The following is a 144,179-nucleotide window of genomic DNA, read 5'->3' as shown; positions in this document are numbered from 1 at the left end:
ATATTACAAACGTGTGACAAGGTAGCTTCTGTACAGATAAAATAATACAACTGTGAATCAAAATGATACCTTAAATCATGCAGTGCAACAGAGGACAGCAACCTATGAATGCAGTCTGATGCTCTGACATGTGTAATACAATGAGCAGGCTGGTGCTTGTGATCCAGACCCATGGCCCAGACTTCCACTTGAACAGCTTAGAACTATTGCAGGCGCAAGCATATGGCAAAATCTGGCATAGAGAGAAAACAATGTATTCAGCTAAGATTAAAATATGTAGATCAAGACATTTATCAAATCATTGAGTAAGCAAGAAAACAGAGAAGGTACGTGCTTAATCCATTTTAAGAACAATTCCTCATTTGGGGAATTAGCCCTATTTGCTGTCTTCCCAAGAGTTAGATAAGAAGATCAGTACCACTTCCAAATAAACATTTTTTTCCAAAATACTTAACTTTAAATTATTTCTAACATCTGCACTTGACTGGACTGTCAGTGATCAAACCAAACCCAAAGTGCTGAGGTGACAAAAGACCAAAGCATAGCTCAGTCCAGGCCTTCACAATTGATACGTTCTTCTATCTATGACATGCTGTACGTTTAGACAGTAATTACATAAGGATGACAAAGCCCAGTGATAATATCTCATCCCATCCCAAGTAGAAAGTGTTGGTTTTGCCTTCCTCATGTTTAACCATCAGGTTTTGATGGGATTTTATTGCAAATGAAGCAGACACTATCTTAATGGCAAATGAAATAAGCTTCTCCTTCCAGATAAACTGTCAAGTGGAAAACAAATGGCGTTATTTTTTCACAAACCAGCCCCTCAATTCAAAGCATCCAAAAGTCAATATACACATTTTGCAGTTGAGACAAAGATGAAGATGAGAATAGTACACATTGCATTGTGGGACGGGCCTTAAGCACCAAATGACATTGATTCAGAAGACTCCATTGTTACAGACTAACACTGGGGACTTAAAGTTGAGATGCTAAGAGGTTACAACAACGTAATCACAGTGATACAGTTGGCCATTTGTCAAAAAACACCCCAAACCCCAACAGGTGTGGAGGCTAGAAATGACGTGTGCAGATCTGACTCATTTGTCAGTGGACTGCTGATGAGCTAAAAACCGTCTCTAAAACACTCGTTTTCTATTACTTCGGGAAATTTCAAATGTGTTGTGAGAGCTGCTGGAGGACATTGATGTGAAGTCCATTTGGAAATGAATGAACACAGTGCCTGCCAGCAGTGACTTTTCAAACACACACACATTTTGTACCAAACTATACAGATGAATATACCTTGTGGCATAAATTGTCAGGTCAATGCACAACTATTTGACCTACAAGGAGCATACAAAGCAGTGGTGAAGAGAATCATATTGTATTGATTGATAAATGCATTTTATCTCCATGTGCAATTGGCTACCTGTCAGACCAGTTCACATCATTTGGGGCACAAACCTGACCTTTCTTCTTGCTTGCCTTTTGTATCACATGACCTTGAATCCTCAGCAAACTGGCTGCCTAAAATAGAGTTCATAACTTTGTAATTTCCAAACTGCTGTGACTTTGCAGAGTAGGAGTATTACATTTACCATTGTTTAGTAATTCAGTTATGTAAAAAGGCATCTAATCAGCTCCATACCAGCTTTTATCACATCTATCAAAAAGCAGGTAGTTATGCCTATGCAAATGACACTGCTTTTAGCACCCTTCTCCTGCAGATGAACAGAAAACTGACAAATTAATTAATTAATTAACTAAATGAATGGTTCAGTCTTCTGTCAGCTTTCACTAACAGCTATTCCTTGGCAGCAGTTTTGGAAACTATTTATTTTCTCTTCAGGCCTGGCCCTTAGATAGCTATTATGTAGTTTACATACTTTACTCTTGTCTCATTTGCTTTCATACATCAAAAGCTCATTTAAAGTGACCTTAAAAATAATGAGGACAAAATGCTGTGGCAAACTAGTGCATGAGATAAAAATCAGCAGGTATTTAATATGATTTAAAATGCATATTGTGAGTAAGCTTTTCAGTTACTTAACTTGAGAGTCTAAATTGATGAAAATCAATATTAAAGCGAGCTTGTACATTTGAAGTTGTTGATGAAACCCCATGCACCTCCCCATGGACATGGTCCCTTGATTGATGGATGTATTTAATTTATTTTATCTTGCATAATTTAGTTAGACTTTTTGGTTTCTTGCATCTGTGTGTCCTGGATGTACTAAAATTACGTTGCTGCTTTATTTCGGTAAATCTAAGAAAAATACTGCAAATGTTGTGTAATTTGTATTTTTCAGCTGTGCTACATATAAAAGCTTACATTATCTAACCAGTATTCAGGCTCACGGTGATGTTTGTCAGTGTTGTTTATGGTTTTTACACTCATCAATGTCTCATCAATAAATCATTTGTGACCAGAGACAGTTTGTACTTGCCCTACATACCCATGGTTGTATTGAACTTGATAAAAGTGACATTTTCTGCAAATAGGACAGTAAAACTAGACAAGCAACTGCCTTATCAATGTCAGAGTATTCCGAGATGGAGTCACATGAAAAAACTGTATTTTATCTTATGTATATTTTGTCCCATTTCAGAGTTAAGTCAATATAGAAGAGCTAAACATTTGCCCCTTGTAGCAACAAATGAGAGGAAGCAATTTGTCAAGCAACCTAATATATGCTGTACTGTGTAAATGTATGTAAATTATTTAAAAGAGTCAAAACAGATGTGACGGCATCCAGCATGATTTTGTAGGAATAATGGTTTATACTTTATTTTCCACTTGAGTACCAGCTCTACTCTCTCATTTGCATGCAAGAAACTCAACCGAGAAACCTAGTCTTCAAAGCCAGTCTCCCAGGTAATGCAGCAGCTTGAGATTTTACATCTGATCATCACTGACTGGAGGCTAGATCATGTAGATTCAAACTGGAGGCATAGTTCTACATGTTTACAAATTCAGACTGGAGTTTCAATCAGGAAGGGAATGGTATTTAATCTTCAAAATGGAATATATCTCAGTTAAACTGATGTGTTGTATACTGACTGATCTAGCTATATTAATCACATCATTAGATTTGAGAACATTGTTGAATTAAAAAAACCTGATTCATGATTTCAATTACATTTTTATTGGAAAATTGTACACCAGTACAGCATCATAGAATACAGTGGAATAATGTAACATGAATCAACACAATACTTTTGACAATTCCTTCCAACAAACAATATTTACACCTGTTAACATTATAGTAATAACCACTTTTACAAATATTTACATCTTTCAAGTACATCTTAATTATTTTATCACACAGTTTTTAAAAGATAGTTGCGACCTCTAATGCCGTAGCCACAGTTACAATTTTAGGACTGTGGCTGTGGATTTCAGCTCCTCCAACACTCGCCTCACGCTGCTGCTGCTGCTGCTGCTGCTGCTGCTGCTGCTGCTGAGGGAAGTAAGGAGGGAGGGTCCCAGTCCTGGAGAAGGTCTGTATGCTGCCCCTCGATTTTGGGCGATTCGTGCCATAATCAAAGTCCTTCCAAAATGGGGGATACCCATGAGGATTGTTGAAGACTGGTACTGGGGAGAAGCCTATTGTGTATGCATCGTCTCTGGGGCCTCTGAAGCTATGTGGTGCAACTGAACAGTATGTGGCTTGGCAATCCCCAGACAAGCTGTTAGCAGCGCTGGATGAATCTGAAATAAAAGTGAAACAGATTTTAAAAAATAAGGGTTAGAAAATGTTGATGCAGCTATGACATTACTGCCATTTGTCATTTATGTCATTCTGATGAATATCAATGTTTAATTTAGTAGTGTGTACTGTAACTTCAAAACTTAAGAGAGGAAAACTCACTTTTCATTCTTGGCTGGAAGGTGCTGAAGTTCTTTTTGCCTCCGTCTCCACTGATATCAGAGTCACTGTCGTTAAAGTCACTGTCCCCTTTGCCACTGTCCTTCACGCTCAGCTGGTCACTGTTGCCAATGCCACTGCACATGCAATCAACAAAAATAGTATGAGCCCCCACTGAACCACATTAGCTTGTTTATTGATGCCTTTTTTCACATACAAGGCATGTCTCTACCCTACCAATCTAACCTCATTTCACAGAAAAGCCACAAGCAGAAAAATGCATGCATGGTGCATGTTTCGGACCCTCTGTGTTCAGCTAGACATGCCTGTGAATAAAGTATATTCTATCTGACAAAAAAAATACATGTACTTGTCTTACCTCACTTGCAAGCAGTATTTGTCACCTTGCCACACAGTTTTTGCTTGGAAATGCTTGGAGGGCAGGAACATCTAAGGAAACAAACATGACACAAATGACAGCAGAGAGCTTAGTTCCCATTTCTGGCATAAAGATCAAGGCAGCACTTAGGAACATCACTTTCATGTGAAAATAAAATGTGAGAAAAAAATATATAATCTTGTAGTTTACTCACCTTTGTCTCAGAGTCCCCACTCCTCTCCTCATACAGGCAGGGGTCATCAAAAGATGAAGAGGTTCTCTTGTGGAAGAAGCCTTGTTGACCTGAGTAAATGTTTGGTTCTGTTGTGCTGAGCATGGGCATGGGCCTGCCATCAAACAGGCTGTGACACACTTCTCTCTTGGAGCCACTGTTTCGGCTGAGTTTGCATGTCACAACAACAACCACTATTGCAATCAGCAACAAAGCACAGCCCCCGCTGAGCATAATAATGACAATTAGCGAACCATCTAAGCCAAAGCCTTCTTTATCACTTGACCGCAACACAATAACGACTTGGTCTTCAGAGGGCTGTGTGTCTGAAACAATAAACCTAATGGTGGCACTGCTGGAGAGCGGGGACCTGCCACTGTCACTCACTGCGATTTTTATTTCCAGCACGTCTCCAATTTCAGATGTCAGCCATTGTTTTAAAGCAATCTCTCCAGTGTCTTTGTTCATTGTGAAAAGCTGTGGGTCACCTTGTACAATTTGGTAATGGAGCTCGCTATTCACTGCCTCGTCGTCGTCTTCAGCTGAGACGCAAATGGCAAGATAGCCAGCAGGTGCATTGAAAGGCAGAGGGATGTCAGCAGAGCCGTTCACAAGGACGGGGAAGGTGAAGTATGGATAATTGTCATTCAGATCCACAACTTTAATCCTTATTGTTGATGTGCTTGAAAGAGAGGGAGAACCTCTGTCTTCAGCTTGGATGATTAGTTCAATCTGCTGAAGAGTCTCGTAATCAAAGGACCTCAACGTGTACAAAGACCCCGAGAGTGAATCCACAGAAACATAAGTGGACATTAGAGAACCTCCTGGCACCTCTGAATCTATCAGTTTGTAAGAGACTTTGGCGTTCTTTCCCACATCAGGATCTCGGGCCACAACTGTGGTAACATATGAACCTGGGATGTTATTTTCCAGGACTGAGACTTCGAATAGTGACTTACTGAACAGAGGGGGGTTGTCATTCTCATCTGTTACACGGATGGTGTACTGTCTGACAGTTTTGAAGGGTGGGCTTCCAAGGTCCTCTGCAATCACAGTCAGGTTGTACTCTGGGATCTTCTCTCTGTCTAAAGTAGTGCTAGTGATTATCATAAAAGAGTCCCCATATGCTTGTTGGAGGGTGAAATGCTCGTGCCCGAGCAGGCTGATGCGCACGTACCCGTTGGAGCCAGAGTCTCTGTCCGAGGTGCTGATCAGAGCCACGAAGCTCTCCGCAGCTGCCGCTTCCGTGATGTAGGCGACACCATCACTGCTGGAGGTCATCGGTTTGATGCTGATTTCAGGCGCATTGTCATTCACGTCCACGATATCTATCACAACTTTGCAGCTGGATGGGACAGAGTTCGCGCCTGAATCTGAGGCTTTAATATTCAGCTCGTATGACCTCTTTTTCTCAAAATCAACCCGCGCCTTCAAGTTCACGTCCCCGGAATAGGGGTCGATGTGGAAAAGGCGTCCAGCTTCCGGTGATAGCCCGTCAGCAAACGCGTACGTCACCTCGCCGTTAACACCGTCGTCGGGGTCAAAAGCATGGACTTTGAGAACTCTGTGACCCACCGGGGAGTCTTCATTCAGCTCAACTTTCAGCGAGCTGTGTTCAAACGTAGGGCTGTTGTCATTAAAGTCCAGCACGCTGATATTTACAATCATTGACCCGGACTTTGAAGGCACCCCTCCGTCAGTTGCAGTGACTTCGAATGTGTAGGAGTCCTCCACCTCCCTATCGAGCTCCCTCACCAGCACCAGCTCAGCAAACTTCACTCCATCTTCCCGATCGCGCACTTCAATGGCAAAATGACTAGAGGGGGAAATGTTGTAGCTCTGAATGTAGTTTTCACCCACGTCCAGGTCGAGAGCAATCTGCAGTGGGAATCTTGAGTCCAGCGGAACATTCTCCACTATCTCCAGGTGTGTCTGATTGCGCGGAAAATGAGGAGAGTGGTCGTTGATGTCTTTTACCTCGATCTCCACGTGAATGAGTTGAAACTTTTCTTTGGAGAAGGCCACAACGTCGAAGGTGATGAAGCAGCGCGGAGACCTGGGGCAGAGCTGCTCTCTGTCAATCATTTCCGCAACACTCAGAAGTCCGTCAATCTCCCTCATTTCAATCACAGAAGAGTTGTTTTCTTGCATGAAGCGGAACGATGTGTCGGGGTCATCAGCTGGATCAATCTTCAAATCGTGGGACAGATTCCATATCTCCGTCCCCGGGGCATCTTCTTCATAGGTGAAATACCTTGTAGTTGTACACTGAACAGAGTACAAAAATAAAGAAAGCACCATGCACAGCCCAACTACTGCAATCTTGCAAAATCCCATGTTGAATGGTTACAAAGTGTTGCTAGAAAAAGTCATAAATGATGCAAACAATCCACTACTTGTGCTATGTCAGGTCGAAGCACAGCTGTGTTAAACTCTGACTTTGCTGTGGGAATATAAGACCCGGTATATGCAAATAGCCTGACCCATCGACCAATAGCCTTCCAGTGGTCCGCCAACAGGGGAACGTTTGGCTCTGCAGCAAACTGCTGTCCACTTTTGTGGGAGCAAATGGTTTATTAGTTAAAATGATTGTGGAGCTGTAATCGAGCTGATAACAGTGTGACTTAAACAAATCTGCACAGGCAATTAATTAACTGACTAAATCACTTAGAGGTCTGAATTAAAACCATGTGCCATCAGAGAAAGAAGAAGGCTAAAATGGTAAGCACTTGTTTTCACTTATTTTCTGTTTCTTTTTCTTTCGTCTTTAGCTATTTCTTTCTTTCTTGTAAAAAATGCTCAGTTACAAGGGAAAATCTTGCATTCAAAATTGTACTTCAAGTACATGGATTATCAGCAAAATGTACTAACAAAATGCAGAATGGCTGCTTTCAGAGTGCTGCATGTTGCATTTTTGTTTTTATTTTAAGTTTTCATTACTGGGTAGGAAATGCAAAATGGGAAACTGGAGAAAACATCTAATAATGGAGGATCTCAGATCCTGATGACTTACATTCTTATTCATAAACAATTATGTATTATAATCACACATCTACATCCAAATCCTTATCCTGAGATTTAGGCTTAATAAAACCCATACTATGAATCATATATATTTATTTCTTTAGTTGTTGTTTTTCTCTGCACAATCATATCTATCAATATAAACATTGCCCATAAATAATTTACATAATAAAGGACAAGCAGACATCTTTCTTTCTGTGGAGCTTTAGAAACTATCTCATCTGTTCTAATAACAGCGCTAGTAACAGAGAGAGGAAGTAGCTATATTCTGTTAAAAAAAACACAAAGGCAGTCAAGTGTCATTTGATTAGTGTTGTGTTTTGGACACCCACACTGTTAATTACACATAGAATATCAGTGTGGCTCCATGTTAGAGGAAAACTGTGCCTGTGTAATCAAGACCATTTACACACCACTCAACACACACACACACACACACACACACACACACACACGCACACACGCACACACACACACAAAAGCAACAGCTCCCATAGTGATGACAAAAGAACACGAGTCAACCAGACCTTTGTCAACCATATGGGTGATTAGCTTGTGCTGATTAAAAGGCGTCTATGGCCCTTCAAAGGGCTCTTCACACCTCACAAAAGTTTGGGTTAAATCTGTCTGAGCCCCCAAGAGGGCACATACAGAGAGGTGTGAAAAAGCACACAGAGCCACGGTGACCAGAGATACTTATGACTCTGTCAGTGTGAGAGGTGATAAGGAGCTCTGTGCTCCCAAATGTTATATACTATATCCACCCATCCAGACATGGATGGATTCACAGCTGGCGAAGGAAGGTATTCCAGATGTCTCTCTCCTTAGCAACGCTTTCCAGCTCCTGTTGGGGGATCCCGAGGTGTTCCCAAACCAGATGATATTAAATAATCTCTTCATGCCCGAAAAAAACTCCAAAGAAAGGCATCTTGATCAGATGCCCAGACCACTTAAACTACCTCTACTCCAAGCTTCCTCAGGATGTCTGAACTCCATATCATCTCTAAGGGTGAGCCCAGCCAACCTACAGAGGAAACTCATTTAGGCTGCTCTCATTCTTTCTGTCTCTACCTAAAGCTCATAACCATAGATGAGGGTTGTAACGCAAACCAACTAGTAAATCAAAAGCTTTTAACACACACTGACACAGCACAGATTCTCCCGTCAATCTCACACTCCATTTTACCCAAAGCCCTCCTAGCCTTCTGGTACTTGTTTGCTGCCTTAAGAGACTCCGTAGGCCATCCAATCCTCCATCATCAGCATGATCGTCTCCTTAGCGAGTTCTCAGGTTGTCGCCACTACACGTACCAACCTCTGAGCAGCCACCTTCACAACGGAAGCTTTTCACATGCCCCACTCAAATTTACAGTAATGTCCTCAACTGCAGATCTGGTGATACAACCACAAAGTTGATCATTGATCTTTGGCCTGAGATGTTCTGGTACAAAGTACACTTATGAATCACTTTATGCTTGAACATGATGTTTTCTATGGCCCATCCATGACTGGCACAGAGGTCCAATAAAAAAAAAGGTAACACTCAGGTTCAGCTCGTACAGGCCACATTTAGCATATATATATACACATGTAAAAAATTATTATGTTGCCTCCTTTATACTTGGCAAGAATACTAGGCGGTGTGAACAAAAACCAACAACAAATTGTTTAAACACTTTGCAGCAAAGTAGGCCAATTCATAATGTATGTTATTGAAAGCAGCAGTGTTCGTATTGAACTTGGAACAAGCTTCAGTCACGTCAGCAGAAGTGTCAAGTGGTTGTTCACAAATCCACAAGGCATCAAACCATCAAGTGTTTTTCCCCTAAATGCTGAAACTTTTATTGCATGTACAGTATGTCACAAATCATTTAAAGTGCTCATATTATGCTAATTTTCAGGTTCATGATTTTATTTAGATGTTGTCCCTGAATAGGTTTATGTGGTTTACTTTTCAGAAAACACCATATATCTCTTGTACTGCACATTACTGCAGCTCCTCTTTTCACCCTGTGTGTTGATCTTTCTGTTTAAGCTACAGAGTGAGGCATCTCACCTATTTACCATCTTTGTTGGGAGTTGCACATGCAGTAAGTACTGCTAGCTTGTCAGTTGCAGAACATGAGGGTGTGCCATTCTAGCAGCTAGGCAAGCATTATCATGTGTTACAAAGTGAAGGACGTTTGTAAAGGCTGGACTACAATAGAGCTGTTTGGAGCAGTTTGTGAAGTGTGTATTCTCTGGAAGATGGTAAGTCCCTTTCGGGTGGACTTTGCGCTTTTTGATTTTGTGAACCTATAATATGCACAAAAACATATATAGAACTACGAAGGAAAGGGAAAAGTCAAAAAGCATAATATGAGCACTTTATTCAAGTGTTATTCTAGCTACATGCTAAACTGGCCAATAGAACTTAAACCGTTAATCTTGGAAGTGCAACAGCATTGCATCAACACTAGTGGTTTTCAACATCAAGGGAGAAATCTTCTGATGTTGAGTTTAAGGGGTGGTTCAGAATTTTACACATAGGTAGTCATTTATCAGTGGAGACCATTTTCAACACTTTTCATCCAGTCCTTCCAGTTGCAGAGTTTGCTGGTGCTAGGCTAGCGCAAGTCAACGGTACCCACTCCACAATACACCCGGGACAAATAAATTATAACCCCAGACTATCGATGTCTGTGTTGACAGAATATTGTTAGAAATAAAACTATCCTTGCATCTCAATGATCACATTACATTTTCGAGGGCCTATTTTTTTTAAGCAATGGTGGAATTCCGTCGCCTAGGTAATATCACTCTGCCGCTGCTGTAGCCTATGCTACCAACTACAGGAAACAAAGTATAACTATTGCAATGTGATGGAAGGGTATTTTTATTTCTAACATTATTCTATCAACACATTTACATCAATAGTCTGGCGGTATAATAAATATATTTTTTTCTCTATCTCTATTTTATTTAAAAACATGATCAAACTGAACAGATGAACACTGAGCCAGAGGGGGATCAAACGTAAGATACTTTTCTGACATTACCAGACATACAAAGCCTTCAGCACAACACTCCCATGCTGGCTGGGTGTTTAAATCCAGGATTTGGTGGCTACACGCAGTCAGAAGGTAATGCAGAATTATTGGCCAAATTAGTTGTTTTCCACTAAGAGGATTACGCTTTAATCTTATCACACACTTTACTCGTTGTGTTGCAACAGTTTCAAGGTAACAGCTGAGCTTCTGTTGATGAAAATATTTCCGTCTGAATTGAATGGGCAGACACAATGATTAAAACAGCTGCACAGGTAGTGATGACTTGTTCACTTGTGAGTATGTTTTGTGTCTTACATTGTGTTTGAGCTGACTGCCTCAATATAAAACTACACCTTATCATGTCCAAAGCATTTCTCTGATCAATACATCACTACAAGGTCAACAGAGGCCTTTACCACAAACAAAGCCTGACTAACACAGGGGTGATACTTGTTTGTCACTTAAATCAGGTGATTAATGCAGATCACGGCTTGATTAAGACGTGTGTGGTGACAGTAAGATCATTACAGCAGATTTATGGGTTTGGCCATCTGTTCTCTCACAGAGGTGATTTTAATTAATGATAAGAATATTGTTAATCTTTCCTTGGCAGTCAACATTACAGTAATGTAAACAATAATGGTCAGAAATCAGTCTAATGTCAGTCAGGTTTTAACATCAGGCTGAAGGCTGTTTGAAGATTTTCCACCTCATGCCACCAAGTAGGCAGGAAAAGCATTTGGTGACACTGGAGCAGTAATCCTGGCATATGCCACTGGGAACAAATGTCTCAAAGGCCCACCTTTTGGATAACAGCCGCCATGTTACCCACTGATAGAAAATTGTCAGCCAGTTAAAATGCTAAAAAGGCTTTTTGATATATTTATTGTTTTATGTTTAACATGTTTTATAGTCTAATTTCCTCAGTCTACCTGACAAAACTGTTGGGGATTTCTAATAATGTAAACATACAGTTATAGTGATCAACAAAACATTAGAGTTGTATCTACGAGTTTTGGTTTGTCTGGAGTTATTTTGTCATGCAACTATATAAATAATTTACCTGTTAATACACAACACACCAAAAGGCAGAATGACAGAGATACAGGGAGTCATATACATACATACAGGTTTTATGCACATAGACTAAATAGAATTTGAGCATGCAGCACAATCAAGCAACAGATGCTACTGTGTTACATGTTACACCATCTACTTTAATGACAGTTGTGACCTATTGTTACGTAATCGTTACTTTTTCTAACTTTCCTGTATAAGAAATATATGAAATGAAATGAAAATGCAGATTTACTAAACACAGGCGTTGCATGCTTCTTGCTACTTCACAGATACGGCATGTAAGATATATAGTAGTTTGAAGATTAAAACAATTCATTCATCTTGGGTCATTCCATTTGCATGGTTTAGAGGTTTTTTACACTGACGAAATGTGAAAATCATCGATACAACATTCTGTTAGCTGTTACCCAACTTACTCCTATAATTTCAATTTTTCTAATTTCTGTTGCTAAATACTTAAATGGGATCTTTTGATAAAAACATTGAGAGATGGACTTAACTTCATGACACTGTGTTTATTCAATTTATAGATAGGCACATACTTCTTTGCCAAGGCTGGAAAGCCATTTTCAGGCCAGCACCCTATCAGTTTCCTCATCTCACTTTAACCTTAGGTGCTCTTATAAACTGGGGGTATACATATCACTGCTCCGGTCGTGAGGGTCATGTGGAGGGTTTAATCTCAGCCATTTGGGTTGTCTGAAAGGCAGATAAAACAAGATTATCCAGTGCTTGGTATTGGACTTTGGTGAAACGAGAGGGTGGAAGCATGTGAGCAGCAGCAGCTGTGGAGGTGCCAAATGCTCAGACTGGCTATGGGTTTCTGTTGCTTTTGGCACCTCCTCCAGTGCTACAGGCATAGATAACCCCCCCCCCCCCTTCCCAACCACAGCTCATCCTCACAGCTTTCCAACTGATTACAATTGACCAAATGTTTAACATACTGTCCCTAATCACACTTCACATTTTGTCACAATATGCTCCTAAGAGGCTTTAAGGGCCACATAAATCACATAGGTACTTGTAGCCTTGATGTTATTAGGTCTAATTGAGTTTTCTTTCTGTTAGTTTCCTGTTTTGCCTCAGCTCTGTAATTAATGCATTCAGATCAGTACAGGAGGGATGAAATCTCTTTTGCACACCAGCTACCAAATTTAGGACATGCGAGGAGCAACTTAAAAGATATATTTGTAAAACAAAGATCAATTATGGAAATAAATGCATAATATAAGAAAATCATACAACTGCCTTACTATTTTATGATAAATTAATTAGACTATTAGAGCCAAACATGAATAATACAGGGTTTCCCTGTAATACGATCTCAGTGGACTCAACATGTTTTAAACAAATGCAAAACATTAATATGGATGGCGTGTAAACATGTTTCTAGGCTTTTTTCATGTTGGCCACAAAAGGCTGAGTCTATTAAGAAATTTTGGAAGACAGATTTTGTTGTTTAAATCTTCTAAAAGCCGAGACAGATCAAAAGAGGCATTAGTATTCAGAGACAAATCATGTTTGGCTGAGGTTCCTCTACCCCCACTCAACTCCAACCATTCCCCACTGTGTAACTAATGCTCACTGCCTGAAATGATTGCAACAACAGTTGCTAGCTGCACTTCATTATGCATAAGCATTTTTGAATGCGCTTTGGTCATATGTACAATCAGGTTTGCTACTACTGCACACAAGAATATTTGTAATTAGAATGTGAGCACTGAGAGAAAAAAAAAATCCTGTTGTTAACAAAATACCTGCTAAAGGATCCTAACGACAAACAAAGCAAAACAGGTTTCTGGAATTAATGCCAGTCATTTCAAAATGGGGAGTTGACCCCAAAGGTTTGGATTAAAACCAGGGATTAGAGTGCCATCTACAGGTGGACATTTTGCCATGTTAACATCAGATGACTTGTAAGCAATAGGAAATCCTGAAAGCATGTGCACATTTTCACAAAATACTTTTAACACACACACAGACCATTAACTTCCCCCCTTATGAATGGTAAAGGAATGTTTGAAACACCTGTATGAGGGAGCCCGCCGACATAGGATCTAACAGGCCAATTAGAGCAGAGACTAGCAACCTCAAAATAATTCATCCAAACAATTAAATTCTAGTACAAATACACTCTCCTCCTCTGAGTGTGAAGTGGCTTTGGTGTGTGCTGTATACTTTCTGTTGGTAAAGGACTGTGGGTTTCAATCCAATTATGATGACGACTTCACATTTCATGCATCATATTGAATTTAACTGCCTTAAGCTACATGGATGAGGGCCCCAAAAGATCACCAGGCCTGCACATTAACCTCCAGTGATATTCTGTGTGTGATGATTGCAGGCACATATTTGACTTGACACATCCTTATCCAACTTTCACTTTGATTTATATTTTCCACGTCACCGTTGAAATGGTCATTGTAGATACTGCTAAAAAATCTCCTTGTTTCAGTGTGTCTGCAGCAAGTATGTCCACACTTGTAATCCCTATTTCCGTGGCATGTTGGCTGTTACTATATCAGGTGAGGTAAATAAGAATTTGCTTCTTAGTCCAGGCTGTGAATAAATTTAATTCTCTCTTGGACGGTTATATTATTCAAAGCAGGAAAGATTAAGTACAGCCTTCTCGCTTGTGTGTTAGTGTGCATGAGTATATTTATATATGCCTCAGTGTGTGTGTGTGTGTGTGTGTGTGTGTGTGTGTGTGTGTGTGTGTGGTGTGTGTGTGTGTGTGTGTGTGTGTGTGTGTGTGTGTGTGGGTGTATGTGTGTGTGTGTGTGTGTGTGTGTGTGTGTGTGTGTTTTGTGTGTGTGTGTGTGTGGTGTGTGTGTGTGTGTGTGTGTGGGCAGGTGTGTCAATGCTAATTTGTGCTTTTCAAGGACCAGGTCCCTCTCCTCGTCTTCCTTGAATATATTCACATCTCCATATTGCCATCCTAGGATGTCACCTCCTTGAAGCAATTTCCTCTCAGCCATTATCTGATGGGTGAGAACTGTTTCCCATTGGCAGGTGCAGCAGACACTTGGGCTAGGCAGGAGCTGGCTGTTAAACGTGGCACTGGCTCCTTACCAAGCTCCAGTCTGCCTGGTCCTGACAGCCCCCACAGGGCTGGCCACTGGGGGCGGACTGTTGGGCCAACTGGCCACTGAGGGGTGTAATCACTCCCTCTGACATATATGGCACAAGCTATCCATTTGCTGCACAACAGAAAGGCCTACTGTATGTGAGTGTATTGCTTAATCCTGTTAGGCCAGGAGATGGCAACATTGAGGTGAGAGATAAACTTTTGAAACACATCAACCCTGCAATGGATCATATCATATGAAAGGCTAAAGAAAGCAAGTAAGGATAAAAGAGTCATGCCAATATATGAAAAACCTTATGAAATATCCAAATCCAATAGCATAGTATTTCCACGTAATGGTGCTCTCTTGTATTGCCATACTGTAGATGATACATATATAAATATATATATGTATATATATATATATATATATATATATATATATATATATGATATATATATATAAATATATAAATATATATATATATATATATATATATATATATATAATATATTATTATATTACAACAGGATGAACAATATAGTATAAAATATAACAATATCTAATAATGCAACAAAATATGACACATATTACAGCCGTAAGTAAAATTGACACTTTATAAGCTTCACAAATATTGTATAAAGCCTGTTGCAGGGCCATTACATTTAATTGCATAATATTTAACAGTGAGGAGACACTATGTTACTGTATACGGTACACATTCACAGACAAAAGCTTTTTTAAATGGAAACGGTTGAAGATGCAGAATATAGACACTTCTTTACTTTCAGCCTTTAATCATAAAAAATGTACAATTAGGAATGCAAAATTTCAACCAAGGCACTGAAAATGATGCCTATGGTGAATAATGTGTGTGTGCATGTGCAGAAGTGCATGAGTGGAGCAGAGAGATAGATTTATGTTAAGGGGCATCAGCTTAGAGGATGTTTTGTTTCCCTACTGTGTGCCGAGTGCAGAGGGGAGTTAAGGGATTCCAATCTGGTCGTCTAGTCCTGCGGTGCAAAGAATGTTTGGAGTGTGCTTGGTGATAGCGGACTCCATTACGGGGCTGATTCTCAGGGTAGCCTGCCATTGTGCCGGCAAGCGAGGAGGTTAATCAGATCCCAGCTTCATTATGGATGCTTGCTATTTCTAAGGGCTCTATGAATAGAATAGTGTAAAAATGAATCTGGGCTCTGTGCTTTTACAGAATAAAGCCTGATAAAGAATAGTGTTGGTTTACGTTTGAAGAGATTCCACATTCTCTAGAGCAAAACCAAATGAGGGTTTTATGGGGGCCTAGTTATTAATTATCTGAGATTAAGAAATAGTCTTTCCAGGTCTGCAACAATGTTTCCCATGTCAGCTTTTGTTTGCTGTAAAGGGCAGATTATCATAATTGATTTTTTAAGTATTAAATTAATTTCATATTGGTAGTCAATGACATCTGTTCACACAAATTGGCTAGTGTTAGTGTGTGTTATCAGTCTCCCATTCTTACACCAGACACATTTCTAAATGTTCTTTTTAGGCTTACTTTTGTTTTAGCTAATGATTATATTTTTTTAGCTTTCGCAAGTCATCCTGTCCTTTCTATGTCTTGTAGTAGATCAATTGATATATTTGCTAACAACCTACAGTATTATTAGCAGGACCTTAGGATGAACTCTATTCATTCTGATTCCTACTTTTAACCCTTGGTACATAAACAGAAACACGTGGTCGGTAAAGTGTCATTGGATGCAGTTGTGTTTTGTTCCAGGACACTGGAATGCACTTGATAGATTTGGTTTTCTTGAGCTGCTTTGAGCTAAACTCAACAAAACATCAGTAAAGGAAAGCATCTACTTGATGCCTCTAATCAAACACTCAGCTCTACATCTTTAAGATTAGGTGGTTGGTGAATGGTGCTGTCCTGCAGATTTATGAAAGTGTACTTGATGTCCTGTATGCTAACCACCTGGGCTTTTGATCTACCGACACAAGCCAAGGACTATGATTAGACTTTACATTGTTATATGGTGTTCACATCTTTGTTTATGTGTTTTTGGCCATTTTTCCATGTCTAAAATACAATTTGAAGACTGCATTATAAATAAAAGGGCATTATGAAAGCTACAATTATATAATGTGCTTTTGGGATGAAAAATATTTACCATGAATCACAATTCAACTCACAATGTAGCATGTCTGAGTAGAAAATTGAATGAAGACAACAATAAGGCATGACTTGAGGGAATAATACAAACAGGAGAATCAGCAGTCTACCATCAAGACAACATGCACAAACTGTGATTTAGAGAGCAATAAGCATACGCCTAATAGGACAGTTCACATTTCACACAATTTGTGGAAAATCTCATTTCTTTGTGAAGGCACAGAAGCTGAAATTGAAGCTTTGCAAAACATCAGACCTCTTATATTGGAGGAAATGTGTTAACAGGCTAGACAGTCCTATTCTCAGCAAAGAGGTATTTAAGTAGTGAAGATGAAGTGAGATGGAAAATCTCATTTCCATAACAGAATAGGGGAAACAGTCTGGCAGAAGGTGTTTTCTTGTTGAATTGTCAGAGCAATTATGGTTGAGACAGGGCAGCAGACTAACAACTGGGGGTTGGGGGAGGGGAGGGAAGAGGAGCAAGGCCTCTTTCCCAAAACACATACAAATGAAGTTGAACAATGTGATGCTTGCATATGCACACACACACACACAAACACACACACACACGCACACATACACACACGCACACACACACACACACACACACACACACACACACACACACACACACACACACACACACACACACACACACACAGCAGTAGATGCATGTAGATGCAGGGATGCACAAACAGTGCTTAGTCTCAGAGGAGCAGACAATGAGCACATTATGCAAACGGAGGCTTTGTGTGTATAGCGCTGAACGCGTCTGTATGTTGGAGAGAGAAATTAGACTGATTAAAAATCAGGGGAAAATCACAAACTGTTAGATGGATCTCTTAGGGGCTAATTAGTATATTGAATTTTGAGCCCAAAACACAATGTTTAACAAATCTGGAAATGTAGGTGCATTCATGATTTATTTTCTGAACTACATTTTGGTCAGACATGTTTTCATTTGAAATGCAATCCATCCCTTTTTGTTTTCCACACAATCGTTTGAGTTGCAGTATACAGAAGCTGTATGTGTAATGCAATGCTCCTTTGTTCCTTTGGGCTATGAGTTATAGGCAAATGGAGTAAGGCAGAGAGTATGGACAAAGAGCAGGAGTTTGCCTGCAAGAATGAGATCAACTTTCATGTTAAAACCCAGGTAACAGTGGATGACATTTTGGTACTTCAGGAGCAGGCAAGGGGCAATTGTTAGCATTTCCATTGTGAGTTATGTAATAGAAGGACTTGAGGAGCTAGCAAGAGCCAAATTGAAATGACTCTCCTCACAACAGAATAAATATTTAATTGAAGTCTAATAATGGACTGTCAATAGAACAATAGTCAGCACATGAGTCGATTCTGTTCACCTTATAAAAGGGAAATTTGAACAGCTCCCTTCGTTTCAATATATAACTTTTAAACTTTTGCTTTGTAAACCACTTACTATCAACACGGTCAGCCAACCCATACGAATATGTGCGACAACACACAGGTTTGGAATACAGGTGGAATTCTGGTTTACAGTTTTTTACAATTGCTATGACAGATTTTCCAATACTTTTAACAATTTTCCAAAACTCTTAACACAGTTAGTACTACATCCGCATGTGTAAGCTATACAATTAACACATTTCTTGTTGCTTTAACACATAATGCACATGATTAACACAAATTTAAAATGCTTAAACTCCTTTTACACACAAGCTCAAACAAGACCAAAACAATAGACTTTTACTGCCATATTTACCAATGCTTTAACACTGTACGTCAGAACAGATAACACCATGTTCTAAACCTAACCTTACAGGCTAAAGTCAAAGTGAACAACTATTCATATTGTGAATTGAAAAACAAATATATTTCCTGTATTTTTATTCCATTGCTAATGAGAAACAGCTTATTGAAGTTATGCAATTGATGAAATCACAGCTGATTCCCATCTAGGAAGCACACTCGGGTGTTGAGGTTCTTTCAATCATATGTTCTAAAAGAGGACTCTTTGGGCTGGTCTTGGCTGGAAAAGGAACAATTTAGAGCAACACAAAGAGAGAAAGAAAGAAAGAAAGAAATGCCTGCACGAGGGCGAGGAAGACGAGTACCAGGACAAGGGAGATGAGTGGGTCAAGGTAGAGGAAGAGGAGTTAGAATGCGTGGTGGCGCTCAAAGAAGGACCAGAGCTAGGGTAACTGATCAAACAAGACCTACTGTCATTGACCATGTCTTAAACCACGGGCTAGCATACAGAAAGGCTGGTGAACGAGTACAGCCAAATATCATCCAGGACACAGTGGCATCTATTGTCCGTATTTCCAGAAAAACCAACAAGTAGAAAATTGCTTCTCTTACATCAAAGTGTAAACACTGTAAAATTACCATTTACAGTATTAGAGTGACTATATGCCTGGACATTCAGTCCAGAGTTGTAGAGGACAACCTTGTCTTTGGGAACATTGCAGCAATCAGCATACCATCCATTTCTCGGACTCTAGCTAAACACAGAGTCCGAATGAAACAACTATACAAAGTTGCTTTTGAGAGGAACAGTGAACGCATCAAAGAACTCCATCACCAATACGTCCAGGTAAGGTTATGCAATACAGTCATTACTGTAAATTACTCTATAAACCTGGAGTACATTAGGATATACAGTAGATATACAGTACAGCACAGCAGTTACATACACTGTGTCTAATTACTTTCAGATAGTCATGGAGTTTGAGGCCAATCAAGTCCCACATGAAGTTATCTATGTTGAAGAGGCTGGCTTCACCTTGGCGAAAAGGCGTCGCCGTGGGAGAAACAAAATGGGAAAAAGGGCCACAGTTACCGTGCGGGGCCAGAGAGGAGCCAACATCACCATGTGGAAATAAAGTTTTACTGCAGCAATTCTTTCTCTGTCTTTTTTTCATAAACTGTATATTCTCTAAAGCTACTCTGAGATGGTCATTCATTTTTTGTATTGAATTTCTTCAACAAAAGAAACAAAATGCATGTGCAAAACATAACCTGTGATCAACACAATATACTGTCTATTGTATAAGGGCATATCTGACACATCTAAAATAATGCAGTTTCTGTAATGTCAGCTGATGATAGTGTTATTTTTGTCATTGTGTTATGATTGACTAAATGTTCCTGTTGGAAGAGAACATGTGTTAGTGTTTGGAATAATTATTTGATTTTGAAACATGTTTGCAGTGTTTTGTTAGACAAAGTGTATTGTGTTGGTGTATTATTGTATTTTGAAAATTAGTGTTGGAGTTTAGTTTACAATGTGCGATTTTGAGCATAAAGTTAACTGTTTTGTCAGTTGTGTGTTGTAGGTGTGTTGGTGCGTTAAGAGTTTAGGAAAAGTGTTAAAAGTATTGAAAGAATTGTCATACCAATCATAAAAAACTGTGAGACATAAATTTGTGTAATAAAACTTGTTATATGCAATTTTCAACAACATCACTCTGACATCTCTCCATTAGTACATGTATAGGTACTGAGCACGTGTGTGTAATTCAGGCCTGTGTGAAATGTGTGTAATAACAACAGAGTGTAAATTGTAATTTCCCCTTGAGGGACTAATAAAGTATACATTCTTATGTTTATAAAAGTAAAATAAAAAGTGAAATGTTAAATCTAAACCTAAATGTTAAATCTTAATTTAAATGTTAAATCTAAATGTTAAATTAGATTTAGATTTAATATTTAGTATTGTCATTTCAATTTAGATTTACCATTTGATACAGATTTAACAGATTGATTCAGGGATTATATATATAATTTTTACATTTGGCACGCCCCATACACATTGAGTTCAGAAAGAGCCACGAGCAATCCAGCAGTAGGACTAGGGACAAATGCTGGTACATAAGGCTGCTACGACAACATGTTAGACTAGTTAAAAAAATTAAGGTAGAGGAGCAGTGATTGAAACATCAGTAGCATTGGCTTAATACCCCTTGATCCAATACATTTAAAAATATCATTTATAAATGAATGCAGCAATCAGATAGTCGACTGAAAAGCTGTTAAAAGCACTTTTATTGATTAGATGAAGATGATTTGCTGGTCCTGCAAGAAAAGAGGCAATAAAAGGGAAAACAAGCAGGAAATGTACCACAATGAATCAAAACATTCATCCTATGTGATTTACCACATCGCACCTCACCTCAGTAAATGTCATGTGCCACACATGAATGGAAACGGTCCCCGGTGCACCCACAGTCTGCCACCAGAAACACAACAGAAGAACCAGTCTTAAAATATTAAAAACCCACAGTGCTAAAAAAAACTGTATAGCAGATAATAATCTGCGCTTGACTGGATAAAAAGACAATGACAGTTTGACAGGCTTACAGTATAAAAGTAAATTATTTCACAAGCCCTCTGGCTTGTACATACTGTCTGTTTCACAGATATTTACCCATCCCTGGATGCCACAGGTCTGCATGTCCTCGAGGCACCATCACAAATCGCACACCAAAAACAAAACAATCAGCCAACCCATGCTTTACATTTGCAACATATTAGGATATATGTCATGTTTTACGTCCACAAAACACCACATGACTGACAGTAGATACCGACCTGTGCTGCTTTTTTTAAGGATTTTGAAGTGCTGCTACATATCGCTCAAAGCCTCCCGACAAATAGTTATTATCCATGTAAAATAAATGCTTACCAAGCATGCATGAGGCTCCCTTAAACAACGACTTAAATACTGAGCTATGGGCTTTGTGTAAACCCAGCTTTTTGAAGGGAAGTACAAAGGTTTGGGTTCACTACACAAACTTTGCATTTTGGATTTATGAAAAATCCTCCAAAGCATTTCCCTTCCCACAGTGAGTGTACTTCACAAATTGCTTAAATTGTATGAAAAGAGGTCTGCTTTGTGTTGGATTTGTCTTAGTCCATATCCCTGACTTTCCACTTCCGGGATTGCTCCGGTGCCAGACCCTCTGGCAAAACTTTATCCTAACCTGGCCTTTACACTAGATCTTGCGTCAGTATACCTAACACATATAATTACATTATTTTCTCATGTCCCAATAGTGGTATTCAGTCATGCAGATAGTTTTAAGTTTTTTTGAACATATTGTCCTGCGTGGCATAAGCACTGTCCCTGGAAAGACACATTTCTTGTTATATCATTATATGTAGACATATTAAGTGTTTGGTGTTTTTTGGCCCCGTCTCCTTCCAGGCAACGCGGCAACGGTTATGTTTAGGGTTAAGGTCAGGGTTAGCTGCCTGTTGGAGGCAACAACACCATCAAAAGCCTGTTAATGCTAATTTCTCTGTGTAATTTTCTTCCATTTTTGTGTTTTTATGTTGCCTTATTACATTACATGGACACTGTTTTTTGAGTCAATCCACCAAAGATGTGGATGAAAATCACCCCCAAATAATTCCACCATTGACTGCAGTTTGAATAAAGTTTGCTAAAAAGTACCATGCCCAGCTGATTTTGTTTCAGAATTTAAGTGATCCAAGCCTTGAAAGAGCCACACAATCCTTTCAGTTCATGTTTGGCAACACCAAATACTCATGGCAAATTTTTCCACTGTTGTTTCCTACCTGAGCACTGTCATAGCCTGTCACCACAAAAATCTAGCAGAAAACTCTCTTGTCAGCCTAAATCACTTTATCTGATGCTGCCTCATGTTCATGTTCATTTCTCTTCTCTCTCTCGCCCTCCCTCGCTTTTTCTCTCTCTCTCTCTCTCTCTCTCTCTCTGCTCTCTCTTGGTTGCATGTTTCCATACAATCTGCTGTGCACAGCTAGATACCATGGAATCTGTGTGGTTTGCTCAGGTTATGTGGACACACTGTCAAAAGTGCTGTGTTTAATAAAACTGACAATTCAGACATAAAAAAGATACCCCAAGATTTTGTTGATAAAGGACTGATCTTCTTGAAGTCCTAGTTGGTGTAAGTTTTGATATAGCACTCTGACCGGGCAGAAGGATTGGTTGTATAAACTTATATCTGTATGCCCTCCAATGTTTTCCCTCTTAGCTTTTTGAAGAGCAAGCAAATCTTCTCAACACCACAAGACATTTCAAATAAATTCTTCATTGGCCTGTCAACATGTTTTTCCTCTCCCTTCAACACCAGCAAGAGACTACCATGATCTACTATGAAATGGCCTCATTGTGCAGGGCATCAAGGATTTCTACGGCTCCATCTCCGGGTGTGCTCTGAACTGTGAATTTCAGATTCAGACAGCCCAAGGCCCAAGGCCATGAGCCGCTAGCGCTGCTGAAGCACTCTGTTGCTTCACACATCTGAAATTGGCTGACATGTTAAAGTGTGCCGCACCTTTGCTCAATCTCTGTGTGATTGCTCTCTGGAAACCATGCAAAGCCAAGTGACTCAAGACCTACATGTGTCAGGGCAATGAAGTTCTCCCTTCTCTAATTTTAGTCTGCATTTCCAGAACTGCCATATACACACATTTTGATGAGATTTATGGTTCATACAGAAGGGCTGTTAGACACATCAGCATGTAACATGGTAATCTAAGAGAGGATATTTGACAGATATTTTTCCATTCCGTCTCAGTATGCCAGCATGCTTTAATCCCTTAATATCTTACCAATAACTATTAAGGATTTAATGTCACTCCTACTCTGTCGGGGTTTGACTTGATTCTCTCTCAGTTTTCCTGAACCCAGGACACAGCTGAGACTGACTGAGCCCATGAAATCTTTAAAGTCTCCACTCAGGTGTCACAGTGTCATCCTTGCAGCGACGGGATGTTCAGATGCTGAATAAAAGGAAGTCAAGGTGACCATTTCGCCCTGAGTCAGTATATCCATGTCAAGTTAGCCTCCTTTGACTTGTTTCTGTGGAAAATGACACTAAAACATGAAGTAATTTTGAACTGTCAAATGTTAAATTTATAGAAAATAAATTCCATTAATATCTTGTCTTAATTAAAGTATTTTTAAATTAACTTTGTTAGAGATGCATAGAATGAAATTAGTCATCCAAAGTGTTTGTATTTGTCAGAATGAAGACCAGCCTCAGTGTAAAAACACGTTGATCACAGCAGCTGAGATAGATGAAAAAAAATACTCCACATTTTAGTTCTCCTAAAAAACCTGCAGTTAATTTTTCATAGCCATACCTTTTAAGAGACTTGTCAGTTTGATTTAATGTTCGGCTGACAGTTATTGGTTTTCGGTGTTTACCTCTTATCACTTCAGAAAACTGGGGAGGCCAATTTATACTCGAGATGCACATAAAGCGGCATAAAAAATTAAGATCTTGACGCCTTTGAAACATTATAAAAGCTTTCTATAATGCTGCTCTGTGTGTAAATGTGTTGTGCTCTTTTTGTGTGTCTGTTAAGAGGATGGCAGATGTATGTGTTTTCTTTATGTATTGTTAAGACTCACTTATCCCCACATACTGTAGATATATTTTAAATGCAATTCTTTTTCTTCCTACTTTTCTCATCCGCAGGTTCACTTACACACTGGACAGTTTGCTCTCGAGTGATGGAAGTTCAGACTGGATGTCGTTTTTACTCCCCATTACTAATGCCCAGAGTTTTCCTTTGTCAAGTTAAAATTTTACATAATAAACAACCAAGCTGCAATAAGTGTTTATTGACACATTTGCTGGCACACATAAGAAAATCTTTAAAAGGGGGCTTACAGTGAAGAAATTGTCTCACGTGGTTCAAAGGATTTAAGTAGAAGAATAGAGGATTGATGTTTGCGCTGCAAGCCCCTGAGTAGAACTGGCCCAAGGTCTAATCAGAGACCAACAACACACCCCTCCCCAGCCACCCTCCCCCACACAGCCACAGGATTTTCTCTCACTTTTCAGGGGCTGATAGATGAGCCTCTCTTTGTATTTCAGCCATGCACTTTCTTAAATCTGAAAAGCCAATTCATCTTGGGCAAATGCAAGAGGAGGAGGGAGTAAACGAAAACTTCAAAAATAATTTTTTCCACTCCTTGCCAGCACTCAAATGTCATTCACAAGCTCTCTAAGCTCTTGTCTCTCATTCATTAATTGCCCCAGCTGCTTCACCTACGTCACATGTCTTAACTACAACCAAAGTTTAGGAGATTGTTACTGGGCCATTCCCCTCTGTCTTGTTTTCCAGGTTGATAAATTCACAATAGGTAAGGGACAGTCTGCACAGACTTACATTGGGGGCAAGACATCACAAAAAAGGGGGAAATGTACTTGTCTCCTGATGGACTGTGTTAATATTTGCTTCTTAGGTACACTGCTTTTCAGACATTTGGGCAAAGTAGTTTATCTACGCTTACTGTCAAATCAAATTCAAGCATTTAGTGGGCCAGAAAGATAACCAGTGTAATAAATCATCCCTTTTTCATGCAGCAGGGCATCAGAGAGGCTGCTGTGCGAATAGGCTGTTTGAAGTTTAGGCGCTTTCATTACACACGTCAAAAACATGTACAACGTTTAATGATACTGTGGTGAACTACGTGGCAAATTCTTTACACTTCCAGTGGCAAAATAAAAGACTGTTTTTTCAAGAAGATTATTTTTCAGCCAGCAACACATTACACACCAGAGTATTTATTTTAAATCCCAGTGTTTTACTGAGCCCATGTGTTAAGAGAGAAACGGTGTCATGTTTAATTAGCAAATTCTCACAGTGAATGTGGACACCTTGTTGACACATCCATTCCACATGAGCTATTGCTGATAACTTTGAATGCAATTTACATAATTATACCTCATCCAGTCCTGTAGAGCACATGCCTCAAACACCATGTTGCTCGAGCAAAACAGCATGAAGAGAAACAGCCATATTAACGCTTGTGGCAAGAAAACACTAAATGTTGATGCGCCTCTTCCATCTGCATTGTATGAGACATGATGGTCTCGCTGCATTACAGACATGACCCACAATCCCCCATATGTGCACACACAGACACACACATGACACCTCCTCCTCTTAAAATATACACACAAAGAGAGAATATCTCACTGCCTGTGAAAGATGACCTACATTTCAACAATGCTTTTCACTTACTGTACATATTTAAGTTGATTTGCCTCCAATATGCAAAACCCATAGTGCACCACTTCATTCCAAAACATAAATTCTAATTTACATTCACAATATTGCAAAACAAGACTCACTAAGGTAACATTCAAAGTCAAACAATACCCATCTCCCCCAAAGAACAATGAAGCATGACAGTCTGAATTGCCAGATCGTACTGTCAGAGGGCTCCTCCAAAGCTCTCAGCATTGACTTTCCCTCTGAATCTTGTCTTGCTCATCTATTAACTTTGTTTATGTCTGCTATGGTACATGTCTGGAGAGACACCTTGAACACTGGGATACAGCTTTCCGTCCAAACATAAAGAGAGGAATGAAATATTCATCCGCTTGATTGTCTCCAAACTCCAGGAGAAGAATCAATAAAACATAGCATTGGCTTCTTTCTGAGTTTAAGACTTCCGATGGGGTTTGAAATCCCCATGTGACGTCGGAGGCTTTACGCTCGCATATGAAAACACAAGAGTTTTATTTTGATGTTTGAATTAATCAGCAGAGAGCATCTTCTGAACAAAAAGATCTGATGTTGCCTGTGGGATCTGTGGCCATCTGAGATTTCACAGCCTGTATTTGAAAGCATGTTTTGAAGAATGCACTTTAACAGCCCATAATGAGCTAAGATCCATAGTATCCTTCATGTCTGCTTTACAAAATTCAGCCAGTCTTTTTTTTCCTTCTATAGGCTACCAGAGATTTTGAATGTCCTAATCTATCACCTCGGAGTACAACTGACTAGACTAGTGTTAAAAATAAGTGTTGACTCAATATCCTTACTGCGTTGTATGTTTAAACGGAACTTTCATGTGAAGGTTAAGCCCCTGCAAAGTGTGTCACTTGCAGCAATACAATGGGGCAATTATGCGGACCAGGTCAACATGTGTACCAATGGAACACAAAGGACAAAGCTAAATAGGAGGTGACTGTGACCCCATTACCATGTTATCTTAGAGGTCAAATAAATCCTTTCAGTCCCAACTCTATAAATAACAATTTAACAAAGACAGAAGACAACAATACTCAGGATTTGTTAACATATGCATTAACTGCAGAAATAGCTACTTTTACTGTGATATGTCTTGATTACTTCAGGCTGTTCTCATGAACCGTATGCACATATAGTCACGCAGAGGTAATGCATTGTAACTCATATGTATTCCACGTATTTATTTGTGTGAGCTCAACACTGACGTTTTCTGTAAGGTAGCACCCTCTATTGTCTGTAATAATTAAGGCCGGAGCTCTTGATACAATATGTCGAAAATCCACATTGGCAGAAGAATGGATTGGTGGATGGGTCCCAAAACACAGGAGTTTCAAGCAGGGGAGCGATGTTCATGTCCCAGAAAAAGTTAAGGGGTAGGTAAACACAAACACAAGACTTTAACCGGGGAAATGGATGTTTGTGTTTTCCCATCTTAACCTGTTGTGTTGTTGGCTAAACTAAGGTACAATGGCTGGTGTAATCATGAAAAGGTCATTTTTGTAAAATATCATATGAACTGTTGTGTATCTTTTTCCGTACGATATCATATATACCCAATAATTTGAACATGTTTACATGTTTTACAAAGACTGGAAAAAGGAGGAAACAGCTAGCATGGCTCTGTTTGAAGGTAACATAATCCACCTACCAGCCCACTAAAGCTCATTAATTAACATGTTGCATTTTTTTTTTTCATTTGATCCAAAACAACTTTCCAGGTAAAACACTGTGAAAGTATGACATATTCACGCATTTTTTGCAGTTCTGTTAAGTGTTGCATGCTGCGTGTGGAGGGCATATCAGAGAAAATCGCCCTTTTCATACCACCTTACTTTTGTACCAGCTCACACATTTTACTTATAAGTATGTGCTAAAAGCTTTTGCTAATGTTTGAAAAAGCCCACTCAAACTTGAACGTAACAAATGTATGTCAAATTTGAATGTTTTTTTAGATTGTTAACCCTAACCCACATGGGTAAAAACAAAAAAAGGTTTGAGAAAGAAACATACATACAGAGAGAAAGAAGAGAGTCTGGATTCTCTGAGACAGGGAATAGCTTTTTGAGTTCTTTGAGGCAAGTGATCTACCACTACAGCAACATTCAGTTGAGCTGAGCTCCACCACAGTATAATTTGCCTCTGATTTCTAATCTTTGTAAAAGAACGCAAGGCTAAGTGCCTACCACAAATGCAGCCTATCATGGCATTTCTTCAGGCATATTATGGACCAGAGTGATTAGAGACTTTAAAATGCAAAGGCATCCCTTGAAACTGAATGCATTTACAATCCCATTAAATATGGAATTGTGTCTGTGGGCCAACAGTAAATTTGAAATATATTTCCCCGCAACAGTTTTTTTCTTTCTCTCATAAATTTTCCGTTTGCCGCTTGCTTCCTTCACTCTGTTGTTGAATCTGTTTGAGGCTGTGAATAATTTGCCAGTAACTTTCATGGTAATAGTTACACTCAACACAATTATATAGCATTAATCATGAAAATACTATCATGATTCACTATCAGCATTATCCTGACATTTTTATGACCGATGATTTTGACACTTGCTTTCACCGTGAAAAAAAAAACAGTTATAGTAAATCTACAAAGGTATTAAATCAAATAGTAATATAATACAGCTTGAATTTAAAGTATGGGATGCAGTATTAAGTCTCCCTGGGGACAGGACCTTGAGCTCATGTATTAGAATTTTCTTTTTTTTTTTAAGTATCCCATTCTGCTCTCTGTGTTATTTTAATTTTTTACTGCTTATGTAAAAGTCAGACATGCACACAGCTTGAATTTCTGACAGGTAATAATGACCATAAAATCCATTGCTGCAAAAAAATTCAATTTATTTTATGTTTTTGATCAGGACACAATTCAATTAAATATGTAATATGTAAATAAAGCTGTACAACCAACTGTGGAATTAGCACACCACAGTAAAAACAACCATCTGCTGAATAACCTTCCAAACCATAAACAACCATTTATGTATCATAAAATCACATAAACTCATTTGAGTCCCAGTTGAAACTAATGCCGCATTGTAGTATAATAATCCATCTATCAGCACAGCCATTTGACCTGGTTTAATGTAATCCAAAGAGAATCGCCCACACTGAATCTACGACCACCTCTGTTCTCATTAAAGTAAAAATTAGGTTACACAACATGTGGTTCCAAATTGAGCTGATAGACAGAAAGAAAAATAAACAAGTATTTATCAAACGGAACTGTCCTCAATGGTTTCCACTCATTTCTTCGCTGCATTAAAAGAACATTAAGCTGTTGTGTTTTGCCACTTTTGAAAATATGCAATGTCAGTTGTACAAATTTGCCTGTGTAAGACCTTATGGAATATTATCACACCAACGCAGATTCTTCTTTATTCATTTTGATTAGGGTAACAGTTATTCTGTGATATAAACTCCACCAATCAATGTTAGATGTATTGCAGCAGAGGCTTTTTTTGGTGATTTAGCATAAAACACTTGCCTACTTACACATCCAGCAGATATAGAGCAGCATTCACCTTCATTTGGAGTCACGTTCGCGTGTTTTGTGTTATGTTTTTTCAATTTCACCCGGAGTGAAGCACCTCCAAATTTAGCTTTTTAATGACAGCACAAGATAAACATAAATAAAATAAATAAAATAAATAAACATCACACATAGACTCAGGTGTAAATTAGGACCTGCACAGAAACCCAGTAACAGAAAAAAAGAATGTTTCTAACTTAGACTAATTGTGTTATACACTGGATGCTTACAAATATAGCTAGCATTATTCAGCATGGGAAGAAAAGGATTTCAGGATAAGACAATAAAGGGGACGGCAAATGCCATGCATTGTAGTGGGAAGCCTGAATAAATGTCCCGTACAGTCCTGATTTAAAAAAATAAATAATCAAACATTAAATTGCTGGACTCAAGCTTGTGGGAATCTTAACATTCTTGGTCAATATACCCAAGCATCTGAATTAAACACAGTGGTTTGAATTTGATTAGATGATTCTAAACATCAATTATTGTCTGTATTTGGAGCATCTTTAATATATTACCTTATTCCAAAACATGATCTTAACATGAGTGTATTGCAAACGTGACTCTGCTTGAAGAAACAAATACAATCTGTCACAGTTGTTCTCTCTATTAGTTAGAAAGCTTATACTTTAATATTGCCCACCTACCTTTTTATTAACTGCATCATTTTCCACTGCAATGTGGCTCAGTGGGCTTTTCACAATGTTTCAGATCATTATTGCTTTATTGTTAGTGTTGTGTTTCAGATTATTGTTAGTGTTTTAACCACAGCTCACTGTGGACTGCATGGCTAGCTAACAGTGTTCTGAGCAAAATGCAAACATGCTGTCAACAACTCTCCTCTACGCCCTATTAAGATATATGGTAGATAGAGAAGTTGGAAGAAAATTGAGATAAATTGTGAGCAGATGCCCCAAACATGTGACTTCAGAATGCTGGGTAGTGGAACAATTATTCTCTGGGTTTCTATCCTATGCATGCAGTCTCCACAGCAGATGAACAACAACACGTAATTATACTGGAGAGAACAAATCACTATCAAATCTAAAATGCTCCACTAGAGGTTGGACAGAACAACTAAACAGAAGGACTGGGCATGAACACGTTTGGTGGAAACTAAATCAAATCCTTAGTGAAGATTTACAGCTTTAGTTTTAATTTTACTGCTTAAATGTAGCTTACACTGCACTTTCAGCTATCATGGTTAAAAAAATTGGGAAATTACCTTATCCGGGGTTGATTATATCTATGCAGACACCTCACAAATATGACAAAGAGGAGGCATGTGTTGCATTCCATTACTGTAGTCCAAAGTGCCAGAGAAGTGTCACCACAATTCTGTGGTTGGATTTTGAAGAGATTATGGTGGTATTGCATTGTGACCAATTTTAAGAAGATGTATACAGTCCATTACATGGCCAAAGCTATGTGGACACCTGAACAAAGCATGCAAACAACCAAGTGTTACATCATTACACAAATGATTGTGCATACATATGATTCCATAAGCCATGGGCGTTGTGAAACTATCTGCCCTTCTAATAAGAATTTCTACAAAACCTTTTTTTTGCTCCTATTAAGCTGTATAAGCATAGAAGAGCAGTAAGACCTGCAGTCATCGTCTAATTCCTAGGCCTACAAATATGTTTCCCACAAACCAGGAGAGAGGCAGGATGTCTAATCTAATGACTAGAAAGATAAACAACCTCTCATGTACAGAATGAGAACATTTTCTCAGTTAGACTATTGAAAACATCCCCTCATTCATGTGATGTTTTTACATACAGGTTACAAAGTGAGACGATATGTTACTGATTGTAATTACACTGGTCCAATTCAATACGGCCACGCATCATACAGATGTCCTTTGAACATTTATTTCCACATTTCCATCGTAAGACACCGTGAAAACTACAAAGAAAATCAACACATAAAATACAATAAGTAAAATATACTTCTTTCAGTCATTTTACAGTTTCCTTAACTGGACGGGCCCCACGAGGTTAGCGTCACAACAGTACAGGAAGTGCATTCAATGCAAAAAAAATTACAACAGGTGTGGCCTTTGCTTTGGAGTAAGTGGTTCTAAACTTTTGGGATCATTAATGCTGTCAGTAGTGAGGCGTTGACTGTTTACTATTGACATTGCTTCATAGATCTTCCGGCACTCTTGGCAAGAACACAGCTAAAGACGCTTCTAACTGTCCTTACCTGCCGTACCCAAACCCTTCCCATGTGGCTGGCATCACGTTCATGATAAAGTCACAATATTTCTCGGCCAGGTAAGACGTCAGTCTATCTTTAACAACTTATTTTAAAGCCTTTGTGAGTTCATTTTTTGCCCCAACAAAATTTGTCCCTTAATCTGACCTGATTTGTCTTACAACTCCACGAATAGCTAAAAAACACCGTAGTGGGTTTATGAACGCGTCAGTTGTTAGATCTTCCTATATTTCAATGTGGATTGCTCTTGATTATAGGCAGGTGAATATCAGACCATACCTCTTATGCTCTCTGCGACCCTGCTTAGTGAGAAAGGGCCCGAAACAATCCATCCCACTGAAGGAGAATGGTGGTGAGGGATCAACACGATTGGCAGGTAAATTTGCCATCTTTTTGTTTCTGTTGGTCTGCGAGCTCTTCTGCATGTGACATATTGTTTGATGTAAATTGCCACAATTTTGCTGCCACCCACCACCCAGTAACCATGTGCTCTGAGCTCATTGAGAGTCTGTCCGCTGCTTTGATGCTGACTTTTTCATGGCAGTAACCTATGATCAGAGGTGTAATCACCCCATCTCTTGGTAAGATTACTGGATGCTTCTAGTCATGAGGTAAGGAGGCCTTCTTTAATCGCCCTCACACTGCATTACTAGATCAAGCTGGAACAATTGATGGTTTTGTAGCAGTTTGCCATGATTCAACATTTGTATTTCCTCTTTGAAGGCATTCTTTTGAGCTAACTTCACAAGTACAAGACTGGCTTTCCTTCTGTCTTCTAGACTTATGGGCTTTATTTATTTGTCTGTAGTACTTATGTCACTTTGACTTCTGGATCTCCCACCATAAGCTGTGGAATTGACTTTTCGGTGACAATCTTTCTTTCCCACAGGAATTTTGGTCCAGTGACCCACATAGAACTCGTCAACTCTGCCACCTTGAGCCCTCTGGAAGCATGGTCTGCCGGTTTTTGGTTCTCAACTCTCTCTGCATCCCCATCTTTAATTACACTGTCCATGACCTTAATGTAGTCATCCTTGAATCTGGGATTTCTCTCAAATTTTCTCTTCAGTTGTTCAGCCGCACCAGAGCCAGTCACTTCTTTCTGGCAGTTGTGGGCGTGTCTTAAAAGGAAGAGGCATTTCGAGGTGTCCATCTGCATTCTGGTGTTTTCTTTCATTCCGTAAATGCATAAACTGAACGTTATCTTGTGACATGCTCTTTTTCCCAGGGTTAGTATCTTTGAAGTCAGCTTCAAGGTCTCTGAAGAAATTGGCTGGTGTCAATGGTGGAAATTCCTTGACAGACACCCGATGACACAGACCTGTTACTTCTGTTGACTTTGCAACCTAAGATTAATTGCCAACCCACGTCAGTTTTAACACCATACGGCTCATAGTCCCCTCCTATTACGACTTTTCGTGGAGCCAAGGCTCTGGGGAAGTCATTGCCTATGAGGAGTCCAACTTCACACTCCATCAGCTCTGGTATTTCCTGTGCTATTTGGGTGAAATGTGTCCACTTTTTTGGCTGTTTCAGGGGTAGGGATTCTTTATGAACTGACATTTCACAGATGTTAGGAAAGACTGTTTACATCAACGTACTGCTAATTGTGCATTTATCAACTCATCAACTCATTTGTATCAAGTCCTTTCTTTCAAACTGTAGCCTACAACGGTCCATAAAGAAGCACAGGATAGCACAATCAAACCTGGCGCTGTCTGTGGAGCCGCCCGTTTTGTTTTGACAGCAAATGAGGAGACAGATAATGCTCTCTGTGGCCTGTAGGGGATATTTGCGAAGCTGTAGTCCTCGTTGTTCCTGTACTCTGTTGGCGAAATCGCGGCCCTCTGCACTCTGTGTCAGGAACGGCTCTCCTTCCTTATCCCGTGGATGAGCACTATCTCTTCTTTTGCTTCTTGTCCGGTCACACGCTGCCTCAGCGATGCTTCTCTCTCTCTTCACGGACGCACGCTGCTCTTTAGCAAGACTCTCACTTTAGACTCTTGGCCATGCTGGCGTTAGGTTTTCACTGTAATTACGCTGGTCCAATTGAATACTGCCATGCATCCTACAGATGTGCTTTGATAATTTATTTCCACATTTCCATCGTAAGTCATTTTACAGTCTCTTAAACATGTTTCCTTAACTAGACGGGCCCCACAATGTTCGCGTCACAACAGTACAGAAAGTGCATTAAATGCAAAGAAATTACAACAAATATTAAACAAATATGACAAGGCTGAAATACAAAAGCACAATTACCATGTGCGCCTCTTGAACCGTGCAAAATCTTAGTTTGAGCCCATACATTTTCTCACTGCAGGTATATTGTACCGCGTTGGCTCTTTCTGTATACCTGTTTACCCACAATGCAACAGGTGTGGCCTTTGCTAAGCTCTGGTCATTTGACCTTTGACTTCAACATAAAAAATGGCATTTGTAATAAAGAACTAAATGTAAACAAAAAATATTTCAAGGTGAAATATTTTAGTACAATTTTAGATTAAACATTCCTTTTTACACTCTTATTTATTATTCATTTGTATGAATTCACACACTAATGAAATTATCAAAAATATGGACAAAAACATCTCAGTAGCACTGTCCCTCAGACAGTTACACTGATCATCTTTCTTTTTTGTGTGATAACAGATAACCAGAAAATAAAAACCTACTGCCAAATCAAGAGATGATCAAGCACCATTCTCCTTCAGAAGTGTTGTGGATGTTTTAAATAATTGAACTATTTAATTTAGACAAAATACCAAACATCAAAAGAAGAAGAAATAGGCTTTTTGCTAAATAAAACTATCACTCCGTAATGGCTGTGAAAACACAATAAACAGAGCAATGGCATATCGTTCTCCCATCTTCTTCTATTTCAAAACTTTCTTAAGTGTGCACTCTTTTTTTCATAAAGGGGTATTTTTAATTCTAAAGCGATGGATTGGTCACACTTCGTCTCATTAGCATGACAAGCCGTATAAACCCCGCCACTGCAGAATTTTGAGCTGTGTTGAAGGCGAGGCAACAAGCGTATCTGACTGGCTGCGCGCAAGGAGCCAGTAACTTTCACTTCCAGCACAGTTCAGTTCATACAAGCGGGAGCTGCATGGAGAGCTCACTCCAGAGGTGAACGGCTCTCATCTGTTCAGCACACAATGAGGCTGCTTACCGAGGGAAAGCTTACTATAAAGATGATGCGGAGCAAATGTCTAACTTTTTGGCACCGGTGGATTTTTATATCCACAATCTATCAATTTTTATTTGCCTCACCGGCTCAGTCCGAGGGAAATACTATTCGATACCAGACCCATGAGGAGGACGCACCGGGTACAGTCATCGGAAACCTTGCCAAGGGCATGTCCTTGAGTCTGTCTCATTCCTCCAAGACCAATTTCAGGATGATGAAACAATTCAATGATTCATTCATCAGGGTAAGAGAAAGCGACGGGGAACTCACTGTCGGGGAACGAATTGACAGGGAAAGAATCTGCAGACACACTCTACAGTGTCTCATCACTTTTGACGTGGTGAATTTCTCCAAAGACCGCTACAGATTGATTCACGTTGAGGTGGAAATAAAGGACATCAATGATAACTCTCCGGAGTTTCCAAACAAGGAATATGTAGTGGAGATCTCAGAGAACGCGGCATTGGGGTCCCGTATCCCTTTAGACCCAGCTGCGGACGCTGATGTCGGGTCAAACTACATCCAAAGCTATCAGATTTCTGTCAACAGTCATTTTACCATTGATGTGCTCCTGAGAGCGGATGGGGTTAAATATGCGGAATTAGTGCTAATGAAAGAGCTAGACAGGGAGACTCAGTCATCATTCACCGTGGAGCTGGTCGCCACAGACGGAGGAAACCCTTACAGATCAGGGTCAACAAAGATAACTATTAAAGTGACTGACTTTAATGACAATAGTCCCGTTTTTGACCAGAATAGTTTCTCAGTTAGTTTGCCAGAGGACGCACCGGTTGGCGCTGTTATACTGGAGTTAAACGCAGTTGATGCTGATGAGGGTTTGAACGGAGAGGTCGTCTATGGGTTCGGAAAACAGGTTTCTCATGAGATCCGAGGGCTTTTCCAAGTGGATAATAAATCAGGTCGCCTGACGCTCAGGAGCCCAGTGGATTTTGAGGACAAAAGCACATATGAGCTAGACGTCCAGGCGACTGATCTGGGACCGAACCCGAGCCCCTCCGTGTGCAAAGTCATAATTTATGTCACAGACGTCAATGACAATGCCCCAGAAATCAGCATCACCCCGATGACCTCCATTACGACAGGCGTTGCATACATCAGCGAGGCGGCAGACAAGGACAGTCTGGTGGCGCTGATCAGCACCCTGGACAGAGACTCGAGTGTTAACGGCCAGGTCCACTGCACATTATACGGTCACGACCATTTCAAACTCCGGCAGGCTTACGAGGACAGCTACATGATAGTTACAGCAGCAGTCCTAGACAGGGAGAGGATTAGTGAGTACAACTTGACGGTCATGGCTGAGGATTTTGGGTCACCTCCGCTGAGAAAGATCCTTCAGTATACCATTAGACTCAGCGACGAGAATGACAACGCCCCTCACTTTACAAAAGCTGTCTATGAAGTTTCAGTGGTGGAAAACAACGCCCCGGGCGCTTACATCACCACAGTCGAGGCCAGCGACGCGGATCTGGGCAATAATGGCAAAATTACTTACAGACTTGTGGACAGTGTTATCATGGGGTCCCCAGTGAACACATTTGTGTCTCTTAATTCCGTGTCTGGCTCTATATATGCACTAAGAAGTTTTAATTATGAAGTGATGAAACTGCTAGACATACACATCCAGGCAAGTGATGGGGGGTCACCACAGTTGCAGAGCACAGCTGTCATCAGACTAAAAATAGTAGATCAGAATGACAACCAACCTTCTATCATAAAGCCACCCCTTTACAAAGGATCTGCTGAGGTTTTTCTGCCCAAAGATGCACCTTCAGGTTATGTGGTAACTCAGATAAAGGCCACAGATGCTGATGAAGGTCTAAATGCACAGCTGTCCTATAAAATCACAGAGGGGGGACACCTGGGTTTCTCTGTCAACAAAGACACAGGAAAGGTGCATGTGAGCCGACAGCTGATGTATGATCTCACAGACAATGTCAAAGTCACAGTGTCAGTCAGTGACAATGGATCCCCGGCGCTTACCTCTACAGCCATTATACATTTCAGCTTCATAGAAGGAACTCTTCCCAGCATGCCTTCCTTGGCTCAAAATGGCAGCGAGGAGCTCTTTGAATGGGACATGTCCATAGCCATAATCATTGTCCTGGCAGGGAGCTGTTCTCTTCTCTTGCTGGCTATCATTCTCATAACAACCATTTGCAGCAGTCGGAAAAAAGAGACAAAGGAGGGGGGGTACGATGAAAAAGAAGACATACCAAATGTGGAAAAAGTGGAAAGTGGTCATGTTGATTCATTGATTGCCAACCACAAAGGCAAAGTGTTTGATGTTCATCCATTTCCAGAGAATCCTCCATTGGCCAGCAGCAACACAACAGAGACAGGCTGCGAGGATGGCAGGCAGACAGCAGGCATCTTTGAGTCAAACAACAGGGTGGTGGAGGGTAAATTAAAGGTAAGTCATTATTTTGTTCAGAAAGTTTGTTTTTTTTCGCATCAAGTTTGTTGTGTTTTAAATCTTCATTTAACATTTGTGTTGAATGTGTTGTTTTTGCAGGGTTACTCTACTCTTCCGGGATATGGGAAAGAAACAGTCAGACCAATAACAATATGGAAAGGGAATTCGTTCACAACAATCTCTGCAAGAGATCCCCACATAAGTGGCAAGGACAGTGGAAAAGGGGACAGTGACTTCAATGACAGTGATTCTGACATAAGTGGAGATGTGCACAAAAAAGAGTCGCCGCCAACAAACAGTGAGTGTCACGGAAAAACCTTAACGAAATATTAATAATAAAATAGAAATTCAGAGAAATTAGTTAAATGAGACCGGATGCAAATTTGAAATCCATGCAAAGATGTGACATGCTTTCATTTTTGCTTCTTGTATTAAGGTTTATATTGTAATCTCAGCCATGCACCAGATTATGTCCAGTTACAACAATGCATTTTCTAATCTACTGGACACATTATGATTGGTCTTACCTGGGCTCACTGGGTTCTTTCAACACCAAACACCCTCAATCAAGTGAGCCAGCAAATGTATTCGTATTACACTCTGACAGCACTGCTGTTTTCCACAGGTCTCTGGGCTTGTACAAGCGAGTGCAAAGTGTTGGGACACTCGGACCGATGCTGGAGCCCTTCAGCTACAAGGCCCAACACGATCATGGCCTGTGGGCCGCATCTCTCAACTTTCAACAAGACTGCTTCCCTTCCCAGGAACACTGGAAGGGAAAACTACTATCCAGCACACATACCCAAAACCAATGGTCTGCAAAGTGTGTACGAAAAAGTCCAACACCAGGAATTTGATTATATTCTAGTTGGTCCATCAACACCGGCCAGAATACAGGAAACAGATGAGATGTCCATTCCAGAGTACACAAACTCTTAAAGATACACTACCAGTCAAAAGTTTGGGGGTCACTTACAAATTTCCATGCCACTCCATTATAGACATAATACCAGCTGATCTGAATGTGTGGCTGATCTTTAATACAATATCTACATTAGCCATTATCAGCAACCATTTATCCAGTGTTCCAGAGGCACATTCTAATCTGATATCATTTTAAAAAACTAACTGAGAAAACATTGGAGAATCCTTTTGTAATTTTGTAAGCACATAATGTAATTTGAAAACAGCTGACCGGGTTAAAAAAAACAATGCAACTGATCTCAGCTGGTATTCTGTTTATAATAGAGTGCAATGGAAATTTCTAAGTGACCCCAAACTTTTGACCGGTAGTGTACATCCAAAGTGATCCTGTCTTTATACTGTACATTACTTTGATCTTAATTGACTCTATGTTGGATTGTTGCAGTGTTGTGTGTCTTTTGGCTCATGTAAGACTGTTCATTATATTATGTGTAATATGCAAGATTTTGTACATTAATAATATATTTTTCATAATGATGTAATGTAAAAAAGGATTTTATTATGAATTTTCAAGAGCATGTGTTTACTATTTAAGGGGCATGAGCTATAGACATTTAGGCCAAAAGGAGCCTTTCCGCTGTGAAAAACAATCAATATGAAAGATTACCATGTTTGTGGTAGGTTTTGTCACATTGTTACACAAATAAACAGTTAAAAGCTCAATTGTTTTGCTGTTGAACCACGGTTTAATAGGTCAGCTATCTGAACTTACAGGATGCAAATGCAATCTCTTAGGAAGAATACAACCTATTGTCCTGAGGAAATATTCTGAAAAGCACACAGAATAACCTCAATTAGCCAACTGAATGCATTTTATTTGCCTTAAAGGCTTATATGCCGCAATAAAGAAAATGTGGTCCTCCAACGATCACAGTTAAATTGATAGCAAGCATACGCCAATGTCATATTCTTTTCAGGGTGCAAAATGTAGTTACTGGGCTGCCTCAATTTGCATGCAAATGTTGCAATTTTGATCAAATGCTCATACAATTACATATTTTTTTTCCAAGGTCAAAGAATCTCCGCACCCTTTCTGATTGCCTCCCAGCTTACCAATTATCTCCCAAAAAATTGGTTCAATCTGTTTCCAAGCAACAGCAGCACTGCACATTTGAATCTTTTTTCTTTATATGTGTCTTCTTTTTAAGTCATGATAAAGACCGAGTAACCTTGACCACCAATGTCAAATCAAAAAATTAATAATTAAGCAAAGGTTATGTCTGTGTGTGTGTCTCTTATTGATGGTATTGTTAGGCATTCCATTCTTGTGGCATATTGTGGGAATATAAAGACCTAAGAAGACTCACTTCTGCATGCAAGTTTTACTACAGGGAGTGCAAGTCTGTTCATATCACACCTGTAACAACATAAAAACTGAAGGAAATCTGTAGTATTCATTGACTTGTAACTATAAGGGGTGGGTTGATTTAATGAAAGGCATGAAAAATAATGTTATATTACTGCGTGTGCAACATGGCAAGAGTCAATCTGAGCTCAGAACTTCTTTTAGTTTGGTACCAGAGGAGGGCCACCTTGCTTTAGAAGACCTGGACCTATAGGTAACATTCAGATGAAGAATTTAGCTCAAACATTTTATATCAACTGTGAGTCATTCACACTGAAATGTCACAAAGCCTCCTGGTGGATAACCTGATTCCCCAAAGAGAAGCAACAGTGTTAGTAGAGGAATCATAGAGGGCATCACGACAGAGACAATGGAAAAAGTCCATAATACCACTCACGGATCTGGTTGTTTTGAACATTGTACACCTGCGGTAAGACAAGCTTAATATGTTTTTGATTATAAATATAATTGACAGCAATGACATGCAAATTGTAAACTCTGCAAAACTGATACGTTTTTCAAGAATGTTATCGGTTGTTTTTGTTTGGTGTGCATCATTTCTTACTTTAAATCTTCTGAACTTTGTGAAGGAACAAAACAGCACACCAACATCTGCTGCGGTCAGCCGCCTCCTGAGATTTGGAGCCGTGGCTCTTATTGTTGGCACAGTGTTGATGTTGTGTGCATCCATGGCTGCTCTCTACCTGTGGAAAGTCAGCGATAAAAATGTAAGTGTCGACTGAGGATCATGCTGTAGTTACTCAGCACAGTTATTACAGTACCCCTTCAATAACTGACATCTAAAGTGCAAGTAAGGTGGGAAATGGATTAAAAGTAGATCCTCTGATAATAAAAACGTTTCAACGTAGGCATTATTGCACAAGAGTTATTTATGTAAATGGCAGAGATACCCTATAAACACTCTTGTTCATCATCACATTTCTCACTTTAAAATTGCATCTTTAAGTCTGTTACAATCCATGCAAACAACATTTTTTGCTCAATTTTCTCTAAAATAGTGTTATGTTTATGTCTCCTATTGAGCTCACCTGTAGGGCAAAAATTCCCACCACGGTCTGCAACTGCATCTCCTGTAGTGCTTTGCTCAATTCTTGCAACCTTAAAATACATGGGATTTATGTTAGAGAAGCAACACCAATAATTATAAGCACAAACTTTGTAAAACTTGTTTTTCTGAATCTCATTTCTATTGTGTTTGCCACAGTGTGATTTACATAACTTGACTAATCAGTCATTTCAACGTTTCACCTTGAATGCTGCCAGGTTTATAATGTGCGTTACAGTATGAACATCAATGGGGAGGTGAGACAGGGCTCCGTGGAAATTGATTCAGACAACAACGTGGAGAGATTTAAAATGGGGAGTGGAGCTGAGGAAGCTGTGGAGATTCATGACTTTCAAATAGTGAGTGAATTTGACCTTGTTCTCTCTTCCTGGGGTTGGCTACTTCAGCTGAGACTTTCTGTGGGCTTAGCAAAGTGGCAAAGCTGTGAGTGTAAACATGACATCTCTGTTATTTACTGCAGGGAATAACTGGAATCCGCTTCTTTGGAGGAGACAAGTGCTATATAAAATCCCAAATCAAAGCCAACCTTCCGCACATGGGAGCTCAAAACAAAGAGTCGCTGATGTTTGACCTGGTATGTGCACACTACTTGATAGAAAATGTTGCAAATTCAAAAAAAGAAATGACGGTGTTGTTAAAAGAAAACACATCTTCTGCTAATTTAATTTTTGTAATTCAAGGACATTATCTTTTTCTTCTTGCCAGACAGATGAAGCTATTCCAGTGAGTTTTGACGAGAAGCTCCCCATATGGGTTTCTGCCGAGCAGCCGCTGAAGGACACCAGCTTTCTGAGCAACAAAATTCGGGGTCTTTGCAGGGAACTTCCCATTTACTGGCTCCAACCTGTATATCCTAAAGGTTTGCCCTCTTTTCTCTTATTTCTAGATATTATGTTTCAATTCTCTCTACCCATGAATCTATAAAACTGGCATGCTAACATGGTCTATTCCACTAAAGTATTGTATATTCTGTCATGGTTTATTCAAAGCTTAGTTGTGTTTGCCCTGCTTATCTGCTGACACACTTGTAAAATGTGCAGTCGTGTCTGAGAAGTTGGTGAAACACTTGATGTCTTGAATATACTCTACATTTAGAGTACACCAAAAAAGGCTCCGGTCTTGTATTAAAAAAGAATGATCTTGAAATATGCAAGAGTGCTTGAAATCACGGCTGCTAATTTAATTATTCAGGACCTGAGACGTCCCGTATTTAATTGAGTTGAGGACATTTGGCTCTTGTGGAGTTGCCCCAATCCTTGCCTCTTGTGGTGATGAAACAGATGGGGAGGAGAAAGGAATACACCGACCAAACGGCAGTTTAAACAAGAAAGTTGAGGCACTGTGGGAGGGGAAACCCGTGAGTCCCAAAGATACACCTCCGAGTGGGGGAAAGAAGGGGGGAGGGGGCACAGTCTGCTGCGGGGTCAGCATACAACCCAAAACCCCCTTCTGTGATTTTCCATTCATCAACACACGTTTGTGTAAAAAAGGGCTCCAAGGGGGGAAATTTTGTTTAACTATCGGAGGCCTAGCGGACCCGGAAGAATCCTGAAGTAAAACCCAGGATTAAAGTTTCTCTGTTTGTCAACACGGTTTTCAAATTACTTCATAACACTTAAAATGCCACTCTTGTTAAAAATGTATTGTCAAAGAAATAGAAGTATGTGGTGTGAAATTTGTAATTGCCAGCGATATACTATGTGCTGCTGTGGATTGCCATTTAAGCTATGTTAAAGGCAGGGGGGTAACAGCGCAATTTCAATTGATGAATTTTTTAATTGAAGTAAAAATTCCCATTGTTTTAAAAAAAATTCATGTTGCTGAAATGTTTGTTGAGAGGATGAAAAAGTTTTTTTAAAAACATTAAATTGCAAATGAGTTTGGAAAAAAAATTTGCTTTTTTAAATTTAACTTTGCTTTAAAACCCCGCGCAGTGGGGGTGCCGAGAGGAGGTCCCTCCTTTGACACCAGTTGACCCCAGGGGATCTCTGTCAGATGCCACGCAGCTACATCCTGTCAGAAAATTTGTGAGCCTCTGCGGGTTTTACGGCCAGGGCCCTACAACTACAGAGTTCCGGGTAGTTTGCCGTCTTTTTCCCGCCGCTGGTGGTGGCCCTATTTTAGGTTTGTGGAGGAAAAACCCGGGTTCTAAACATCAGTTCTAGCAGTTTTATGCATGCAAATAGGTTTTTTGATTTTGACTGAAAAAATTTTTTTAGAAAGCTATGCTGTTAGCATAAAAGAAGATCATGAGTTAATTACCTTTACAATACTGCTTTTCCCCTAAAAATTTTTTACAAAAAAGGTGCTTTCTCTTTGGCTACTTGTTTTCATATAGCAAAACTGGAATACAAAATGCCACTTTCCTTTTACAAACGACAAAAATGAGCACATTTATTTTTGCATCATGTAATACTAAAGATTAATGTGCTGTACTATGTGTAATGGAAGGTATGGGACTGAGTCCAAAGGCTCAGCAGATCATGTACCTTTCCTGACAGAGTAGGCTTTAATAAATTCTAATTACAGTATATGCTGGCTTTGATGTCAATGTTTTTTTGTGTCACATCATGTTTCCATGGTTCCACTGGGTGCTTTTCTGATAAAACTGAAGTGACAGCAATGGTTGCCATAACTTCTATTCACAGCTGAGAATCAGTTTGAGGGCAATGCAATTTGTGCACACTGACATCTGCATTGATGTGTACTAATGTGAAATGAGTGTCATGGCACTGATGGAAAATATTTCCATAAAAGGGACATTTTAATTAAATAAATAAATCTATATTTTTTCTATAATGAAAAATAGAGGAGTGTGGATGCCAAGCTACCAAATAACATGATCACAGAGACAGGCCTTTTTTTGCGCAGCTGTTATTTTGGCATGTGGTGTAGGCTATTCTGAATACCTCAAAATGAAAAGAAATGAGATTATGATCTCTAAAGCCATATGCCAACTTTCTAACTAATTGAAAGGAGCCATGTTGCGATCAAGACGATTTCACAGAGGGTGATCTAGGGACATCAAATTACAACAGATGTGAAATTGCACCATATCTGCCACTAAAGCCGCATTGAAACTCTGATGCAGTATGAACGAACAACACAAAGAGATGCTTGTCGCTTTGCTTGGAGATTTTTCCTGGTTTTCACAGGGGTAGAGGTGCTTATCACATCTGCAGTGCTGATAAGACGGCCTCTGTGCTTCCGTAGGCTATATAATATTAATCCCTCTCCCACGTCTGCAGATGCACTTAAAGGAAGGTGACAAGCATGACATATCCAGGACCTCCTGATGGCTCGTGCTCTGGAGTGCAGCCGCTAAAAGAGCCCCAAGTACCCTCAAGTGATGTAAATTTGCAGGGGGAGTCCAATTTCCATCGCAGCACTGTCACTGCCATGGTCATTAAACTAAATCATCCCGCTGTGTGTCACACAGCTCCCATTTTAAAGTCCCCTCAATAATGGAGTTATACTTGGACTGCAGATTGCAGCACAACAGTGGAATGTCTGACCTGACAGCAGCTGGAAGTACGTGATTATCACTTTAAATCACAGGCAGACAGTGTGTATGGATGCAAGAGATAACTTGAAATTATGAATTCATTGAGAAACCTTTCTATATATATTAGCTCCGTCTGTTGTTTAATAGGACTATTCATGTGATCTCTAAAGTTAATAACTGCAGCTAAAATGTAAATATCCTGTGTGCCTGTTGCTCTTTGCGGTTTCTTTGGGTTTCAGAATATGTTGATACAGCAGTAGAAGACAAAGCGCTCTGAGTCTAAGCTGGACAAAAGGAGAGAAAAAACAAAGCAAAAAGCAACAAAAAAAACATATCATCACAAGCAACAACTCAAAATGGCATTACACTGAGAAAAAATACAGAGCTCAGAACAACAGCAGTTTTGTTATCCTAAGGACCTGTTTCTAAAAAAAACTTGTTTCCTTTTACCATTCCTCTCCTAAGAAGAGAAATGTACTCCCATTGACTGGGGAAGATGAATGTGTTGGAGAGCAGCTTCAGTGTGTGAGACAGTGGGGCCTTTTTGTTTGTCTCCCCTCTGGGGCCAAGCTTACCCTGGGAGCCCTGCAGGCCAGGGAACAAACAGAGCTTTGTGAACACTGACCCACTGTGCCCAGCAGCCAGACTGCAAACCTCCACTCTTGTGCTAATAGGAAACCACAGAAGAGGAGTCTGCAACAGCCAAGGGAGGGGAAGCTATCTCGCATCCACCTGTGCTTTCATCATTGCCCATCAAAACAAGCACAGTCAGGCAGGGGTCTGTGGTACTCTGGTAACCACTGAATCAAAAGCTTTTTCACCAACATCCTCTTGCCACCAGCACTCAGCAGAAATAAATGTGGGATACCTTAGCTGGTGATTTATTTTGTGGCATGGATTTGTGCAAATCAAGCCCATGCACTCACTGGAGTTGCCTATACATATGTCAATAGCCTGTTATAAATTTGCCTGTTGTTGCCCAAGAGGCATTAGAAGTGTGAATAGAAGTGTGAAGTGAACCACTCTGGTAAACGTGTCCTATATTTGATTGCATGTTTTCCATTACATACAGACATGAATGAAATAAACAGTAGTGACAGTCCATTTTGCACCTTAACCAGAACACAGAAACCCTTTTAGGCTAGCTCATTATGTTTTTCTGCAAGAAAGCACTGCAATACGTTTATAGATGCCGGCGTCGTGAAGAACCTGTAACCCACAGTTTTGCACCAGCAATAACCACCCAGGCACCAAAGATGTCTTTTCTTTTCTCCTGAATGGACAGAAATAACATGGCTGAACGAAGGGGGGCTGATACAAGGCTTAAATGCTTTTTAATTCCATGGTTGAGTGACCACTTGCAGTTCTGCCCAGTAGCCTGACTCTGTCTGCCATTTGAAGTTCCCTTGCCATTGGCTGGAGTCTCTCTCTCTCACTCTATCTCTCTCTCTCTCGCTCTCTCTCTCTCTCTCGCGCTCTCTCTCTCTCTCTCAATGTGTTTTATTGGCATGAACAAAAAACTTTCTTTATCTGTCTATCTATCTTCCTCACTGTCTCTCCTATTTAGAAAGCAAGCCCCTAATGGCCATCAATTGAATCCCTGCTGGTATTGTTAAAGGACGTCTGTCTTGTTTATTTCACAGAGTTAAAAACATTAAATATTGTCAATAGACCAAACTGCACATAGATAACACGTTCCATGTCATGAGACATTATAGCAATTCTGTGACTTTAATTTGCAAACACTGCAGAGATTTATTTTCCTGTGTATTGCACTTGGTTGCATGGTGTCCTTGTTACATTTAAATACCAAACCTGTAGTGTGGTGTAGGTCTAACGTGGACACAGTGCTGAAATCTGCACCGTTGTTTTCTCAGTGACACACTGTGTGTGACATTAGTGGGCTGGAGGCATCCAACCTGCAGTGGATGTCAAGAGTTCATCACATGAGGTGGACAGTTCTCTTTACAACACAGCAGGTATGGTTGTCTGTACAACCAATGCAAATTATACTTCCTCACCCATATCATTTTTTTTTTACCCTGCCAGTGAAATAAAGTTTGAAAAACCATACCATGACTGATGGGATCAATAGTACAAGTTTTTTTTTTTAATCATGGCATTTGTCAAAACATTAGACACCTTAGGATGTACACCAGAATGTACACGTCTTCTGGTGGGTGCTTAAAAAGAGCTATAGATGGCTCAAAGCAGATTCAAATCAAGACTTCACATCTACAAACTGTAACTGTAACCTCCACAAAGCAATGTCAAGAGGCTTGTCACATGAAAGCAAAAGTTGTCTAAAGAGTTGTGGGTAGTACCGACAAAGTTTATGGAAAAAAAGTAAATGTGTTTTTAATCTTCAGCAGCACGTGCAACAATGAGGGAGCCTGAGCTCTTAGATATGCCACCCCGAGGGCAGGCTCTATACTTAAGGCTTACAACAGCCTCATTATCTCCCTCAACTCACATCAGATCCTAGCAGCAGTTTGTCACAGGCAGGCTCCTCTCTGCCAGTAGGCATCAGACCAATCCTCCTGCAACGCTACTGTACATAATTGCCATATGGACAGCATTTTGAGCCAGACTGAAGACTAAAAAGCCCTCCAGTCAGATTCCCCAGATAACTAAATGAATATTTTATCTCATTTCCATCTAATTTGCACAACATTATTATACAGAACTGAATTTTTTAATTAATTGATAGAACAGATCAAACACAGGTTTACACTTTGATTTTCGGGAGCTGTTATTTTCATAATTTGCATGGTTTTTTTTCCCATGCCAAGCACTTTAATTTCCCAGAAATGTAGCATCTCTATATGAAACACTATAATAAAAAATACAGCAAATTAATAACTGTCAGTGCACATGAAATGCTTGTCTTGGTTGTGTGAGTAGTTTTAGTGAGAAGTCCGTTTACCTGCCACCCAACTGATTAATTAATTTCACACTGTTTAATTAAATCCACAGTCTGGGGAGTCTGGGCAGCACCGTGGGGAGCCCTATCTAAGCCTTGTGTGTACAAAGATTACCAAAGAAGGTCTCAGACACCCGCTCTTTTGCTAATGTTGACACTGACGTCACTCTTCTCTGGATACCGGAGCATGATTGTGTCAGTGTCATCTGGCAGCTGTTAACCTTTACTGCTGGGGACATGATAGCACTGCACCATTTGTCGAAAAACTGCCAGTATTTACATTAACTAAGGAGGCTGGAGCATTTGACAGAATTTGACACAAATTAGTATCTGACAGAAGTGTCTGATGAAGTGTGGTGCTGCAGTATGGGTTCAGTCAGCTAACTGTACAAAGCCACACTGTAGTCTAAAAAACACAAAATAGGAAAAAAATAGGACAACCAACAGGACAGATTCCAAAATATGTACATACAAATATCCACATAAAATACATGGACCATGTTGTGCTAGATCAAAAATTGTGCAAATTGGCATCAGCGCAAATGAGCATATTGAACTCCCATATCCTGTCCAACACTGTTGTAACAGTCAAAGCCTCAGAGCCACTGTCTCTCTCATGTCTGAACAGGTGCATGAGTGTGTAGCGCAGCAGGCCATATGACTATGTGGGCTGGAAAGCACGCATGTTACTCTCTCTGTTGTCTTGAAACATATTTTTGGCATCTCTAATCACAAACACATATTAAGTCAGATGGCTTTTTTGTCTTTACAGTACAAATTTAAAACAATTTGATTTCTGGCAAAATATACAATTTCTATGGACTACTGTATACGTCAACACTAATATGTCAAAGGATTACATTGATTCTTGCTAATCTGTCATAATAAGAAACATAAAGATGACTCCAAATGCTGTTTGCTCAGTCTAGTGTTTGTTAGCAGAGGAAAGCAAAAAGAACCGATTAGGTACATAAAGATGGCAGCTTGCTGGTTTGATGTGATGTGATGTGGAACCAGCATTTCCTTGTGCTCTCTATTTGATGTGCCAAGAGCTATTAGAGAAAAAAACAGTTTGCACAATGACACTCACACGAAAAAAAACCATGATATAAAACAAAGCTAGTATTTTCATCATATAGATGGTTTCATTTGAAATTATGTTGAACTGTATTTATCAAAATCCTTAATTAAAAGGTAAAGAATGCAGCATAGGACTACAATTATCTAAGGTTTAAATAAAGAATCTTTCATGCACACATGTTTATGCAACACATAAATTGCTATGAGACGAATGTTTTAGTTGAGCTGTATACTGTACATTACTGGAAAGGTTAATTAGCTTCATAAAAAATTTAGATTTCTATTTTTTTAGAATCTAAATTTTTAAATTATGATTTAAAAGATTAGATTTCAAATTTAGAAAAATATGACAGGCTGATGTCCTTATTATAAATCTATTCTATATGAGCAAGACAAGCATCACAAGTATTCACACACTTTTATTCAAACAAACAACTAAGTTTTCAAACAGCTGAGGGTTGTGATCTTTACTAAGACAAGTTAAACTTTTAATAGGCATTTCAGCGCACAGCATCAAGACAGTTTTGCCGACTGATTCAGCATTAGCTGGAAGAACAGCGCTCTATTTGTGCTTGCCTTGTCCTGTGACAGGAAGACCTATCAGGTGCTCATCTCTACCACCTCCCCCTCCTCCCATCCCTCCTCCTGACCTCATTCTGTCATCTTCGTTTTCCTTCTTCCCCACTCTCAGGTCTTTTATAAAGTGTCTCCATGCATTACACATTTAACAATGCATTAAAAATAGGCCACCATCAATCAGTCATTCATTGGCAGAGACAGAATCTACTTGTGGCACCAATTTGATATGTTTCTCAAGGTTCAAGAGCAAAAAGGAACACCACAAACTCTTTGTGTATGGGGAAACGACATAGATTTAAAAAAAAAAAAAAACATTTATCTGCTAATAATACACCGCAGCCCATACAACATACCGTAGTAATTTTTTATTCCAATTTGTTTGATTTCTTATGGCACAGTGTCTTTTCAGAATCCAGAAACCAAATCAAAATAATACATATGCAGGCAGTAAGCCGTGACAAGATTTCTGTGGATGGGTGCCAGGTTAACATCGTGCCCAAAACAGTGATTTGAGAACTGCATGCATGATACAGGATAGGTACTAGGTAAAATCTGATGTAATGGTTGGGAGTGAGTCAAGCCCTGGAGGCAAAGAGTCAGAACAGTCTGACTCTAGGTTGCTCATACTAAAGCAGATGTTCAACTGACAACAACAGTACAAAAGATAGTGCTGCATTTAATTCACAAAGTATGTTGTAGTATTAAGTGGCACGTCAAGGTTACTGAGCTACCGATATAGCTACAGCTGGTAGCTGCTTTGATAGCCATATATATATATATATATATATATATTTAATAAACATATACCAAAGCATTCACAATGTAGTTTCACTGAGTTTTGTTACACAGTAATTAAGGTGTTCTCCTGCTCAGGTAGGGGGGTGGAAGTCTGCTTGTGGGCTTTGAAGTTGCAACTCTGCTATGAGGCTTGATCCTGCGTTCTGGACTTTAAAACAGACTGCGCATCGTCATGGGGAACAGCTTGAAGAGGTAGACACCGATGGCACAGACATGCCTGAAGGATCACACACAAACACACACACACACACACACACCACACACACACACACACACACACACACACACAAACATTTGGTCAGCGGACAACAAACATTTATCAGCTTCACATATAGAAAATGGCATATTATGGAGTGTGTGGAGTATTCACACACAATGGAATGTAGTTTTGCCTGTTTGTGAAAGCCTTGTTGCTTCAGTACAATAGGGGCTCAATAGAAAGCAGTTCTGTCTTTTATTTCTTTGTGTAGAGACATTTGTTGAAAGCAATCTCAATTTGGTTTGTCTTTTAATTAAAGAAAATCGGACATATTAAAAGGAAAAAAACACAAAATTTCACAATTAAAAGGGATGTCAAAACCATACTGCAAAGGGAGAGTGGGTCTTCATGCATCGTGGAGGGCACAAGCCCAATGACAGCCAAAACAAACCAAAGTATGTTTGAGACATGTCCTTCTGAGCTTTTAATACAATAAAGGCATTCTCCCTTGAAAATTGCCTTGAAGCCATGTTTTCTTCTTCCTCGTAACAAATCAGTCTGATTCAGTGACAAACTGTCTGCTAGATTGCCAAGTGTCTCTTTTTTTTCTGACAACGTTTTTCCAGACCATTCTCACTTATTACCCACTCGGTTGTTGCTTGCTGCAGCCTGGCTATTTTACAGACATGACTCCATATGTCCTTGATGACACATATGACAGCTCATCCAAAGTGGATCACAATCCTTTCACCCCCACCAGACTTGTCCAAAAGTGAAACGGCCCTACATAGGAAAAACTAGAAAAAAAACTAAAAGTCCATGACAGTTTATCTTACCTTGAAACATCCTTTAAATCTCTTGCTGACTGTGTACAATGCAATAGGGTTGATGCACGAGTTGAGTGATGCCATATTAATGCCAAAATAGTCCATGACAAGAAAGACACTGAAAAAAGGTAAACATTAGGTATGAATTAGACAAAAGCACAGATCAGGTACTGAACAATGACCTAAAACGTACTGAATTCTTCATGCTCACCTCAGTAGTTGACACCTATTAGGATCTTTCTCATCGTATATGGTTAATTTCAAGATTCTACTTAGGTATAGAGGCAACCAGCAAAGTGCAAACACAATCACCAGGCAGAAGACAGTTTTCGCAACTTCTCGTCTCTTAAAAAGAAAAAATATAATCAATATTAAAGTTGAAAGTCAAAATATGAGAAAAGTGAAAAAAAATTAAGTTGAAAAATGTGCTTAAAACTAGTAACCTGCTTGGTGTGATCGCTTATTGTATTGTCAGTATTCCTTAGCATTTTCCTGGTCATGAGTGTGTAGAAGACAGCAGTCCAAGCCAATGGCATGCAAAAGTAGAAGCCAAAGAGCCACCAGTCCTTTACTGATTTATAAAACTGTTGATTAAACATGACAGAAGCCCAGAGTCAGTCGGTGCCGGAGTTGACATGATATTCCCTGGTTGCTACGTTACAGCATACATAAACAATATACGAGATACACTTATAGGCCTATACTCTAGGTTTAAAAAGAGATGTAAAAGAATGTGTAGGTATCTGTTAGATGAAGTTATGAGAAATAATATTAGAGCCATTATTTGTTTCATTTCCTGTCAACACTTAACCTAACTAAATATTGCTGTAGAGTGATAGATATTCATTGATCCCAAAAAAAGGGGAAATTATGATGTTACAGCAGCAAACATAAATCAGTCATACAGCACAGAATATAAATTAAATACTAGGATACAATATACATAGATACAATTTACACAAAATAATAATAATAGGAATAAAAATATGAGAACAGCTATTTGAATATATACAGGATGGGGAAAACAAAATGTGCAAAATGTGCAACTGCTTAAATATATGTTGTATGTATGTAAATGTAAATGTATGTTGGATATGAAAAGACAAATCAAAACACATGTTGATCTGTTTATTTTAGCTTGTTGCATTGGGTATTACCTGCATGAACGGTGTGGTTTGCATGGGATGAAGCAGACAAATTCTCAGATGCTTGTCTTTATAGTCCATTGTTATCATATCAAAGCCGACAACTTCAGGGACAGCCAACAGGATGGAAATAACCCATATCAGAGATATTTCGATTGCTGTCCAAACTGGAATCCCAATGCCTTTGATCCGAGTCCAGGATACTACAGCTCGGTATCTGCAAAATCAATGGGAAAATGTTATGTCTTGGGGGACTTTTTGTCTGTGACATTAATTCTTTTTTAAGAGCATTTCAAGGGCTAATGCTAAACAAATGTGTCTGCTTGATGAAATACAGGTAGTGGCCAGCAAACACTATTTTCTTGTAGGGCACAGGACAATGCTGCTTATTGCCGTACCTGTCAACACTTAAAGCACATAAGCTCAACACAGTAATCCCAACTGTGGTTTTCTGTATGAAGGGGACGAGTTTGCACAGCACCAAGCCAAATGGCCAATCTTCTGCCATGAGCTGAAGAAAAAACAAAGAACATTTTCAGTGGAAACACCTACAATCAATTCAAGGTAAGATTGAAGTTTTAAAAAAGAGCAGAGAACAGAATGAGGTGTAACATTGTTTTCGCACTGTAATTGTAACACAGCGTGAGGTGTATAACTCACCCTGTATGCATTGATTGGAATGTCTATCACAATGTGGATTAGATCCCCTAAAGCAAGACTGGCAATGAGAATGTTTGGTCCACTTCTCATACATTTGTTTACATAAATGATTTTCAGTAAGGCTGAATTGCCCACTATTCCAACAACAAAAACAACAATAGACACCACAGTATGGACATATTTGAAGGCGTCTCTGATTCCAGCTGACTCCAAGCACATTGGAGGGTGTGGTGTTTTTGGTCCTGCTACATGAGGTGGATGTATTGAGCTGTTGGATTTCTGTCTTTCCAGTATTAAAAGACCAGGGGAGGTGGTTTCAGAGAGTTCAATTTCAGAGAAGGGTTCTGAATGCTGATCACTGGCCTCTCCTGTGATGAGAATATTTCCCAAAGAAAGAACGAGAGCAACGGTCCACATGGTTGATGATTTCCTCAAATGACCTGAAACATTTTTTGCACCGAGTGAAAATGAGAGTGAAAATAATTAGCACAATATCTCAGCCTTAAGATTTGCATCAAAGCATATGGAAGTAAAGAATTTATTTAATTTACTGATCAAAATGCAACAATAAATAAACTGCACTGATACAATATGATACACTGAATTGTGCCAGCTTACCTTTAGATGTGCACAAACAGACTTTGTATGAAATGAGTCTCTGTAATACCTATAAAATAGGCTGTAAGTTCAACACAAAGGACTGCTATGCTACTACTTTGTTGCAGCGCCTGCCATAAATGTTAGAACACAGCAGAGGGAAATCAGGGTTTTATAGACTAAGTTATTGTTGTCAGCGTTAGTCATCGATCTGTCAGCAGTGACTGTAATTACTTGATGCATCATCCTCAATGAAAAGGATGGTGTTGAAGTGTATTGTCTGTTATCACAGAGTGAGATCATTTTATAGGCTTCAGTAGGGATATTATGTTGCAGTTGTTTTCCACTCTTCCGCTCTAAAAAGTTGGCCGCTAACTTGTGTGACATAAAACTTTCACAGAAAATCTAAATGTGTGCAAAATGTCGATTTTTAGTAAAGACTTTTTAGTTTTTTGCTTGAAGCCACAGAGTCTCTATCACTAAACTTATAAGTCATCATTAGTGAATGTAATGGGAACAGGAAAATTGTCTTCTGCAACTCTATGACATTTTGGATGTACATGAGTTTGATGCAACAATACTGTCAGGCAACTGCACTTGAACAATAACAGAAATGATACAAATGGACCTTTGCAATTTTCAGATATAGAGTATCCTCTTGAGATTTTGCTTCAGATGACATATCACATTTTTTTAAAACATGAGTCAGTCTCCATCCTACCAGAGAGATTCTTCCTCTGCATCTCCTGAGAGTCCTAAAGAAGGTGACATCTCCCCTCGACAGCTTTATGACAACCTGAAGAGCCTGGAGGAGCAGGAGACATGTGACGACCAGAAAGATCCCATTGCTAACATCATAACTGACAACTACTCCAGCTCTCGTTTAAACACTTCGCTAGCGGCAAATGACCTTGGGAAGTTACGTGCTGGCATTGTCCTACAAGAACAAGCGAAAAAGAAAAGTGAGTTGGTTGAGTTGGATGTGAAAAAGTACTGTGAGACAACTGTTCAAACCCAGGCTATCTATGTACTCAACACTTCTGAAACTTCTTTTCTCCCATATAGGTAACTGCACAGAACCGAGATGCTTCGGTACATCGCCTATAAAAATCGCCTTTTTTATTTATAGTATGCATGATGGAAAGGCCTACACACATGTAAATAACATTAATATAACATTACCTCAAGGATGTACAGTGTCTTTTTTAGTAACCATGTAATTGACCTCTATTGTTACATTTAATCTCCTGCAGTATTTTGGTTACTGTTTGATTTGATATGCTCTACAATTGATTAGAAACCAGTTTGTGTTGCTGACACAATTATATTTTGATGGGCAAAGTAAAAAGCTTTTCAGCCCAAAAAATAAAACATAAAGCACACTAAATATGTGTATAGTGCTCCCTAAAGCCAGGATTACTGCAGTGGCATTGTCAAAGTGAATGTAGTTGCTTTTGAATACATGGATGGTTGGGTTTGATACAGTTGCAACTCACCCCCTCCAATGGATAAAGGTGGTCCATGATGTCAATGTTATTCAGTCTCAAAACACTAGTCTCAAATTGGGTTATAGCATTGGCTTGAGGGGAACAAAAAATCCATAATTTCTATCCCAGCATGCATTGTGTGAGTGATATCCCTATTTGCCTCTCTTACCTTGTTAGCTACTTTAGCTCAGCAGGAGCTGTTTTTTTTAACCAAAAATCTCTGATAAAACCACTGTGTACTACCTAGCCAGAAGCAAATGACTGATAAAGTTATTGACTAACTAGCTGGTGAAGAAAGTCAACAAATATTAGCTAAACACCAAGATATTTTCTTATGAGTTGACAAAGAACAAAACAGAGCTGCAAGGAGAGTTAGTATTGGACGTACATTTGTCAGGTGACCAGAAACATTACTTGTTGATGTTGCTCCATGTCTGCAGAATGTGTAAAGAGGTGACTGCTAAAACAACTTTATAAAATGATATGTCAGATGTATCTTTTTGTAGCTTGTTGAGGGGTTCCTCTGCCCCCATGAGGACAAAACTCTACTGCTGTAGCTCTAAGATGATTTGCGTTGTTCCGGTTAAGCATTGCTGTAATTATCTGTCTCCTGTCTCTATTCTTCTGTGCAGTCCGGTCTCACCAGAGTTCATGGAGGTGCTTGCGTTGGATGGAGGATTCATTACTTTGGTGAGCACAGTGTCAGACAGATTGGGAGTGGGTGGAGCAGAGTCTCTCTTTCAGCTGTCAAGGTAAGCCATGTCATCAGTTTGGGTGCAAAGGGGTCTCCCGCATTTCTGCCCCATCCTGCCTATCATGCCTCAGACATCTGTCAAGTTCCCAATTATTTCTGCAGTTCAAAAGGAGATTGAAGATCCCCAGTTGTTGCAGGTGGAGGTGGTGAGCATGGAAACTGTCACTGAATCTTCTGAGGTAACCTGCTCATGGCAAAACATGTGTTTATGCATAGTCAAGTAAAGTCAATTTTGCTTACAAAATGAAAAATGTGGTGGTAGAAAGTAAGTACATTTCAATCACATTAAACATCATAAGAAGTACAATTTCTGTGAAATTTCTTTGTTAACATTTACTCAAGTACTGTATTTATGGCAATTTTGAGGTACTTCACTTGAGGAATACAATTGTATATTAGGCTACTTTATACTTCTTCTCCACTACATTTCAGATGCAAATATTGTAATTTTACAGTATTCCTTTACAGTTATTTAATAGCTTTTGCTACTGCAGTAGTTACTTTGCAGAATTGAATTAATACAAAATCAAGAATTAAATAACATATCACCTATCAGTATGTACAATTAGCTAGCTAGTTAGTTAAAGCAAACCCCCGTTACCAGCTGCAACAGTAAAGTGATGGTTATAAATTAATGTGTCAATAATCACAGTACAAAGATGTGTATCATTCTGAAATGGAATAAGGAATAATTTCAGTTTTGGTACTGTGTTACAATTAATCATTCAAAATGAATTGTATTAATTGTCACTGTAGATGCTAGTGGAACAACACCACTCTACAAACTAACAATAACTTATATTTCTATAGACAGCACTTTGCAGTATGTGCACACAACTGATTATCAGTTATAACTACAAAATTACCTTCCTCAGTGTAGTCTCACTAGAATTAACCTACAAGAGCGGCGGCCAGATAGCTCAGTTGGTAGAGCGGCTGCTCATATACAGAGGTTCATTCTTCTCCTCTTTCATATCTTCAGCTGTCCTGTCAAAAATGAAGGCTGAAAATGCCCAAAAAAATTCTTTAAAGAAGAAAAAGAAAAGAATTGTCCTACAAGAAGACAAAAAATACAAATGCCCAACAAGTAGTAAAGTAGTAAGTAAAAAGTCTATGACCACTACGGCAGGTGCAACAAGGATGTATTATTTTTAGGCTATTCAAACTAAATAGCCTGATGCATCTTTTAAAATCAATAGCAGAATAACACACCACCAAAGCAGACAACACAGAGACATGAGGGATGTGATGTGTCACTCTGTCCCAATATAACCAGTGTACTCAGCCACTCTGGTCCCACTGCACTTCTCAGTTTTCTAACGCAATGAGCTGAATGAGGATCTTATCTGCAGTCACAAACAGCAGAACGTCCTCTTCGCATACACCTCACTGAAGGTATAAGTTCCTTGATTCATTTTTTTTTTTTTTTTTTTTTTAAATGAAAGGGAAATTAATCTTAAAGGATGACCCTGACTATAGCATGTCAAATCTAAAGTTGTTTTGTTATCTCACGCCTATATTGAAAAGTTAGCAGCCCTGGTCAAAATACACAAAAAACTACTTCGTTACTGTGTTAGGACCCACAGTAGACTAGGGTGGAGGACGCAAACAGCTTAAAACAATAAACTCGGGACAGAAAGCAAATGTTTAAATAAGGCAAATTTATTGTGCCCGCACAACAAGAGGCAACTGAAAATAATCTTCAAAAGGAAGACGACAACAGGCACAGGTATCATAAGGTTTGGTTCAGAGCAGGTCACACAGCAGGTCACACAGCAGGTCACACAGCAGGTCACACAGCAGGTCACACAGCAGCTCTCTCTATGCTGGCTTCCACAGAAGCCTCTCTCTTCTGCACACAGCCATGCTGCCCTCTCTTAAGCTGTGGGGCACTGATCAGATGATCAGCCTCAGCTGCTGACCCGTCATCAGCAGCACACACCTGCAGAGAATCACACACACCTGCAGAGAATCACAAAGCACAACACGGCACGTGACATACTGTAACAAAAGAAAATGTAATTACACCAGTTTTTAAGATTGCAGTATTTTTGCCACAACTGTCAAAATCACAAGTTGTAAAGACCTCTAAGTGCAAGGATATTTCATACATAATGTATAGGTATGTACTTTACATACAACAATCTGTACAAATCTTGTTTTTTTGTGTTCACATCAGGAGCCAGGGAATGAAAAGATGCCAAAGACAAAGCCTGATATACCTTGTCTGGGTTCGCCTCGTCTCATAGCATACAAGCCAGAGCCAAATCAAACTCCTCATGTTGAAAAGGTACCGAGGTTATAATATCAAAGGCAAGAGGTGATTGTGAATATGTTTTTTGCTGCACTGTAGATTCCAGAGGTTGAATCTAAACAGGATGTGCTTCATGCTCAGTGTGACTATTGCCAGCAGCTCTGTCAGCCCTTACAAAGTGAACTTTTGGAAAATGAAACAGACTTTGAGATGGTGAATGTAGCTTTTTTAACTGCAACAAATACATAAATTTGAAATAATTACTGTTCCGCTAACCTTGACAAAATTGTCTTCATTTGAGTTGGGAAAACATTCATAGTGGAGAAGCACTGTGAGTACAAAAGAAAAAAATGTGCATTGTTGTAAATCTTTTATTTAGCTCTTTTGTTGTGAGCTAGCTAAACAAATGAGAGAGCTTATGATGGGAGAGAGAGAAAAATTGGCAGAGGAGGAGTCCGATAGGAAGATTGATGTGAACCCGCATGTCCCTGTCATGAGTGAGGAGGAGAGGGCACCTACTAAAGTGCGGGCGAAGGAGAGGTGAGTAACATGCATGCCCTGTTCCCTTACGCATTCATGTTGGTAGGATTAAGTGGAAGGCTGCCAAGAACTGTACTATACTGCATATTGTGATTGTACTATATTGCATGACAAAAAAGAGCTCTCTCTCTTTGTGTTTACAGTAGCATGAAATATGAGCCGACATCTGAATTTCATTATCATGCCCTTCAGGTTTTGGCATTGTATTGTACATTTTCCCACTTCTGCAAACAATCATTTTCATTTCTAATGTAGGTTGAGACTTTTGCAACTCTAGAGAAAACCTAAAAAATACAACTTGAATATAGACATAAGTAAGTAGGCAACCAGGGGCGTCTACACAAATTAGTACAAATGAAGAAGATATGAAGTGTGCAGTCTCCTATTTCTGCTCCGGCCATACTGATGCCAAACACAACACATCCCAAAGGCTGTCAAAAAGATTCACTGCATCAACAATGAGCCTTACATTCTTCAGATAGATATCCACAGCATTACTGACTTGTTTGATCTACATCAAGAGACACATGGTGAGCCAAAGGTATGTTTGAAGGTACGCTTTCATAATGACATTGCTGTTGACGTAGCCTCTCCTAAACCAAAAGGTTTTATCATCAATGTATATACCAGAAATGTGATAAATAACTGACTATTTTGCATCACAGCTCAAGTTCTACAAATGTGGGAATTCTTTCTCATCTCCTTTCCAAATGGAACAGGGAATGTTTTGTGTCCTTTTTAAGAAGTGCACAAAGTGGAAGATCAAGGACTAAGTCAAAGTACTTAATGAGAGGGTACACATTTGTTCCCTTTGATAAAAGGTTTGCAGTGTTAATGATCCTTAATAGACAAAGTTATCCTTCTGGGAAAGCAGCCATTGTAATATCACCTGCAGATGATGCTGACTTCACTTACATTATCTTGGAGGACAAGGACAAAGCGCCCAACATCAAAGGCGTTTTCACAAACAAAGGCAACGCCACATGCTGTCATTCCAATGGAATGATGTGGTAATTGTTACACCTTAATAACCATTATTATCATAATCATGTAATCACAGTTCATACTAAAGTAAGGCCTTACAGGAATAGCTTCACATTTTGGGAAATATGCTTTTTGTTTGATAAGATTGATACCACTCTCAAATTTGCAGTAATATGAAGCCACAGCCGGCAGCTGGTTATCTTAGCTTAGCTTAGTTTAGCATAAAGACTGGAAACCAGTGGAAAAAATTAGCCAAGCTGTGTCTGAAGGTAGCAAATTTCCCATATAAGCACTTAAATGATTATATCTTGTTTGTGTGATCCATAAAAAAACCAAAGTGTAAAAACACCAGACTATTTCTTGACGGGGAGCAGTTGCCAGATTACAAATATAGATTACAGGAAGTTACTGATCCCAGACAAAGCTGGTACATAACTCCCCATTTTTTGGTAAAGATTAATTAAACAAGATATACAATGTTAATTAATAAGATTTAGAGATGCTTTGTATCTTGGACACCAACATGATTGAGACCTCTAAGTTTTCCTTAATAAACCTTTTGACCAGAGATATTTTTTTGATGAATATGCTGCCCTCCCACTACAGGTCAGGATGTTTATTTTGCTAATCTCTGTGGTGTGTCTGAAGGTTGAATCTGACCCCTGTTGGAGGTCTCTGCTTCAGTGAGACAAGAGCTTTTAGGAGGCGCTGGAATTGGTTGTATCGTGCCCAGCATGTACAAAACCTTCCCTTCAAGCCTCTAACTTTTACCCTTGGTCCACACATCAGTGTGCGCATATACTCACAACAACGCATGTGCATTACCTTTTCATGTCAGCGGAACAGCGTGCACTTCAATGTGGGGTCAAAGCTTCATGCAAGTAATGCTAAATGTACTTTAAATGTATATGTTATATATAGTGATTTACTGTATGTATTTGTCTTACACATGAAAAATATGGGAGCCTCCTTGCCAAACTGCATGCAGAAAATAACAGTAATTAATGAGTTGCAATATGTGCACAAAAAATATTCTGAAAAGGGACAACTTTTTTGTCTTTTTTTTTTAAATACAGCTCATTTATCCAGAGAACCATGACAAGCCCGGGCAAGACGCTCTGCAGAGATATACCAAAAAGAAGAGCTCAGAGATTTACTATCTGCTTGGCCAAATGCAGACCTGCATGTCCCACCACTCTGCAAGCCTGAGCAACATTAAGCCACATTACTGTTTCATTGCCCAGACGCAGCGGCTTAGAAGAAAAATGGAGAAGGAGAAGTCACCCGAAAAGATAAAGGCCAATTTAAATTAAGAGAGAAATACAGAATAGGCAACAGCTAATATCATTTATGGCTGTGTTACAGTTTATAGCCTTATATAATTTAAAACATCTTCAGTATATGTTGCATAATAGTCATTCATTGTTACGATCAGCATGTAAAGCTTGAGCTTCATGGAAAAAGTTTTATGGAAGATTGAGTAAATTGGTTGGAAGAAAATAAAAACTCAGCAAAGAAGCCAGGTTGTGTGTGTTTCTACCTTTAATGCAGTATTTAAAAGATAACCAAGAACAAACTAGTTCTCCAAATATCATTATATACCATCCATAAGATCTGCTATGTAAGATTCAATGCTTAATAAATAATGGCCACACCACAGTAATTGACTGATGGGCTTCAACTTTTAAAAAAACAACAAGATAATACTGTATTTCCACTACCTGACTTGTCCCAGAAGTTACACATACATTCCTTCTACTTTAATAGAGCAGAAAAAGGACAGCAGCCACAGACACTTAACCATCAACATAATAGTCAAATGTTATCTTTACCTTGTTCAGCTTTGCTGTCCCTATTTTTAGCCGGGTATTTCTTTGTATGTACTTTGAGAGCAACAAAAAGCCGGAGTTAATTTCCCTGTATTTGTTCACACTTACTTGTCCAATAAAACTGATGATTCTGAACAAACAGATTTTAATATTTTACCCCATTATCCCATTTTTTCCATCATGAATCTAATCCCACTTCTCATCTCAAAATAATCACCTGCATTTTTCCCAGATGAAACACCACTTTTCCCATCATACCTAACCTTCCTTGAGATTTACATGAAATCCAGCTACTCCACCAAACAGTAGTATTAATAACTGTCCATCTGCCAACATGGATGTTCTGTTACTGTATTGCAACATAAATAACCATTCAGTCAGATGTGTCTCCAATACCAAACCTAATGCGATCTCCGTATTGCATTACTAAAAAGATAGGCTTCCTTTGGGTCCCTTGAGTAAAAAAGCATGGGATCAAGATTGCTTTTTGATGGATGTTCTGAGTCTATATACTGTTGTATATTGTGAAATATATTCATGATGTAAACACAACATAATGTATTTGCAAATGCTAAATTGAGATACATTAGTGAACAATGCTTTGTGGTGCAAAGCGTACCAATGTACGGATTTGAAGGGGTGCTATTCTTTCCATCTATTGCAACTTTGTATCACATTTCAGGCATAACTTTTAATTAAAATACTACATTTTAAATCAATTGATATCCTTTTTCTCTACCAAAGGTAGGGGGCATTTATCTTGTTATTCGAGTAGACATTTGAGAAGAAGAGACAGAAAGTAATAATCCCAAGATTTTGTGATTAGTATCATTCCTTGTCAAAATAGAATACATCGTGGTCTATGCATCACATAGGCTTTTCAATCAACATGTTAATATGTGTCAAGGCACAGTGCATGTACAATGAAAACCAGCAGATCTAGGTTTAGAAAGATCAGTCCTATCTTCATTCTGATTTTCAGTTTAATTGTAACTTATGGTAACATTTTTTAAATCTACTATAACTAGTCTATTAGTCAATCACACATTACTACTGTAATTATTTATTTCCATTGCTTTATATGGCCCATTGGAAAGCTGTGAATTAGTGTCATTACCAGACTTAATTATTGAGCTCATACCGCACTTGGATGTGGGTATATGGCATGTTGTGATTCTGTTGTGAACTGGGCTTAACACATACGATTTTTACGCAATTGCAGATGGAGAAAACTTCAGAGATATCAAACGCAGTTCTCATCCTTCTTTATCTTGCTTTCTCTCAGTCAGATGTACATTTGCTTCAACATGAGCATAATTACATACAGTATTGCCAAAGAGCAATGTTTGCAATGTCTGTATGATAATTTAGATGTTTTAAAGGAAAAAAGAAAAAGTATAGGCACATTACTACTCAGTATAATAAAAAGTAAAACAAAACATTGATAACATTAAAAACAAAAAAACTTACTGTGTATAGACATAAATAATAAGCAATGCAATGTCATGACCACATATTTATTACACCACTATGTCATTTCACTCAAGATAATGTTGCGCACTATTGGTTTAAGCTCACTTGTGTGTGTATGTACTGCTTTCCTTATAATTATGAGTTGAATTGCTCCCATGGGCTATAGTTCTTATTTTCATTTATATTCAAATTTTTATTTGATATACTTGTAATTATTTTATTTGACTTTACTTACTATTTATCTGTACTCAGTTCTGTCCTTGTGCTTCTGCACAATTTCCCCTCTGGGGATCATTAAAAGGGTCTTTCAACAACTGAAGGTAATAGCAGTGGTGAAAACCACAGAAGAAAAGTGATCAAATAACAAAGAACATGAGTTCAATTTTCTTGCTTATTCTCCCATTTCTGTTAATTACTCTGCCATAGAAACCATTCCTTATTTTCTGTGGTTGCTATGGTACAATAGGAGCAAAACATTCTGTATCTTATTCAAAATGTTTTGTTCATTAAATCTTTCATTTGTGTGTTCTCTGCACACCTTTTTTTCACAATTAGTCAAGGATACCAGGGAGAATACTGACACACTTGAAACATTTGCCAGGCAAATCAACTGAGATGGCTTGGACTACAAATCCTGGACTTGATTTTAGTCACAGCATAAACAGTAGATACTACACATTGCAGCCAATGGAGATCCAAGACAGAAATCTTTTATGTGATATTGTGTTACCTTTTAAAGGATGATGAAAAGAGAAAAGCTGCACATGTCCACTTCAGGCCTTCTTCAAACATGAAGTTGAATCAGCATCTATTTGAGTCAATTTAAAAAAAACTAAAATAAACATCTTGCTTCCCATTCAGTAGCTAGTCCTTATTACAAGGCAGTTGTATTATATATATTACATTCAACCCTCTGTATGTATTTTGGGTCATTAATCTGATAATAAAGAACTGGTTCCAGTTTAAACTCACCTGAATATCTGACGATCCCTGCATTTGACGGGAGAGTTGTTGCCACCATCAGCTTTGGTACACAGACTGACTGGAGACATGAGGAAGAGTGCAGTCAAGGTACTTTCTTCACATTTCATGCCAAATATAAATCTCTGACCTTGGTTGGTAAATGACTGGGAATATCTGAGATAATTCTATTTTTTTTAGCATTTTCAGACTATAAATACCAGAACGTAGAAACATCAAAAGCTCCTCACAATAATCTGGGGTTACTGTCTGAGCAGGTCAGTGTGTTAAAATGTAGTAAATACCCAGAAGATGGTTCACAATGACAAACTTGCAATGAGGTATTCTCCCCTGCTCGCTCAACTTTAGTTATGATGCCCTTGACAACGTAAAAGCTTTTCGAGGACACTCAAGAGTAGGAAAGGTGTATCTGCCATTAAACTAACATATGAAACATACTTTGTCGAGATACCTTAGAGATGGGGTGAATTCGCAATTATCGTATGTGAAATATTTTTTGCATCTTTTAGAGATAATTTTGCTATTGCCAAAGAAATACTGAAGTTTTCACAGCTTGTCTATCCTTGTCACAGTGTAAGGTTTATCTTAGAGATGATATGACATGGTATCCAGAGACATGGTTTTGATTTATTCATGAAGCACAAGTTAAAGACCTCAAAGAAGTTAATACATTATGAAGTGTCTTTGTTTTTTCTCCTCAGAGCGTTTCTAAAAACATGAATTCTGAGTTGGAGATATCCCCAGATAATGAAGTGTTGGATTTGCTCAGCAAGGAAACTCCCCAAACTCCTGCAGCCTGCCAAGGAGAAACTGAGGAGTCTTTAACTAATCTGGACACAGTATGGATGAAAAAGCCACTTTTAAACTGCTCCTCTTCCTCTTTTCAAATAAATGTAAATAAATTCATGGAACATGCAATTAGTCTGCGTTTGTCGCGTTTCAAACCTTGACTGTCACTGCTGCAGCTTGTTTAAAAATATGCCAGACTGTAACACGCTTTTGAATATCTCAATAACTGTAATATTTGGATACTACAGTATGTATTCGTGACAGTGTTTTTTTGAGGAAAAAAAAGTAGGATTTCTTTTTTCCTTACGTTTTCAGATCACATCCTCAAGTGGATCAGGCTCATTAGAGGAGTCACTGCAGACTGTGTTGAACAATTGCTGCTTGCACTGCCAGCGGCCGAAGAAACCCCCAGTGACCAGTGATCGGATAGCAAACAGTGCTGACCCAAAAGAGGTGAGAGTGGGTGTGCAGCTGACACTACTGTTGATATGGTGACATGCTGATGTTAAATAAAAGCTGACAGAACTTGGGAAAACAAACTGTGCCTTTGCTGATTTTTCTGAATGAAGAGTTACATTCAGTGTCAAGTGTGCCGCTTGGACTTGATATGAATATGGAAGCAAATAATAGACAATGATAAATCACCTAACTGACATTTAATCACTTCTGAATACTTAATGTGGAAATTGGAATTACACTAACCTCATGGCATTTGACTGTTTAACAACAAAGACCATCTGAATTTGGGTGGCTTGAATTATTTTTAGCAATGTTGGTCTGTCAACCACTTTGGTCCAGACAGAGCTGGACTGTTGTCATTAAATTAGGTAGGCATGTTCATGGTCCCCAGAGGATGAAGCCAACTGACTTCTGTGACTGCCTGACTTTCCTTTTAGTGCTATTATAAGATATACTATTTGAGTGATTGCCGTGGAATTAGGAAAATACAGTATATCGATCATGCAAAGAAGATAAATCCTTGACTTTGATGATCTTCTGACTTTTCCTCTAACGCAACCCGTTGTCACTCCGATCTTGTAAAATATGGACGCTTGGGAGTGGCTGCCAGCGTCAGATACAATTTAAAAGGCACCCCTCAGCGTGTGTGTAGAATACACTGGGTAGAGCAGCAGCTACATGGCGCTTGAATATGACGTAGAATTAAGAGCAACAACGGTAGCGAGTAGTGTGAAAGCCTAAAAATCTGCATAGGTAGTTTGGTTGGGGTGGTGGATGGGTCAACACAGGACTTTCACCCACGTGTCACGTTTCCTAAACCCAACTGTCCCAATCTACTCCCATGTGTCAAGAGGAAAAAGTATCCCTGGTTGATTGGATTTTATATTGAATTTTAGTCTTGGAATGTCAATTTAAGCACCCTGATTATTGAATTAATTTACATCCAAATTTGACTCATTGAGCAATGAATATTGATTTTTTTTTCTGGACACTTAAATTTCTCTGAATTTGTAAACTCTTAGTAAAAATCAATTCTTTTAAGAATGACATACTTCCCATTAAGTCACATGTTATAATTAGGCTATGATTTGCTTCTATAGTAGATTGAATGTGATGTTAGCACTTTATAGCATTTTTCCATTTACACTAGTCTTTTTTTCTCTTAACTTTCTCTCTTTGTGCCAGTTGTACTGCTGTGAGAAGGCATGGAAGATATCACAGATTTTGCTGAAGGGTGCAGAAGTTATCAGTAAAGAAACCGTGATTGATAGGACCCAGCGATGCAGAAAGATCAAAGGTCAGGATCACTCTCTTCCATTTTTGGCTTTCACCATTAAATGGTTTTCAAATTAAATTGACATGCCATTGAATTGCGGATGCTACATTTTACATTGTAGGTTGGAAGGTTTGGAATTTGAAAGGAGCTTCTATCATCAGACCCCTAAAGCAGGTCTCACACACACACACACACACACACACACATACACACACACACACACACACACCACACAGCTTGTTCATTCATGCCACCTTTTCCTATATTACAGCACACAAACTACTGTCTACCACTCTACATAATCGACCTACTGAGGATGAAGATGCTTCAACTGCGATGAAGGAAGTTTCATTCCCTGAAATAGGAATTGTAGATAGTACAGTCTCAGTACAGCTGAGAGTATGGAAGCAAACATTAATTAATACATCGGTTTGGTTCAACAGAGGACGACACCACTTGTCAAACACTACAACAATGGTGAAACATTTATTGTGATTTTTCCAGATGGAACTGGGCAGGTGTGGTATCCTTCAAGGTGAATCAAACTGACAATTTACTGATATAATATCATAATGATTGAATATTTGATTTTTCACCTTAATCATAAGCTATCCGTCAGGAAGGCTGGCTATTCTTCTGTCCGCAGACTGGTGTTGTGTGCTGGTCCTGGAGGACAAACATCTGCAGCCTTGCATTCACGCAGTTTTCACCACCAGAGGAGAGGCTACATGTTATCACAACAATGGCAGCATTTGGTATGATTAGTTATTTAATCATTTTTAACATCTTATTTCATAAATAGAACTGACATAAAATCAGCATAATATGTTGTAAACAAAATCTATTTCATTATCACCAGCTCTATAGAAGCAGACAGATATGACTGTCTGGGTGAGGGACTTAAACCCCCGAGGGTGTTATTGTTCACAAGCTGCTTCTCTTTATTAGGGTGAATCCGACTCCATGGGGAGGCACCTACTGCAGTGACACTGGAGATTTGAAGAAACATTGGAGTTGGCTGGACAATGAGGATCATGTTCATGCTCCGCCGTGCCAGCCCCTCAGCCTGACAATGAGCCCTAGCCTCAACATCCGCATCCAATTCCAAGAGCACATCTGCATCGCTTTCTCCTCCAGCAATCGCAGTGTACGGCTTAATGTGGGGGCAAAACTGAAAGTAAGTTATTGTGGTATAGAAATAGAAATACAAAGGATGAGAAAAGGAGACCCAATTTTAGGCCAAATCATTGAATCTGGTTTACTTTAGAACTCCTTGTTGTCACAGCCAAATCAAGGCAAAGGTCTAACGCTGCCGGGGCCTGACATGCTTCAGAGGCATCTGGAGCAGAAGAGTGCAGAGATCAATGTCCTGCTCCAGAACATCCAGTCCCTCATCACCTTTCAAAAGACTGTCAGTCCACAGAAGGTCAAGCCCCAGCAAAGCCTCATCTCACAGATGGAAAGACAGCGGCTGCCAATGAAACGGCAACAGTCTGCCAAGAAGACCCCCTAAAGCCGATGATGTCCTTGAATGGCAGTTTCTCATTTGTGTGAAGTGACTCGTACTGTAGTGTGCAGAGAATTTGAATTCAATGGAATGTGCTTTCCAGCAATAAAACCAAGAACATCATACTTTTTTTTTTTTTTTTAATCAGAATGTTTATAAATAGTATGACTGTACAGATTATTTTACATGGGACAAAACAAAGCAAATGTCACATTGCTAGTGTCCTGTTACTTTTATTAATTCTGCAAAGACCTCTAGGATACATAACCATAAATCATACAGAGCAAACCTGCTAAGGTCATTATTTTGCCAGAGTAAAACGCATATTAGTTGTAATCAACCTATGTATAAAAGGAAAACATATAAAACATAACATATCATTGTATTTTGTATACATATTTGCAATTGAATAACAGAAACTTTCACAAGAGGGAACGTGGAAGAATCTTTAAGAAAACATCTGACAAGTAAAGAACAGCTGACTGGATTTTGCCACGATCAGAGGGGAAAACCTGCTGGACCTGAACATCCTATGGGACATCAGAGTTTAACCTACATTTTACAAAGGCTTTTACATTTTAAAATAAAAAGGAATAAAAATATGTTGCAGCATTTTTCTCTTAATATCCTTCCAAAACCCATTGAAAAGAGAAAGGCATCTGAATGCGAGCCCCGTTACTGGCCATTAGCTATCTGATTGATAGCTTTGGTGCCTCTATTTACACACCCAAAGTGTCCTTGTATGAAGACTCCTAATAAATTTCACCCCCCCCATCCTCACATAGTGTGCAAATTCTTTATCATTCAAAACAATTTGGTGTTAAGACCGAGATGCAACTGTGATCACAAATACACCCTTATCAAAAATTGTAAAGGAGGCAACCCTTACCACAACACCACCACCTTCAATGTAAGTCAAACAAAATCAACTCAGTACCCAAATAATACTCTCCAATTCCCAGTTTGTTATGGATGTCAAGATGAATACCTGAACCCCAACATATTTGATTCAAGAATCTTTGGCTTTTGTTTTTTTTCGCCGGCAGTTCAGAGCTCCCGGTCAAGCTTGGAGCTCAGGTGCAGCTTCTCTGGTCATCTTGAATCCTCACAGCTCCTGGTCATGGTTAGAGTTGTAACATCCCATTTCTATCCAGAGAGGGTTTCACCAGCACTGCCAGACCAAACTTGGAAATTACTTATTCACAGACAGCAATAGGTTAATCTGAAAGAGAAACGGGGAAAAAAAAAGATGAGTGCTCACCGTGACTTAGCTGGCATTTGTTTTCTAACTTTTCTCCACTAAAGTTGCTCTCAGCAGTTTTGGATGTTGCAGGGGTATTATTAAAACTATGTCAAGTGCCTTTGGGCTGCGCTCAAACCACAGTACTAACCTGCTCCATCGATGGACATGCAATGATTTGAAGGTCTTCACCACTGTATTCCTCCTGAAGCAAGGCATGCAGTCTTTGGAATACCTGCTGGATGTTATTCTGTGGGAAAAGGCATCCTATTACTGAGTGCTGAAGGGAAATTAATACTACATTTCCATCTGGCCCATGTCCCCCTCACTATCTTGTTTCCATGTCAACCGCAGAATTTTATTTCCCTCTCATTCAGCTTCACCTGGCCCCTTGATAAACAGTACATGGGCAGCACAAAGATTTCTCTATTAGAGTTCAATCACACTATAACTTATAGCTAAAGGCAAAATCTCAAAGGCAAAATTAAACAAAAAGGTCAGCCCAAGACTAAATTCAAAACACAGGATACTTTTTTGTTTGTTATTGCTCTAAAATTGATTGTTTGATTGTTGATTTATTAGTCTTGCTAATGAATAAATGTAAGTCATTAATGATTTCTGATGCTGTGATGGGTTTGTTTACAGGGTTATATCTGCACACACCGGTTCACAACAGACCTAACATTTCAATATATATGAGGGGACAGAAACACAAAAGGACTAGTGATTCATATGAATAACCTCTAATTTTCCCTTTTCAGAAAATGTGTGACTTGTCTTTTGACTGCAAGTGCATGGTATTCCTGCTTTGTAAATACTGTATGAATCAATTGTTTGAGCTTTAACAAGCACTTGCAAAAAAACTGACTTAATGCAGCACATGCTACAACCTAGCGTTTCTGCCACCCACCCGGACAGGCTTGAAAAGGATGAACTCTGTGTCTCTATTGGCTAAGTACAAGGACATGCTCTGTAACGTGCTTGGCAGCTTGCTCTTCATCACCCGGTAGGTAGCCATCACTATATCGTTGATCTTTGCTGAAAAGAAAAGAAAATTAATGAGGTAAAGTAGGAAAAAAAAACATTGCCACTCCAGCTAGCAGTTACTATACAAGTTTTGATGAATTACAGTGTGATGCCAGTGACAGTTCTGAGACATAACTTACCTGGCTGTGCCCAAGGTTGCTGAGACAGACTGTACGTGGGACCACCCTCAATAGCCATAGTTTTAAGAGCTGCAACCTGAGTGCCGTGACAGTCAAAACAGACCATTACAATCTGGAAAAACTCAATGTCACTGGTGTTACTATAAGCTGTGTAAACAAGTACAAGAATCCGTCATGCTTCTTCTACTGAGTCTTGAATTTGATAAAGAGTAGTTATTTAACAAAAAAACTTGAGTGATGTGGGCAGAAAACAAAAAGACCAGAGAGAGAGAGAGACACACACACACTTCAATTGTCAGTAACGTGCCAAGACCTACAGTGATAAGTGAATAATCTTTTTTTCTTTTTTTTTAAAGGTTTATAAAAGGGGAAAGCTGAAAAAAATGAAGGTCAGAATTAGCCGTCGTTGCCTGAGGCAAAGTCTGCCTTCTAACTGCTCTGACGGTTACCTTGGTGAGAAACTCCTCAAGGTTCCCCACAAAGATCTGAGTCTGCTGTTGGATGAACTGCTCACAGCTGAACTTCAGGTTTCGGTCCACATCCTTCTTAGAGTCAATGTAGTGCTCCTTTATCTCTGGTGTTCCCTGGGGAGCCACAGAGACGAAGGGTTTAGTACTATCAAGTGGCGCTGCCCTAAGGCAGGGTTCTATCAAAGTACATAAAGTGTGTGGTAGGTTTAATAAAAATAGGTTAAAAAAAATAGAAACACTACCTCCAACAGGAATTCAAGTATTGCGTTGTGACTGTTCAATCGGAAGAATTTGGGAACAGCCTTAGGGTTCAGGATTTTGAAGGCAGCATCTTCACACAAAGCAGAGAGATTAAATCTGGGCTGTGTAGAATGAGAGTGCCCTCTAGTGCTAGCTGTTTAATATGGCCTTGAATGAGAAGAGGGTGACAAGAGGAGCAATCTGCCCTGTGAGCCATCAGTTAATGTCCATTATTGTGTTGGATTACACTGTAATTTCCACATTAATTGTTGCCACCGGTGCATGTGATAGGCACAAGTTGCTTAATGAGCATGAGCATGTAATGACTGGCTTTATGGAGCTGAACACCAATGTTCCCTCCAACTTTAATTATCTTACCTCGCGTTTTCTTCAGGTCCAGTGAGATTTCCTTGATGGTAAAATCAGTGTGAAATGGAGCAATCTGTTCACGCACTATCAGCAGGTGCTTGATCAGGAAAAGTTGTCCATCTATTTGTGTCTACAGAAAGTGATAGCACACTGTTAAATCCACACTGCAGGCTGCCAAAACAAAAGGGCATCTGCTGACTATCCAAGCTACAGTGAACATAAAATGCACAAGCTTGGAGACGATAAGGGGATATGTCTAATTGATAACTGCTGATTAACCATAGTTGGAAAGGGACATAACTGTTATAAAAAAGGCAGCTGAAGCTATTTATTGCTCAGCAAGCAGCTAAAACATTGGAAAAAGACACCATCATCATGGGGTGGGAACACATTGCTGCTGCTGATTTAATTTGAAGTGTTTCAGACAAGCCAGTTAGCACAGATAGACAGCAAATTTAAAGGTGACAGAAGCCCTTAAATAAAAGATAGTCTAATGAACATAATAAAGCATTATTAAAATAAACTGTAAAGTACAACACACACACACACACACACACACACACACACACACACACACACACACACACACACACACACACACACCAACACACACCACACACACACACACACACACACACACACACACACACACACACACACACCACACACACACACACCACACACACACACACACACACACACACACACACACACACACACACACACACACACACACACACACACACACACACACACACACACACACACACACACACACACACACACACACACACACACACACACACACACCACACACACACACACACACACACACACACACACACACACACACACACCTTGTTTTTAAGGATGATATCCGAAGCTTTAAGCAGGGACTGGATGCAGGCAGATAAGGCTTCTTGAGATAAACCCTGGAAGACTGCTCTCTGGAAAAACAAGTCACAGTAAGAAAAACCAAATAAGAAATGCTAAAGTGGGAAATTTATATAGCACATATCCTGCCACATTTATGTAAAGGAGACTATAAATTACAGCCAAATAAAAATTGAAGACGTACATCTATACATCTGTAGAGCTTTGACAGACAAACCAGTGTCCGCCTGACAGTAGGGTACCACATGCCGTGCAAATCAGCAGGAGAGATCGATGTCTGCAGGCGTGAAGCTTCTACATTTCCTGTAATCAATGTACAAAAGGAGCAAGAGCCATAAGGCAACAATAACACCAAACTGGTAATAAAAAAAATATGTCAATCTGAAAACACAGACCAGCATTACTGTTTCTTCTACTATCAGGATCCTCAAGCTGAACATCAGAAAACATGGATTCTTGTGACATCTGCTTCATCTGCTCTTCCTTCAAGCTTTGAGCAATTCTCTATTGGCAAGAGTTAGAATAAAGTGTTAGATTCTTCTTTTTCAATTTGCTTCAACAACAGGTTTTTAAATGTCAAAATTAACAGAAAATAATATTCAACTTGCAAAAACACAGACAGAAACCTTGATACAAAGAAAGAAACGTCAAGGGTATCAGGGAGGTTTCATATCAAGTAAACTGTGTGGATGCAGCATAGGGCTGCACGTTACAAGCAATATATCTAATTGTGATTATTTTCACTGATTTTGCAATAGCAATATGATTCACGATAGGGAGGAAATGATTACTTTTGTATCATTAATCTCATTTTCATTGAAAATTATTAAAATAAAAGAAATTAAAACTATTGTAGTGTGATTTTTGCAAGGCTCTGTAGCAAATAAAGAATTTTTCTTTAGTTTTACGTTACGATTTGTAAGCTGGGACATCTCTGTAGCACCACAATACAAAAAGGTACAAGGTACAAAAGAATCGTTGGTTTTGTTTTAATTTAGAATGGTTTGACACATAATTTGTCTTTAAAAAATGTTGCGCCCCCCCTGCGATTTGGATATTGCACTTGTCTATATTGCAATTTTGATAAAATTGCGACTAATTGTGCAGCCCTAATGCAGCACATTTTAAGAGTTGTTAAATATATGTTAAAGCACAAAGGTGTTTAATAACATGTGCAGATATCCACAAGACCAAAGATCTTACAAGGCCATTGGTAAGAATGGATTGTGCCTTTCAAGGACTAGCAGATAGAAAGTGGTACATGTTGGGAAGTCACTTTTTTCCCCACTTTGCTTCAGTCTACAGGTTTTTCAAAGCTTAACATTACATTACATTAGCTATGACAAAAAGACAGAAATTTCAGAACATATGCATGCACGGCTTGATTGACAATGACAAAATAGTGTTTATGAAACACATTTAAAAGCTTTAAAACATTAGTCAAACTCAAAGGCATATGTAACTACATGTGCAGACATTCACAAGCCAGAAGACCTTCCAATTTACATTCAGTAACATTAGTTCAAACATTAAGACAGTTCTACATGTTATGTCAGACTTAACAAGCATTTTTTTTTCTTGTGGACATTTCAAAGACAAAATGATTATCAACAAAAATATAAACGATACATTAAAGCTATAGTGCGTAGTTTCTGTCTCTCCAATGAAGAATTCTAAGTAATGACAACAATTCTGTTTGTGCATCCACATAACACAAGCCTTCCGTGATTTCCCTTCACCCCAACCCCTCCTCCACAGTTTCTACGTAGTTGAGGAGGACACGGAGGATTAAAAAAACATGATGAAATCTTCAGAAGAAGAGGTAATTATCTTTTCCGAGTTTCTGCGCACAAAACTTGCCCGACAACAACAATTTCTAAACACAGCCATACTGAGAAGTACAAGAGAGTTCTGTGGAGTCTTAATTAGCTTTACTAGTTTGGCAATGGCTTGAATGTAACGGACGTTAATTATTATTACCAAGTTACGTACCACAGCTTTAACTAACACAAATATTCATTAGTTGTAGCTGTAATTACATCCATATTGTGTAAAGCTGGTTAAGTAGAAGCTAAACTGATTACAATTAGTGGAGGTTTTGTTTATGAAGAGGTTAAAAAAAAAAAAAAAAAAAAAAACTTTCAGCATGCAAGACTTACCTCCATCATCTCCAGTTTCTCAGGATAGGCCAGATCCCCTGGAGCTGGGTTGTAACCTGTGATATCAGTGTTGATGTAGATGTGAGTCCTGTAGACCAGCCTCTCCTGGACATCCTCCAGCATTTGCTTTACCAATGCATCAAAGGCCCCCAACTGAGTAGCTACATAGAAGAGGTCAAGAGGTCAGTCTACAGTTGAAAGACTATCAAAATTCAAAAAAAAAAAAAAAAAAACTTTGCTTTCTAGCCAAACACAGAATTACATTTTTTTTAACCAAAGCAAGGTAAAAGCACATCCCCTAGTATATATTTTCACTGGAGTTTGTGTTCTCAGCTACCAACCGATTAACTGACTGGACTGTTAACTTCCCAAAACCTCTGTGTAAGTTGTGATAACATTTTGAAAAGGTTTGCCATTTTGAATATATGCCTATTGGCTTTCATGCCGAGAGAAATGACAAAATCTATGCCACTTTCGTGTCTGCATGGTAAATATGTAGCTAGAGCCTACCGCAGGCTTACTTAGCTTGACGACTGGAAACATGAGGAAACAACTAGCTTGGCTCTGTCCAAGGTAACAAGATGGCAATGTAATCAGTCTCCAAACTCCAGCAAAGCTCTGAGCAGCTTAACATTTAACACCCTTGTGAGAAGCTTTGAGGAGAACTAAATCTCTAACCTACCATTGTTTTGAACATGGTCTTCCAGCATCTCGTTCTTGAGGATACTGCAGAGCTCAGACAGGGTTTCCAGGTGGATGATGTGGATGATTAGAGGCCGGAGGACATCATACAGGGACAAGCATAAGTTCTCCAGCAGCTCGCTGTCAGAGATTAAACACCGTTTCATTGCTTTGTACAACTGAGAAGTCTAAAATTATACTTTCTGATAAATTCCAGCTTTGACTTTTTTCTTTTAAGTTAAGGAATAAAGTAACTAAAAATAATTATGCAAACTGTTAACGTGTTTGCTCTTAAATGATAATACAATTCTCTACCAATGCTGTATAAATTGTATTTTGAGCATTTAACACATCAAGCAAAACTTGAAATGGCGATCATGCATTTTGAAGCGTAACGCCTTAAACCAATATTCTGCCTGCATGTGTGCTACAAGTTGATGGCTCTGTGTGCTCATTGATCATGTTCCCAATGAGGCAGGCGCTACTCACTCTAATTTGGGTGTAGGTTTAGAGAAGAACTCTTTGTAGAGTTGGTGTTCATCCTGGCAGACGTGAACCATAAAAGCACAGCCACTGCGAACCTGTACAAATACACATAATGATCAGCCGCTGCAGAGTCTACCAATACTTTGCCTAGGCTCCACTTCAAACAAGCAAATACACCCTCCTCCCACATAAATGATGCAGGCCCCCATTACAGCAATCATTAACAAGATGCATAACCTTTCTAGTTTCAATAAAATAAAAATCTCGGACAGGTGTGGCGGCTGTTATGACGTTTGTTGTATGAAATTCTGACCTTTAATTATAGCATCCCAATCAGGCCAATTAGTGTTTTTAAATGCCACAACAGCGTCAAAATACATAGTTTACATACATAATTTCAAGGTGCCAAAATGATCTCTTAGGTATAAATTTAGAATAAAAAAAACTTTACCATGTATTTTGGTAACAACTAGGCCTGATCTCGATTCACCCTGTTCACAATTTAATTTGTAAATGAATTTGATTAAAAAATAAAATAATTTGAGGCCTCTATGTTTACAGGCTTGTGTTGATGCACAATGTGCTATAGGTGCCAAAAACATGGGTTAATATGTGGATTAATACTAGGGAGTCTACACAACTGTGAGTCGATTGACTTCTAAAATTGTTTTATGTTTTTGTTGAATTATACTTTTTCTGATCTTTTCAAATCCCGACTAATAACCCATATTACAAAATCTATTACAAAAAAGTAACTACATTTCTAAAACTAATAAAAACGAAACTAAGCAATTTCAAAAAACGAAACTAAAGTAGCTTTTTTTGGTTTGTTACTGCCAATTGTTTTGTCATGGTCACAAAAATTGTGGCAGAAAATCGTGATATCAATTCTAAGAAAAAGAAAATTGTGATTTGTATTTTTCCCTGAATCGTGCATGCCTAGTGCCAACCTTTAGGCGAGTTAATTTTTTAAACAGTAAAGGATAGTACTGCACTACAGCACAATAGTCACTGCTTTATAGATAAGGTATGACAGAGAACACAAACACACTTTGCACAGTAATTCACTTGTGAAGAAAACAAAAGTATGCTTTGGATGCCTGCTGTGCACAACCTCATTTATCATATGAACAGCTGAGTGTCTGCACCAAACAATCCACCAAATATCCCAGAGGGACCATACTGTGCAATCTTTGCCAGCTCAAATGTCACTTAAAGGTCAGTTCTGCTTAGAGCAAGTCACGTCTTACCAATGCGCAGTGGTCTTTGCTGTTTTGGTTGGTCAGCTCAGTAATGGTGGATGTAATGCTGGGACTGAGGAGCAGCTCTCTCTGGTCATGGTAGCACTGATGAATTTCATCTAGGAGCTGACTGTATCTGCTCACATCAATATAAAAAGGAATAAGTTAATTTAGCACAAGAACTGTAGATAAAAAAATATAACAGGAATGCTGCTACTTTACTCCGGAGAAATGCTGACACTCACTCTGGAATCTTCTCTGCACGCTGTTCTATCTGTTCAATCAGTGACTGAAAGAAGAAAACATGTCAAAGACAAAATATTTTTAATCACAGAAAAAGATCTATGCATAATTTCATTGAGTAATAAAAAACGTTATACTCACTCTAACTTTAGGTGCAGCTGCTCTAAACTTAACATAATAAAGAGTAAAGGCATTGTCTGCATTGGTCAAGCCCATTGGATCCTGGGGGAGACAAAAGACTTAAATCAAGTATTTATACAGTACTAGGCACATGCAATATGAACACGTGTACACTGTTGTTGACTGTGTAGGAGAAGGAAATGTGGCTTTCCCTTACCCTTTTCGTTAACTGGCCAGTGAGATGCTGCAAAGTGTTTACAATGTGGATCTTCATGAAGTGCATAGCTTTAGAAAGACATTGTTTAAACTTGGCCAAATAAACTGGATAATCCTTGAAATTGGGCTGTAATCAGTGGAGATAAGCAAGTGTTAGACAGCTTTTATTGTGATCACATATTGCAATGCGTAAATCATACCAAGTCAGCAGTATGTTGTCACGGTCTTGGTTCAATTTTCCAAAAGTATAAATATGAACTTATTACACAGAAGGAATTTAAACATACTTACTGTAATGCTCAAAAATATGAGTGTTTATTTATTCTATCGCTGGAAATAAAATGAGATTTGCAAATACAGAACTGAAATGTTGAGAGGGCGAGCTACTTACATGGGAGGAAACATATTCAATGCAGTCATCCAATTTTGACAGCATTGGTATAAAGCCTTCACTATTTACAGACAAGGTTGATGAGTTAAGTTTCTGCAAAGACAAATAAAAAGCTAGTTTCAAAGTAATTCCAGACAAACAATTATAATCTTCTAGCTCTCTACTCAATTTAATTTGGCAGTTGCCACTGACATAAATGCATCTACAGATTTTCCTTTGACATTTCAAAGGTTTTGGAGATGAAACTAAATTTGATGAGTACATTTATGAAACATTTTAGAAATAGTTATATAGGATATGTAGCAAACATCCAAGTTCTTTAGAATATATTTTTTTTAATAATCTGGGACATAACTGTCGATCTTTAATAATGATGATTATGTTAATATCTAAGAATTAACATGCACATAATTTACAATGCATTTTATGCCGTTTATTTATTAAACGTTTCAAAATGAAGACCAGAAAATACAGCCTACCGTGTTTATGTTTTCTAACTCATTAAAATATGACAGCTTCTGCTGTATGCTCTCTGCCAAGTCAACAAGTTCTGACTGCAAAAAAAGAAAACAAACCACAGTTGACACCAAATATGAGCTTATACTTGCAATGGAAAAAGAGAATGAAGCTGCAGTGCTACAATTAAGATAATACTTTATTCATCCCACATCGGGGACATTTTTAAATATATTAAATATGGCAGGAAAAGAATGAGCAGAAAACAGATAATTGACCTGCGGAATGCTTGCTAGCAAGATTATATTTAGACAAGCTTTTATCTAACAGTGGTTTGAGAAAGTTTACACACCCATGGTAAAGTTGATTAAAAAGAGGAGAAAAAAAAACATATTTTGGAAATTGATCTTAATGCCTTAATTAAAAAATAAATTAGGAAAATCCCACCTTGCCGTGACATTATAATTTAAACATATTCTACTGATCAAGTCTTAGTGATTTGCTATTATGTGGCTTGGGGTAATAGATATTGAAAAGCATGCAGCTTACCTGCTCTTTTAGGAGCTGTTCACAGGCCTCGTGTAGGGTGCCCGTCTTATTGGACACAAACAGATACTGTTTCTGAAGGGAGTTCAGGTGCTCCAGAGCAGCACTGACATCTTTCAGGATAGCATCACATTGTTCCCGGTAGCAGTTTAGATCATCTCTGGTTTTCCTATAGGGAAAGCAGACAAATGATCTGCATGCTTACCCAAAGACAAGATGATGCAGTAAAGCTACCTACTGGTTTGAACAGCAGTTTGACAATGTTTTAGCAGAAAGGTTGATGCACTGTCCTTTATGGGTTACTGTCACAACTGTGGCCCCTTTAAAAGCAAACTTGAAACATATTTGTTGACTTATGCTTGGTTACTGTGTGTCTATGTCTGTGGGTTGTGTCTAGGTATGCTGATAATCAGATTGAACAGTAGTTTCCTTAAACTTACTCCATTTGAATCGCAAAATAAATCTGAAATATTGGCAGCAATTCAGATGTCTGAAACCAGGCTAGTTTTGTGATAGGTGTGGGGTGAGTGATAAACAAGCATTTCAATGTGAAGCATGTTGAGTGTACTAGTCATGAAATGTTACTATCAACTGTAAATAAATAACACTGCTTTGTGGGTGGCAGCAGCAGCTTAGTCCCTAGGGACCTAGCTTTTACTAGTTCAAGTTTTTTTTGCAGGATGGTAGGGGAAGACACATCCCTGATGCCTCTTGCCTAAAACTAACCAACCCAACCAGAGCAGGCAACAAGTAGTAGCCATTCAGGGTTGAGTTCCATCATGAATATTCATGAGTCTTCCCCTACCATCCTGCAAAAAAAAATGTTGTTGTGGATGGACCAGGTGGGAGGTGTGGACTGGTTGCTGGAGAGGTACCAGTTCACCACCTGGGAACTGCAGAGGTCCACATTTGATGCACATGCATGTGTGTGTAAATAAGGAAAATAACACAATGAAAACATGAATTTCCCTAAGGGGACAAACAAAGTGCATCGATATTAAAAGTCCCATGGCATGAACATTTCACTTGGAGTTTGTTTAATATTAATATGAGTTCCTCCAGCCTGCCTATGGTCCCCCAGTGGCTAGAAATGGTGATAGGTGTATACCGAGCCCTGGGTATCCTGTTCTGCCTTTGAGACAATGAAAGCTCAGATGGGCCGATCTGAAATCTTGCTCCTTATGAAGTCACAAGGGGCAAGGTTTCCTCCCCTTTCTCTGCTTTGCCCACCCATGAGAGAGAGACATCATGGCTTTCAAATGAGCAAAGTGGCAGTTGGTCAAGGCCACACCCCCAGCATCCACCTTGGGAATAGACATCAGATATGGTATTTGGGGACCACTAAGACCTATATAAAAGCATCCAAAGAGCACCATGTCGTGGGACCTTTAAAAAGCTTTACTCTAAGCTTACCCTCCAATAAACAAGCTAACACACTTAGCACCGTGTAGTGTAAAGCACTTAACATGTTTGCACCTGTATTTTGAGCTCTCATCCTGGTCCATGTTGGCCTCTAACTTTGCAAACCAGGCAAAAAACTGCAACATAAAATTGCACTGTATTAAAACCATGCATTTCATTGTGATATAGTATGTCTGACTGGCTACAGAACTCTTTCCTGCTGGCAAAGCCAGTCACCTGTTGTGCAGTTTCTATCCTGTCATTTTCCATATCAAGCATCTGGAAACCCTTGAGCAGAACGTCCTCCGTTGAAGCTGGCACAGTCGCTGTGAAGGGGGACTGCAAGGACCGCGACGAAAGACTGCACAAGTCCTCAATGGGCAACTGCAAAACAAAGCAAGGCTCTCTGGTTCAACGCACCCACAAGCCTTCGTATAAAAGCTAGCTGGACGGCTTGACGTGACGGAGTGCAAACCAGCTAGTTAGCCAACAAGCAAACATTTACAGAAACTTTAATATCATGTTTACAAGGCAGAAGAAATGTGAGCTAAGTTCATACAAAGGCAGCTTCAGAATTAAAGTTGTCCTCACAGACGTGTTAAGAACGTAAGTTAGCAACCCTGTTAGCAAGCTAGCTGGCTCCGCAGTCACATCTCACCTCTGACGGGATAGAGAGCGTTTCTGTTGCGGCTCGGATCTCCAGGACAGTGTCCATTTGTTTCTCCGTGAGGGGAGCCATGGCATCGGTGCGACGATCCCATAACGACAGCTTTTCACGGGTTTCTTTATCTGTTATGTCCAGGAGAGACTGATCTGTGGACGCCATCGTCACTTTCTACAGCGTCAGCAGCTACGCGCATACACTTCCTGTTCCGGGAGCGTGGGCGGGGCTTGGTGAAGCGACTGACACAGCTGTTACAGTGAATTTAATCTCTTCTCTTTAATTCACTCAAAGATATTTTTACATTATTACGAGTGATTTTGTCCGGCCCCAAATCGTGCTAACAACAGCAACTCTATGTATGTTGAGGTTAAGTTAGTTTTATTTTAAACATTTTTTGTTTTTGTTAATATGTCCAAGTCTCATGTTGGATTGAATTTGTGTGTTTTGATGTGTCTTTTGTTCTTCTTGTTATTAAAAAAGTTTTTATGTGGATGGTGGTCAACACCTTCAAATTATAACTCATGCATAATTACACTGAGACGGTTTAAATTAAATAAATAAACAGTAGATACATGTTGGAACAAAATTGTGTTGTAATGTTTTATTTGTCATGTCGTATATCAGAACTCTTGATAAGTTATAGTCTTCAAATTTGTTACCGACCTATTCACTATTTAGTCAGTATTTTGCACTGAATGTTGCATCATTTCATTATTCGTCCTTTCTCACCAGGGACCAGGTTACCACTACTACTAACACAATCTCGTTTCTCATTGTACTGCACCACACTGTATACAGATGGTTGACAATAAAGTCTGCCTTTTCTCTTATCTTATCTGAAGCCCACTAAATCATTTTTACAAAGCTAATGCCACAAGACAGATACACCAACATGATAGATGTAGTAGTTTCTGGGTAGGACAGATATGGCCTCTACCAGCACAATCGTTTATCACAGAAAATAGAATTCCAGCAGGTGGTGCCCCGGGGCACGTTTTTAATACTTCAAATTAAAACGTTTAGTTCTTCTTCATTATGTCTGCAAATTGGTTTATTTTCTCTAAGAACTCATTCAGAGTAAAATACTTGATCAGACTTATTGTATTACAGTCACAGATATAAATGTTTTTCTTTTCCCCCAGCATAGCCTCAACTTTAATGCCTTCCAACTTCACCATACCTGTCTTTATAGGCATGTGGAAGAAAAATCACAGACAAACAAAATTAGTGCCTTTGTTTAGATGTCTTCTTAACCCCACACGTTTTCTCTCTGTCTCATAATGGAAAGTAGACACTGGTATATTGGCTACACTATTTTTCTGTTTGTTTCAATATACAGATAGTAATAAAGTCTTAGCAAACACAGCCCATTGTCTTGAGAAAACAAACCTTTCTACAACATGCTCAGTATGTGATACAATGATGCAAAACAGTCTATGTAATTTACTTTGTTTCTGTCATTTTTTGTATTGTGTTGTATAATTCATTTTTAAAATGTTTTTTTTTTTTTTTTTCACTTAAAGAGCTAAAATTGTATTCAAAACCAGAACAAGCAATCAATTGTGATTACAAAAATGACTTCCAGTATTTCTTTACACATCTCAAAATCCAACAAAATCCTGGTGGCATGACATGGAGGTGGTAGTGTTCGCAGCTCTGACTGCAGGGTGTCTCATGGGGAGGTCACACAGAGTTCAGATTTTTCTTTTTTCTTTTTATCACTTGTCTACTTTAGTTGAAAGGGGATGCTGCAGAATTCAAGCCACGTTACTCCAGAACAAAAAGAGATGTCAGAGCAAATCTTGTCAAGTTGTATTTTCGCTCATTGTGGGTCAGAGTGAGTTCTGTAAAACAAGACTGCCACTTTTCTCTCTGATTGTGTTGGCCTTGTTTTCTTTTCACTGTTGTGTTGTGAGAGCTCGTTCAAGCTATAGTAAGAGATCAAGTACAAATGAGTGTCAACAACAAGTGAACAGCGTATTGAATTATCCTCCTACTGAGACACATATTTAGCATGCTGTATGTATATAAAAAATGGACAAATCACACAGGTAATCAATTGAAGTCACTTTTATTAAATCTTGTCAGAGAGAAACTTAAATGTGAAAATTGTGATGAACGATCTCATAATGGTGAACTGCACTCTGGCATTTAAAGATAATAAATATTTCAAAATGGCTGAATTGACTGATTTCACATTGTGAACAAACTTGTTTGTTTTTGTAATGTGATTTATTTAAGTGCTTTTTCTAACAAACCAATGACAAGGAAACATTTTATTTACGTGGCTTCGGAATACATTGTATAGTGACTTATACTTCTCAAAGTGCTATGACTTTCAAAAATCTTTCAAAAACGTTGCATTTAAAATAAACAATACTACAACCTTCCATAAACATCAGAGTCAGAGAATCCACTTGTCACCCTGTTATACACCTTTACACATGAATGGGAAAACATGGGAAAACATGTAATATGACTTAGACATTAAAAAAATCTGACGCCTATTTGAAAATGAATTTCAAACTGTAAGCAAACCCTTAGAACCATTCAGCAGTGTAATGTACATATACTGTTTGTGCAAAGCAAAGAAATACATCTACAGAAGCTTGTAAATCATTTCTCAAATAATTCTAACAAATTTCAACATAGGCTTGATTAAGAATGTACAACTGGGCTGTTTGCATCTCGTTCAGTTAATGATCACAGTCAATGTGGTGCAGGCAGTCTGGTCTCCTTTCGGGTGTACAAAGAAAATCCAGCAGGACAGGTTTTGTCAGTTGTTGTAGTCTGTCCCCTCTAAGTGATCTGGGATAGGCAGTCCAGTGAGGACTGTTAAACACCTGTTCCAGACATTGAACACGGGGCAGACTGGCTGAGCAAAGGCAACATCAAATGTGTGCAAGTGCTGAGTGCCGACAGCGTCGTAGAAAGACAGAGATCCAGAGTCATAGTCCAACAGCACTCCGAGACGACGCAGGTGCGGTGAAGGCTCGATGGGCATCTCCTTACTGTTGTGACGTACCACCCACGAGTTGTTGCACCGAGACAGTACCCAGGATGCAGAGTTTTTGCCAACCCACTCTTGTTTTGGTGCTGACTTGTAGGCAATGCCTACTGCAAACCTGCATGCCCAAATGGAAAAAAACAGAGATTTAATACTACATTTCTAGCATTGTAAAGCTTTTACCAAAATTACCAGGATTCATCCTCTGGGGACCATAAATATAATAATAATAATAATAATAAAATAATAATAATAATAATAATAATAATAATGAGTAAAAAAGAAAAAACATGCACATCCCAAAAAATATCTTTCTCGGACCAAACGCTGCATACTGTTAGATCTGACTGATAAAATCCTTGCACAGCAAAAGAAGATAAATAAAAAAATAAAAAAATAAAAAACATTAAGGGACCAAAGAACAGTTTTGCAGTTTACTTTTTGCCATGTACAAAATTTCACGGCAATCCTTCTAATTCTCCAATAATACATTCAGTCTGTACCAAAGTGGAGATCCGAAGCATGGATACACATTGCCATCCCAAGAGGGAAACAGGTAAATGTTTACCATGTGCTTCCTCCTATCAGAGCTTCCCAGTAATGGCGGCCGCTGTCGATGTAGACATTTCCTGTGACACCGTAGCTGCTGTGGCTGGAGAAGCGGTCCTGACTGTGGCTCTTCTTGGATGACGTCTCGTCCCTCTCCACAGTCAGGTTGTCATGGGACAACCTCAGCTTCCGGTGAGCTGACTTTGGGTCCAACTTGAATGGTTGACCTTAGAGAAAGGGCAGGATAAATGCTGGTTTCAATAAGATGCCTTAGAATTCTTATTGGAAATGAATTATAGAATAAAAAATTCTTGACAAACTGTTGGTTTTGAGTTTCCCTGGTTCACTGCTGCGGTTTCCAGCCTGGTTTATGGCCTTCAGTATGAAAATGTACTTTGTGCCACACTGAAGCCCGTGCACAGTGTAGTGATTTTGCTTGATGTTTGGTACGATCATCCAGTTGTCAGCAGAGTTGCACAAACCTGCAGCCCAGACAGACAAGAGAGTCACTGACAAAGTACAAACCCATTTTTCATGACAACACTTTTTTTCAATTAGCCCCTTGTTCAATGTTGGACATTACAAAGTGGGACAATAAATAATTCTATGCAGCATTTCAAACTATAGCTGCAGTTTTTGACTCTTCAAATATAGTTGCATTACCATTCATCCGACTGGGCTTGAGCACTAAGGCAGATGAGAATAAATTGCTTGATCGAGCATGTTGTTAACTTGTTAGAGCAATCAATTCAATCAGTCAGCTGCTCATTTCAACCCCGACTCCGAGATAATATTGAGTTCATGATGTTCATCTAGATGTAAATCCAGTCTGTCTGAGCTACTATTTTTCCCCCACATCCCTTGCTAGACACTGCAAAAAATTGCTGTGTATTTTGGTAACATCTCATTACCCATAGGAGCCAGGACAGAGCTCTCCACTCGAAAGAGCTAAAACAATAACAATATTATGTTTGGATAGTGTAACATAGACCCCAAAGAATTTAAAGTCCTTGATTGAAACCCCTTTCTAATCCCTCCGTCATTGTCTTGTTTCCCACCACAAACATTACACTGCACTCCCACCATAAACCTGCATGTAGACTTACTGACAACATTAGATTGGCTGGTAAAGATGGCATACTGAAGTTCATATGATACGACAGAGAATTCGTCATCTGATGTCCAGTGAACTGTGATCGTGTCGTATGAAGCTGTACATAATTCCTCACGGATTACTGGTGGATTTGGTGCTGCAATCAGAAAACAAAAGACAAATGTTTTTTTTCTGACTGAAAGCTTAGTGGATTCTAATATTTACACAACAACATAAAACAAATCACAATATGTTGCAGAGACCAGTGTGGTAAATAGCACAATTCATTTGTTATCTTTTTATTCTGTCATGTGTAATTAAGCTTGGTTGCAGTTTCCCCAGCTATTACAGCTACAGACCCCATGCAGAGTTAAATTCACACTGCACAATAAGCGCTGAGCATAAACAATCAAGCCTGTATTCAGCCTGAAAATAAAGCATAACTGTAGCCTTACACTTGTGAGCTTTTTTGGTTTTCTGTCGCTAAGAGGCACATTGTTGAAATACAAAATCTTCTGCTGCAATACCCTGCTCACCTGTGAGGTAATCCAAGCTTTCAAGCATTTTCTTCTCCCTTGTGAAGTCCAACGCAAAAGTATCAAAGGTATCATTCAGGTTAATTTCTGGTAACAGGATTTGAGAGGAAGCTGTTGCCATAGAAACTCTGTAATAAAGAAGTATATAATTATTTGATGACGGTTTTATAAACCATATCTGTTTTTTGTTAATAGTGTTGGCTTTCATTGTTCCCTCACCTCTCACAGGTGCTTTTGGCCGTTTGGAGGAAGCGAGTGTGATCCGTCTCCTTGAGAGTTTGGTCTGCCTGAGTGATGAGGGAGGAGGACCTCTCAATGCACTGCTTGCAGCTGGCTATCTGCTGGGCTAGTTTCCTCATCCGCACAGACTGGGCAGAACAAAATGACATGTTGATAGATGAAAAGCTTGGTAAATAACCCACCAATGTACTTCTTATGAGGCACCAATCTGCCAGATGCTAGATTTGATTTTACCTCGCCAATTTAAAAATTCCTAGTGGGTAAAATCTGATTTATACAATTAGAAAATTAATTTTTTCAGTTGTGTAATATCCACAACTCTCTGAGCTTCAACCTGTTTTAAAAGCTGTCCTGGCACAAGAGGTGTATTTATGAAACATCTCTCATAACACTGCCATAGTAACCAGACTGTCCTGTCCCACATCTGTGCATTATTGGCCTAGTGGTTGAAAGCAACCTCAGAACCTGACACGAGGCACGGGGTGAGGAAGGAAAGAGTCCTCCTCTAGAGAGGGCCATCAGAGGAAGCAGGGCTGATCTTACTTTGACACTGAGCAGGGCACAGCATGCCACCGCCTCTCTAATGGCATCTGACATGGGAAAAGAAAGGGAAACGATTCAAGAGGCACAGAATATGCACATTTATTGTGTGGATTCTGTGCCAGATGTTCTCCTGATACTGAAGACAAAACACAGCAATAAACGCAGTACGGGGAGTATTTCAGTGCAAGTAGCTTAAACGAGTGTACAAAATCACAAAAAAGAATTCATCCAAACAGATCCGAGGACATGCTGTCACCAGCCCCCTGCCTGAGCTTTGAGGTCAGAAAAAGAGGATGAGCGATTTTAAATCAGCTGAGATGCCAATAAGTTTTTTCTGAACCATCGTTGCATTGTAGACCTATGTTTGAACGTACTGAAGCTAGGCCTACTGAACTAGTAAAAGCGTGTTTTATTGTGTTTTTATTTTTAAGAAGAAACATATCGTATTGATGTTTCCAAAGGTGACATAGTCTATCTTGCACTATGCTCCATATTTAAATAATTTTTATTGAACTCTTCGTTCACTCAGGCTCTATATTGTTTCTGTTTAGAGTATGTATATGTTGTGTTTTGGTTGTTTTTGTGTGTAAGCACCAAAGAAAGATTCCTCGTATGTGTCCTCATACCTGGCAAATAAAGCTGATTCTGATTCTGATTCTTAAAGAGTCCCATTTTGAAAAGTTTTTTCATCCAACAAACGTGAATTTATTACTGCTGAATTCTGATAAAGAACAACATGCATGGGTGTTGTATGCTAGCTTATCAGCTGTGTTGGAAAGCAAGGTTTTCAACACGCACATGGTGATAAACAAAACAAAAAAAGGTTATCGAGACACAACAGGTGATAAACAGTACCTTGCCCTCCTTTATCTTGGTAGCTATTATTTGTCTCCGCTGCTGTATGATATTGATCAGCTGGTCACACTCCTCCAGCAGCTTGTTTTCTTGTCGCGACGCGTTTACCTTGACAGGACAGATGCACAGATAACAGACAGTGCTTTTGTAAATCATTTATGACAAAATGTTTTACTACACAACTGCGGTTCCATTTGATTAAATCCTCTTTTAAATACATTATTAACAGGACAGTTGACCTTGTGCACAGTTTGTCTTTTTATCCCAAACAAATGCATGAACACAGCAATTGCAATGAACATATATAACAATATTGTGTTGCTTTATTTGATATGTTTTTTGAGGAAAGACATAATATCTACTTTATGTGTTTATTTCCAAGTCCTTGCATACATATTTGGCCTAAAATGTCACTGATGACATTAAAATGTCACTGATGATAATGATGATAATGATGATGATGATGCACCTTACATTACTATTGATAGCCCACTGGTGCTAATGATAGTGCACTTTACTATTGTATAATGTAGAGATAGTTGTTTTTTATGTGGGAGGGGGGGGGGGGAGGTTGATGAGCTGCATGGTGCAAGTTTAATTTCTGAAATGATCAATAAATGTCTATCTATCTGTCTATGCTCTGAAAATACTTAATTTGCAGCAAACTGTATGCATAGTGCAGAAATAATTAATCTTGTTGACGTGTTGGAAAGCCCCTCTCAGATACAGTAATTCATCACTGTGTTAATCATTAAGTCATTTGCCCATGCTATGCCACAGTAGCAAGGCACCCACACCTGAGAACAGTAAACAAACCTCACCTCCACATGTTGGCAGGTTTGGATGAGTTTGCCCATCAGACTTTCCAACTCACTTGTCCTCTTGATTAGACTGCTGAGGTTGGAATCCAAAGCTTGCTGCAAAACAATATTAAAAATGAGTATTTCATTTCACACTGCCACCCTCATCAAACTGTAAACAGCTGAATACATTTTTGGAGGAGAGTTAGGTGAATGGGGAGCATGAGGACTGTGTGGCTGGAGTGTAATGGGCACAGGAGAGGACACACAAGGCTGCCACTGGATATGACTGGCCACATTTGAGTTTTGATCAGCGTAGAGCCCGCAATCCTCCCTGTGTGCCAGAGATACCATCATACCGCCTGCTGAGGCTACGGAGCTAAGCCGAGCATCTGCCAGTGATTTGGTCAACTAAACCCCGGCTGTGTTAATCACTGACTCAGATCAAAGGCTTATGTTTCAAGCTTAATCTCTTACTGTAACTGGGTAGCATAATGACTGTGTGCTGTGGTAGTGAAAAACATCTTCTCATTGTAAAGTATTATTGTTCTTAAATATAAGATGAATGATTAATTAATTACATTGCACTTTAAATGATTTCAATGGCAACAAAGTCCCACCCAAAACAGAAGTGTGGGAAAAAGATGCAAACCAAACATTTATTGAAAGGTGTATTAATCACACACACTATCACTAGTCAAAGGCAAAATCTAATTTATTAGTCTTATAGGATTGCAATAAGAACAAAAAATGCTTGTTTTAACCTATCATTAAAGTTGATATTTACGATGTCTGAGAGGTTCACATTGTAAATGGTATAAAATACAAAATGGGTTCAATATTCAATTTATCTCCATATGTTGAAGCACAAACATAAAACTTTTCCCTTCATAAAGAGTCAAAAGAAAAGAACAAACTGTAAAGAGAGGCCTGTAGTGGGTAGACCATCAGCTTAGATGTCTCACATTATGATTTCATAAGGTGGGAGCCTCACTGTGTACTAAAATAGCAGAGGCTTTATTTTACCGCTCTAACAAATATGATTTATTTATATGAAAAAGAAGGTGATGAAAGCCTTTTCAGATGCTGATGTTGAAGGTACAGGTGAGGTGAGTTCAAACTTTTAAAATGGACACATAAAACGTAATATATTAACCAAACCAATGGTGAATACATCCAAATGTAAATGGTACTCTCCCTCGACAATTTTGTTGTTTGAATATGAAAAGTATCACATCAAGCCAAACAGAGAAAAGGAGAGCAAATGGAAAAGGCGGAAAGGCCTGAGAGACATTTTAGTGTACTGTATTTCTCGATGCGCCTAAAATACAGCTTCTCCTGCAACATTAATACTCTCTGTGTGTTTAGACAGCTCTCTCTAATGGAGGTCTCTTTCCGAGAGTCATTTCAAGCTGATGAGAGGAAAGAATAGCAGCTTCCTTTTAATGCTTCTGGTCCCACACCTTTGCTTTGGCCAGTCTCTCTTCCTTCCTTTCACAGTCCTGAGAGAACGCTGACAGGACTTGGGAGTTTAATCCTGTGTCAACATTAGAAGTTGTATCCAGAGTATGGCACTTTATTCTGTGAACACCACATGGCCAGTTACACATGCGTGGTTTTAACTTTGTTTGAGGGCTGTGTAAGCTTTGTTTAAATCAGAAATCAAACCACAAATATCATTGTATGGTAGTGTACAAATATGCACTATTATCTAGTATCTGTGAACTCAACACTCTATATGCACTGCGTTACATGCCCTATTAGTATTATGAACAGTATATAATGGGTTTATTCACAGTTTGACCTGCTGTGTTTTCTATTCTGATTATAATTTCAATTCTGTCTGTTTTATAAATATTACTAATACAAAATCCTTAATAACATAGATTTGTAGTGTATATTCTCTATTGCATAAGCTATGTAGGACATGTTCACATATCACAGTAGAAAAAAAAACACACATGTAATACAATTAACAATGGCTAAATTCCATTTAGCTGCTTTAGATTCAGGCTCCTGGTGTTGTGTCAGACTGACATGCCTTACTGAGATACTTAAATACAACAGAGACATGGTTAATGTTATGAGTAACAACTGTGCTTTACCTACCGTATAACAAGTCAAAATGTCTGGCCTGTTATTAAAAGACTTTTATATTAGTTATGTACAATATATAACTTATTACTGTATGTTTTCAATGCTTCTCTAAAAGTGGAATACACAATGCTATTTTATTTTAATTATATAATTATTATATATTAAATGTATCATATTATCATTATTATATTATATTCTATATTATATTTATTATACATATTTTTTTATTTTACATAATCTGCCTTTTAGCAGAAACCAAACTGGTAACACAGGTTTTTGTTCCTGAACATGGCCAAAAGGTTCTTCTATCTTTATCCATTTGCATGTTGGGATTATACACCTAAATAGCAATAAATTGACATAAACCATGTATGATGGATAAATAGTATCAGATGTAATACCAGACCAGGATCATGTCACATAATGACCAAAATCAGACTTACGGCATTATACATGTCTGCTCGCAAACACGTGTACACACACTCACGCTAATGTCACAACAGCCCCTTCTGTGGGAATTTCTGAGAAATGTGAGGCACTGTGGCTGTAAACATGTGTTTGGAAAAATCGGCAACTCTCAACAAGCTCAGCTGCACGCCTCCTGGGTCCTGTCCTGCGTGCCACGAGAAAAGAACAATTTCTCTCTAAGATGGGAATTGCTGTTTTTCTTCTGTCACCTGAGGCTGTCAATGCAGCAAAGTGCACATTATATGAGGTCAACAGGATTCATAGACAAATAATAGCATGAAGTGGTAGAATATACTGTATCCCATTGTAAAATTGCATCAATCAATTGAACATATTATAAAGGAGAGAAAACAGATCATAGTAAGTCTTTAAGAAGATAAAGGATAAAGGCATCTACTCTAAATCCAACACCCTATTGTCTTTAACCACTTAAAGAATCTGCATATTGAAAGATAAAGAACAATATGACTACAAAACACTACTGAAGAATAAAGAATTAAAACACAAAGCAGTGTATTACAATTGTCACACTAATAACCAACATGGCTACACTACCATGTCTCATTACTATGTGTCTGACCAGCAATTGTGTTGATTTTCAAAGTATAGAGCCCTTGAAAAGCAACATCCATGTCTAGGTTTTTCCAAATCTGTCCCTGAATGTGGAATTAAAGAAATGATGCTGATCACCTGGTCTGCCTCCTGGTGTGAATGATCACGCCCCACCACATAGAGAAAGCGGCCAGGTGATTTCTGCACAATGACAGCATGATCAAACAAAGGAGACAGGTTAAGACTGGTCCTCTGACCTATCTAGCCAAAAATAAAGATAGCTTGCATCCAGTTCCACTGTGACCAAGCATTGTGAAAGACAGGAACAGGCACAAAGGGTTTTGAGTGTTTCTTGTGAAACAGTAAACCACCTCTTTTGTGAGTAATGCATGGATACTGTGAGTGTTTGTGAAAACAAAGCAAGCCCTCATTTTTATTTCATGCAGTGAATTCCATGCAATTCTCAGGATACACTTTTACAGAACTGAAAAGCTCAATACTACAATTGAGCTAAAGACAGTCCTGAGCTAAAATAGTACATCTTTGATTTTTTCATAGATAGTTGGCTTATATTCAGTTAAATATAGTAGTTCAAAGCTTCCTTGTTATTTCCATGTCAAAGGATCACAATAAAGCTCTCTACTGCACGATTGCCTTGTTGTGGATTATAAAATGATCCCCTGAGGCTGCTGGAGACATCATAGAGACCAACATTGTGTGTTGACAATGCACTGACCCGTTAAGCCAAAGTCTCAATCTTATGATGGAAAAAGATTGATTTCTATAATGAAAGAGACACTTTTATGCAATGCCACCTATTATGCTCCATGCAGCATCTTCTCATGCCTAATTAATATCGGCCCATCTGCTGAAAGTGAGCACTTCCACTTAACCTAAAATCTGTGAAAGCAGTCTCTCGCATTGGGTATTATTACACTTGAGACTCAAGAGAAAAACAACCATTCCAGCTCACTTCATTTGTACTATTTGTCTAAGGTGTATTATACATGTGGTCTAAAAGTAAAAGGCTGACAATATTCAATTTTGTATTGTAAACAAATCCCCAAATCAAACCCCAAGCCCATGTTAAATATGTTTATCTTTAATAACAAGTCATGAATATATAGTTTCATTTTTTTTTAAAGATTCCTCCCAGGGCACTGTCGTTTTCAAAAATGTTACTCAAACTCATACAGTCTTTCTAATTTTAATCACAATCACAATTTTGGCTTCCCACGATCAAATTTGCATGATTGAGCAATATTTTAAATGCGTCATTCCGTTCATAGAACGCTCCGGGTTGTTTTGCAAAGCCAATCTACCGCTCCTTATATTTCCTTATATTTCCTTATATTTCTTTATTTCTTGTATTTCTACTCTATTTATAATATTGTGCAACTACAACACAGAGGTTCCCTTCGGGGATCAATAAAGTATTTCTGATTCTGATTCTGATAAACCACTGTCTGATCATGTGCCAGATACATTTGTTCCATGCACCGCGCAGCTTAGTTTCTAGATGTAGGCAGTCACAGAGGACAGAGTAACGTGAGGAAAATTCCACAACAGATAGCAGCTGGTCATACGTCGGTCACCGGTTTACCAGTTTACTAGTAAACGCAACATTTTGTCCCATTTGTGTTTTTTTTTGTGACCAGTGCTAGTGTGTGTCTGTTAGCTCACAGGGCTATAGGGTGCGACTAACATCTTTCCTCTAGGTGGCACCGGTGCACCTAATGTCCTTAAATCCGCTGCCTCTCCACAAAAGCAATGCTTTTTATATATCGATATGGTTCAATTTTGCGTTACATGACCCCTTTCTTCTCTAAAGCCGTGCCTGTGTTTGGATCTCTCCTCTAACCCTCCGCGCAGCCCCGCCCCGCCCCCATTCACTCACACACGGCTCCCCAGCAACATGGAGAGACACAGCGCCGGTCCACACTTCTGACATTTAAACACAGTTTTAATTGTTCTTAACACAGCTGTATATTGTTAAACATGAGAGGCAAACCTGTATTTGTACCAATGTTTGCACTGGTAACTCTGCTATTGCGGTCGCCACAGCAAAAAATACAGAAGAAGTTTAATTAAATGCAACTAACTTCGGTTCATAGAGTAAAAGCGCGTGAGACGGAGTCTGCTGTACCTGGGCGAGAGATGGGGCCCATGGCCAGAATATCATAGTTCATAAAAATGCAGCACAGTGACGATACAGACATTTCATAAACACAATGTGTGTAACTCGCTGACCAGCCATTTGACCCGTTCTGGACCCATTCATAATGAGTCAGCCATCACTCTGTGAGTAGCATATGCTTCAGTCCATCGCACTCCCCCTCTCTCCTTAGCTCTTTTAATCAGTTATTGTTGAAAACAAGTGAATTAGCTTTCTCAGCGTTTCGTTTTTTTCAGATAATTTTCATTTGTTAATTTATTATTATTTATTTATTTATTATTCATATTATTATTATTATTATTATTTAATTTTCATTTATGTGTTGCAGCTTTATTTATGTACAGCATACAACTTTAACATAAGAGTAATGTAGCCCAATGGATGTGAAAACAGTTATAAATAGTCTATGTGACAATAAATTTCTTTTGGTTAAAATCAACAAATAATCGGGATCTCTATATTAATCAAAAATAATCGTGATTATCATTTTTGCCATAATCGTGCAGCCCTACTAGCGACTATTTACGGCAGGAAGATGGTTTAACTGTGGGATTGACTCAAAATAAACTATAGTGGCCATGTAATGCAATCTATGCAATGGTGTGGCTCATTTATGTGTTTTTGAACAACAATGGAGGTCTATGGCACAGCTGAATAAGCTATATCAGGCAAATGGCGTTTTTCCATTGCATGGTACCTACTTGCCTTGCCTTAACTCTAGTTGCTTTTTTTTGGTTTTCCATTACGAAAAAAAGTCCCTGCTACCTGTTAACATGTACTTTTTTTAGTACTACCTCAGTCAGGTTCCAAGCAAGCTGAGGTGATACCAAAAGGTGACGTGTAACTGCAGACTACTGATTGGTCGGAGAGAATAGTCAATAATTACTGCGTCATCATTGCTAGCGACAGATGGGGGGGCAGCTTTTTTTTTTTTTTGCTGCTTCCAGCTTCTTTTGAAACTAAATTTGTCTTCTGGCTGTGGCAACAGCCACATGCCGAGAATCAAAAACAACACACCTTTTACTTTCTGTGGGTGTGTCACGTTAGGTCACGGCGGTTTTCTGCTATGACGACCAGCCACGCTCGCCTCACGCATGAGGCGATACTAATCTGCAATGAAATAAGGAGGACGGGGCACTGCGGCCGGGGCAAGTCAAGGCATATCAGGGCGAGTCTGTCAAGAAAAAAACGCTAGAAGACTTGTTAGAAGGATCAAGTAATGGTTGTTTTTTTTCTTCATGGTCTTTATTTGCAGATTATCTGCATTATCTGCATAATTTGCTTGTCACAGAGGGGTCTGATTTATCACATTTTTAACAAAATAGTAGAGGTAGGGGTTTGAATTAATTTTATCAAATTCAAATCCAGTATCAAATTCACTTGGACCAGGAAACGGATCCAAAATGGAAACCAACCCTAAAAAATAATGGTTCAGCTAAGTCACAGTAAAAAGCAATTACTGACCAATGTCACAGTACATAACACTGGTTTCCAATAAATATTTCTGTGTTAAAATGTATTTTTAAATGTATAAAGTTAAGAAAAAAAAAATTCTCATTGTAACTTTTTATAATTTCCTGATGAACTGGTCTATAGTTTATAGTGCCTGCGGACGTTTCTACATCACTAAACTCAAACCTCTCATATATACAGAAATTAGCTTTGAATTCTGTGGGAAAGTTTTCTGTAGTGCATTATAAAGCATTCCTCTAACTACAAATAATTTCATACCTTGAGTTTGTCAAATCGGTCACCGAGGGCTGCCACGTGGTGGTCCCGGTGTCGGCCAACCAGCTTACACAATGCACAGATCAATTGTTCATCTGTCACACAGTACATGTTGACCTTCTCATCCTCATGCTCCAGACACATAAGCCCTCGCAGATGGGAGTCCAGCAAGGGCTCGATTAGACGGTGGCCCGTGAACGGCTTCTTGTTGGGGTGGGTGGCCTTGAGACACTCATCGCAGTATGACACCTCACAGGTGACACAGGTCTTCACAGCGTCCTGCGGAGGGTCCTGCTCACAAAACTGGCACTGTACACGGTCCCCTGGGGAAGTCATGGCTTTGCTGTACGAGGCAGCTCGCTCGCGCCGAGTCTCGTTAGGAGAATTGGGTCCACTTAGAGAAGCCTTCTGGTAGCGGTCAATGATGTTCTGTAATGTGACGTTGCGTTTGAGTCCCTCTAGGCCCCTCTGGTTGAGGGTGATGACATAGCGACAGGTTGGACACTGAAATGCGCTGATGGACTGAATTGGCTCGCTGGGCGTGCAGTGTGACACCAGGATACGATGGGCACAGTTGAAACAAAGGCTGTGAGCACAGGGCAAGAGCAGTGGGTCCTCAAAGAGCTCCAGACAGATTGGGCAGGTCAATTCCGACTCCAGTGTTTCCATCTTCAGGCAAAACAAAGTGAGGTTGTCAGCGAAATCCAGGGAAGCTGATCAGCTATCTGTAAGGATGACAGAGAAATTAATTAATTTTCAGCTTTACTTTATCTAATGTAATAGCCAATATTTTGTACTGCTGGTCGGACAAGACAAGGTATGCGAAGACATCACCTTTGGCTTTAGGAAATTGTAACCAGGTTTTTTTTTTTTTTTTACTATTTTCTAAGATTCTATAGACCCAAAATTCATCAAGAAAAAACTTAGAAAAGATGGGATGTGACATTTTAAATTTAAAAGGATCATGCATATTTTATTTGTGTACTTAATAAAACCAAAATTAATAATAAAGCCAAAATTATCCAGCTCTGTCTTGAGTTTCATTTAATTTCCACTGCAAACTGAATATGAAAACATTAAAATAAATATTGCACATGTAAATATTTGCAAAAGAGATCTGATTATGAAAAAGAAGCAAATTGGGAAAGTAAATCCAGCAAGTAGGAGAATACTCAAACAAAAGATATTGTCTGATTATTAAAACACATTTCAGATTTCTGTATGGTGTGAAATAACAACTTCTAGAATGCAGCTCATTTTAATTTGGCAGAGGAATAGTCTAGCCTATCCCCATGTGTTCCTCTCTACACTGTAGTGTGTGGGCCAGCAGGCCAGTGAGGACTGACAGCTCAGCCAAGCAGAAGTGTATTGGCCTTCTTGCTGATGGCTGGGGCTCCACGCTATCATACAGACACTATGCCTTTGTTCAGGACCAGTCAGACACCCCAGCTGCGAGTGGACACACTGTGCTCACAGCGTCTCTCTATCTCTGTACCTCCACTCATTATGTGTGAAGAAGGCAAAAGCTCATTATCAGGACAGTCGGGCACAAGTAGCCTTTTGAAGTTGTGAGGATACAGCAATTACCTCTGAGCTACAGACCTGGGTTTGTTCTTTCCATTCTATTCAAATCTTCACAGACAGGCAGCTATCCCACTGCACTGTAGAAGACAAGAGGCGATTGTTGCACTGGTCTTCTCTGACTGTGATGCATCCGTGGGCCTTTGTTTCTTTGCTATTTTGTTCTTTAACGATAAAGCAGCGAATGCAAGTTTTTACAGAGGATTAAACACAACCTCTTCACTATGCAAACCCCTTTATGCTTAACATCAAACTTTTTGGCACAGATTTTGTTTTGTTTGACATGTTCTTTTTAAATTTAAGATAGTTTGCAGTGAATGAATGTTACCGCATTCATGCATCTATAATTAGCCTTAAACCAAAAATTGCTACAGAGTAACCAAACTGCAGCACATGAAACTACAAAATTGCATGCCTTACTTTTTAGCCCTTTGTTTGACATGTTGTTACTTTAACACACGAGACATCACAGCTATCAGCTACAATATAGTGGCTATTCAACTAGCACAGGTCTTGTTAAACAGGTTAAGTTGCTGCTTCAACCAGGCTGTCCTCAATACAAAAATGAATAAAGAGCTTTGTAATACAAACACAAAGCAAAGACGCTAATCCTCGGATGTCATCACCTGTTGTGTGATATACCCAGAAAGCTTGTAAAACAACACTGTGGCAAAGAACCACTGCAAACTGGATTACAACCCCAAGTACATTAGGCACTCCTGAAAGCTCTCTCCATTCATTCACAGTGTTCTATACCTACCGATGGATTCCACCCCACTTTGCAATGCAGAGACATTTCTGCTGAAGGAAAACTTCTGATCTAAATCATGAAAACATATTAACGTCAGCAAATGCACCAGCTCTAAACCCTAGCATGATGTAGATATTGGCATCCAGTTGGCACAAGTCTTCACAGCGCCAGTAGTCCTGCAGCAAACCTGTCATTAGGAAGAGATTGAGCAAGAGGTAGAAAGCACAACAGGAAAAGTTTCCCGACAATTCCAGGAAAGCCAGCTCCACCTACAGCTGGAGCGCTAGCCAGTACTGGAAGTAGAGAGAGAGAAAGCAGACAACAGTGACAGAGAGGGGGAGAGAGAGAGGGGGAGAGAGGGAGGGAGAGAGAGAGAGAGAGAGAGAGAGAGAGGTGAAAAATCAGGAAAGTAGAGCCCTAGCCCACAGGCAGGTTAGTGTCCTCTCAGCTCTGCCCATTCAGAAATTCAAAGGATCAGGATCAGTTTCAGGTTTCCTTGTGTGACCCCCCCCCCTCACAAATGACTGCAAATGAAGAAAGACACTACGAAACATCATCTGCTATGTACACCTCTGTCCCAGTTGGCCCTCATGTGGGAATTACCGATGTACCATCTGCTTACCATGTGCCACTATTTCCAGACACCCCCCTGTGCTACCTTTCAATTCTCCTGTCATTCAAAAAGAGTCCGAGAGTGCAAGATCTTCTCTGACAGACAGATACACACTGAAAATTTAAAAGAGTTGCTAAAGTTTCGACAAAGGGGTGGGTGTGAGCTGCATTGCTATGCACATGGGAATGGGATAAGCATTCCCAAGGTTTCTCTTTATACCGTCTCCAACTGGGATGGATTTTAGTATAATGAGTTCAGCAAAAGGACTTGAAATTGGGCACACACATTTGAGGGGAATCCAAAATAAAGGAGTTTGTTTAAAAAAATAAAAACTGAACTTTTTCCTCTCTTCTGATTGCTCCAGTTTCAACATTCAAACACAATTCACTTACACGATCATTGTATAAGAAAGACTGCTTTCAGAATACCTCAATATAGATATGCAGGGCATTGTTATGCTTTTACAATATGACTTTTCTTGCACTCACAGGCATGAATCAGGTTACCTCAGAACTGTAATACCCTCATTAAGACAGAAGAATCACAACGGCTATATTATGGTATATAATACCAGAATATCACATGAAATCTATTTCTCAAAAAAATCAATCACATATCAATATGACAACCAAGTTTGCTATAGTTTGATGAATAACGCATGGAAAGTGTAAATGCCCTCCTTTTGGAGTAGAAATTGCATATACAGCTTAGGCCGTTGTGTTGCACAGCATAATTATGCTTTCAATATGCTTAACGTTCAACACTAGCTGACATTACAGGTGTGAGACATATGATCCTAACTGTGTGGCTCTTTGATGAACTTGAGCACCAACTTAACATTTGGAGTTTTATTTGATTAGGAAGTAATGGCTCATTTAGAGATGAAACAATTACATTGTCTCAGATAGGAAGACAATTTCCTGCTCAAGCACTTTCTAATCCTTTTGGTTATGGTGTTTTATCACCTTTAATGATGGCTCTGAACCATGTATTCAGCAGCCAAGAGAGTGATTGTGCTTTGTCTTCTTTCCTGGGGCAGACACCTAACATATTTATCTGTAATCTTGTCTTCGCAGCATGGCTGTGACCAATGTGCAGCCTGTTGCTGCTCCCTTATAGCAGCCAGCTCAGCAGCAGCCCACTCAGGGCTAATGTGATTTACAGCTGTGGTAGCACAAGACAGCTGATTGGACTGACAAATCTACCTGATCTGCAGCTGCACACATTACCGAGATTAGCTGCATGAAGCCTTGCCCTGACCAACATCCATTATTACTGATTATTAATGGCGTATTGTGAAGGGCAAGTTAATTACAAAAACATTTAGGCTACTGTGTTTATAACTCATCTGTCAAACAGGAATGAGAAGTATGTCATGTGTGCAAACTGATGTTAGAAAATTATTATGAAAGTAAACGATGACTAAAATCAACTTTCCATTAAGAGGTTCCAGCTTGAGTGAGCAGTATGTTTTATAACGAAGCTCCAGATGAGGAAATGCAAGGCACTAAAAATCTATAATGTTTGCAGCTAATGAGTTTCATACAGACTAAGAACTTGAAATAGAAGTCTAACAAGCATTAAAAGCGTTGTTGTTCCTCCTTCTTTTGTTTCTCTGTGTGCTTACTGTCCGTGCTGTAAAGGTCATCCTGGTTAGCATCACAAGCTGCACCAAACTCATTTCCTCTCCGAGACTTGGCAGGTGGGATCTGCGGGAAAACACCGCATCCTTTCCACAACCACAGGAACTTTACAGAATGTGACTTTCCAAGCATGCGGCTGCAGCCTGCTGCTCATTAGTCCGCATTAAAGACATGTCTTACTAAGCCCAAAACTATCGTGTAAAGGTAGTTCGTTAGCAACGAAACGCACAAACCAGCTCATGGCATATTTATCTGTCTTACTTTGTGCGTGGATAAGCGATTTGTAAACGTCACACAACAAGAATAATGTTTTATTGCCAGGGAACACGTTCAAAGAGCGACATCGTGTGGCTGAATTACAATTTACAACAATACACATACAATGTGTCTATAGTCCTTACTCAGAGATTTCTTACATTTAAAAACTTTACAAAATACCAAAATTACATGATGACATTTTTGCAGTTCTATTTAAAAATAACTATGATTAAAAACATTGCTAATTTAATTATGTCTATTTGTACTCATTTAACATGTAAGCTAAGTCTACAGCAACATTAATAATAATATTAATAATAATATTATTAATAAAAATAATGTAAAAATGGCCCTCTCATAAATATTTTCTTAACTTAGACTTAAAACCAATGCAATTTATAAATACCTCCACACGTGTTGCCATGGTGACAGCTTTATCTATTTGTCACACGAGTGATCAAAGGCTCTGGGAACATGTCTAACATTCCTCGTCATTGGAACGAGATAAGTTACTAATTAATAAGGGAAACCATAGACCCAACAGCTATGCCCCGGTTTTACTCTTCATTAGCTTCATGTAAAATGACTCCTCTGCCTGTAGGCCTGTCACAATGTGTGTTCAGATTTATTGCCAGAGCATATATGGATTTAGCAGGGGAGAAAAGTTAGTATCTTTTATCTTATCAGTGGAAAAAATGGTATTCTGTAGGTCATGAGGCCACCAGATTATGGATGAAAGGCTGGGTTTATCTCCTCCTGTGCTGCAGAAGATCTATTTGTTTGAGTAAAGGTAATAAAAAGTTTTTATGACAACTGGGAAAAGGATAGGGAAACCCAGAATTAATATTCAATGTACACTTAAGTGATTGCTCAACAAATTAGTTTATATCCTTCTAGATAGAGCCTGCACAGATGCACATATTCTACAAAGTATACACAAATGCTTGCTTTGACATTGGAAAACTATTCCAGTTACTCCCACTCTCTTTGAGGTTTTTTAATAACAAAATTCCCCTTGGCACTCTCACTCAGTCATTTTATCCCTCAAGACTTATTCACAGTTCAAAACATGAAGGAATCTGTGAGCACAAGGCCAAACAACCTCAGAGAACTCTGCCCGAAGGCTTGGAAACATATGATGACTCAATGTTTTGGTATCAAAACATAGATGCGCAGTAACATATAACAAACAGAGAGATAAGAATGACCGTCTGACTTACCCGCCACATGATTAAATCCAAGCAGGGAAAGAGCCAGTCAGTGTTGATATTTTGGCTTTGCCAAAGCTGATCCAGTGCAGTGGTCTGAACTTTGAATTGAGTAACTCGTCTCGCTGTAAGTTTCTGACCTTCTAACCCTGTTCACCAAAACCACTGAAAACCAGTAGAAGGATTGAAACTTTCCACCTTCTTCTCTGCTCTTACTGTAGAGGCTGTACCTATCCCATCTACATACAGTGGGCTGCAAATTGTTGCATTGGCCAATCACATGAAAGGGGCAGGACGTCTGCTGGTTTGGTCTATCACTGGAGGCTATCAGTGCATGGATTGTTGCCATAACTCACAGAAAAGCTTTTTTTATGATCCACAATTAAACATCATCCAAAAAGCTGAAACTGCACACAAAACATTCCGTGCAAATAATAAACGTTCTCTCTTGATTTTTGCATGATCGGTGAGATGACATTTACAAGTTATAAAAACCACGTTCAGGCAAAATCTGCTATCTGGAAATGTGTTTCATGCTTAAAATGAGATTGGATACAACACAGCCAAAAGAAATAGTGCATGCGTAAACACAGACATCAATGATGATTATTCCCCACATAAAGGACAGTGACGCTTTGTGTCTGAATCAATGTCCCAGTGCACATGCTAACGTTAGATGAACACAGATATAATAACAGACAATCCACTGTTTTTCTCACACAACCATATTCTGCTGGCAGTTGTTGCGCTCACTAAACCACATTTAGTTGGGAACCGACATTCAGCAACATCATTGCTAAAAGCAACCTCTTTTGTTTTTCCATGTGAATACATTTACTGAAATGGAAACACGCAGGAATGTATTGTGGTTTGCAACAGTTGACTTAGATAGTGTTGAAAGTTGTCTCAGATTGCTCGCATCTGTTCACCACTCTTTGGCTAGGTGGAATATGTTTCCAACACCAACATGTGCTGGCTGACACGATGGGCATCCAAATTCACATTAAGTTTGATCCGTTTCTCAGCCATGGATCTGAGCCCACATTCACTGTTTAAATATGAGGTTTGAGGTATTTAGGTACAGGCCATTACCTCAAATGACCTTGTCAGCAACATCAAGTCAGTGTGTTTGATATGGTATCTCTGTGTAAAGCAAGTGTTTGGTATGTAAAACCACAGCATAAAAGGCATGCATCAATTTGGATTAGTTTTGACCCTTAAACCACTGCTTGGTCTCATGGTGTTTCAGGTTAGCCTGCAGGGTTCAATAAATTATGAAAAGAAATGTGAGAGCAACAAAACAACATAGATTTGAAGGTATGAAATGAGGCAGAAAATGACTTGTCGTAACATATAGCTATTACCATATTGGTAATTGCATGAGAGAGACCCAATGCTAATGCAAAGCCAGTGTACATAATGTGCAATAAAGCCTAACAATTCAGTTGCAGAGGAAATTCATTGAAGAAGAAACAACAGGCAATAGCTGAAGAATTATCATTGATATTTTGTTTTCATTGCAATGTTCAATTTTCCACAAATCTAAGAACAAATTGCAAAATGTCAAACATATAGAAGGAAAAGCATGCAGAATACTGCAAAGCATGTTTACTTGAGCACACTAAAACTTTTTCAAAGCCAAAGAGACCTAAAGGGGACTTTAGAAGTCTCCTATTGGAAATACAGATGATCCTTTACCTCGCAGTCTGGTAGTCAGTCAACCAGACAGCCCATAGTCCGGGTGGCAGATGATTACAGAAATAAAGCACAGGAAGATTTTTCTAAACACACTGGCTTTCCTCAGAAGCCTCCCTTTAGCTCATACTTTCTGTCTAGGCTCTACTTCGTCTCCCTCACCGCTATCTCTGAAATTCTCCTCAAACAACCTCCTCTTCTCTAATCCTCTCTAAAGGAAGCCGAAACTGCTCCGAATGGTTCAACCAGGCACCGACTTCTCAGGCTTCTTCCCTCTTTGTATTATTTTGTTGGCTGGGATCATTAACTTAGTCCCATGAGAACATAATGAGGTAAATAACCCCCCTCCTTCCTGTGGGAGGCTGTCAATCACAACTGATGATGAGGTGGTGCGGGGGCGCTTTTAGCCGCCAAGGAGGCACTCCTGATTGGTCACCGGGGAACAGAGGTGCCCTGCATGACAAATGGGAGCACTGGGATGGATAGGCCTTGGAGAGACTCTTAGCAGAGGTTACAAGCACATTTATAATAGACTTGTATCCAGCTCAGTCATTAACATTTTATTTAAAAAGAAAATTAAGCTATATGGAAATGAGTAAGTAATCAAAGCTCACACAGCAAATGTCTATTTAAAACCGCTGAATTCATGAAAATGTAATGTACAATGTACACGGCTAAATAGCTAACTGTTAGGGTTGACATGTAGATCTTTGAATGACTTTTTGGTACAGTCTGGACACTCAGTGGGGGGAATGGGAGGAAAGCATAAAGCTTCCGTTGCCATGGCGGTGTGGCAAGAGCAACGATGCATCTTGGCACTCGAGCCAAATGCCACTCTAATCTTTTCATTGGCAAACCTTCAGCTCTCTCTTCACAGCTTGTTTGTTTCTCAGTCAAGCCTACTGCTGTCTGTCACTCTCCAGTTCCATCCAACATCCCAAGCCAGGCGCAAGTCTGCTGCATTTTGTAAGGAAAAGAAATGTGTGAAGACACTGTAAGCGGGGAAACAATAACTGAGACGGGTCACTTTGCTTCCAGTGACCATGACTAAACTCCTAAGCGGACAAGTAAGGGGAGACAACACACAAATTAAGCATGACTTCCACTTGTTCTGCACACATTACCCACACACTAATGGATTTGTAAACAGCATAGCACACATCCATTTCCTATGTAAAACACACACAGCATTGCTACATTATTCCCACTCCTCAGATGTGTGCCAACACCAGTAATTTACAACAGCAAGAAAATCTACACGACAGTGTTCCTGCCACCGTTACATATCCAAAAATTGCCTGTGAAATAATGACTCTGCCTTTTCACTCTCTTACACTTAGATTAATTTCAGTGCATAAATCTCATGACATTTACATGGATTGTGGAGTCGCACTGACATTTGAGGCCAGCGCGTTCTAAAGGTGCAAATGTGTTTCCCACTCTAGGGTCAATCCGAAGTCACGCCTTCTTTTCTGAACTGCAATAAACATTAAGTAGGGAAAAAAATGTCTCTTTCTGTTTTAACCATGCCAAAAAAGAAAACTTGTCTGGGATGAGGTTTAAACAACTGTTCCTACTTCACCCACTGGAAACGCAACCTGATCCTTGATCAAGGCTAACACATGCAGTTTCAGTGGCTTTCAGCCTGGAAAATGGAACAAAAACATTTAGTTTTGTGTATTTATGTGCCTCAGTTACAATTTAACTTCCACTAATTAAAAGAAATATAATGTATTGTTACAGTCCAAATATGTGACATCTACTGAGTCATGATGTATCAACTTTGACAAAAGAGAAACTGACTGTTCCATCTTAGCTTTTTGATAAAAAAGGGACTCTAAGCCACAATTTAATTCAGTCCAGAGGTTGGGAAGCAGACAAAAACAATTATGTTTCTTGTTTATGTTGTTGTAAAATTGGCAAAGTAATATCTCAAAGTTCTTGGTGTAATCCTATATATATATTTATATATATATGTATATATAGTGACACATACAGCGATGTATATATAGCAATGTATATATATTACATATACAAGTATATGTATACTGTATATATATATATATACATATATATTCTGTATATGTATGTATATATATGTTCACTTATCAAGAAGTAACAGCACTGTCAGACTAATTATTCAAAACAAATGAATATTCATCCCCACTAAACAAGGCCATTTGCTGCCTAAAGCAGTTTTCTCTGTGGCGGTTGGCACATCAAGCTGTAGTAATTGGACCAAGACCTGAAAAGGACCAGAAAAGCCTTCCTGAAGGAGCAGATAAGAAGGAAGAAAAAAAGGCAGTGAAATGTAATGTTAAATAAACTTTGATGGGTGAAAAAGAATCAAGATTTCTCTCAGGGAGGAGGCTAACGTCATCATCATCATCATGTCAGAAGGTTATGCTTCACCTTGGCTCTCAGTCACAAGCAAGTGCAAACTCATTTTGCACTGAACAAAGAAATCCTAAAATCTGTATGTAATCTTGGGATGTCCAAATCTACCATATTGTACAGAAATGGAAACAGAAGAGGCCATCTTAATCCTGGACAAGAGTCTTATTCAATCAGCAGAACACAGTGGGTATGGTCAAAACCACTTCACCAGAATTGCTCACAAATCATCCTAACTTTTCTATTAAATTCAGCAGCTAAACAAAAGGCAGTTAGCCTGACTTACGTGCTATTGTCCAGTATGATCGTCTACAACACAGCAAGAAGATGCAACTCCCACTGACGGCTCAGCATTCTGTAGCACATGGATGAGAGACTAAACAAAACATACAGTGGCATCCTGGCCAGTCTCTTTCAATACTCCCTCCCTTACTGCTACAGATCCCCACCCTGCCCCAGCCCCAGCCGTTTGCTCATGCAAGCATAAAACATGCCCAGGAAGCGTCATTTCGACTGGGTCATTTCATGGATATTGTCTCCATTAATGTTTGGGTCCATCAACCCCCCCCCCCCCCCGTCCTACTCTGTGGGGTTGAGCTCCTGCCCTTGGCTCCCCACCCTTTCAGCAAAAAGACAAAGATGTAGCAAATGGAGAGACAAAGGGGGGGTGCATGAACCTTGGGGAGCACATTTTTGATGAGTTTCGGACTACACAACCAGGCCCTGAACAGATGGGATCAGTCTCCAGGGCCCTGCTGCATGGTTGCATTTAATACACAGCTCCATACATCCTCACAATAAATGTTTGCTGCTCACAAAATGGCACTCATTAGATCAGAGACCACAAACAAGGCAACACAAACAAAATATCTTTATCATGTTGTGTTTTCTTAAGCCCTAACTTATTAATGCAATTAAAGAACGTGGCTGATTGATTTAGCACATGCTTTGGCATCAAGATGGTATTGTTGAACACTGATCTAAGCAGCAATGATTGTTTTCCTAGTATTGTCCAAAACAGCTACTCCTCATTTTGCCAGTAAACAATAAGATGAAAGCGTAGTCTCTCCTCACCATGGCAAAGGTTCAAGATTTGAATTGTTCTCATCCCCAAGGCATCCTGCCCATGACTGAGCAACACACAATCAATCCAAACATCAAGCAAATAAATGAACACGTTAGTGCCTAGCCTATTAACACTTACTGCAATTTATCTTTAACATTGAGGTGCAATTCAAAAGAAAAGTCCACCCTTTTAATTATTAAAGCTATGTATCACAAAGGCATGTTGAAGCTTATACAATATCTGCTGTGAGTGTCACTTCAGTCAATGTCTACATGCATTTAGTGTGGGTTATGATTAGCTGGCAGAACATATAGGACTGTGGTGAGCATTGACCTGGAATTGATTCTTTTCCTCTGAGTATATATGCTGCAGTTTTATTAGTTCTGTGTTCATGGTTTTGCCAACAACCGAATCAATTGTCAATGTAGTTATCCTGTGTAGCACACAATAAAAAGCTCTGAACGTAACTGGTGTAACTGGATAAAGTACAAAACATACACTACCGGTCAAAAGTTTGGGGTCACATAGAAATTTCATTGCACTCCCTTATAGACATAATACCAGCTGAGATCAGTTGAATTGTTTTTTTTTAACCAGGGCAGCAGTTTTCAGATTACATTATGTGCTTACGTAACTGCAAAAGGGTTCTCCAATGTTTTCTCAGATACTTTTTAAAAAAGATATCCGATTAGTGAACAGAATGTGCCTTTGGAACATTGGATGAATGGTTGATGATAATGGGCAACATAGATATTGCATTAAAGGTCACCCCCCCACTCAGCTGGTATTGCGTCTATAATAGAGTGGTATGGAAATTTGTAAGTGACCCCAAACTTTTGACCGGTAGTGTTTGTTTTTTTTATCTTAAAGGACAATTCCGGCACAAAATGAACCACTTTTCTTCTTGAAATCAAACAATGAAGGAGTATTTAAAAATGTAAGGTCATGTGTTATGTTTAGTCCACACCACAGCTCAGTTGCCTGAATGTCTTGGCTTTTATTTTTTCCTAAAAAAATGAATCCTTTTGAAAAGGGTGCGGTGAACGCCTGCTACATTCTTTCCTGCTTCGAGAAGTCGGTAATTGCTTCCAGCTTCTGAGAGATCTACTGTAGAAAACAAGTGTCACATCTTTTTCAAGAATCTCCGCTGTACAACACTAAACCAATCTTATCAGAGATGGTGCAAGTGAAGCACTCAATCACTGTTCCATGTGCTAACTCCACCTAAAACCCAACCCCCAAATTGCAAATACATAGTCTTTTTTTAGTAGTAGGCCTAGCACTAGCATTTAAAGACACTACTAATCTTATCTAGGACGTATGAAATTTTACTTCAACTCCATGCTGTTCTTCTGTCCTGCAGTCATAGACTCACTCACCACACACCACACTGCTTTACCAAGAAGTGCTGGAGGAGGTCTAAATATCTGCTGTGTTGTGCTGCGTTCATGGGTCTGTCAGAGCCAAAGGCAGAAGCCCAGCTGTTAGGATCTGGTTTGGCAGCATCCGGGCCAAGGAATGTGTTCAAAAAACTCTGCTCAGGACCCTTTTGACAGTTTTGTCACTGTTGCAGTTGAATCAATCACAGAGTGTTTTTAAGCACATAGATACATTTTTTTAAATTTTTTTTATCCGGTCTCTGCTGTGTTACAGATGCTCGTAAGGTTAATAGGCAGTCAAACTGATCCGTTTTCTGCTTTTGCTGTGAGCCTTGGCCCTACTAAAATATCCTCACTTCAACTACATGTCAACAAAGCATTCCTTCAAGACAAGTCCAGGACACATTCCTCAGTGTTGGCCTGTGACACACATTCTCTGGAGTTTGAAATGGATTAAACATTTACTTTTCCTGCGAATGTATCACTGGTAAAAGAATATTCTTCAGCCGCACAATGTGGTAAGTCTACTCCACACACACATCAATATATACAAGTGCCCCATTTCTCCACGCTATCCACACTCATTGGCTCTGGCAATGAGACTGAACCAGCATTGGCTCTCTCCCTGTCACAACAAGCAGTCCTAGAGAAGTCACAGCTGCTGGTGGAGCTGGCACCACTGACCTGATGGAAACCGTTTTGTTTATCATTTGGCACGCAGATTGAAAAAACAGAGCTTGAGTGAGTTTTGAAAAATAGTAATAATACATCAAATTGAACTCTCTGTCCAGTTTATAATGTGAAAAAGGGTGGTTGAAAAAAAAAATTAAATTCCAAAGGCCCAAAAGATTGATTCCAAGAATGAATGCTTTACTTCGAGTCCCTTATAACAGAGGGAAGGAGGGCATTTCAGAGCAATAGCAGAACCAGATGCTTACAAAAGGGAAAGTACTGAAAACCAAAATGAATTCACCAGACTTCCCTATCCACAGTTATTTGGCACAATTACGCATTCTGTTCTCTCTTAGAACAACATGGCATTGCTTTAGTTCAGCTCTCACCAAAAGAAAAGTTAGGAGAATAATGCCGCTCATTGACAATCATAAGCTTTTTTATGCAAATGCATGAAACGGAAAATCATTGACAGCAAAAGCATGACAATAAATTGTTCCCTGTGGATAGGAAATGTCACTTTTTTGCCAGTTCAATTATTTGCCAGCAGTTGTTTTATAAGGAAGCTGATATGAGTATATTCAACTGTCAGCAGATGTGATGCATGTGCACACAAGACTGAACTTGTTGTTATCCGGCTCACCTCTAAAATATAATTTCTCACTGAGAAGCACATAAAGTGCAGTGCTTCATCTCGTATCAACCTGGTTGTTTGCTCATGTGCATCTGTGCATGTGTGTCTCTAATATATTCCTGACTGTGCAGACTGCAGTTGTTGATTCAAATGTAGGAGGAATCAGCATTCCAGTGCTATATATGGCATGCAGTGATTCAGGTGTAATGCTATAAAATTATTGTAATCTATTTCAAGACTTCAACTTTAGCAGAAACTTTGTGGGTAACCATTAAGGCCATCACAGTCACCTTTACTTTTTTTTTGACTCAACCCAAAAGTAATAGTCTTCCCTCAAGTGTCCCACAGCTCAGTCTGAGACAGTTAGAGTTGCTACTCTGGGCAATACAAACAAATATATAACCTAGTTGTCATTAATCTCCCTTCACCCAGTGCCATTAAATGTTTTTTTATCAGAACGTACCTGCTTCCCCATGGCTGCAGTGGTATGTGTCTCTCCTTGTGAATAAATACTAGGCTAAAACACAGTAGGACTTTTAGGCAGCTGCTACTTCCCCTGAGGTAAAACAGACAGGAGACAAGAGACAGGTTGAAGGTGTTCTGTCTGCAGATACACTCCCCTTCATTGGGGTGTGTACACACACATACCTCACTGACACACACTTTGCTTCTTGTCTGCTCTACAGGTTCACACAGGAGCATGGAAATCTCCAGAGAAGAGTACTTAACACTTGCGCAGGCTGATATTAAATGAAATAATAAAGGAAGACAATTCATTATCTCCATGCATTACCATAACTATCAAACAGGAAGCTGTGGAATCTTTACTTGCACCAGTATCACTGGCACTGCCAATGGAACTGTTACTGAGTAGCTTTCCACATTATCTGTAGATAAGAGAAAGAAAAATGGGTGGAAATGTGTGTCTGGGCCTGGTACTGATATACTGTAAGTCAGCGTCAGATAATAGGGATAAAGGGCTTTTCTTCATCACCGCAGACAGCTCCATTGAGTTCCAGGCGGAGAGACATAAGGATCAAGCTTAGGGACCCACAGCAGCCAGCAGGCAGAAAGCAACAAAGAAAGAAAAAACTTGCTTTTAAGCAAGAGAGAATTGTTTTTCTCCACCCTAATGAGAATTCATCCTGTGAGATAGATGACTCTGAGTCTGAAAACACAATTCCGTACTTGCAATAATGAGATCATATTTGAGGAATTGGGTGTACTGCACATCCCTCAAGTGGAGAAACAGTCAAGGTTACCAAGAATTTCAGTAGCAATACATCAGGTCTCATGTGTTAATATTGTGATGTCCCAAACCATTATTTAAGTGTGTTTTTAGAGTGTAGATCCAGGAAAAAGGCTACTTAAAGTGTGAAGGTCAGGTGGCATCCACAGCAGACAGCCTGTTCAGAGAGTTTTCAAGATGCTCTGTCTACATATGAGGAAGGAAAAAAAGTTTGGGATTAGAGGGACTTTTTACACACCTGTTATGGCGGGATGATTACACCTTTACAGTTTGATTCATTTCAGTATATGCAGTTTGATGACTTCAACACATTTCCAGCAAAGCTAACCCCCAACATCAACCTCAGCAGACATCTGAACAGTCAAATGATGGAAATGTTTGGGTGTGCAAATGATTTACTGTAAATTTGCAGCTCGACTTAGGTGTAAAGGGCAAAGAGTGTAATGCTGTAAGTATGTGTTCAAGTATAACATTTCCTAGTAAAAACAATGTTAGACTGATGAAAAGGATATGACTGATACAAACAGTAGTGTGTCTACTTTGCTCCTGACATTTTGTTTTGTCCAGATATTATCCAGAACTGATGCCGTTGCTGCCGCGCTAATGAAACATTGAAACATTTTCCCATCATGTGTTTTGATGATCACAACAAATGTTCTATGGGGACTACAGAGAAGATTGCGAACAAAAGGCAGAAAGAAAAGCTTCAGAAAGATCCTAGAAGGCCACAGCACCATTTACAATTCAGTTATAAATCAGAAGCATGTGCTGAATTCTGTTCAAACTGACTTCCTGTGTTTGGTGCAAAAATGCAATGAGGAGAACGATGCAATCAATAAGCCCAAACACTTAGTGATTCTTGGGTATTTATGCAAACCCCTTGATGCTGTAGTGTTTAACATTTTGCTCTCAGGTTTGACCTTTTCTGTAAAACTTCTCTGTAAACTAATAAGTTGCCTTCATCCTTAAAGTGTATGTTACACTGGAAAGTAAATCTTCATTAATGGCTACTCAATAAAAGCACACACTCAACAAAGGAAAGAGAGCTTTAACATCATATGCTCTTTTACCATGGAATGAACTTCTAAAGATAAAGAAAAAAAAGGATGGTTGATTGTTACACAGGAACTTTTAAAAGCTTGTTTTTGCCTGTCTTTGTTTCACATTGTAAACTGCTAAGTTACTGTTTAAAGACCTGTAACTGCTAGTTTGGTTGCTCTTCATAGATTTTATTTATATTTTTTGTTCTTTTTTTACAACTACAACATGTTTTTTTGTGTTTTCAGTGTGTTCTCTGAGACTTACATAGGGAGGGATATAGAACAGCGTACTTTAATAGCAAAGCTAAAAAGGCTTTAAACTTACGTAAACGTTCTGACAAAGGTAAAATTTGGACTGCATACTTTCTTCCTCGGGACAATAGTGTGATATTGTACAGGTACTGAAGAAAGCCTTTCTTCTCTCATGGGAACGCAGCCAAATTGCCAAAGTGTTTGTGTGTTTGTAATTTAACTCTTAGAACTGTTTAATATTTTTAAGTCACTCTATAATATTTACCTGGGTCGATCTTCTGGTAAATTATTAACTGCTGACAACATCTTTGAAGCACAAAAAAAACATGATTATATGTTTGATTTAATACTATGTGTCTTCTGTAGTGGCTAAGCAGTAGCTTCTCTTGCCATCGGGGTACATGGGGGAATGACATGGAAATTTAACAAATGTAGCCTGAAGCAAAGTTTCTCGCCAAGAAATGAACGACTTGCATATTTTCTGGTAATGATCACTTAAACGTTGCTGCAAAATACATAACAGAACAGAGTTGCACATGCATTTAATGTACATTAACAATATTAGCCTCCACACTTTTTGTCTGTACTGTAATAGAGATTACATTACTTCATATACTACTACTACTTCATAGCTGTCCCACAAAACAAGCTTGATAACAACAAGCTTTGGAGAAAAACATCTGGATGCTCTAATTCCTAATGTTACATGGGAGTCATTGCTTCAGCCACATACTTCTTTTGTTGCGCAAGTTTGAAAGCTGAACCAAACTGCCTGTTGAAAATGGCTTTTTCGTGGCTGTGCTGAAGTGTGCTGCTCACACAATTTAAACAGTGAATTACTTATCACCCAGCCTGCCAAAGAACTGACATAATTTGAAATTGACCTAAGTTGATCCCCTATATAAGGGGAAAGCATTGCTGGCAATATGCACGCTAAAAACCATTACATATGTGCCGCATATGCGTCCACTAACATATTGTGTTTCATCTGATCATTTGAACAACAAACACCAAAATTAACCAATTCAACACGTTTTCTAACGTTTTTGGGTACAAATATTTATCAAATTTATCCCAATTGGAGCATGAAGCAGAACAGATGGGGTGAATGAATTGAGACTTTGGGGGCTGCAGATACACGGCTCTGGTGTTGCTTCACTGAGATAAAAAACAAGCGAGATGAACAAATGTTTCAGTATACTGGCCGGATAAACTGCAAACAGATATGGATTTGGAAAGCCTTGAAATTAAATTAAAAATTAAAGAAATCTAACAATAAAGCACTACTTCAAATACCATTCATCCAAAGAAGAGAGAGGAAGTGTTACTCAGAATCCAAATCCAGTCAGAAATTGCACCAACTTGCTTAAACTTGTCTAAACAGTGAAACAGTTTGTATCTAAAACTTCCCATTTTGGTCATAAAGTGGTGAACTGGACCAAGCTGAGAGGCTAAATGCAATCACTGCTAATCCTTTAATCTTGAACATTCATTTTTCTTGAAATAAAATTCCTTACCCAGTCATGACCATGACTCCTAAGCCACAGCAATTGACAATTGGGCCATGTGTCACTCTTGCATTCATTAATAGTCTATTGACTATTGTACTGAACATTTTTCTATAAGTGAAATGCTGTGCATTGTATTCACCCAATATTGCCATATAATATCATTGTTGTGTGCTGTCCCTCACTATAAAGACATTGGAAGTACATTTTTGCATACAATAGAGAACAAGTGGAATCAAAAATCAGCACAAAATTCCTTCTTGTTTCAACTTTTGGAAATATAAATGCATCACATTAACTTGACATTAATGCAGCAGTTATTAATGACAAGGATTGTCTTAAAAGGTACCCTCTGATTTTGTTACAAAATTGAAAACACATGCACAATCAGGCCAGGTAATAAATCCTTAAGGTCACCAAGATGTCAGTATACAGCAGCACATCAAGTAGCCTACATGTATCTAAAATGAAAGAAAATTGACTGAGGCTTTGATTTCAAAGGGTTTTGTGGCATACCGAACACCTTGATGAGCTTCACTGAGCTCTATTTGTTCTGTGTAGAGATGCGTGTATTTATCTCGACCTTGAAACACCCAGGCCAGTGCTCTCTTGTTTCTGGACATTCAGTCTCATTTTGGTTGTGACCTTCTTCTGTCCTCTGTGCAGCTGTTCCTGACACCAATGAGCGGACTCTAACAGGATGGACCCCCTGTTGGGAACAGTTGCAGCTCTTTGCCAAAGGATCAACTTATATTCATCAGTGCTGCAAAGATAATATGTGAAATTGAATATTGGATCTATTTTAGTTTGGGGAGGCAGGTCAAAAATAATAACAAAGCATCTCTGTTTTCTTTTTTTTTTCCAGTGCATGGCCTTTTAGTGGTTAGGACATTGAATTGGATAGCATTAAGGTTTACGGCTCAATGCAGTGCATATGCAAACCTGTATGCTTACGGAAGTGAGTCTTGTAAAACACATCCAGACATCCTGTTCTGTCTCTTTGGTCTCGTCAGAATGGGATTATGTGGTGGCCAAATGCAGCTTGGCTCACACAGCTGTGAAGACAGATATAGCCCAGAAAGTTTAATCAAAAATCTTGGGTTTGAGGAAATCCCCAGGCTTTGCTTAACAAGGGACAAGTTTATTATCAGGGCGAGGACGTTTATTGTCAAACCATAACGTGATTAGTTACTGTCAAAAACAAATTTATAGCGCAATCTAAGAAATTACACATCTCAGTCATTTCCTCACATTAAGGCAACTAAACATCCTTTTGTATCTTCAAATATGCATTCCCAGATCCATAATCTGTACCAGACGTCAATGGTAGCCATTTCTTGCATAATTGCATACTTATTGTGGATACTTCTCGCAATTCTAGTACTCTGAAAGTTTTTTAGTGGTAAATGTTACTGTCTAAGCTCAGATGTCTTATTTTCATCCACAGAAAACAAGATGACTGTTGGTGAAATAAAATGTACTCTTCAATGGTAGCAATACAAGATAATAGTGTAAAATTAGATCCTAAAAACAAAGTGTAATTTATAGCCATCGTCCATAACACATTAGTTATCACCACCACCATCATGGTGGGAAAAGGTGTCTAATAGGAATTAAACTGAACTAATAGCTGTTCAATAGTTGTTAAAAACCCACTGTATACCCACAATACACAAGGATTACTGGTTTGAGAAGACAATGAAACAGAAAACCAATTCCTGGTCTTATGATTCCCTCTTGTGGAGAGTTCAGGTAATGCATTCATTGTCATCTGAACTACAGTTCAGACAAACTAAAAATGAATTCACTCTTTGATTTTACCTTTATGATAGTTCCTTAATGACAAGTTAGATTGTTACCTGGCACTAGAAAATATGGCTTCCTATAGGAGTCCAATACGCACCATTCTTACTTTTACGTTCATTTTCTACATTCGTGATAATATACTATAATTTGTAAGCTGTGGCCATTTTTTAAAGAGTATGGATACTAATCTACAATATAGGTCATTACATAAAGCTAAAACATGGGCTAAAATTACAAGTAATGGCAACAACAAATCCTCTTAAGTGAATCTCAATGTACTTAAAATCATTTGCGCAATGGCCACCCTAAAGGTGCAAATATGAATATGAAATGGACAGTTCATACACAGCATGGATGGTAATATGGACATCGTCTGCAGCATTTCTACAAGTAAGTAGATTATAATTGGAGCCTGAAATATTGAAGCTAAAGTACATATCAAGGTACTACAAATTTGAAGCAATATTACAGCACAAACATCTATATTTTTTATATTCAGCATTAAAAGCACATTCATGGCTTCAAATTAAGAATAATAACTACATAATAACTACAAAACATTCAAATAAACTACAAAAAATAATGTACAAACTACATGTTATATCATGTTTACATACACAACACAATTCATTTCTATACAATGAACTCCTCTACAAAAAAATAACTCATCTAAGATGGTGGTTGATTCAAAGTTCCATCAGTCTATCAACGATAAATATTAACTAGTACTGCATATACGAGCAGTAGCATTTCAGCGACTGGAAACGTGACAGAAGCATGGCACCCTTTTCTGAAAAAGTTATCTTTAGTATAGTTCAACCTAGTCAAAAGGGTGCATCAAACTAAGGTTTCAGGCAGGGCGTCTGCATTTTCTTTTGACAGTATATGCCATATATGCCACCTCTCTGTCTGCCAGTTCAGTGTACCAGGGACATTTTCATGTCCAGGCCCAGAGGCATTTGCATTATCTACAGTCAGGGGGGCAGGGTTTTGTTGGGCCTGCTGTGGGGTTTGGGGGTTGGGCTGATCCGTGAAGAGGGAGGGTGTGGAGTAAGATATATGGGTCTCCCTCAACTGTCCAGAGTACTGAAGGGGAGACAAACCATCCATTCCGACCTTAAGTAATGAACATGCAGGGTGTCCTGTCCTTTCTGCTAAGTTGCCCAAGCTGAGGGCTCCTGATTGGCTGCTCAATCCCTGATGTAATGATTGAGGTTGTCTCTGTCCTCTCTGGGCACGAGGAAGACTGCTGCTCCGAGTTACAGGGAGGTGTGGCCTGATTTCCAGCAAGCCCAATGAGGTTTGTGTCGGACTGATGGGCAGCTTGTCGTTACCTAGGTGACTGCTTTGCCCTTCTGAAGAGCCATTCGACTCACATTCCGACATGTCTCCGAGGGAGCCTGGAAGAAACCAATTATTAACATCCAGCATTCATTATACGTCTCAAGATCATCTGCAGCAACACATACAGAGGATTTTATTACCAGTGATACGATGGCCAGTAAACTCCTTACTGAGCAGTTCATGCCAGGTGTCCCAGAAATTATCAGTTGAGGCCTCTAATAGGAACGAAACCGTCAAGAGGATTACTTACTTTGGTTTCTGAAAGCTAACAAAATAATAAGTTTCTAGTATCTTTTTAAAATACCAGTACACAATATACAAGAGGCCCTGCCCTTTCAATTGTTTTGTCTTTAAGACCATTATTGAATCATTATTGAGATGAGAAGATCAATACCCGTATTGTACGGTAAATATAAAGCCACACTCAGCAGCCATCCCAAAATGTCAAACTATTCCTTTTAATTAAACTTTATAATACTAAAGTAGATGTTGCCAAGCACCTTTGTCTGTAGAAAGTGTAGGAGAAGTTCTGCCAGATTCATCTTGACAATGGCTGCTGAGATTGTACTGCCCGGAACGTATAGGCACCCTGTTTGAGAGAGAACTGCTGTCTGCTGGGAAATTACACAGCAGTCCACCTGACAGGACGGGAGAGTTGTTGTCATAGGGAGTCACCTCTCCACTAGAGACTTTGATGGAGTCATTGGATAAGCATCTCTTAGTCAGAGAGAAGGACTCCCCTGCTCTAGAAGGCCTGGCTCGCTGCAGAAACAAAGAACCAAATAAAGATTATAGATACAGTATAAAAAAAACAGGGGGTGCACAATCATTTGGAGGTCTGGGCAGGGACATCACCACACACACACACACACACACACCACACACACACACACAACATCCTCTCACATATGTCTTATTTCCCACCACCATTGCCCCCACTGTCCCTCCCTCCCTCCCTCTCACCGCTCCTCTCAAGACTCACGAGTACTGAGAGGCCTTCCGTCGCAGTAAGTAATCCACAACATCAGGATCAGTTTCTTGCACACTCATCAGAACCTCATGCTGCAGGTCAGCAGGAACCTGGAAGAATCAAAACCCAATTTAACAGAAGCTCATAACAATGAGATGTAAATTGTAAGTGTATCTAACTATAAATTGAGGAACCTCTGTGTGTGTGTGTCTCCCGCATGTGCAGTACAGCAACAGCAGCTACTGTACATCCCTAGATGGCTCACTGATTGCGGTTCACAGGTTCTGCAACCGGCGGAGAGCCACGGCATGTCTTCGCAGTAGGCTACCAGTGTCATGCCAAAAAGTGTTCATACTTCAAAAACGGATTGCTGTCTACCCAACATTCAAATTATGAAATTAATCGTACACAAACATGTTAGATGAACACCCAGGCTCTTATCTTTGAGCTCTCCAGCACAATGTTTTGTTGCAAGCGGTTGAGCACATTTCTCCAGCTGTTCTGCGCGCTATAGTGGAGTCCCCAGCAGGCTGTGCCGGAGTTTCTGCTTCCCATGCCCAGGCCACATTGCTACCTGGATAAGTGATGGCTAGACGAAAAAAAGGGGACACGAAGGGGGGGGCGAATCTCTAGAATTTTTTAGATGAGCCACAGCCGAGTCACGGGGGATTGAACCGTGCTTATAGTTAGATGACGTAGTGAAAAAAATAATACTGGGGACAAAGCAATCTACCCGTTTCGAAAAAGCACGCTCTCCAAATGTGCACTGCCTAGTTACATTCATTTTACTGTGCCTTATTAAGTAATTACACTTGAAATTAACATATACAATGACATTTCCATATTAACCATGGAGAAGTGTACACAATGCCTCTGTACTGCATACAAATAACAGCATTATCCACAGAGCAGATTTTTTTTATATAAAGTTTACCCTATTCACAGAATTGCTCTTTTACACCAACAAATTTATGTTGCCAGCATTTACATAGTGTCTCTGATGCAATAAGCTATAGATACAAGATGTTGTTTGCATGGTATGAGGCAAAAATAATTAACAGCAGTTTAGAAAAGCTAATGACGCAGAGCAAATGTCTATGGGATTTTCCCCCTCTGGCTTCCTTAACAGATCGTTTTCAGATACCACAATTAAGTGCATCTGCACTTAATTTTCTGGTGAAAAGCAGAAACATAATAAAGATGAGGATCTTGCCTTCACTCCCAATCATCTATGAACAAAACAGTGTCTCCAATGGTACTTATTAACCTCTCCAGTGAGGCTTCTCATTTGCCATGCACTAAAAAGAGTATTCACTCAACTTAATTTCACAAGGTTCAGGAAAGAAAAAAAGAATTGCATGATATTCTGTTTTACTGTGACACTACTTTGCTTTATAGGTGACTGTTAAAGCTCAGTCCTTCTCAGAACCTATAAAGTTAATGTTTACATTTCACAAGGTGGCTCAACTCTATTAAGCTTATGAATTGCCCCCCAAAAAAAATCTGACTAAAGGCCCTGACACACCAAGCCCTTTATTGGCTGATTTAACATGTTGAATCGGCATCAGCGGTTGTTGGCCGAGAGTAAAAAATACAAACAATGTGAGGGGCACACACGAGGCTCCTTTCATTTGTCATCTCATCTGATCAATCCAAATCACATAGAGCTGTCAAAACTGGTCAAAAATGACGTTCAAATGTTCCTTTTAAAATCACAAGTTGTAAGTATTAGAAAAACAATTTTTGCACATTATGTCCATAACTAATTAACTAATTAATATTTTTTTCAACAATAACATGTCTTTTAAAAGATCTATATATATATATATATATATATATATATATATATATATATATACCTTCACATTACAAAATAAACTAACATCCTATACCATTATATTTATCATAGCTAAAGACCAAATAGACCTCTCTCTCTCTCTCCCTCTCTCTGCACCTTCTTCATTGCTAAACAATTACCCCCCAGCAAGCTGACCAGCCTCTAAATTAGTAAAATGTAACAACTTAATGTTTAATTCACATGCTCTTGTCACATTGTAGGAAAGCACATTGCTATCACCAGATAAGTGCCAGTTTAGTTTGGCTAATTATTGGTAACCAGCGTATGATGAAGGCATGTTGATTGGGTGAAATTAGCAAGCCAACGTTAGCTAACAAGATCGATTTGAGAACGAATGAAAGACCGGGAGAGGGCCAGTCTGGTTAGCCATCCCCTGGTACCACTGTCTTCCCGACGGGGAGTGAAGTAAATGGACCGTAGGCTCCGTTTGGTTCTGCCTCTGCTAGAGTCAACGCTGTTTGATGTGGGTATCATAGCAACGGTATTCGGTTTCCCTTGTTGAATGACAAATAGATTACCGCCGCCTGCTGGTATGGAGAGTAATTTCCTCTCAAGCAGGCGTAGAATGTAGTCTCCGCAGTGTGTTCCAGTGCTAATTTTTGGCCCAGACAAAGATGACAAGTCGCCGCCACTAGTGGCCGTCGCCCATCCGTCGGATTGGTGTGTCAGGGCCTTAAAACGTTGAGATTGTTTGACAGTCTCTAACTGTTTAAATGCCTGCAATAAGGATGGCTTACCATAAATAGTGTATCATACGTATTGATCATCCTTTGGAGCACACTGATGATGGCTGTGCTCTCCTCTGCACGGGCAAAACTCTGGACTGAAAACTCTTTGTCTGAGTTTTTTTGCTTGTGTAAGAGGTTGGGTCCAAAGATGGTTGCTAAATTGAGTGATGTCATCTTGTTTCCTGTGATCTAAACAAAACAGAGGACAGAATTTGTCTGGACAGAACATACACGTTTAGACACTTCCACTGGAAATTTGAATAAGGTGCACAACAGGTTCGGTCTATTAAAAAAGACTCTTAATACCATAATTACTCTATGCGTGTAAAAAAATGTATTTCTTGGTTTAAGCACATGGGAAGATCAAAAGAAAATCAATTTAGCTCCATTGCTAACTTTCATATGTTATATAAAAGAGAGAAACAGATTTCTTCTAATTTCAGGTTTCAAATATTGGTAATCACATATAATAATTTGGCTGTTATGTGAGAGGTTCACTAGCAAAGCTTTACTTTAACCTGAAGATCAATGCTTTAAAATTGAAGAAATTTGAAGGAATCATATTTTCCCATAAGGGTTGCTAGAATTCTTACATTATTGTAGCTGAAGAACTGCTAGGCACCCTGGAAATGTTGGGACTGTGCACTAACACAGCCCTGCCATCATCAATAAGGCTGGCTCTGCCTTCATTTGTTCAAAGAGATCAAGCAGACCTCTTGTTCACTGTTACAGTATGTATGCACTTGGACTAAGGCCAAGAATAAACTTGTTTCATATCCCTGGGAAACAGTTAATCTCTTTTTTGACAATTGGTAGTCAACAAGTAAGATTAATATGAAAAGATGAACATTACAACAAAAGGGACTGTGTGCCCAGCTATATGGAGTAGGAAAGAAATACTGGTTTCTGTAGGTGCAAATATGTAGCTGTTGATATGAACTGTTTCCCACTATGTTGAAATGTACTTACATTTCCTGTTGTTTACAACACATAAACTAAACAAAATAAATGATGACAGAACAGTATGACTATGGGGAAGCATAGCGTTAGTGTAATGTGGTTAGTGTTGGTTGTGCATCATTTAATTATGTTTCCCACAATGGATGATTATGCATAATGTGCTGTGCTTTGGCACATAATTTTCTTCAAATTAGAGGCTGCAGGTGTAACAAACAGCTGTCTTACTGCCTTCAGATGGCTGCTGGGATTCATCACAATCACATTAAACTTGTAAACAGTTTATTTTCAGTGATAGCTGCTAACTTCCTTAAAGTGCTCATATTATGCTCATTTTCAGGTTCACAATTGTATTTAGAGGTTATATCACAATAGGTTTAAGTGGTTTAATTTTCAAATACCATATTTTACTGCACCTCTTTTACTTCGGGATTTTTCACGTTGTAAACCTATTACATGCACACAAAATATATATGACACAATAAAGAAAAGGGAAAAAGCCAAAATAAATAATATGAGCACTTTAAAGGTGCCCTGCCACAAAAAACTGTTTTTACTTGCACTTTTTAAAAAATATGTTAGGTCCATATGTGTTTGTGTTTTGTTGTGAATGTGAAAATGAACTGCTACCTCCTCCGTCAGCTCTAGCCACTGAAAAGAAATAAGTGGAGAAATCAGGCCAATTACAAAAGCTGGTCAGTCTGACGTCATGTTGCCTGAGCTCATTACTATTCGTGAGCTCGCCCAATTGCGCTTGGTAAAGGATGATGATAGCCAGGCTCTCATTGGCTAGCTGTTAGCCAATCAGAGTCAAGCAGTTTAGCTCGTTGAACATTAATGAGAACTGTCACAAATCAACTTCAGTCTTCCTGCAGGCTTTCTATACCACACTAGCATGGCTTGAAACAAGGTAACCTGTGCATTTCTTCCACAAAAAAATGTCAAGGCATTGCCAAGATTTCAACACCCTGTCTTGTGCAACCTCATGTGTATAAAAAATGCAGGTGTTTGTTTTTACACTGTCGACAAACAAAACAGTTTCTTTACCGCCTGTCCGTCAGTGTCCAGGCCATCTTTCGCATGTGCTGCTACTGTGGACAACAAGCAAAGGAGGCGTTGAAGCGTGTCGCTGTTACAGGGAGGAAGCAGAAATATCAGGAGCTGGATGGCGCTCTCTTGATCTGAATAATCCAGCACTGCAGAAAAAAAAGGCCACCACATTAACGTTGATTTAAAAAAATTATAATTACAGTCAACACTAACAACTGCAAGTTTTATCAGCTTAACCAAAAGCATGGTGACTTATTTTTTGGTCAAGTGTATGTGAGTGTGTTCCTTACACATTGTGTTGATGAAGGCCATGTAGAGTTCTCTTGTTAGCAGTGGGGCAGGCATGTCTCTGAGGAACTCTTTAAGCAATGCAGCTACATCATGGACACTGTGCTCCTCATCCAATTGTACCTCCCATCCCTGGTCAAACTCCAGGCGAAGCTGGATAAAATATTGTGAAAATTATTACAGCAAAAATGTTGCTTATACCTGTGGTTGATACGATGTATTTAAATGCAGAGGTCTGATACAGCTAACCAGCTGACATTGTACCTGTCGAACTCTCTTTTTGGAACTACCAACACGAAAAATTCCAACCGTCTGCAGGCCTGTAGGCAAAGATGAATAATTCTCTCTTAATGCTAATATTGTGGCTAATATTCTGCCTCAAAGACATTCAAATTGTATGATTCACAAGGTCCTGAATGATCAAACTACATTTGTTGATAGATGAGATGAGCTGGATATTTCTATACTACACCACTATTTGCACTATTCTTATACAGTGTTACTTTTCAACTTGTTGTGTACCGTGTTTTTCCAGGTGCTGGCAGCAGAGATCCACAATCCTGGGCACCTGCCTGTAAATAGGGTTAAGGCTGAGCTTTGTGTCATGGTGCTTCTTCCTGTTTCCAACTGCCTCTACTGGCAGAGAGAGCTGAAGGGCCTCCAAAAGCCGAGACTGGTTATCATCAAGATCAGTGATGCAATCCACAGATACTCCGCCCTGTCAAGGAGATGGGCAACAACCACACAGGGATTGTTGTGATCGAATGTGGAGCAGTCATTACATGGCTACCCGCTGAGTGAATATCCAAAAAGGTCACCATTTCCAAGAGATATCTAGTGTGGAAGTGTAATCAGACAGATTTCCTGTTGCTCTACAACAGCGTGTTAGGTTTATTGACAGAAAAGCCTACCCTCCTGCGTGTTCGTGGGGCTGTGCCTGGTGTGATGAGCTGAGGTGATTCATTTGGGGTCTCAGATGTGGAGCTAAGGGATGAGTTGCTGCTGGAGAACTCCTTGTTGCTCCTTTTGAAGCTGGAGTTGAGGTGGAGGAAGGATAGCATCAATTCAGTGGGGTCACTGTGCTCCTCCCGCGGAGGATCGTTCCGCTGCCTTTGTGTGCGGTCATTGGATATGACCTGCGACAGCGGTATGCCAAACGCCTGGGGTGTAGTCTCTGTGTGAGGGGGAAGGGCAAGACAGGGAGACTTAAAGTTCATCTTGTTGGCTTCAAGTCAACTGGGAGATGTTAGATAAGACTTAGGATGTGTCAGTCATGTCAGCATATCATACACAGTATGTTGAGTTTATATTTACAGAACAAAGCACCTAGAACTGTCTTTTGTTTGCATTCATTCTTTATATTTAAATGTGATCTTTAAAAAGACGTTACTCAAAATAAATATGACAAAAAAAACACCTAGAACAAGAAGATTAATCCCTAATTAACAGTTCGGCAGTGCACACTCAATATTCAGAGTAGGAGAGCACATACCTTCTGAAGTGCCTTTGTAAACAAAAAGAAAAAAGAGGAAAGAGGGGGCTGGCCGAGCCAAAGGATGGGCTGTAATGAATTAGCCAGCACTTAAAATAGTTTTGGTCATTTCCCTCGACTGCGACCGTCTGGCTGACAGTGAACATCACTTTGCAGCCAGATTGTTGCAGCGGGTGGGGCAGTGCGGCAGCTGAAGATCACAGCTCCCTCAGAGACTTCTTTACTGTAGATTCTGATCACTCAGTTATTAACCGGTATAAACAGCTAAGAATGTCTGCTTCAGTAAGTCTATACAGATTCAGCCAAAATGACCAAAGAGGACCTTTTCAAGTGTCAAAGGCTGACTAGATTAGAAACCGGAGGGGAATACTGACTGACAGGACTCAGCGTCTCACCCACAGACCTAAAAAATAACTGTTTATCGTCAATGGTTTCGAAAGACTAACAATAATAAAGCTGACATATATAATAATATATATTAATATATAATATATCTGAAGACAATTTGCAAGGCGGAGCAATAACATCCCCCCTACAGTGTGAAGTCCAGTCCATCCCACATTACCTTTGTCTTTACTTTTTTCTTTTGATAAGGAATCCAACTTCCGCATAAGGGATGTTTTGTGCTTGTGGCCATCTGAAAAGAGGCAGAGGTGTTAAAATAAACAGGTAAATATATAAGTTAGAACCAAGGTTAATATGCCCCTGCTCCGTTTTTTATTCTTAGACTCAATTCCTCGTAGGTTACAGTTCAAAATAGCTAACAAATGCATACAGACTGCTATCTCCTATACAGATTTACAAACGATTTCATTGTTGTAGCCAGTGAGATCATGTATTTCAAAAATATATTTCGTTTGAGAATGAAGTTTGTGTTAGATGTGAACACATTTTTATATTACAAAAGACTACAAAACCAGAATAAAAATAATACTAAAATAAACTGTGATAACACATCCCATTACAGTATGTCTAAAGTTGAAAATCACACACCATGAAATCAAATAAGCCGCAAGACTTAACTGCTATTAATCATGAGCATGACACCCTTACCCAAAAAGGCAAATTATGCCTTGCACATTCTGCCATGTTGCTGCATTTCAGAAGACACGCTGTAACACGCTTTTGCCTGGGACAGAATAGAAACTTGTTGAATAATGAAGAGGACTTTAGTGTGAGTGCGTGTATGTGTTTTAATACATTTAGGAATGGTGATGTGGCAGCCCAGATAGCGATCCCGAAACAATCTCCTGAAGGCCACATGCTGAAGATGAACCCTCTCTAACTCCGATAAGCTTTGCAGAGGGACGGGCTTCAGGCCAATGGTACGTCCTGACACGCTGTTCCAGGTGAAGTCACCCTGCACGCACACACACACACACCACACACACACACACACACACACACACACACACACACACACACACACACACACATTTTTTTTCTTTTTATGTAATCTAACTTCTGCGTCCCAGAATTGGGCCAGTTGCTTTACCAGAGAAAAGCAGCAAAAACATACTGTATGTACTGTTATGTACTGTAGATGACCTTGTTTTACAAGTAGCAAAAAACATGTTTAAAAGTAAGGCAAACCCACTCTACCATTAGATCTTAAAAGTGAAATCTCTTATCTTAATACTGTCCTCTGTAATGAAGATTTAGTACTGTGGTAATGACGTGGCAAATAATCTGATGTTAAATCCTCAACCTTTGAGCATCTCCATGATGGAGATTACAGTGCTTTGATCCAGTACGGTCAAGCCAATCATGCGAGCCATATTCCAAAGAGGCTTAGTAACTCATTATCAGGATAAGGCTTATACTAAAGTGGCTCACTGTCATTAAATGAGAATTAGGATTGTCTTACAGTAGCATACTATTTTCAAGTACACATACAGTATGACAAAGTACAGTATAAATATGCAGAGAACATAATATTACATAGTTTTCAGTAGTAAAAACTATACCATAACCTCTGTTGTGCTTTATTGGATAAATAATTGCTCCCATAATTAGATATACAAAATGTTTAATCCTCTCTGCTTACTTTTTATGTGCATCACATATTCATAATAGTGTGTTCATTCAAAAAATACTTCCTTCATACTAAAGACATAATAATTCCCATACAAAGCCTTACATTTGCAAATTATTTTTGTGGTGCAATACTGTGAAATAAGAGACCGCAAAACACAGTCATGTTTACAGTTGTCTACTCATTTTGTTCAGACATTCTTCTTGGATGACTATTTGGGAGTGGAAACTTTGTGCCTATCTGATGATGGGTGAGCTGGGTTCCCACCGTTTCACTCTGTCAGTAAGGTGACACTCTCAAATAAAAGCTAATATAGGCTACTTTATTGTACAATTCAAAGTATTGTGCAACTTGATGCAATACTCCTTTCGCTATTCCAAAATCATAGGTTTAAGTGTTTCATGTCCAGACATGATGTTTGAGTGCACAATCACTTTAGTACAATATTGAAACTCATGTTTCCACTATTTCCTTTTTCTTGTAGGCCTAATTGTCAGAGGATGAATAAGAAAATAAACAAAGAACTACTTCTATATTATAAGTATAACTAATAATCTCTTTTGACTTGTGGATGCCTTTTTCAAACAACATTATATATATTTTTCATATTTGTCACAGTGGAAGAACAGTATCGCACTGAGCTCACGATTTACAACGGTCCATGACAAAGCCATTAGCCTACTTATAGCCTTAGAAAGAAAATAACAGACTTGTGCCAGCTGCTTCTCTACAACGTCATGACCTATCTGCACAGAAAGAAGACTAAGGGCCAGATGTGCTAACGCTTTTGCGCCTACTTCAGGCGTATTTGTTTTAAAAAACAAAGCATGGTAAAAGCATGGTAAAGTAGGTACAAACAGGCAGCACTGAGGAAAAAGCGTAGAATGCCAGTAGCGGGAGCTGAAAATTTCAAATTGTGCCTTTTCCTGCCATGCATATGCATTCATGGGAGGGGGAAGGGGATAGTGGGAGTTTCCCATAAAGAGGTGGGAGGAGAAGCGTAAAGTGAGCCTAATGTATTCCGTGGGGTGTACAAAAACCTCCCGTGACTCTATTTTGCGGAGACAATTCTATCCGCCTCCTAAAAGCGAAGACAAAGAGACAAGCTGAAAGGATTATTGCCACAAGGATCACTCTTTTTCAGTTCAAGTTACTGGAAGAAATCAAAGATGACATTGAATCTCCGACTCAGCGTTCACATAGGCTATCATTCCAGCAGTTGTTAAACTCCTCGCTACATTAAGTAAAAACATACAATATTGGCATCAGCATAATTTTAAACAGTCATTCAGCTGTGGGAATATCGCAGTCTGCGCTCAGCCGTATCATAGCACAAGTACTGAACGCTTTGCTACAGCGCACATGCAATGTACATTTCCCCACCACTAATGCCGTAATAACACGCATCGAGCAGGAATTTTTTGACATCGGCCATTGAATTGCGCTTTTATATGTGTGCAATTTACGGTATAATGTGCGGAGAAAGGCGTTGATTACCCAATGAACTGGAGGTTTGGTAAACACGACATAAGCTGACATGTATCACAGTTTTGCGTGCGCTTTCTGCAGGTTGGCCTTATTGGCGCTGATAACGCTACATTCGCAAATGTATGTACATCTGGCCCAAAGTGTTTGTCCTTTGTTCCTATTGTTCCGAATATGTTTGTATTTTTTATGTATATACTGTTACAACAAAACCAGCAATAAAGTAAGCATACCTATTGAAATGTATCAACTATTTTATCTCAACCCGCCTGTGTCAGTGAATACACACCAAGGAGCATTTTCCTTAGCTGTGCAATATCCTAACTTTATTTCAAGACTTGGTAGAAACACAACACTTTTGTTAGCATTCACTTGAATACAATAAGAGGAAATGTTTAATTTAGTTTATAGCAAGATTGAAACCTCAGGTTACACTAATCAACCACACTTTTACTAGATCCAGTGAGGTGATGAATATGTCTCAGTACCCAGGAAGCATTCACTGGAGGAATAGTGGGAAGGGGTTCCCACAAGAGCCCCTACCTTTTGATTTCTACATTAAATTCTGCATTAAAAGTTTAAAACAGCCTCCTTGCAGACATTGACCCAGTCTCTTTCTGCTCTCCTTCTCTCTCTCTCTCTCCTTCCTCCTCTTTTCTCTCCCCTCTCTCCTCCTCCTCCTCTCTCTCTCTCTCTCTCTCTCTCCCCGCCTCTCTCTCCTCTCTTCTTCGGTGGTATCATGTCCAAAGCTTGGAAACACTACCCCGACACAAAACTCCCTTTATTACCTACTCCTCTTGCTATTCTAAATAGTTATACAAAATGTGCTCAATTGGGGAGGCACTCCAGACTGCATATACTCAAGTTCTAAGTTTTTAAAAAGGGAATACAAAATTCAAACAAAGTATAGGTCCTGTAAGACTGACCTAATGAAGATGGAAGAAGCATGATAGTGAACCGAGAAAACTAGCCATGTACTATCCTGATCAGTGATCAGGAAGGGGTTTCAATAATATCACATGAATCACTGAAAAAATATATATATATATACATTCATAACACAACACTTAAGTGTAAAGTTAAGGTTAACGTTTGATTCATCCACGCCTTTTAGGACGTTTCTAGACTTTCAAAACTCACATACCTGTGTTAATGTACTTACCTGTAACGAGCTCACTATTCCATCCGCTTTTGTTAACTATTTGTGATACTGGGAAACCTTCAGGAAGCCCCAAAATTCATCGTTTACATATACTTACTGCAACCCAAAGTAGCAGCTACTCACAAGATAGGTGATGCTGGGGCGAGAATGATCCCCTTTACACAGACTTTTCCCGGGGAAGGGTTTTGCCCCCAAAAATTGTAAAACGCCCTTAATCCCAAAATTAACCACCCTGGCTTCAAAAAAAAATCCCAATACACACCCCACTAATCAAAGCGGGAGCCCCCAAAAATTAAAAGGGGAAACAAACCAAACTTTTCCCCCTGACAGACCTTCCCACAAATTTATTTTACCCTCAAAAAGGTTGGGGAGGGGTTGAGGGGAGGGGTCGGGGGATCGAGCGAAAAACCCTCTAGGGGTAAACGGGGCTTTCCCCCGGGGTGTTTTAAAAAACTTTTTGAACATAGACTTTCATTTTTACAGTCTATTTTTAACAACTTTATTATTTGGCTCCGTTCTATTAGTATGGGAGCCCCAGGGCTACGCTATTGGGTTTTACCCTTCCGCTGCGCGCGGAGTTTTTCTTTCCCGCCCTGCCCCACTGGCCTCAATACGCCCGATTTTGCATAATCAGACGGACCCTTGTTCGCCCCAAAAAAATCAGCTTTTTTTTAAAATATGTTCTAGGAGCAGGGGGCCCCGGACCTTAGGGGGCACCCTAATAATAAAATCTGGAGTTCCCAAAGTAACTAACGTTCTATTCGTTGGGCTTCGCCCTTGGGCTACCTTTTGGGGGTTGGGCGAGCTGATGTTCAACCACCTGCCCACAATCCAAAGCAAACAACACCACTTGCCCCCCAACAGTGTACAGAGGTAGTCAGATCTTTCTTCTGACAAAGCCCCCTCCCAAATGGCGTGGCCGGAAAGGGGTTTCATAACCCCGCAATATGAGCATGTAAAATTTTTTAAGGGGGGTAAGCGGGATTGACCGTCGCGCATCAACGGAAACATATTACCTCCTGCATGAAACATATTATGAAAAGTAAATAAGCTGTTCTCACGAAATACCAGATACAGGGGGTGAGACGGGCAAGCGGGCTTGCAGCATAGGGGAGAAAATTGGCGCAACGGTCCGCTTTTTTTTTTTTTTTTTTTTTTTTTTTTTTAAGCCATTCGGGCCCCGGCTTTCTCCCCCGGACTGTGGACAAAACCCCCTGAATAGGGAAATTTAGCTACTCGCAGATAAAAGGATAAAGGTAGGGAGAACCCCAAGAATCGCCGCCAAATTGGGTACTCCCCTGCCTTTAATGACCCGACCCCGACAGACCCCCGAGAAGCCCTAAGTCGGGGGGGGGGCCTTTCCCTTCCGACTATAAGCCTGGGTAATACCTCGCACAGCCACGGGACAGACCTTTTTTTAAAAGGGGCTAAAACCTTTGGGGGAGTGTTCTCTAAAATCAAAAACAGCTCTGAGTTTTCCTATTTTTGCCGTGGAAAAACGTATTGTGCGAGCGCGCCCCGGGACACAACCGGGGGAAACCTCCTCCGCACCGTTAGGTGAGGGGGGGGGAAAAAACCCCAGGGAAAAACCCCCGCCCAAAAAATAAAAAAGTTTTTCGGTGTAAGGAGGTTTTTGGGCTGTAAGGTGGCTGCGCCCCCGTCCCCTCTAATGGAGAGGGGAGGGAAAAACTAAGTCACAAAATCATCACTTTTTGGCCGACGGGAAGGAAAGGCTGTCTTAACAAAGCATTCGAGAAACCCCCTGGCCAAAGGAAAGGGGGGGCCCCCAACCCGGACACCAGGTGGTCCCATTGGGGGCGAGGGGGCAACAGCCGTTTTTGCGCCACCCCCTCAGGAAACCTTCCCCAGGGGCGAAAAAAAGCCCTCTAAAACCTTCGTGCGGAGAATGGCTGCTGGTTGCTTTGCGTAGGGAGCCAATCATTTCCACCAGATTTGTGGGTCCAGAGGAAAAGTGGGGACCGTTTGTGGGATCTCGGTCCCCTCTGTGCCCAAAAGTGGAAGGGAACCCCGCGCCCTCGACCCTTATGGTAAGGGGGGGCTTGGACCCTGGGCTACCCCGGGGGGCAACCCAAATCTCTGTAGCGCCCCCCGCTCAGCAACCAGCCCCACATCTCGTTTTATCCGGGGAGAACAATCGCACCTTTCCTTTGGATGTGGTCTCCCCGCCAAATCTCCCGGGGGGAGCCACCCACTAAGGGGGGGTTTGGGAACCCGGACCCCCTGGCGTCCCGGTGCCCCCGAAATTTAAACAGACCCTCCCCCTGGACCCTCCGGCAGGGATAAGGGGGCCGGGGGGGAAAAAAAATTAGGAGGTTTGGGGCAGGGTTTGGGGGGAGGGGGGTTACGCCGAGGGGGGTTTCCCGGCGCTAAAAGGAAAAACAAGTGTGCATTGTGTTCTCTCGTGAAGCGAACAGATCCCCCCCCCCCTTTCCCCCCAACCCTGCCCATAACGTTTGAACTAGGGATTCAATCTCCATCGTTGTGGGGGGGCCCCCCCCCTCAAAATAAAGCGGCCCCCTTTTAAAAACCCGGGGGATATACACGCTTGGAACGCAGGGGGGGCTGTGCCCCCCATAGCGGGAGGCCCCTGGTTTTTTTAACACCGGGTGAGCGATCCCCCTTTTCTTTTTAGAACCGCCCCAATATGTTGTCCGTCCTTACACAACATCCCCCCCCTTAACTTTAAAGGGTTTTTTAAAACCTTTCAACACCGTGGACACTCCGGGCAGTGAAAAGGGGGGGAAGCCGGGCCCCCCCCACCCCTGGCCGCACTTCCCCCCCGCCAGTAGGGGCGTCTGTGTAACCGCACATATAGTCATTTGCCCGGGGGAACCCCGGGAAGCCCTTTTGGGGGGTTCCCCCCAATCCAGGTCTTTTGGGGGGGAAAATGAGGAGACAGCTTCCCGTAGGGGCGAATGGGATGACCGTGGGGGTGAAACCCCTCTGGTTTTTCTCTTTGGGGAGGAGACCCGGGGGCCCACCGGGGTTTCCCCGCGGACCTCCCCAAGAGACCCATAATTTCAGCGCTGACACTGTCGTCGCGGCCTGAAGGGGCAACGGGGAACCCCGGGCTTCCGCCCGGTGCGACAGCCTGGCTCCAGGATCGAGTTCATGTCTACCCCAGGAAAACTCCCGATTGGGGGGGGGGGAAAAGGGCGCCTTTCTTCCCTTTTGGGAAAAAACCCCGCTTTTGAGGGCTGCGACCTCCATGTGTGCAGCGCCGCTTGCCCCAAGGGGGCTAAAATTTAAAATCGTAAAAATAAAGGGAGGCTCTGTGCCCCTCCCGTAGCGGGGGGGCCCGTTTCCATTCATTTAAAAAAAGGTGCGGAGGGAGGACCCCCCTGAAGGAAAAGCGGGGGAAATTTCCTTCCCGGGGAAGTTTTTGGATGTGAAAGAAGCGTTTTCATCCACTTGAAAACCCCTTTTCGGGCCAAAAATTCCAACACTCCCTGAGGGTGCAAGGGAAGGGGCGCCCAGAAATCGGTTAAATTTTTGAAGGTCGGGGGGGCCCATCCTCCAATTTTTTGGGGTAAAAAAATAGCGAGAGAAAAAACCTCTTTTTTCCCCCCGGGAGTGACGCGGGAAGAAACCCGCTGCGAAACCCTTCTACTCTGACGCTTGCTTGACTCTGGGGGGATGAGACCCCCGTCTCCAACCCCCCCGAAAGGGGGGGGGGGGGGGGCAAACGGGTTTTTAACCCCGGGTTTTTAAGCTTTGACACCAAAGGGCCCCGTAGAAAAGCCAACCGCCGCGCTCCCTTTGACGCGGGCGAGCAATGCCCTAGGTTGTTCCCCGCAGGGCCGGGGAGCGCAAGCCCATCCCCCGGGGGGCGAGACATGATCGCTTCGCGTCGCCCGCCCTGTTAGGGTTTTTTTCAAAGGGGAATACCGGTCGCCGGGGGTGGGGCGGGAGGGGTAGGTTTTAACCCGCCCCCCCCCCCCGGCATCGCCTGGGGGGTGGGGGGAAAAGGCTCGCCCCCGGGGTGGAGCTCATTCCGCTGTCTCCCAAAGGGGGGAAAAATGGCGCCCCCTCGCGGGGACGCTTGGTGTGTCTTGTGGGGGGCGACTGTCATAACAGCGTCTTTTTTAGAGCAAAAAGGGGTGTTCCCTTCTCCTTTTCTTTCTTTTCTCTTAAGTGTCCCTCGTCCCGCCGGCATCGCCCGGGGGGGGGGGTTGATTTGGGGGCGTCATCCACAAAGGGGGGGCGCATTCCCGCTGCCGGGATAACGAGGAGCTGGGCGTCCGCAGCCAGCGGTTACCTGTGGCTTTTTGGGGGAAAACCCCGTCAAACCGCGGTTGTTCAACAACAAGGGGGTGTTTGGTGAGGGGAAAAAAGAAATGTTAAGAGGGGGGGTGTGGCCCCTACATGCCGTTTGTTTTCCAAAACCCCCGAAACAGACGTCCCCCCTTTCCCTCATAGCCACCCCTCGTTGTGCTTTCTGGGTGGTCGGAAAAACGGATCGACCAGGGGGGGGCCGCTCTCATGGTCTCCGACCCCGGCAGCCCGCCCCGGTGGTGCCGGCTGTTGCTGCGGGGGGTTACCGTGCCGGGAAAAAACCCCTTTGGTAAGGGGCCTAAGACGCCAAATAGCGCTAACTGCCGCGGTCACTGAGGCATTGGAACCAGTGTACACTGGGGGACGCCAACCCCGACCCTGGACGCGCCACCGGGGGGGCCCGTAATCCGGGGGGGGTGGGGTGGGCTACGTTTTTGTGGCCAGCCCCCGGGAAACCCCGCACCTGTCGCCTTGACCCTTTTACGGGCGAGCGAAGAGGGGCCTTCAGTTTCCAGGCTGGGGGGGAAAAAACCCCCCGGCCGAAGCTCGTAAGCGCAGTAAGTGGGGCCCCTAAGGGGCGGTCCACTTAAAATCCCCGCTCAAAAGGCCGCAAGCGGGGCTGGCAGCTCCATGGGGTTTCTACGCCTCTCCCCTGCCGCCCCCCCCCTTGTCCCCCGGGAGTCACGAGGGGACTTTTGGGGGTGGATTTTGGGGCCTTAGACAAGGGAAAGGGCCCTCGGCGGGCCCCTGGCGGTTTGGGAACGGGAAAAACCCGTGGAAACGTCGATGGCCCCCTTTTCCAAGGGTAAGAGGGAAAAAAAAAAGACCGGGGGAAAGGCGGCGCCCCCTCCGAAAACAGAGCCACGGGTCAGCTCTAAGGACGCCGTCCCCCCCGATCCGGGGGGTCGCCGGTTTTTTCCGTCTGTTTCCCGCTCCTTCCTGCCCCGAAGCCCCCGGGAAGACCCAAAGAGCTTCCGCCTGTCTTTGCTCTTTAATACAGGCGGGGGCAAAACTGGAGGAGGCGTGCCCGGGTAGAGCCTGGCCCGGGAGAACGGCGCCGAGGGAGGCCCGCAGGGGGGGAAGGGCCGGGCGGCAGGATTCCGGTTTTTAGGGGGGTCAGACCCGGCACCATGGAACTTTGTCTTTTACGCGTAGCTTTAAAAAAAGTGGGGGTCGAACAACGGGTCCGCTCGTATTTAAGCAGTAAATGCGGATAGTTGAGGCCCGGTGGGCGCTGGGGGGGAAAAAAAATCTTCACGACGCGCATGCGCAAGGGAAAACCAATAGGTAGCCCAGAGGGCGAAGCCAACGAAAAAAACACAAATTACTAAAAACTAGCCCATAAATCTCTCTCTCTCCACCAAACTCTCCTCTCTCCTTTTAAATATATATTTTTGTCTTCATTAAATTTTGGCATTCCCCACGGGGGTCAATAAAAATTAAAGGGTTTTTTATTAAAATTTTACATATTTATCATCTATTATCCACCAAAATTTTAAGAAAATTTAAAGATAGAAGATAATTTTAAAAGATAGAAAGCTAATAGATGATAGTAATAGATACACTAGATACATAGACAGATAATACTTTATTGATCACCAAATTCGAATGTAATGTACACTTAAAGCTATTTCATCAATGATGTGAAATAACCATTCAGAATTAATAATATGTACTAATATAGCAAACCCCTGCATGTTTAAGTGTGATTTTATGGCCCAGAGAAAAGTTGTCATTGTACATGTACAATAATACACCAGAATCCTTTCATGTGCCACAGAAATATACATGCAGTCTCCTCCAGCCTGACATAAAGGAAATAAGATTTATATAATACAAATAACCTTTGAAATATGTGGCCAAAAGTCAATGCTGCTTCAACACACAACAGGACCTAATAAAGTAACATCCTATACTGCCTGTTCAATGTTAAAGCTACAGCAATAGTGACAGGATAGCAAGTGTACATTTTTATAAAACCTTACCATTGTCAAAAAAAGCTGACTTGATACAAGATGAGTGCACACATCATTGGAAACAACCTACTGTTAACCCTAAATCATTTTCCTTGGTCACCACAGCACTGCAAAAGAATAATAAATGGCTCCCTCTAAAGGCTTCATAAGTTCCTGCAATTTACAAGCTTCCTAAGAGAAACCTGAGCAAATGGTGATATTGCTGTTTTATATCTGATCTGGCTGTTTAAAGTGTTTAAAGTGACTTACAAGGGTATGTCATCAAATGAATGGATATCGTATCACACACTGCCTGGGGTCCTGTCAATATCACCATCCTCCATTGACAAGATTTAATGTGGAAAGAAAGACATTCAATAGGTTTTTAAAGAAGGGATTTCATCAAAAGGAAATATTGTCCAATATCTTGCAAGGTCTTCATATTCCGAATCTTGTTCATTAACAGCTCAAAATTAAACGCAAAATCAGCATAAATGAAACCTTAACATGACTGTGACCAATGTCAGGCACTTATGTGGATCAGAGAAGGGATTCCCCAGTCATATTAAGCAATTATTAATTTGCAGTGGGACAGTCACGCCTACTGTCATTTTCAATGGTGCAACAGATCAGTTCTATTGTGCAATATGCAGGGCAGATGTACACAGGAGATCAGTGCAGATCAATTGCATTGCTGGTTGCTATGTAAATACCTAAAATTAACATAATAAATTAACTAAAATACATATTGCCAATGCTGCCTTAATAGCATGTTTGAAGCATGTATGAATGTTTCTGTAACTGTCATTACAATTATTTCATCTATGTTGCAAAATTGCTTGTTGTTCTGTCTTCTCTCCCACAAGTCAGTCTAAAACAAGGTAAACATATTGATCTATTAGACGGCCAATTACATTGCTGAGTGTGATACACAGAAGAGAACTGGTGATGAGTAAAGACAGACACTTTGCCTATATAATAACTTTACACTAAATGATGCCAACATTTTCTGACTGGAGTGGAGAAACACTATTTTCCTGTAATCTCATGTGAACTGAATGTGGTTTTTCATTGCAGGTATCTACAGTAGCTACTGAGGCTGGGAATACCCTTTGACTTACAAGAAGTTGATCAAATATGTCAGTTAATATTTGATTGGATTTATGTGATACACCATCTCTGTTTACATCTAACCCACTGTTTATTTGTCCTCTTATCGGACACAAACTGGATACTAGTGCTGCAGTTTCAAGCTAGCAGGATTAGTTCCATGCCAAATGGACAGTCTCCTGTGGGAAGAAATATGTGCCTGAGGGACCATAGCCAAGGATCAAGTCATGCAAATAGAAGTTGAGGCTTTCTTTAAGTAAACCAGATGTCTCTGCTTTCCATCTCAGCTCAGACTACTAAGACCCCGAGTGAGTGCCCAGGACCAAATACATTGCAATAACGGATTTTCATTGATTATAGACTCATCTTTTGCACGCTGTGGCACCAGGTATGTCTTGTACACGACCTGTGATTTATTTATAGCATGTCATATAAAAAGTAGACTCTTGCAGAGCTGGGGCTGTTATTGGGTGGAGGTGCAGCAGTGTTTTGTGCAAAAGGGGAAACATTTTCAGACTGACATCACCAGAGTTGTTGACGGTATCTTTGATACTATTGTCCCTGAAAGAACTGCTGGTTGGATATTTACACACCGAAAAAATGTGGCTTTCATTACGGCCTTGGAGTAAGGTTTGCATACAGTAAGGCACTTACTGTCAGTTTTAGCCAACAGCACGGTCATGTGAGTCTCCAAGAAGGATCTAACACCTCAGACCTCAGCTAAACTGGCTGGAGTTCTTCTCACTGGCATTTTGGAGCTCTAGAAATGAGTTTCAGTAGTAGTAGAGCTGTACAGTAGTAGAGCTGTACCGTTGACAAATACCCCAAAAGGTAATCTGCAGTGGAGGTAACATATTCCATCTTTACAATGCTTGGCAAAAACTAGGCTGTAGTGCAGCTCATAACGGTGGCACGCAAGCACTTTTCAAAGTCATAAATCACATTAAATGTCCTCTCTGACACAGAGCTGTCTCTAATATTTTTGACTTCATTTAGATTTACTGTGATTACATTGTTAAGGACTCAGGCTGTTGGATCTGGGTTAACAACTAAAAAGAGACCAGATACCTGGTACTCATTAAAAGCCTATTATAATGCCAAGTCTGTAATACATTTCCCTTATGCTGAACAAACAGAGTTACCATGAGGTCCAACTTAAGCACAACGATACAGATTGGCCGAACATGAACAAGTAATACTGCAAGTACTATACATCTAAAATAGATTTATATTTAACAAAAGCAGAGATACAAATGGCCATTGTAATGGAAACCGAATTAAAGAGAAAACACTTTTTTACCAAGGTATAATAACCATTAAAATGTGTGTTTAGACTCATTGTGTGTTATATAAGAGTAGTGGTGCTGTTCTAAGAGCTATGCACCTCTTCAAAATGGACACATTTGATAATTTGGGACACTCACATCATATTGGTCTTTGTCATGTTTTTAGGCTACTTTTGTTAGGCTGGAAGTTTAACTGCACATGAATATGGGAAACAGACACAGCCTCTCCCACACTTTTCCCAGAACGTCACCTGAAAGTCTGTACTTGAGAAAATAATCTTTTCTGAGTTAAGTCTGACACTTGAAAAATGTGACAACGGTTTCCATTCACACCTCTTTCAACATTAGCAAGTTGGCACAAGCAAATGCTTTTGCTGATGATATTATTTACCAAAAGGAATGAGTTGAATCATTTATGGTGTCCAGTTATTGACGCAACTACAAAACTATAATGCAACATGCGGTCCATAGATAAGAGTTAATTTGTTCGTCATACACTAGTCATTGACTTGAGTTAGGGTTGACTTGCAGTAGTAGGAGAAAACATGTTCCTTTTGATTTCTTTCCCGTTTAAGAAAAAATTAATTGCATCTATAAAATGTAATATGAAGTATGTGATCATTTAAAATCAAATGAAATAGCGATATTTCTTGGCTCCATCATCTTTGAGGGAATTCCAGCCGCTTCTGCCGAATCTGGAAGCAGGCTGTTTGTTAACGCAAACTTCAAGTTGTGTTCGCTTTTAAGCTAGCCTATGCAATTGAAAAATGAGCACCTTTTTAAAAAGTGATATATGTACAAATTCTGAATCACATCGTAAGCCAAGTTTTATAGAACAATCGCGACCCTCTCAATTTATGGAAACACTTAGCCTATTAATTAAAGTCGTATCAATCATTTAACACCTTTTCAACCAATCAAATATGGGGTCAGCTACAATCACGTGCACCGTGAAGCTTTCGGGTCACTGACCTTATTAGATATTTCCTCAGATGCGCTACCATGATGTCTCATCAACGCCGGGTCCAAGCTCTTGGTCTTCCTCAGTCTCCGCTTGGAAATAGTTTTGGGGCTTAGCGAGCACGAGAAAACACTGCTTAACAATCCTTGAGCGGACATATCTCCTTTAGCTGGTCAACTTGTGATTAAACAAAAGCTAAGAAACTCTCATCATATCAAATTCATATCTCTGCTACAAAGGAACAGCACCGTTTCACAGCAGCGGCAGGTCCCCAGCGCGTCACCATGCTGGAGATTATGAAATCCGCGCCTGGAGTCCCTGGTCACCCCACTCCACCTCCCACATACTCTGACTCATACTTCCTCCTTTCAGGATTTTAATAGCGACAAAATGTATGGTAATTCCACCAAAACACCAAAAACAAACAACAAAGCATGCACGAGACTTCAGGGCAAAAGTTTTTTTTTTAATTTATCTGTGGGTGTGGCACAGCGTGCGCGTGTTTAGTCCTGCTGTTCAATTTAAAAGGCGAATCATTGCACACCATGTCAGTAGAGACGAAAAGATAATTAAGCTTTAATATATGACTCATGCAGTAATGACCCACTTAAAAAATACCTTCACAGCAGTAGGCTCGTATTTATTTATGAATTGAAATCTAGCCATTAAAAAAGGTTTTATACTCAAACACGAAATTCCAAACTCGAATTTAAGCCAAAATAATATATATATAATTTTTCATATTTAGCTTGTATAGTCTACTGTATATCCCAGTAATAAATAAACCTTTTGTAAACACACTTATAAACTTACTAAATAATTAATATTGACCAAAGATGCATTGTTTGCAGGAGTGTGTAGTGTGTATGCTGTATAATGTTGCTACTTTTTGTAATCTGATAACAGTATTGTTTTAAATGATATTAATATAATTTGTAGTATGGCAGTTGTTGATTTGCAAGAATTCACATCATCTGCATTTCTAAAGGAACACTTTCAGAACCATAATACATCAAACAAACTTAAACTGTGACTATTAAAATGAACCTTTCAATTCTTCTAATTGAAAGGTTCTTGTGTTGAATCTAACAAGACCCTCATAGTGACAGAATCATTGAACAGACCCTGCCCAAATTCACAGTCATCTTTTGACCACACCAAATCTTTTCCTCACCGTAAGGGAGTTGAGATGCTTGGCATGCATTGCCCTGGGAACAGACTCTTCCTGTGGGAGCCCTGGGGAAGGGACCTGTGTGATAACATGACATGTGAACCAGCACTGTATGGCCATGATAAGGATTCATCAGATACCAGAGTCTACCAAACAGACAGGGGAAGTGGTGATAAGAGGGCGGCTGTGCGTTTGATCCACTTATTTGGTGGTGGCGAGGTTTTGAGAAAGACAAGCAGAGAATTCTCATCAGACTTACTGTTATGTCATTTCTCAGTGGTATTTACGCAGCCTTGGGAACGTACACCCACTAACCATGTAACAGGAACATTTGGCCTGCACACAGTTCATGTATGTGGGCTTTGGAAGACCTCACAGCTCCGTGTTTGGTTTCAGATAATTGCATTCAAACATCTAATGTAAAGTTAACAAAATTGACTTTTGATGCATGTAATTCAAATTTCTGAACGCAAATGAGAATTGCCCTCTTGATCACCTGAACAGCTTTTTAAGAGGCACTCCACTGTCCAGAGTACATAATGAGAAGAATGTGAAGCCAGCTGGCAGGGGTTCTGTTAAGATTGCTGTCTACCTGGAACCACATAAGTTTTTGGGGATACATGTGGGAGGTCATTTTTGCTAGCGATTTATCATCTCAACACTCTGGGCCATTAGAGTTTGAGGGGAATATTTACATGAAAACAAAACAGCATCTTTTGCAACATTTGGATTCTCTTTGATACTTCTCCATGTGAGGCATGTGAAGACCTGATGAGAATGACCACAGTGTCAACAGCAGTGCAATCAGGGGAAAATACATTTTTTGGAGACATAATGTTAATATTACAAGTTTAAAATCTTCATTTTTAAATTGTGTTTTTTAAAGTACTAACTCGGTTTGTGTGTGTAGTGGACATACTTTAAATGATTGTTGAAACTATTGATTGAAAGCATCCTCCCTTTGTAAAAAAAACCAAACCAAAACGAAACAACCACAAGACAACAAGCCACTAGATGGTAGTAGTAGGCCTACACATGCGTTGTTTCTTATGAGTAAACCAATGTGTAGCACCATGACTGATTTGGAGACTTTACCTGGGTTGTTGCGACCAAATCCAGCTGCATCAAAACTAAGTTGCTGCGCACCTTTAACCCTTTGTTCAACCCCTTCCCTGTGCGCTGTGTACAGTAAGCAGGAATATTGCAGCCCCAGGTTTGTTGTGTGGTAATTTGATTTGCCACAAATTAACTACTATGTGGCAAGAAAATGTGTCATAAAATGTTAAATTTTTACGTGGCCTTCAAATCAGGAAATATGTAGCAGGATCCACCTTAAGGCCCTTCTCATGGGAGTGAATGTTGAAGTTTAGTGGTGCTTGTGATAGTCACATATTGTGACAAACCAATGTGCCCCTGCAGCTTTTTAGGTGCCTGAGGATCTGGCGGCCTGATACAAAATAAAAAAGCAATACCTGTACAATGTAATCCAATACAATGGCAGCACATTCTACCTTTGCGAGGCTTATATTATCTTCACTTGTGTTCAACTTACTTGCTGTGACAGATGCACCGACTCAACACATGTTCCATGCCCTGGTTCATGGTGTTTTTGCATTTTGTGGACAAAACGTGAAATATCATGAAAAAAAATCCAAAGCATAGTTAAAATATGAAGTAATTAAATAAATAATCAATGCTGCAAATGTGTTTAACACTGAACAAAAACTGAACATTACTTTGTTTTTTTTTAAACATACATCATATTTGATAGGATTTTAGGATAGGCAACCCTGTAAATCAAAAATGAAATGATGAAATGCCATCCAAACAAAGATCTTTCTTTGTTTTGAGTCAGTCTGCAACTCTTTTAAAATCAAATACACTATTGAGATCAAATTCATATACAACATGCCAGAAGCAAGCTCTGCTAAAAGTGCGTGTATGATGAGCTCTCTACATAATATCCTGAAACTATGCACAAAAAAAAGATAATAAAAGAAACAATGCAACATTAGCCTAACTTAGCTTAGCCTTAAACCAATGCAGTGCCTTCTTCCTGTCACTTGTCTGTGCTAGTGCACTGTAACCATGTGGACACTGTTTAGTGCAAGCAGCCATATCATGGTGTTGTGAATGTATAAAGATATAGTAGGCCATCAAAAGAGATAAAAACAATGCCTTTAGAAATTTTGCATTTGCCTTTCTGTTCATGACACCTGTTTTTTTTCCATTAGTGTGGAGATATTGAGAACAAACCCTGATAAAATAAAAAATAAATGGCTGAGGTCTGACTCAAATTATAGCTATGGGAGGATTATTTTAAAGGGTCGTAGGTGGGAGATACAATTTGATTTCATTATTGTGCTGTATGGCTCCTTTTCATTACTCAAGGTCTCCACAAAATGGTTGGCTTCAATTTAACACAGAAGAAATGCAAAATGTTTACTCAGTGAGTCATCCCATCATTTTCAGGAGATTGTGTAGTCTGAGATTCAGACACGTGAGGAGCTCATGTTTATGCCTCCCTGGTGTAGATGCATTCGGTGAAGAAGTGAAAAACAATTGTCTCTTGAAATCTGAGATGTTAAGCAAAAAACACAATTTCCAATTCCTTTAGTAGAGTGCAACTATATCAGATTGGTAACTGTTATTATTACTCCGATTACCATCTTCCCATTTGATAGCACATCTTCTCTAGACTGAAGGGGGAAATGGGAGGAATGGGGAGAGGAAAATGCAATCTAGGTGTCAGACAAGCACTTGATTAACCACTTACAGAAACAGTCTCTGCGTCAGGGCAAGGCTATGCCATCTCACATTTCCACTCAGCCTGATCCTTCAAACATTACTGGCCACAAGGTATTGATGTTTCATTCTTCTCAATATCCCCTTGCCGTTAATAGAATTTACCCCAGACTATCAATGTATCAAGAAGACCTCCCCTCCCTTTACAGTACTGCCAGGATCTTCTAACCCACAAAAGGGCACATTCGATGCTTGCCCTCCATTAGCTCCAGTTTTGAGTATCTACCTGAGAGGGAAGACATGGAAATTGACAATACAGGCAACAATATAATTTGGGTTAGCAGCAGTTTGGACAAAAACCAAGAGCAGTACAGGTGAGTCTCAGGAAGTTTCACTTCTTTATTTTTCCACAAATGTCAAACTGATTAACATATGAGACGTTCAATGAGGGGCAATTTACAATGTTTATGATTAAAAAATGTTGGTCCCCCACCCATTGATGTAACATATCTAATCTATGACTGCACTAGTATAGATTGTGGACCTTAAGTTTTTCCTTTGAGTTCATTTGAAACAATATTTAGTCTGTTTAGGTGTAACAAACTAAACTATAACTCTATAAAATACAATACAGAAATACTGTTGGACTGTTGATTTTTTTTAGGACTGGGGTATGAAAACTAATAAAATGAACTAATTTTTAACTTAAACTAACTTTTTTTTAAATTAAATTGTAGTTTTCATCTGTAGTAATTTTCCTTCCTCGGTCACATGCAAAAACCAATTGTCTTCCATATTGTCAGGCTAATAATTATCATAATCCATGGCATTACAAATGATGCGTGTTCTCACGGATGCTGGGTGATAGGCTTGGAGCCCAGCCTGCGGCAACACTGAGCTTCTGATTCAAGTGACAACATTGGCTTGGTGACCTTAGCCGCTTTCCATGGGCACATCGATTTTTCTCCCACATTACAGATAATTGCTAGATGCTGTGAAATCTATCCTCCCTGGCCAGCAGGGAGGAGCTTCTGCAGTGTGTTGACACAAGTGTAGCTATCTGATTTGAGGAATTTGATATCCTGCAATCTCATTGACTGCGATTGACTTCTGTGTACTTCCTGTCTATGGTATGAGTATATTTAACAGCTTATCAGAAGAGTTGTTTTCATGCCTGTTGGGGTTGTTAGTGTCCTATTCTTCTGACAGCTAATTTTGACCAAGAAAATATAATGATGAATGATATTTGGAAAAAGGTTTAATTAAATAGTGGACTTTCATGTTAATGTTAGATTTACAGCAAGGACATGACATGAGAGCAATGGCTTTGTCCAACTCCTTTAATGGATTTCAAATATGATTAATGACCTATTTGGCATTCTTCTGTGATGGCAAAAAAGATAATTATCCCTATTCAGATTTGTAGCCAAATAGTTTAAGTCACAAATTTGAAATGAATGCAGTCGACAGCATTTCAAATACTTCTGTAACCTTTAGTATAGGCCAAGCTGCAGCTCTCATTATATTAATATGAGTTTTCCTGTTCTGCATGGAGTGACTCTCATCATTTTATGCAAATGACTGCATCTAGGGTTTGTTTCTGCTTTATAAAGTAATGAAAAAGTCACTCCCTTCCTGTTATTATGTAATGCACATATTTGCTTTGATGGACTCAAAATTGGCTTGTACTATTTGCATGTGTAAATAACTGCATCTTTTGCTTCTTTGTTTCAGCCATTATTTATTAGTTATTTCAGAGCATTGGGATGTTTTGTTACATTTGCCCTTTAAATGGAATTTCAGTATTTTCCCATGCATTTGTGTGTAAAGAAAATTCTTTAAAATTTGTCCAGTATTATGAGTGAACGCTGTAATGCAATGTAACCCTACAGAACAAATGCTCACTGTCAATTTCCATCCACTAACAGTGGTTTGTTTTGGCCAATGACAGGCTCAGATTGTTATTTTAAGCATCTGACGTCTGATATGGAAAGATGGAGAAGTTGCTGTTATCCTACCCTTTTTTTCTAGAAAATTATGAAATCCATATAAGATTTCTTTTCCTCTTTGGTTGGCAGTGACCTACCGTTCAAATTGCTCTCTGCAGACCCAATGTTCAACAAGGCGCAGTGTATGGACCTGAGTGTTAAGATCCATTTGTAACTGCACAACTAGCCACAACTTCAGCCGTTCAAATCCAAAAGTAACTTCTAGCTGTGTAAAGTGTATACAATTGAAAATTGTGTAGACATTGTAAAGCTATTCAATTAAATTTTATTTATAGTAATAATTCATAACAAGAGTTATCTCAAGACACTTTACAGATAGCGTAAGCTTAGACCACACTAGACCACATAATTTACAAGGACCAGTTCCAACAGTTCTAGTAGTTCCCTCCAGAGCAAGCAACAGTGCGACAGTGGTGAGAAAAAACTCCTTTTTAGGAAGAAACCTTGGTCAGACCCAGGCTCCTTGTAGGCAGTGTCTGACGACCGGTTGGGGTTGAGATGAATAGTGGCAATAACAGTCACAGTAAAAGATAATGGAAAAGCAACAAAAAAAAATAGTAATTTGTAGTAGTT

The 144,179-nt window shown here is 39.7% G+C and overlaps 8 protein-coding genes, 3 long non-coding RNA genes and 1 pseudogene across 16 annotated transcripts; 7 read left to right on the top strand and 5 right to left on the bottom strand.

Moving 5' to 3' along the window:
* Positions 1 to 3,130: 3,130 nt before the first annotated feature.
* Positions 3,131 to 7,193, bottom strand: LOC116698319 (protocadherin 8). The gene is made up of 4 exons (XM_032530186.1): positions 4,466 to 7,193; positions 4,252 to 4,322; positions 3,876 to 4,009; positions 3,131 to 3,715 (listed from the first exon to the last, which is right to left on the bottom strand). Exons 1-4 carry the CDS (start codon positions 6,818 to 6,820, stop codon positions 3,336 to 3,338), a joined length of 2,940 nt encoding a protein of 979 aa, XP_032386077.1. The 5' UTR covers positions 6,821 to 7,193; the 3' UTR covers positions 3,131 to 3,335.
* Positions 7,194 to 34,640: 27,447 nt separating this feature from the next.
* Positions 34,641 to 38,908, top strand: LOC116698245 (protocadherin 8). The gene is made up of 4 exons (XM_032530059.1): positions 34,641 to 37,263; positions 37,366 to 37,564; positions 37,892 to 38,225; positions 38,561 to 38,908. Exons 1-3 carry the CDS (start codon positions 34,798 to 34,800, stop codon positions 38,203 to 38,205), a joined length of 2,979 nt encoding a protein of 992 aa, XP_032385950.1. The 5' UTR covers positions 34,641 to 34,797; the 3' UTR covers positions 38,206 to 38,225; positions 38,561 to 38,908.
* Positions 38,909 to 39,904: 996 nt separating this feature from the next.
* Positions 39,905 to 44,447, top strand: cnmd (chondromodulin). Its single transcript, XM_032530326.1, has 8 exons — positions 39,905 to 40,025; positions 40,186 to 40,323; positions 40,880 to 41,020; positions 41,143 to 41,256; positions 41,388 to 41,541; positions 41,963 to 42,105; positions 42,617 to 42,760; positions 44,427 to 44,447. Exons 1-8 carry the CDS (start codon positions 39,966 to 39,968, stop codon positions 44,445 to 44,447), a joined length of 915 nt encoding a protein of 304 aa, XP_032386217.1. The 5' UTR covers positions 39,905 to 39,965.
* A 4,392-nt stretch (positions 44,448 to 48,839) lies between these two features.
* ednrbb (endothelin receptor type Bb) lies at positions 48,840 to 53,356 on the bottom strand. The gene is made up of 7 exons (XM_032530290.1): positions 52,399 to 53,356; positions 52,137 to 52,249; positions 51,751 to 51,955; positions 51,037 to 51,177; positions 50,805 to 50,938; positions 50,603 to 50,711; positions 48,840 to 49,784 (listed from the first exon to the last, which is right to left on the bottom strand). Exons 1-7 carry the CDS (start codon positions 52,813 to 52,815, stop codon positions 49,689 to 49,691), a joined length of 1,215 nt encoding a protein of 404 aa, XP_032386181.1. The 5' UTR covers positions 52,816 to 53,356; the 3' UTR covers positions 48,840 to 49,688.
* Positions 53,357 to 53,436: 80 nt separating this feature from the next.
* LOC116698365 (glutamate-rich protein 6-like) lies at positions 53,437 to 60,345 on the top strand (annotated as a pseudogene).
* Positions 60,346 to 63,276: 2,931 nt separating this feature from the next.
* On the top strand, positions 63,277 to 64,176 carry LOC116698366 (uncharacterized). Its single transcript, XR_004334200.1, has 3 exons — positions 63,277 to 63,387; positions 63,487 to 63,554; positions 63,999 to 64,176. It is a non-coding gene; the product is annotated as an uncharacterized LOC116698366 (long non-coding RNA).
* Positions 64,177 to 64,322: 146 nt separating this feature from the next.
* On the top strand, positions 64,323 to 66,191 carry LOC116698367 (uncharacterized). The gene is made up of 4 exons (XR_004334201.1): positions 64,323 to 64,539; positions 65,731 to 65,842; positions 65,943 to 65,950; positions 66,093 to 66,191. It is a non-coding gene; the product is annotated as an uncharacterized LOC116698367 (long non-coding RNA).
* A 31-nt stretch (positions 66,192 to 66,222) lies between these two features.
* Positions 66,223 to 67,367, top strand: LOC116698397 (glutamate-rich protein 6-like). The gene is made up of 5 exons (XM_032530325.1): positions 66,223 to 66,228; positions 66,265 to 66,344; positions 66,430 to 66,576; positions 66,770 to 66,998; positions 67,107 to 67,367. The coding sequence occupies exons 1-5, from the start codon at positions 66,223 to 66,225 to the stop codon at positions 67,332 to 67,334; spliced, it is 690 nt and encodes a 229-aa protein (XP_032386216.1). The 3' UTR covers positions 67,335 to 67,367.
* Positions 67,368 to 68,128: 761 nt separating this feature from the next.
* On the bottom strand, positions 68,129 to 80,525 carry cog3 (component of oligomeric golgi complex 3). Its single transcript, XM_032529941.1, has 23 exons — positions 80,306 to 80,525; positions 79,885 to 80,031; positions 79,723 to 79,784; positions 78,250 to 78,415; positions 77,724 to 77,798; positions 77,245 to 77,337; positions 76,855 to 76,980; positions 76,659 to 76,739; positions 76,520 to 76,563; positions 76,284 to 76,410; positions 75,037 to 75,128; positions 74,549 to 74,688; positions 73,867 to 74,027; positions 72,103 to 72,211; positions 71,892 to 72,010; positions 71,671 to 71,760; positions 70,823 to 70,943; positions 70,447 to 70,535; positions 70,184 to 70,318; positions 69,735 to 69,810; positions 69,479 to 69,606; positions 68,720 to 68,818; positions 68,129 to 68,550 (listed from the first exon to the last, which is right to left on the bottom strand). The coding sequence occupies exons 1-23, from the start codon at positions 80,471 to 80,473 to the stop codon at positions 68,521 to 68,523; spliced, it is 2,478 nt and encodes an 825-aa protein (XP_032385832.1). The 5' UTR covers positions 80,474 to 80,525; the 3' UTR covers positions 68,129 to 68,520.
* A 1,841-nt stretch (positions 80,526 to 82,366) lies between these two features.
* Positions 82,367 to 109,468, bottom strand: mid1 (midline 1). Of its 6 annotated transcripts, none has more exons than XM_032529757.1 (11): positions 109,313 to 109,468; positions 94,959 to 95,680; positions 91,190 to 91,252; positions 87,956 to 88,051; positions 87,135 to 87,242; positions 85,716 to 85,864; positions 85,497 to 85,624; positions 84,974 to 85,117; positions 84,188 to 84,349; positions 83,887 to 84,094; positions 82,367 to 83,436 (listed from the first exon to the last, which is right to left on the bottom strand). In XM_032529757.1, exons 2-11 carry the CDS (start codon positions 95,622 to 95,624, stop codon positions 83,088 to 83,090), a joined length of 2,073 nt encoding a protein of 690 aa, XP_032385648.1. In that variant the 5' UTR covers positions 95,625 to 95,680; positions 109,313 to 109,468; the 3' UTR covers positions 82,367 to 83,087. The 6 variants fall into 6 exon arrangements, with proteins under 6 accessions (XP_032385648.1, XP_032385651.1, XP_032385650.1 ...); XM_032529760.1 differs by lacking the exon at positions 109,313 to 109,468 and adding an exon at positions 105,385 to 105,492; XM_032529759.1 differs by lacking the exon at positions 109,313 to 109,468 and adding an exon at positions 102,708 to 102,955.
* A 4,577-nt stretch (positions 109,469 to 114,045) lies between these two features.
* LOC116698203 (rho GTPase-activating protein 6) lies at positions 114,046 to 138,008 on the bottom strand. Its single transcript, XM_032530001.1, is given in 14 exon segments — positions 114,046 to 116,104; positions 116,189 to 116,263; positions 116,549 to 116,797; positions 116,800 to 116,810; positions 117,031 to 117,128; positions 119,614 to 119,793; positions 121,609 to 121,757; positions 121,902 to 122,052; positions 122,164 to 122,219; positions 122,422 to 122,617; positions 122,811 to 123,073; positions 123,957 to 124,028; positions 124,592 to 124,751; positions 137,693 to 138,008. Coding segments are annotated over 14 exon segments (2,370 nt in total). The 5' UTR covers positions 137,840 to 138,008; the 3' UTR covers positions 114,046 to 115,541.
* LOC116698204 (uncharacterized) lies at positions 117,462 to 130,833 on the top strand. The gene is made up of 3 exons (XR_004334156.1): positions 117,462 to 117,531; positions 118,626 to 118,739; positions 130,824 to 130,833. It is a non-coding gene; the product is annotated as an uncharacterized LOC116698204 (long non-coding RNA).
* Positions 138,009 to 144,179: the final 6,171 nt, after the last annotated feature.

The sequence above is a fragment of the Etheostoma spectabile genome, chromosome 11, assembly GCF_008692095.1.
Source record: "Etheostoma spectabile isolate EspeVRDwgs_2016 chromosome 11, UIUC_Espe_1.0, whole genome shotgun sequence".
Taxonomy (NCBI): domain Eukaryota; kingdom Metazoa; phylum Chordata; class Actinopteri; order Perciformes; family Percidae; genus Etheostoma; species Etheostoma spectabile.
The sequence above is the reverse complement of the archived record's forward strand: the minus strand, read 5'-3'. Positions and strand labels throughout refer to the sequence as shown.

What these genes read in the sequence shown, in the direction of transcription:
- LOC116698319 (XM_032530186.1), bottom strand. Translation starts at nt 6,820, where the DNA reads ATGGGATTTTGCAAGATTGCAGTAGTTGGGCTGTGCATGGTGCTTTCT. An exon ending in AAATACTGCTTGCAAGTGAG is followed by an intron (nt 4,010 to 4,251) that starts GTAAGACAAGTA and finishes TTGCATGTGCAG; the next exon opens with TGGCATTGGCAACAGTGACC. An exon ending in CTTCCAGCCAAGAATGAAAA is followed by an intron (nt 3,716 to 3,875) that starts GTGAGTTTTCCT and finishes CTTTTATTTCAG; the next exon opens with ATTCATCCAGCGCTGCTAAC.
- LOC116698245 (XM_032530059.1), top strand. Translation starts at nt 34,798, where the DNA reads ATGAGGCTGCTTACCGAGGGAAAGCTTACTATAAAGATGATGCGGAGC. An exon ending in TGGTGGAGGGTAAATTAAAG is followed by an intron (nt 37,264 to 37,365) that starts GTAAGTCATTAT and finishes TTGTTTTTGCAG; the next exon opens with GGTTACTCTACTCTTCCGGG. An exon ending in AGAGTCGCCGCCAACAAACA is followed by an intron (nt 37,565 to 37,891) that starts GTGAGTGTCACG and finishes TGTTTTCCACAG; the next exon opens with GTCTCTGGGCTTGTACAAGC.
- cnmd (XM_032530326.1), top strand. Translation starts at nt 39,966, where the DNA reads ATGGAAAAAGTCCATAATACCACTCACGGATCTGGTTGTTTTGAACAT. An exon ending in AGATTCATGACTTTCAAATA is followed by an intron (nt 41,021 to 41,142) that starts GTGAGTGAATTT and finishes TATTTACTGCAG; the next exon opens with GGAATAACTGGAATCCGCTT. An exon ending in CCAACCTGTATATCCTAAAG is followed by an intron (nt 41,542 to 41,962) that starts GTTTGCCCTCTT and finishes GTGATGAAACAG; the next exon opens with ATGGGGAGGAGAAAGGAATA.
- ednrbb (XM_032530290.1), bottom strand. Translation starts at nt 52,815, where the DNA reads ATGTGGACCGTTGCTCTCGTTCTTTCTTTGGGAAATATTCTCATCACA. An exon ending in AAACCACACCGTTCATGCAG is followed by an intron (nt 51,178 to 51,750) that starts GTAATACCCAAT and finishes TTTAATCAACAG; the next exon opens with TTTTATAAATCAGTAAAGGA. An exon ending in GATTTAAAGGATGTTTCAAG is followed by an intron (nt 49,785 to 50,602) that starts GTAAGATAAACT and finishes GTGATCCTTCAG; the next exon opens with GCATGTCTGTGCCATCGGTG.
- LOC116698397 (XM_032530325.1), top strand. An exon ending in GATGGAACTGGGCAGGTGTG is followed by an intron (nt 66,345 to 66,429) that starts GTATCCTTCAAG and finishes CTTAATCATAAG; the next exon opens with CTATCCGTCAGGAAGGCTGG. An exon ending in ATGTGGGGGCAAAACTGAAA is followed by an intron (nt 66,999 to 67,106) that starts GTAAGTTATTGT and finishes TTGTTGTCACAG; the next exon opens with CCAAATCAAGGCAAAGGTCT.
- cog3 (XM_032529941.1), bottom strand. Translation starts at nt 80,473, where the DNA reads ATGGCGTCCACAGATCAGTCTCTCCTGGACATAACAGATAAAGAAACC. An exon ending in GGATAGAAACTGCACAACAG is followed by an intron (nt 79,785 to 79,884) that starts GTGACTGGCTTT and finishes TTTATGTTGCAG; the next exon opens with TTTTTTGCCTGGTTTGCAAA. An exon ending in CAGCTGCACCTAAAGTTAGA is followed by an intron (nt 76,564 to 76,658) that starts GTGAGTATAACG and finishes TTCTTCTTTCAG; the next exon opens with TCACTGATTGAACAGATAGA.
- mid1 (XM_032529757.1), bottom strand. Translation starts at nt 95,624, where the DNA reads ATGGAAACACTGGAGTCGGAATTGACCTGCCCAATCTGTCTGGAGCTC. An exon ending in AAACCTGCCAACATGTGGAG is followed by an intron (nt 87,243 to 87,955) that starts GTGAGGTTTGTT and finishes TGTCCTGTCAAG; the next exon opens with GTAAACGCGTCGCGACAAGA. An exon ending in AGGGAAACTCAAAACCAACA is followed by an intron (nt 84,095 to 84,187) that starts GTTTGTCAAGAA and finishes CCTTTCTCTAAG; the next exon opens with GTCAACCATTCAAGTTGGAC.